The sequence below is a fragment of the Gobio gobio genome (genome assembly GCF_949357685.1).
Source record: "Gobio gobio genome assembly, chromosome: 6".
Taxonomy (NCBI): domain Eukaryota; kingdom Metazoa; phylum Chordata; class Actinopteri; order Cypriniformes; family Gobionidae; genus Gobio; species Gobio gobio.
The window spans coordinates 48,100,532-48,244,710 of NC_137102.1; the positions used below are offsets into that span (position 1 = coordinate 48,100,532).

At 41.4% G+C, this 144,179-nt stretch overlaps 5 protein-coding genes across 12 annotated transcripts in view; 2 read left to right on the plus strand and 3 right to left on the minus strand.

Annotated features, from left to right (window-relative positions):
* Window positions 1-13,440: 13,440 nt before the first annotated feature.
* On the minus strand, window positions 13,441-16,166 carry camk2n2a (calcium/calmodulin-dependent protein kinase II inhibitor 2a). Its single transcript, XM_079819923.1, has 2 exons — window positions 15,653-16,166; window positions 13,441-15,127 (listed from the first exon to the last, which is right to left on the minus strand). Exons 1-2 carry the CDS (start codon window positions 15,819-15,821, stop codon window positions 15,057-15,059), a joined length of 240 nt encoding a protein of 79 aa, XP_079676049.1. The 5' UTR covers window positions 15,822-16,166; the 3' UTR covers window positions 13,441-15,056.
* Window positions 16,167-37,713: 21,547 nt separating this feature from the next.
* Window positions 37,714-44,787, minus strand: mul2 (mitochondrial E3 ubiquitin protein ligase 2). Of its 5 annotated transcripts, none has more exons than XM_079818458.1 (6): window positions 44,502-44,551; window positions 43,939-44,094; window positions 43,670-43,817; window positions 42,398-42,485; window positions 42,176-42,296; window positions 37,720-39,473 (listed from the first exon to the last, which is right to left on the minus strand). In XM_079818458.1, exons 3-6 carry the CDS (start codon window positions 43,784-43,786, stop codon window positions 38,762-38,764), a joined length of 1,038 nt encoding a protein of 345 aa, XP_079674584.1. In that variant the 5' UTR covers window positions 43,787-43,817; window positions 43,939-44,094; window positions 44,502-44,551; the 3' UTR covers window positions 37,720-38,761. The 5 variants fall into 5 exon arrangements, with proteins under 5 accessions (XP_079674580.1, XP_079674584.1, XP_079674583.1 ...); XM_079818457.1 differs by having other exon boundaries at window positions 43,670-43,820; XM_079818455.1 differs by having other exon boundaries at window positions 43,670-43,820; window positions 43,922-44,094.
* Window positions 44,788-45,375: 588 nt separating this feature from the next.
* Window positions 45,376-59,887, plus strand: alg3 (ALG3 alpha-1,3- mannosyltransferase). Its single transcript, XM_079819848.1, has 9 exons — window positions 45,376-45,601; window positions 46,020-46,119; window positions 47,870-48,017; window positions 48,769-48,929; window positions 52,138-52,258; window positions 52,372-52,577; window positions 52,865-52,940; window positions 53,077-53,222; window positions 58,382-59,887. The coding sequence occupies exons 1-9, from the start codon at window positions 45,418-45,420 to the stop codon at window positions 58,548-58,550; spliced, it is 1,311 nt and encodes a 436-aa protein (XP_079675974.1). The 5' UTR covers window positions 45,376-45,417; the 3' UTR covers window positions 58,551-59,887.
* On the minus strand, window positions 59,519-116,102 carry vwa5b2 (von Willebrand factor A domain containing 5B2). 4 transcript variants are annotated; one of them, XM_079819845.1, is made up of 22 exons: window positions 115,856-116,081; window positions 112,141-112,283; window positions 110,963-111,169; window positions 107,697-107,922; window positions 106,127-106,284; window positions 103,996-104,127; window positions 101,788-101,912; window positions 101,494-101,670; window positions 101,174-101,284; window positions 95,803-96,005; window positions 91,651-91,765; window positions 90,532-90,717; window positions 90,171-90,408; window positions 89,001-89,278; window positions 88,653-88,890; window positions 88,225-88,545; window positions 87,977-88,111; window positions 87,708-87,836; window positions 64,448-64,498; window positions 63,300-63,375; window positions 63,094-63,211; window positions 59,519-61,654 (listed from the first exon to the last, which is right to left on the minus strand). In XM_079819845.1, exons 2-22 carry the CDS (start codon window positions 112,277-112,279, stop codon window positions 61,079-61,081), a joined length of 3,939 nt encoding a protein of 1,312 aa, XP_079675971.1. In that variant the 5' UTR covers window positions 112,280-112,283; window positions 115,856-116,081; the 3' UTR covers window positions 59,519-61,078. The 4 variants fall into 4 exon arrangements, 3 of the variants coding, with proteins under 3 accessions (XP_079675971.1, XP_079675973.1, XP_079675972.1); XM_079819847.1 differs by having other exon boundaries at window positions 59,525-61,654; window positions 90,171-90,405; window positions 115,856-116,102; XM_079819846.1 differs by lacking the exon at window positions 115,856-116,081 and having other exon boundaries at window positions 59,525-61,654; window positions 112,141-112,405.
* A 26,517-nt stretch (window positions 116,103-142,619) lies between these two features.
* The window catches only part of prss56 (serine protease 56), a 15,696-nt gene continuing 14,136 nt past the window's right edge, over window positions 142,620-144,179 (plus strand). Inside the window, exon 1 of the mRNA XM_079819047.1 lies at window positions 142,620-143,090. Coding sequence (XP_079675173.1) covers window positions 142,991-143,090 — 100 coding nt within the window. The 5' untranslated portion in view covers window positions 142,620-142,990. The remainder of the gene's footprint in view (window positions 143,091-144,179) is intronic.

Here is a 144,179-nt window from a genome sequence, read left to right on the forward strand (position 1 = left end):
ATATTTTCATCCTTAGTTATGCTTGGGTAAATCTATTGGATTTTTTTTTTCATCCACTTTACTGTCTTCTAGGGAAAATTGGAGGTTTGATCGCTTAGAAAAGTAATAGCACATCTTTCCTCAAAAAACTTGCACAATTTGAGGAACTATTCATGTCTCTGTGGGATGAGTTATGCACCCAAATTAATACTGAAGGGGATGGATTTCGAAGCTCTAACCTTGTGCAAAGATGGTGAGCAATGGTTAATAAATGGCAATGGTTCATATACCAGTAGCAGTTTCATAAACTTTTAGTTCAGAGTTGATCATTGAATGCATCATCTGTGAAAGCTGATGATGTAGTCACAGGTCTTTCCCCTTCACTGAAGCACTAAGAAATGACGTCAGGGCAGGGATGGTATCAGATGGCCCCTGGTATCGGGTGAGCCGTAGGTATCAGGTGTAAATTTGTTCTGTGATCGTATCCTCACGCCATGCTGTGAAATGGTTCTTCTGGAACTTAGTGCTGTCTAAACACCATAAAGCTGCTGTGGAGAACAGGAGACCCTGATTAGTCTAATGGCTGGTTATGTTTTTTTTTACACCCTTGCGATGCAAACCCACATGCAAGTTTTACTTTTTTTATTGACATTTAAGACCATGAACTTTAATAATGTACTTTTGAATAATTGATTGAGTAATTTCAGTAGTGTGCTTGTAAGATATTTTCTGAGATGGTGTCTTGTCTAAATCAGCTCACCAAATTTAATTGGATAATGTGGCTTTTAAATGTCATAAACAGTTGTTGCACTGACGATAATGCAACATTTTTGAAGGATACAGTAGATAGATAGATGGATACATAGATGGATAGACGGATAGATAGATCCTGCAGATTGGTGGATGGATGGATGGTTAGATAGATAGATGGATAGATAGATTGGTGTATGGATGGATGGATGGATAAATACATAGCTGGATGGATACATAGATGGATGTTAGATAGATAGATAGATACATAGATAGATGGATAGATGGATAGATGGTTAGATGGATAGAGAGATAAATAGATGGATTGATGGATGGATGGATGGATACATAGATAGATGGATGGATACATAGATGGATGTTCGATAGATAGAGAGATGGATAGATGAATACATGGATGGATACATAGATGGATAGACGGATAGATAGATTGGTGGATGGATGGATGGATACATAGATGGATGTTAGATAGATAGGTACATAGATAGATGTTAGATAGATAGATGGATGGTTAGATAAATAGATGGATAGAGAGATAAAGGGATGGATGGATGGATGGATACTTAGATGGATGTAAGATAGATAGAGAGATGGATAGATGAATACATGGATGGATGGATACATAAATGGATAGACGGATAGATAGATTGGTGGATGGATGGATACATAGATCGATAGACGGATAGATAGATTGATGGATGGATAAATGCATAGATGGATGTTAGATAGATAGATAGATAGTAGGGATGAAACGATTACCGGTTTCACGATAAACCACGATAAAATGTAGTGACGGTTAGTAATATCGTATAAAATGTAATTATCATTAAAACCGCGTGTGATTATCACGATTTTAAAACTTGCGGTAAATCTTGTCCAGTCAGCGTCAGTCTGGCGCAGACGCAGCGCTGTTTTCTGAATGAGAAGAAATGGCAGAAGGCAGTGACAGCACCGGGAGATTTTTCAGATATCTAAAAGGACCAAATCTGAGGCGTTGTCATATTTTGGCTTTTACAATAGTCCTGAGGGAAACTTAATCGAAGATGGTCACCCTGTCTGCAGAACATGCCAGAATAAAGTCGCTGTAATAGGGGGAACACTTCAAAACTACGAACGCAAGGCAAGTGGACTTTGACCTCAATACCAAAACTACGTCTGGGAAATAATAACGTGAAGCGAACGAACAAGTTCAGACAAGACTAGGGCGACATTTAAGGGATAATAATCAGGGTTTGCCATTAACAACCGCCGTTTGCGGGTGTAAGTTAACGTTATTTCGGCTGCACACTAGCCACTCTGCTGTTGAACCTATTATAGTCTTCTCAAAATCCATCTGTTATAATCGCGTGCGCATTATAACCACTCACACGTGTTTATATTGAGTTTATGAATGCAATGTCTCATTATCAGAGGCGTTCAGATTAGCCGGAATTTTGTTCAGAGCACGCGCCGCTCTCACGCGCTGAAATCTACACTAAAAACAGAGATGTGTGTGTGATGTACGCAAGAGATTCACTCATCATACAGTGGATGACTGTTTTTGTTCTATTTCAGCAGCGAAAATAGTTTCAAACAAACACAGCAGAACCACAGCGCGTCTGATGTGACTGGCATAAAGTTGGTGAATTTAGGGACCGTCTCTAAAGTTACACACAACATTGGTAACGTTATACACGTTTCAAACTTTAATAGCATTTGAAGAGAATGAAAGTAATAAAACTGACTGTAAAGTGATCATCTAGGTGTCAGGTATGATGCAGACATTTTGATATTTAATAAAATAAACTGTCAAATCATATGCAAATATGGATATGCATTATTTCTCTAGGATACTGTTTGGGCTTTTACACAAAACATGCTAGATTTAAATGCATCATTGTTGAACACTGATGAGAATATTGCTTGAGAATATATTTACAGAGATAATATTAGAGATTATATTTACGATAAATTATTGTTATTTATGCGTTGATATTGACGACGGCCATTATAAGGAAGAAAATCCCACAGAATCTTGCTTAAAAAAAGTGCATAGAGCTGCTTTAGTTTGTTTGTTGATTTTCAAATATAAAACTTGAACAAAACCGTGATAATATTGATAACCGTGATAATTTGGGTCACTATAATCGTGATGTTAAATTTCCATACCGTTTCATCCCTAATAGATAGATATATACATAGATAGATGGTTAGATAGATGGATGGTTAGATAAATAGATGGATAGAGAGATAAATAAATGGATTGATGGATAGATGGATACATAGATGGATGGATGGATGGATACATAGATGGATGTTAGATAGATAGAAAGATGGATAGATGAATACATGGATGGATAGATGGATGGATACATAGATGGATAGACGGATAGATAAATTGGTGGATCGATGGATGGATACATAGATGGATAGACGGATAGATAGATTGGTGGATGGATGGATAAATACATAGCTGGATGGATAGATAGATAGATAGATAGATAGATAGATAGATAGATAGATAGATAGATAGATAGATAGATAGATAGATAGATAGATAGATAGATAGATAGATAGATAGATAGATAGATAGATAGATAGATGGATAAATACATAGCTGGATGGATGGATAGATAGATAGATAGATAGATAGATAGATAGATAGATAGATAGATAGATAGATAGATAGATAGATAGATAGATAGATAGATAGATAGATAGATAGATAGATAGATACATAGATAGATACATAGATGGATACATAGATGGATACATAGATGGATGGTTAGATAGATAGATAGATAGATAGATAGATAGATAGATAGATAGATAGATAGATAGATAGATAGATAGATAGATAGATAGATAGATAGATAGATAGATAGATAGATAGATAGATAGATAGATAGATAGATAGATAGATAGATAGATGGATGCATGGATGCATGGATGGATGGATTTTGACAGATTTCTTGTTGTTTATTTCACCCACAAGAAAATAATCCAAAATGATAATATGACCCTTCAATATCATTATTTAAAGATTGAGATCTGTTCAGGCTCATGTTTCTGTAGGGACAAATGTGTGCTGTTGTTCAGCTGGGGGGAGGGGTCAGGACACACCATTACATCATCACCCAGCAGCGGCGGCGGCAACAACAGACCGTGGTATTGATAGCAGACACACAAACCCCTGCTCACAGCCGATCCACTGACAACACTAGGGTAAACATTTCACTAAGCTACGTTTCGGACAGAGGCATGCGTGTGTGTGTGTGTGTGTGTGTGTGTGTGTGTGTGTGTGTGTGTGTGTGTGTGTGTGTGTGTGTGTGTGTGTGTGTGTGTGTGTGTGTGTGTGTGTGTGTGTGTTTGGTCACTACTGCTCTTAAGGTCAAAACAGAGATTTTTTTGAACAGAGGGCAGCACTTCAAAACATAATTGATTTAATTCATTTCTTGAAAACAAACTGTTTACCAAACTGTTATCCTTGGTGCCGCATCTCTCTGTTATATAGGATTATGTAATGAGTTTAAAAATCTAAATTAAATTGTAATGTCGTTGTAGACTGATGTGTTTTACAATGGCATAGAGAGCTGGGTATAGACATAATGACAATATGCAATGTTTACAACTTTTACATTATTTTCTCAAATTTACCTATTTTCTGGAACTCATATAAGGGTAAAATACAGCTTCTATAAATTAACCAATCTCAGCTGATGTAGCCAAATATTGATATGGGCATATATTATAAATATAAGCAACTCTTTATGTATTTTAAATATTATATATCAGTCTGTCACTGTAGTGCGACTGCAGAAGAGCTGCAGGTTCTGGAACAACATTCCTGTCATAGTTCCAACTCCATTGCTAATCCATAAGCTATCCCTAAAATCAAAGCAAAATGATAGGATAATCATATGAATGTTAAATCCCAAGCCAATCCCTGAACCTAATCCTAAAACATGATTGGATATTAGAAATGTTCCAACAGGACCAACCGGGATCCTACATGGTCTTGTATAATCACTGTAAAGCACAGAGTCACACCGAGCAATGCGGTGATTGAGTTTCCGCATCCCATTCGGCCCAATCTTAATTCTTCTGTTGTCTCTGTCCAATGCCTAATTAAAAGTAGAAAATGGTCCAAATAAAAAGTAGTTTTTCTGTCATTTTCTGTATATTTATGGTTTGTACGATCCAGTTCAAACACCTCCCCGTTGACTCACAGTGGTGTTGAATGAGGATGTACAGCAAGAAAGAATATGTTGTTGTCTCTAATGAAGGAGCACCAACTGAGAGCAACGAGCTGGGATGAAGCAAGGACAATGCTCTTAAATCAAACGTCTTTCTCACTTTTCATTTCTTCCGGCAGAGAGCTCATTCTTTGAGAATCTTAGAATGTCATCTCTCCCTCTTTCTTCCGTTATCGCGCTGCCATTATCTGCCGAGAGTTGGGCTTTCCATATTGGGTCAGGCCACAGCGTCGCTCAGTCACTCCAGAGCTGCCGCGGGCCGCCTGTCTGTTCAGATAGTGTATCAGTAATCTCCAGCTCTGAGCAGCCTGTGTGAAGCGGGAAGGATTCCCCTGGGCATTGGAGCCGTTCAGGAACACTGCAACAGCCATGAAGGTGTATTAATAGACTGAGATGGTGAAGCTGAGTGCCCTTGACTGCGGTTGAGTAACTGACTGATGGACTTTCTGCTGTGTGAGGACCTCGTCGAGTTTTTTCGAATAAACGCGCACAGATGTCGGGAGTCCATGATGACCGCTGAGGTTAAACTGACATTGATCATCTTAAAATCCTTCGAAAATTTTAGTGCTCGGGTCAAATGGAGTTATAGAACGTTATCAGGATCGGACGAGTATTGGAGTTTAAATTGATTTGAGTAAGCCTGACTTGTTTCCAGATGGATCCTGAGCCTCATTGCACTCATCGGACATGGCTGACCTCAAAGGCCACTCATGGGCGCATCACGGATCACGGATAAAAGCCATTGATTCTCTTGCGGTAGAATCACACACATTGTATCGGGGTTGTGTGATGAAGGCAAACATCAATATTGCTGTGAAATTTAACTGCATTAGATGTTACAGTGTTTGTGTAAACACAGCTTTATCCAAGCTGTTTGGAAGTAATACATGAATAGTGTCACCAGAGAAAAACGTCTGAAACGACCACTAACCATGTCTGCTTATCATGTTTTTGAGGTACCAGATCTTATATTAAAGGGAAAGTCAGATTCCTGTAAACAAGTATTCCTGTAGCTCATAGTAGAGCATTGGACACCAAGGTCATGGGTTCAAGCCCCATGTACTGATAGAATGTATACCTTGAATGCAATGTAAAGGCCAATTGACACTCAACTGACAGACGCCAACTAATGGCAACTGATATGATCAGATACGGTTGACATTGGTTGCCACTTGTTTTCGCCGACTTGGAATGTATTAGAAGTGACATTCTGTAAGCTGGTGACTGTTGGCGTTGGTCAGTGAAGTGGGAATTATTAAGTCACGTTTGTGTAAATATATCTGCCAAATGCGGGAGTTCTAGCCTGACGTCGTCATACTCAAAATATGAGTCTGATACTGCGCCATTGGGCTGTGATTATAGGGCGTGTTTCAACCGAACCAGGAAAGAAAATGCCTCTGCACTCAATTGACCTATCGGTAAGCCCCTCCCCTCGAACGCAGAAGTGCCAATAGCCGTTGAGTATCAGTTGCGCTGGGACCGGAACTCAAACATCTTTAGGTGTCAGCGCCATAGAGATGCATTGGAAAATCCGAAGCTCTCATCGGTTTGATGGTGTTTATGCTACAAAAATGCTAAAACATCGTGCCTGAGGTACTGTAACACTGATTCCAGGTATCCTGAGAGGATTTTCTGTTTGTCATACTCTCGTTAAGTTACGATTAAAGTCCCTGCTAACATACAAACCGAAATAGCTAACTGTTCTCACGTCATGTAACACTGTAGGTCAAAAACACGAAGGTCTACATTTCAGTGCCTCTCCATATTAAACTGGTTATATGTAAATTCATTTCATTTTAGATATGTTTAAGGTCTACATTATCTGTCCTACGAAAGGAAGAATTTGCACGCAGTTTATCGGAGTTGTTTTGCAGATACAAAGTTTAGCAGTTATTAACTGCACCCTCGAAAAGGCATACGGTCTGTGTATATGTTTGTTTACTGTTAGTTGTATGAGTGTTTTTGTGTAATTTGCTGTGTATGTTAATGGTAATGCAACGGAGAGAGATGAGACGTTAATGCGCACTTCTTATGCTTTGTTTGTTCAGCTCTTACGATGATTTTTTGGAGTGAATAACGATGCAATAAACTTGATAAACCATCAGTTAAGTTTGGCCATCATTCGGACGGGATATACGCTACAATCTGTGTCCAAAAACATCTTGGGATAAGGTTTTCACACTGACAGCTGTACATTGTAAGATATAGCAACTCTGTTTGTTTGTTTGTCCGAGTTAGCAACAGTAACTAAGGGGAGCGGGGCTTACCGATAGGTCAATTGGATAGACCTACAACCAATCAGAGCAACGGGAGCGACGCATAGTTGTCAACAGAACTCAACTGCACGCACGCTGGAAGAAGTAGAAGAAGAAGATGAGTGTAAACTATCTTTGCCGGTGTTGTAAAAAGAATTTAAGGATACATGGAGTACTTACCAATACGATCATCATTTTTGAGAGAAATAGTAAAGGTGAATGCACATGTTCTCTGTTTAGGATTAGAACAAATTCAACCCAAGCGCTCTTAAGTGACGTGGATGATTACGCTACTGTTGATCTTCTGTCTGTCATCGTATAAAGCCCGCCCTGACAATTTCATTGGTCCGAACAGCTCTGGTTTGAGCATAGTTGCTCCACAATGGATCAAGTCCAGACCGAACTTCCCGACCTCAAATGTTGTGGGCGGGGCTAAGTTCGGCTGGCATCCAGGCTATGTGAGTTCACCCCAAATTGAACATTCCGCCATTTAGGCTACATTCAGACTGCAGGTAAAAAAAGGTTTTTGCTCATATGTAACTGCTTTTGTAAGATCTGATTTTCTCGTGACAGTGTGAACAGCACAAACCACATGGAATCTGATCTTTTCAATTCCGATTTGTGCCACTTCGACTATGTTCACACCAGGGCTTGACATTAACTTTTTTGCTCAACAGCCACTGTGGCTAGTGGTTTTCAAAAGTTACCATAGCCACTCAGCATTTTCACTGGCCACAATTTTACTGCTTGGAAATTAAATTTGATATGATTAAAGTTGACTTTGGCACGCTTAAATTACTTGATTTTGAGTCATTTTACTTGATTTAGAAGATGTAAAACCCTTTCAAACTTTCAATGCAGAGTGACCACCCAAATCAAGACTACAGTGTATATCAGCTGGTATGCAGATGGGCAATTGCAATATGGCTAATATGAGAAATTTTATATGCAAGTTATTTTTGTTAGGCTACATAAAAGAACAAAGAAGCAAATTACAAAAACAATAGTACATTTCTCTAAAAAAAGAAACAGATACAGTAGGTTTATTTAATATGTATACATTTATTTAACACCTGTAGTTGTTTGATTAACATTAATGACATTGTAACGAGTATGAATACAGTGTGGCCCCTTTAAAGCTACACTGTATAACTTTTTTAGTTTATTCTTAGCTAAAAACACTTAGTTCTTTCAAAAATATATGTGCTCATTAATGTATATTTACTTCTTTCAAGTAATAAAGTATTCTCGTAAGTTTATAATATGCCATTGAAAATACATACGGGTGAGGGGTTCAAATGCGGGTTGCCCATGTTGCCCCTCCATCTTGAAAGTGCATTAGCCAAAGAGGGACATACCCGTAAATTCAAGCTTCGCCTTTCGCGTTTTAACATTCGATGGCACCGTGTCGAATGTAGACGAGGTCGAACTGGAAGCCATGTTAATCTTGGACTAAATCGGCCACCGTAGGAGTTCAAACGAAATCGGAATTGAGAGGAACAGAAACTAATATTCACTGGATGGTCATATATCTTTTCACCGCTAGATGGGAGAAAATATCACACAGTGTAGCTTTAGGAGTGCGCGCTCCCTGTTGAACTGCCTGTGTTTTGTGTGTGTGCGCCTCGAGCACCCATGTGTGCGGATTATTTTCTGTTGCTAACATTTAGTTTTTTTTTTTTATTAAGTAATGCTGTGGACGGAATGGAGTTTGTGACGCACTCTTGTGAGAGTTTTGCAGGGAAGAAAGTGTGAGCTGTTTAATGTCGATCGCCTCCGTGTTTGCATCAACTCCAGTTACGTTAAGTGAGCTATCCCTATTTTCATTCGTACATAACGCGTTACAACGTAATATTCTGACTCATATCCAGTTATTACCTACCTGTGTACGTACACTTAAGCCATAACTGACTGTGTTCATGCGAGATACTCCACACGATGGAAATTTTGACATCTGTGTGCGCGTGTATTTGACTATTCAGGCGTAAGGAGAACTGATCACGTGCGACAGCGAGAGAGCGCTTCTGTTGTGTGTCATTCAGCGCGATTCTGCCTATCCCGCATTCACGAACTGCAAGTTAATCGATAAAGAATTGTAATTGAATTGTAATTTTGTGAATTGTAATATTTTGTGATACAACGGTCTTGGCATTTCATTTGGCTGTTGGCTGAAATTATATTCAACCCGCCAAAGTGGCTAGTGAGTGGCTGCCTTACCCGCCACAGCTGAAATCTACCCGCATTTGGCGGAATCGGAGCCCCGAGTTCACTACTGCCCAGACTCGAGATGTCAGCAGCCATATTGGGACACTGGCGGCTTCTCTTACTACAATGGAAGAGAGTGAAGGTGCGTCATCCATCTTTTTTTATAGTTTGTGGTTGGTGTACAAAAACAACAATAACAACCGCAACATTGAACGGCTTTATTCCATGCTGTCGTCTCAACTGGTTACAAAACATGTCTGTTATATTGTCAGTTTCTGTTCGACCTGTACTTAGCAACAACACAACCTTGTTTCTGCAGCGACTTTCAGCATGTTTCCTATAACAATGTCTGACTTTTACATGGCATGAGAAAATCACATAAACCCAAATCCGATCAGAGCAGTCAGACTGAAATGGATTTCCAGAAATGCAATTTGAATTGGATTTCAAACCACAAATGAATGTAGCTCGAAACGGATTGTAGAAATCGCATTTCATGCGATTTTTGCCGTTCACACTTGCTAAATCTGTTCAGATTTCAATCTGATATGCATAGAAATCGAATTTGGACTGACAGTCTGAACGTAGCCTTCCATATGTGGTCCTAAATCTGTTTTGCAATGCGACCTCAGTCTGAACAGTCATATCGGAATTCATGTGAAATAGATAGATAGATAGATAGATAGATAGATAGATAGATAGATAGATAGATAGATAGATAGATAGATAGATAGATAGATAGATAGATAGATAGATAGATAGATAGATAGATAGATAGATAGATAGATAGATAGATAGATAGATAGATCTATCTATCCTCCTCTTTGTTTTTTATATTGCCTGCGCTTAAATTCGCTGGCTGGCAGATCACACTATTAACACTTAGGCTACTTTAATGTTCTCCGTGTGACAGTGTGTGCGGCGGGACGTCTTTTTGTTGGTCTTTTGCGCATGCGGGTCAGTCCAGGTCATTCACACTGGAATCTGATATTGGCCACATTTAAAACAACAATGTGAACAGCTATACAAAATATGAATCTGAGCAATAAATTGGAATTGAGGACTAAAGCTCATAGTGTGAACATAGCCTTATTCACCCATATGATGCTCCAAATCTGTATTTTTTCTTCTACGAAACACAATTATAAGATATCTTGAAGAATGTTGGGGTCAAAATTGGCTTTTATTGTATGGCCAAAAATCTATTTTCAAAATATCTTCTTTTGTGTTTCACAGAAGAAAGAATGTCATACAGGTTTGCAATGACATGCGGGTGTGTAAATGATGACTGAATTTTAATATTGGGGTGTACTATCCCTTTAAAGATTTCAAGGAAACGGTCAAATGATTTTCCTGTCTACTACATCAAGGCCTATAATCCATCTTCCAATGTCGATGTGCAGAAGGTCCTCAAGTAATTGTAGCAGCACAGCTCTAAGCTCTCATAAGACCTTATGCCACAGGAACAATTTCCCTGACATCATAACCGTGAGCTTAGCCTGAGATCAGTCTGAGCGTGATTACATGGGCATCAGAACTGGTGCCAAACTTCACTGCGTCCTTTGGGAAATACAGGCCTGGAGCACACCAACTCTCTCTCCATATGGTTTCATCCTCATAGACAGCTCCAACACTAGAGATCTATGAGGAGATAATAGGCTGAAAGAGGACTGCAGTTCCCTGACTGGGCTCCACAATAAGAGAAACGACCATCCTGACATGAATTATATTGAGACGTTAAAGGTAGGGTAGGCAATTTTCAGAGCGGCTAGCAATAGCAAGTTAGCGCCTCCAAAGCCACGCCTCCTTCAGAACACATGAAGGCAAAAGAGTTTGCATAGCGTCATGAGATGAGAGACGCTGTTAAAGGATTAGTTCACCTCAAAATGAAAATTTCCTGATAATTTACTCACCCCCATCTCATCTTTCTTCTAGGGCTGCGCAATATATCGGAATTATCGGAATATCGCAAATGTACATATCGCAATATGCATATCGCAAGGGTACGCAATATCTGAATGATTTTAATAGGCTACTTCAACATTGTGAAAAGTGTACGTTTTAGGTTGACGCGTATGGCAGAGAATAGACTGGGCTCACGACTGTTACTTATGTGACTTGCTTGACGTTAAAAAGAGTTATTAAACGCAATAGCTTGCAGCAAACAACTCCTTGCAGTCTCGCACTGTCTGCTGTCTGACACACACACCGAAACGTGCGCACAAGCTGTTCTTTTCTCGTGTCTTGTTACGCAATCGAACTGTCAAATACACACATATATATTAAAATGGCTGTCTTGGTGATTATTCATGTAAACACAGTCGGTTATGCTTTAAGTGAAATATATCAGTCGGGGAAAGAAATAGATTTTACACACTTAAAGCAATATCGTATCGCATATCGAATAGCGCATTATTTAACAAGGATATCGCATATCGCATTTTCTTCAATATCGCACAGCCCTACTTTCTTCAGTCGAAAAGAAATTAAATTTTCGGAAGAAAACATTCTAGCATTTTTCATCATATAATGCTTTTCAATTGCAACCAAAATGCTGAAGGTCCAAATCGATGCAGTTTCAAAACGCTTCGATGGGCTTCAGAGGATCTGCGTGATCTCAGACGAGGAATAGGGTCTTATCTAGTGAAACGATCTGTCATTTAAAAAAAAAAAAAAAAAAATGTAATATACTTTTTAAACTAAATTGCTCATCTTGTGCAGCTCTGCGAGGTGCTAATGACGTAATCACGTCAGAAAGGTCACGCTAGACGTAGACAGAAGTACCGCCCCCGTGTTTACAAGCGCTTGTGCGAAGACTAATACAAACGCCCTACAAAATAAAAAAGGTAAAACAACGATATTGGACGATTTTGAAGTTGAAAATTGAGTGTTTTTGGTAAAGGGCGTTTGTATTAGTCTTCATACGAGCGCTTGTAAACACGGGGGTGGTACTTCTGCCTACGTCTAGCGTGACCTTTCCGACGTGTTTACGCCATCCTTAGCACCTCGCAGGGCTGCGCAATATATTATTATTATTTTTTTTTTTTTAAATGACCGATGGTTTCGCTAGATAAGACCCTATTCCTCGTCTGGGATCACGCAGAGCCTCTGAAGCCCTTCGGATCGCTTTGAAACTGCATTGATTTGGACCTTCAGCTTTTTGGCTGCAATTGAAAAGCATTATATGATGAAAAATCCTGGAATGTTTTCTTCAAAAAACTTAATTTCTTTTCGACTAAAGACATGAACTTCTTGGATGAGATGGGTGTGAGTAAATTATCAGGAAATTTCTCAAAGCACATAACATAACAATAATAATGAACTTAAACAACTTACTTGACTGCTGCAGATTCATTTCGGCGTTGATAATGTTGCCATTGAAATCCATAAATTCGAGTCACGAACCGCTCCGAGTATAACGTCACGGGTTTCCATCTCTTCCAAATGGCAGTAGTTATGGCGTGAACAGCATGTGCTGGTTGTTTTGGTTCAGGAGGAACTTTAAGAGGTGGCTGTTGTTTTGTTTGCAGTACTCGGTGACTGACGTCTGTCTAGCTCTACATATAGCATAAAACACGCTGATGATGTGATGGAAATACATACGTTGACAGGCAGGTAAGACATTTGGTCCGAATGCAATTTTTGGACGAACATTTTATGGTCCACAGACGATATATAAATACATTTAGACCACTTAACTTAGTGATTGCTATCAGGATGTGAAGAGACTTTTAACCAGCAAACAAATCGCCTACCCTGCTTTTAATATTTCATTAGATGACAACAGCTTGATCTTGGTCATTTAAAACGGCATGGGGGTATTTTTAAACACGTGACAGTACTTGTTTCATCATTTTATGGATAGAGATGCAAACATCAAGTCTTGTTTATTCGAATGCCTGTTTCTAAATGCAGATGGGTTTACTAGCCTCAAAATCAATATTTGTGTCAGACTTGTTTACCTCTATGCAGTCAAATGACGACAGTAATCCATACGTGTATGTTCTTCCACCATTTATTAGTTCACCAAATACAGTGAAAATGGTATTTTAATATGCAATGATTCATTCTTAGAATGTCATGACATTTTTGTTGCTTTTTTGCTTGATAAAACGATGTTCCATTATTGAAAAGTATTAAGGTTTCATGCACAACAAACCATAGTCAGTTTCTTTAGAATAATGGTACAAAACAAAGCAAAAAATAAATCAACTAAAATCAACGAAACAAACGTAATGTCCAAAAAACCTGTCAAATAACAAGTCATTTGAAGATGTCCGTAAACAGTGCAGTAGATTTCTAATATCGCCATTTTTCTAACAAATTCAACAAAGCTCAAGTCACAGTTTACGATTTTCCATATAACAGTAGTTCAACACAGATGTGTAGGTGTGCAAAAAACCAGAGAAACATTCATTCATCAAGTCTTTCAAAAAAAAAACATCCCAACCAAACTGAATTATCCTCTCGTCCCTGTCTAAAGATTTTTCTCTGAAATATAAACATCCTTGTTGATGAATCTTTAAGACGACATACTAGCATATCATTTTAAATAACAAATATTTAGATATAAAAATACAAATATGATTTATTTATTTTTTTCAAAAAGAAGCGTGCCAGGGTAAGATTCATGGTGGCACCTCTGTTGGCACCGGAGTGAAAGTTCATGCAAAGAGATGGACACGACAAAAAAATGTGAGGAGCTGATGAAAAAAATCGAAATATATAAAACATAAAAGGGATTGGAAGAAACCAAGATGCATTCATGTTGGTTTAATTACATGAGGTGGTAATGCACAATGTTCCTCTGTGCTGTACTGATGATGTGAATCCGTGGCGCAGGTGCGCAAATCAGCTGCAGTGAAGGGCAAAACAATAGATCAGCAAACGACGCCTCAAAGACTATACGCTTCAACACCTGTGGGCATGTGTATGATAATATTCTCAATTTCTGAAAAAGAACATGATGCAAAAGAGCGAAAGAAAATATTCACATTGCACCATCCGTACATATAGTTCAATTATCATTATGGGAGCTCAATATCTTTGTGTGTGTGTGTGTGTGTGTGTGTAGCCTATGTGAAGTCTAAAATGTCTCTAAAAGCAGCAGTCGAACTGAAGTCGACGCTCAAGGCAGATCCATATGTGTGTGTGTGGTGTGTGTGTGTGTGTGTGTGTGTGTGAAGGGGAAGGTCTTTGAGCAAAGATACTGTACAGCTATAGTAACAGAGCTTAAGATGCGGTTCAGTCTTCGTTTGAACTTCGCGTTGCTTACAGCGCTTTTGGAAGATGATGGTCGTGGAATAATAATGACAAGTCCATCCATCTTTATTCACAGAGCCGCAGCGCGCGCAGCCACAACAACGTCTCCGACATCTTCCTCAGAGCTTTCATTCGGGTGTCGTTTATATTGGAGAATTGCCAGCAAACCCCAAAGGAAATTCCGTCTCTCCCTTTCTTAAATTCTCGTCTTCCCTTTTGGTTTAGCCTCCTCGTGGTTCGAGCGTCGTGCCACCGTCCCCCCGTCTCTTTGCAATCTTCTTCACATGCACAACCGACAAGTGCTTCGAATCGGTGATAAAAAATTGAAATGTCTGCAAGGCATCGCGCGGGTTTAAACGCCTGGTGATGATTTGTCGGTCATGCCTTTCAGCACCTCATCTATTCGGTCGTCCTCGATGACCACTGTGAAGAAGAAGAAGACAGACAGCTGATGTCAAGACCTCGCACGATCTACCATTTGCGTATTTGCGCGCTTTGAAACTGCGCAACTGGCTTTAGGATGCAGCACAAACGAATACTAAAATGCATATTAAATGCCTAAATCAAAGTTGCCTTAAATATTATTGCATCGAGGAAAACTGATGACAGATTAACATATATAAAGTCAAATGTTTTGGCTTGTTCTGTCCCATAACGTCACCAAATTATCCAATCGTTTAACATGCATTTAAATGAATAATTCATTTATAAATGAAAATTCTGTCATTTGCCCGCCTTGATGTTGTTCCAAACTGTTGTGCACTGACGGGCTCGGTCACCATTGCTTATTTCTTCCGTCCAATGAAAGTGAATGGTGACCGAGACTGTCTTTCTAACTAACATCTCCTTTAGTTTTGCATATAGCAAAGAAAACGAGTAGCCCAAATTACAAAAGTCTCGATTCCTATAACTTTAATAAGTTATTTTCCATCGGCATAACATTCTCACCTCTCTTCGCCCTGCCGATCTGTCCAAGTTTTGGAGGTCTTTTCGCTTGCGACGCTCCGAAGAACGAGTTGGTGTCCTGCAGCCCGCAGCTGAAGGACATCTGGCTGACATCGTTGTCCGCTCCGTATCCGCTCATTTTCCCCTCTCCGTACGGCAGAACCTCGGACATGACTGCTGTTAAGGACGGGCTCGCGACGCAGAAGGCGCTAAAGAACTGATGCAGGCAGCTGCGGTGGATATGGCAACTATCCCCGCAAAACAAATGCACTTCTTTTTACGTAGATATCCTCGCGCGTAAATGTCAGACTCCTCGCACCGCCAACTTCCAAGGGTACTGGAGTGCTCGGTGCAGAGCGCGTCGTGCTGGGGAGAGCGAGCGAGCGAGAGAGAGAGAGAGCGCGGCTGAGTGTACGGCTACATCAGCGGTCAGGTGAAGTCTGCTGTAAGATACGGGAGATCCCGCGATCATAAAGGAAACCCGGGCGGAACAGTGAAGTCATCCATCCGGGCGTGTGTCTGTTTAGGAGAGAGAGAGAGAGAGAGAGAGAGAGAGAAAGAGAGCGAGATGGGGACTCCAAGAGGTGCAAGGGTGGCCCCTTCAGGCGAAAGTTGAAAATGGCGAGAGGAAACACTGAACTGCGCTCTGTAGTCGCTCGTTTGCGTGTGACGCACAGTGTGCGCATGCAGGGACCTTTGGGAAGCCATGTGTTTGGAAGCTAAACCAGGAAAAGATCGCAAGAAATAGCCGATTTATGGAGCTCGATTGAATCTCAAGAACTTAATACGACTTTTTGGCACTTTTTTGTCCAATTTTGTCTTAAAATAAATAAATAAATAAATAAATAAATATATATATATATATTTTTAATATGTTGCCTTCATTGTTTGTTGCTACTTTACAAACACATTTTATATACTTTCATTTTATATAACAAGGATGTGAACCATTTAGTTAATGTGATTATTCATACATTTAAAAGAACATTAACATGTTTACGTTTATGAATATGAATCACATAAACTAAATGGTCTATTCCCTTGTTCTAAGACTTATAGCCTATATACAAATATTTTTATAAGCTCTAGTTGCTGTTTTTTTTACTCATTTAAAATGCTTAATTCATAATATGTGAGGATTATTCAATTCAATTTGATGGAATTTTACTATAGGCTACAATTGAAATTCGTAAACCTTAAAAAAATGCTTAACATTTTTTGAGTGTAGTAATTTCCAATCATGAAATCTTAATTTTTTTTTAAATGATACAAAGAAAATTGTTTAGATTGCTATAGCATAGGCCTACATTAAATACAATCGTTTTCACCAAGAACGATAACTACAACGATAACTAATCGTTCTAATTATGAGAATAGGAAAGTCCGCATCACGGATAACAACACATAGTAGGGTAAAGATATCACTGAAATCACTTTGAGAACGAGCATTTAAAGCGACAGAAGACATAAACAGAACGTTTTCTTCCGATGGTGAACAACGGACATTCTGCATTGGCAAGACTGGCCTATACGTTTATATGTTTTATAAATAAATAAATATAAAATAATGCAAATAAACATGTCCTTTGTAGCTACGGTTCTTTAAGGACAAATGAGACAAAGTGAATAGGAAAACTACACTGCTTTGGATGGGTTCTTTAGGCCTATTGATAACCGTTTTTATAAATAAAGAACCCATCCAAAGCAGTGTTTAGGCTACAAGTTCTCTCTTTAGTTTGCGAATGAACTGTAGTCGAACAGTAGGACAATGGCCCTGTTGTTTATGTTATCATGTTGTCAATTAATGGCCACTGACTTATGGTTCCCGATAAATGAAAGTTATGAAGAATCTGGAAAATGTTTTGTTATTATTGTTTTGGTTCGCTTAGCCCGATTAGATTGTATACATGGGAAATGTCACCTTAGCCTAACACTACAGTCCTGCTTTCTGGTGCTGTGCAGGCGTCATCAGCGCACGTCACATACGCGTCGCATGTCCTCGGTCTCCAGATGCCGGATGTTGTTCGTCACCGTGGCTCACCTGTTGCCTTTCGCGGTACTTCCTTTTGAATAAGTTATCTGAATGAAGGCTAAGTCAGAAGTTTATGGTTTATGGTAACGACGAACCTGCCTGACATTAATATTCTCTCATGATTTTTTTATTTATTAACCTTTATCTGTTATTAAACTCTCTCTCTCTCTCTCTCTCTCTCTCTCTCTCTCTCTCTCTCTCTCTCTCTCTCTCTCTCTCTCTCTCTCTCTCTCTCTCTCTCTCTCTCTCTCTCTCCTCTCTCTCTCTCTCTCTCTCTCTCTCTCTCTCTCTCTCTCTCTCTCTCTCTCTCTCTCTCTCTCTCTCTCTCTTTTCATACACTTAGAAGATGGGTCCCACTTTGATATGGTGTTAATAATTGGTGTCATTACAGGTGAGTGACAATTCATCTGTATCCAATGGACAAAGTGCCTAGTCTTGATTGGTGAGATAGCAAATGGGAAATGAGGCACAAAAGGCATTTGCCTACTCTGCCTGTATAGCCGGCCCTGACTATTTCAGCACCATGGATAGAGCTCACAAGGGCCAAAAAATTATGTTTAAAGGATTTTTGGACTTCTCCTCTAAACAGGAGAAATACCATCCTATACGCCATTTATCCTCTGCAGCATAACAACTATCTGTGAGCATAGGCTTTTTTTCTCAACTCACGCATTTGATTGTTGGCATGGCAACAGTCCTCAGAAGACTGCAGTTCTCAAAGTTCATTTTCATATCTTCACTGTCCTCCTGAGCAAAAGGATTTTCATAATCTGTGCTGCTCCACTGCTCAAGTAAATTAATGAATGACTGTAGGCCCATCCTCGCAGACAGGTCAGTGAAAACCACAGTGGTCTGCTCTCTGAAATAAACCATATCTTTAGAAATCTACGGAAAACTCCAGAGCTCCATGTGTTGCGCTGCAGATGAGCGAATGTCTGTTATATTTTGAGATTTAAATGTCTAGCTTGACTGGTACACTGTGTATACGTAATGTGTATGTATTTGAATCCGTGATATGTTTCCTATGTGGATGTAGTTTTCATGTTCTGTTCTAGTGAAGTACTGCCAAAAAAGGGGGAAAGATATTGCCTTTGTTTTATCTAATTGTCTTTGCAGAGATTGTTTATTATTATTGTCCATGACAAAGTATTAGGCTCCAGGTGAGTTCAACAGTGGCCCAGATGACTCACCTGTGACCCTTACCAAAGTTGCTTACGTGTATAGGACATAGAGTGTCAAAGATACTCAAAGAGTTAGTTAAAGTTCAACAATTTGACACTATAAGAGTTTATTGAAGATGTTTTTTATGAAATCTGAGAGCTTTCTGTCCCTTCATTGACAGCTACGCAACTGACACTTTGACACTTCAAAAAGCAATTGCTTTATATAGTGAACAGATTTAATTTAGGCATTTATTTACATATAAACATTGATCAGCGAACATAAACAGAAGCTCAACCGAACCTGCTTGATGTGCGAGAACAAACCTCATTGGTTCTTGGTGAAGCTCAAACGTGCTGTCTAACATGAGAATGAACCTCATTGGTTCTTGTGCAGTCCCGCCGCTGGCCGTTTTGATGCCCTAAGCGCGTGGTGCACTTGCACTTGGTGCCCTACCTGCCCTACGCTCAAGCCTGTTTGCTTGACGTGTGTGAACCAATGAGGTTCATTCTCGTGTTACGCAGCACGTTTGAGCTTCTGCAAGAACCAATGAGGTTCATTCTCGTGTTCATCTTTTTGCTGGAGCTCAAAGTGCTGCTTAACACGAGAATTAACTTCAACTCCGACTCCTGGTCTTCATTGAGCATATTGGTCTCTTTATGTGGTTTAACAGTAATTCCCCTACAGTAGACTGTCAATGGAGGGACAGAAATCGCTCAGATTTCATTAAAATATTATCATTTGTGTTCCAAAGGTGAAGGGGTTAAGGGGTCCAAAGCCTTACAGGTTTGGGACGACAGGAGGGTGAGTAAATGATGACAGAAATTTAGGTTGAACTATCCCTTTAATAATGTTACAATGATCTCACACCACAGCAATGCATTTGAAATAATTAGACCAGGCATAAATCAATAAGCAGCATAATGTTCTAAATCACTTGATCTATCACTCAATGCACCTTTCTTTCTTTCTTTCTTTCTTTCTTTCTTTCTTTCTTTCTTTCTTTCTTTCTTTCTTTCTTTCTTTCTTTCTTTCTTTCTTTCTTTCTTTCTTTCTTTCTTTCTTTCTTTGTGTCCTTGGTGTTCAGGTGTTGTGAGCATTGAGTTTTGCCATCACAGAAGTGGGCTGTGTGTGTGGAGAAGTGCTCTGGGAGAAGTGTTTGCGGTCACACTGGTCTCTGCTGAGTCATGCAACGCAACTGCTGAGTCACTCTCTATCCAGCAGAAAAATACAGAGTCAAATGAAAAAGTGAGAGAAAAAAAATGAGGTTTTCAGGGGTGGATGATAAAATGTGGAGCTGTAGTGCATATGTGAGAATGGTAATAGAATATATGCACATACTTTTCAGTTTCTATGGTCAGCAAGCCTCTGGTTAAGAATACAAAAATTCAGTTATGGCCCAATTTCCACCACAATCAATAGTTTTGCCCAAAGCAAAGTTTTTCCAAAAGTTAGTGTAGTTATAAAGGCCATTACATACTCCGTAAGAACAGAGAAAAATGTTCTTGCTCCCAGGGCTGCGAGAACAAAATGATGTCATTTTGTTCTCGCAGCCCTGGTTTGGGGGTTCTTGCAGCTTGTTCTCGACACATCGTCTGAGCAGAACTTTTTTCTTGTGGGTGACTGAGAACTATTGTGCGATTGGTCAGAAATGTAACTGTTTGGTGTCTGCTTTTCTCGTGAAGAATGGAATGTCCTGGCCAGAACGTTCTTGTTCTTGCCACCTTGAGAAAACAAACACATTTCTTTGTTCTTGCGGAGTATGTACCAAGCTTTAAGGCCTACACTCTAAAAAAAAAGGCTCGTAATCATAGGGGAACCTTTTTTAGTGCTATATAGCACCAATTTTGGTGCTTCAGTGGTTCTTCAGCGGTTCTTCAGAGGTGCTATATAGCACCTTAGTCAAAGAACCGGTGAAGAACCTCTGAAGAACCGCTGAAGAACCTCTGAAGAACCGCTGAAGAACCACTGAAGCACCAAAATTGGTGCTATATAGCACTAAAAAAGGTTCCCCTATGATTACGAGCCAAGAACCATTTTTGGTGCAATATAGAACCTTTTTTTTTTTTAGAGTGTAAATGAGACAAGTGATCAGTGAAGAAAGAAAATCAAATATCAGTTTACAATTACCAAGCTGCATTTGGGCAATTTATAGACTGGGTAAACCCAGCCTGATCTGCTGGCAATCTGATTTCACCCCGGCAACTCAGTCTGTACATTCATTTCTACTGCTCCTGTTACACTTTTGCGGGAACCAATCACAGACTGGCTTATTCACCTGGAGCGCTATTGGCGGGTTTACCACAATTGTCGGATAGAGAAGCGATGGGTCGTTGCCTGTTGATCACGCCTCTTGTGGTCTGATTGTTTGAAGGACTATCCAATTGCGTACAGAGTCATTTAATTTATGCTCGTTTATCACGCCTCTTGTGCGGTAGAAAATACATCGCAGATTCCCCAGACCAATGTTCAATCTTAAATTGAGCTTGGTCTGGTGATAGCCAGACAAGGCAATTTATGCATAAAGTGTGAAAACATTTTTTGAAAATGTTCAGATATTGTATTTAGTATACATAAAATGTTAGCTATAAAATTATGTTTTAATTTAATTTGTCTACTAATTTTTAAATTGGTCTATTTTTTTTTATTTATTTACATTTTGTATGATTATTTTCATATTTTAAGATTGAATGTCTGGGTCTGGGAAAAGGGTAAAATATTGAAATAAACACTACAGTTCAAAAAGGGTCAGTGTGGGTTTCTTTAGTTTTTCCCCCTTTTTTTTTTGTTGAAAGAAATGAATCCTCATTAATTTGAACAAAAGGGACCGTAAACACATTTCTTATTTATAATAACAATTTTGATTTCAAATAAATGCTATTCTTTTAAACATTTTGAAAATATTAATATTAAGCAGCACAATTTTCAACATCGATAATAACACTAAATATAGCTGAGCACTAAATCAGTATATTGGAATGATTTCTGCATGTGACACTGAAGACTGGAGTAATGATGCTGAAAATACAGCTTTTTATCACTGGAATAAATTACATTTTAAAATATATTCAAATAGAAAACAGTTATTTTAAATTGCAATAATATTGTAGACTGGGTAAACCCAGCCTGATCTGCCAGCGATTTGATTTCGCCCGGCAACTCAGTCTGGAAACCCGGACACTCATTTCTACTGCTTCTGTTACACTTTTGCGGGAACCAATCACAGACTGACTTATCCACCTGGCACACGTTATTGGCTGATCACGCCTCTTGTGGTCTGATTGGTTGAAGGACTATCCAGTTGCGTACAGAGTCATTTAATTTATGCTCGTTTATCACGCCTCTTGTGCAGTAGAAAATACATCGCAGACTCTCCAGACCAATGTTCAACCTTAAATTGAGCTTGGTCTGGTGATAGCCAGACAAATAATATTGCACAATATTACTGTATTTGTGGTGTGCATGAGAAACTCAAAAACATTAACAAATCTGACTGACTCTTCTTTTGAACGGTAGGCCTATTGTAAGTGAAAATCAGCAGATATTTTTATGAAAGGTTTCCAAGAAGAAAAAAAAAATCTCTCTGAAATAACAGTACCTGTAATTGAAAAAACACCTGTAAACCTAAGTGAGAACAACACTACCTTCTTCTCTGCCAATTCTCAACTGGCTCAAATGTGAGAGGTTGGCTCTTGTGCAGAACACAGTGTCAATGTAATTGGCACCAGCTGATCTGATTCTCTTTGAGAATTTGTTGCCCAGTTCACCGTATTTTCACGCACACCCACACATTCTTCCCTCTGGAGCTTTTAATCAAAAACACTAAAGCAGGAGCACGATCTACAGACAGCCTGTTTAAGCCTGCGGCACAGAAGCAGGTCACTGGAGATGAGACTGCACGCAGATGAGATGAGAGCGTATGCGCAGATGAGGCTCATGCGATTGGGCACGTTGTGAACAGCTGGCACACAGAGACCCCTCCAGGGTTCCAGGAGTCACGCTGAGAAGCATAAGGAGATACGTGAACTTCTCTCTGAGCTTTTGTTCTCATGTCATCTTTGAGAATGTGCTTGTCGTGTCAGCTAATTGATTTAATATGGTTTCCACATCATGACTCACTATTTCACTCTATTGTTTTTTGGACACTACATGCTACGATATCTTTGATTTCTACGGAAATATCAAGTATTAATCATACCCCAATATGTTGAATTTTAAATACCTTGGCATTACCAGTTCCATCATTCCACCATGGTACTACCACAGTATCAAAATAATTTTCAATTTAGTTAACAATATCAACACTGGAATATACCATGGTTTATTAAAAGCACCATGGTATTTTCACCTGATGCAATAACTATATGGTGTCGTCAGGGTAACAAAACCAGCCCAAAAAGTCAATCAACACTAGACCAATGAATATCAAAACTCCACTCCCATACACACATTTTACAATCACTGTTATACATTATACACAATTTCAACTTGAAAATCACTAGTAGTCATAAACAGTCTATTTTCATAAGAAGCTCAAAGGCCCCTCCCTCACAAAGCTCATCCTCTAGCACAGTTTTAGTTGGTAGAATGAAAAATATTTCAATAAAGGCATTTCAGTCAAATACAGTTTATAAAATATGTCATAGTTTTAAACCCTGAGAAAAAATCTACCCTCTGCAACAGTTTAAAGGTGCAGTGTGTAGTATTTATGACAGAAATGCAATATAATATACATTGTTTTCAGTGGTGTATAAAGACCATATTGTACCTTTATGTTTGTATTACCTTAGAATGAGCCATATATCTATCTACATACACCACGGCTCCCCTTACAGTGAAATCGCCATTTTGCACCGTCATGTTTCTACAGTAGCCCTAAACGGACAAACTTCTCTACAGAGAGCTAGTCACTCTCTGCTCTCTCTGATGACAGAATTTTTGTCCTGTGTTGGCCACTGTAGCTTCTCTATGTACTTCGAAAGGGAGGAGAGGTGGGCGATTGTAATTCACAAGCTCACCGCTAGATGACACTCAAATTTACACACTGCACCTTTAAAAGTAGCCCAATAGAGTGGTGCTGGTATGACACATAGACCGTAAAAAAATATGGACGACGTGACTTCATTGACTTCCGCTGACCAGAGTTGAAGCTTTCGTAGGCCCGCTCACGGCGCTGACATCTTGGGACCGAGTCTGCGCAGTAGCAATCTCGGGACTGGAGTTGCGCAGTAGAGAGCAGGAAGTAGAGACGCGATTATCAAAAGCCCGCCCACACTCTCACAGATGCAGAACAATTCATTATGTTACTGAATGATCTATCAATGCATTTCCAGCAGATATTGAAATAATAAAGGGTCTCAATGAAATATGTGCAGTGTTGCATGTTTACTGTAAATTGTCAAATGACCAGAGCTGTTTACTTCCTGTTTGCGTCAAGAGAAGAGGATGGCAGCAAGAAAGCTCCCAAAGAAAAGATCAGTAAAGTATGTTAACATAAGGATGGAACATAGATTTTTGGTACACATCATGTTTAAGGTGTCTAGTATTGATATATGCATTTGCAATTACTTAACTTTGTTTAATGTGGTCATAGAACTCACAAACATGTCACCGGCAACAATAGTGACCGGTGGGATAACCCATTGTATCTACATGCTAATACACATAGGCTACCTGTTCTACCTTACTTTCTGCTGCTATCTAACTTTCTACCTAATTTTACACAGAAACACACACGCACACGGACCCAAGGAAGACTAGCTAGCTAGCTAATTCTGCTAGCTAATTCTGCTGCTACCTAACTTCCTACCTACTGCAACTGTCCACACATGCACAGTTTGCACACACACACACACACACACACACACACACACACACACACACACACACACACACACACACACACACACACACACACACACACACACACACACACACACACACACACACACACACACACACACACACACACACACACACACACACACACACACACACACACACACACAAAGACTAGCTAGCTAACTAATTCTACTTAACTTTCCACACACGCGCGCACACACACACACACACACGCAATTACAGGTAGGCACACACACGCACACCACACACGCACACCAGGAAGACTAGCTAGCTAACACGATGCACCGGTTCCAGAGATGTCGCCATTGTGAGAAACGCACTACCTATGCATGTGAGAAATGCAAAGTACCACAGCACATTGAGTGCTTCAAGCTGTACCATGGAGTGTAGAAAAGGAAAAGAGAAAGACAGGAGAATGCAGTCGGACATAGAGTTCACAAGCATGCGCACACACACACACACACACACACACACACACACACACACACACACACACACACACACACACACACACACACACACACACACACACACACACACACACACACACACACACACACACACACACACACACACACACACACACGTGGTTGCATACAGTTACAAACAAACAGTACTTTGGAGTCTAGAAAAGCTGGGGAAAAAAATCCATCAAAATTTCCTAAATGTTCCAGGAAAATTTTATTTTTTTGTCATTCAAGGCATTGCTTTGCTCTTTGATCTACAACCTATTTTATTTTGTTGTTCAGTCAGTGTTGGCCTATACTTGAAAGCATGTTCAGCCGGCTGCCTCTATCCTAAATGTTTACCTTCATGTTCAGTGTGTTCAATGCATACTGCATTAAAAATTGTTCAAATGAATTTTGCACTAAAAATGAACGTTTTCAAATATAATGTTGCACTAAAGTAAGTTGCACTAAAGTTACAATGTTGAAATACATTGATGATTGTTGTTGTTTTTTGTCTTAAACTCAATATTCGTAACGCTGCTCCCAGTATTCATATTGCTAGCCGATAGTATAAGGCTTATATGTAAAATATTCACACTACAATGAGAGAGCATTTAGAGGCAATGCGGAATCTTTTAAAAGTGATAATACCTAGCCTTTGATATAAGGATTTTATACACTCTTACACACATGCGCGCGCACACACGCACACACACAGAGAGAGACAGAAACACACTCACAAACACACTGCACAGGTCAAATAGACCTATATTCAGAATTGTTGATACAACACAGTATCCCACCAGTCACAATTGTGACCGATCATAAAAACACACTTTTTCACACACTTTTCCATTAAAATTTCTAAAAATTATGATTGATTGTTTCAAAGGGATATTAATGACACATGATTTGGATATTTTTGTGTCTGGGAAAAATTTGGGATTAAATGGGTTAAAATGTAAGTTTATATATTATTATTATTATGTGTGTGTTTAGTTGAGTTTCATACTTCAGGCTTTTATGGCACATATACTATGGCATTATTGGTGACATTTCCTATTTGATTGGTCAAAATATCACTAAGAAATCTCATTTGTTATTGGGCCTGTGTATTAATTAAAAACGGGGACAATATATTTTTGAGTGTTTTTTGTTGTCGTTGTGGGCTCCCTATATTATTATTAACATTAATAATTATTATGATTTAGTTTGATTATTACGATTTTTGGTCTGGTTTTAATACAATTCACCGCACCCGCAAAAACAAAACAAAAAAAATAATCAAACAATGAAAACAGTTAATAGTAAAACCACCACTGTAAATCACAAGCCGCTCAAAACAATATTAGAACATGACTTAACAAAAACACATTACACAAATAAAACAACATAAATATGATATGATGAATAAAACTATTTAACAAATGTAATTGTATTTAATACATTCATAATACTTTCATTTTCAGAAGTTTATACTGTATAAATTACTTTTTTTAACTTCAAATGTTTTGTTACGTTTGTTTTTGAAAATTACTCTTTAATTAGTCTTGTTATTTTGCATTTTAGGCTTATTTTAAGCATGTGTTTAAGTATGTGTATTCTGCATTTATGTATTTGTTGTGAGCTAGGGTTAGGTGTAATTGTTTAGTTTTATATATATATATATATATATCACTGCTTTGTGACTGTGGTACTTTTGGGGACAAAACAATCCCGCACCCCGTTGAGGATCTGTTATAAAGCACATGCAAACAGTATTACTTTAATTGAACATGAATGGTTAGTGTGTTACTACCTTGAAAGTGATAACGATGTTTCTTTTGATATTTGACGATAATGGCGCTCTGCTCTCGGTTACGTTCATCATGAAGCGGCGCGCGCGACCAAGTAGAGTCAGCGTAGCTCACAGCGCCATCTGCTGGAGAAATAATCACTACACGATTGCTCCAGCAGTTGCTGTATGTTGGGCTTTTTTGCAATGTAAATGCGGGTTGTTTTGAATGAGCTGTGAAACGGGGACATTTTCGGACGTCTGGTAAATAATTGCAGAGATCTAGCATTTCTGAGTGATGATGAGGCAGAGGAATCAATGAAACATGTTCAGACTTTTTATTAAAGATTAAGTTTGTAATTATTCAAAAAATGTGTTCAGATCGATGCGCGTGCTCTGCTCATTTGAATGATTTGAGTTTTAGTTGCTATGGCGACGCGTGTTATGAATTCAGACTCTTGTGCACGCACACCGATCTCGATCTGTTGTTGAGAGAGACGAGGCGAATTCACAAACTTTTGCAGAGTATTTTCTGTGCTGACTTTGAGATTTTGAAGCTGTTTGGACGATTCCTGAGACAAGACTTTTATTCTGGAAGAACATCGCAGGAGATATCCTTTACACAGAGTTATATTTTTGAGTTTTAGTTCTTATTATTTCTAAGGATAGTGCTATCTTATTGTTCTTTTCTTCTTTTCTGTTTTTCGAGTTTGATTTTTGTTTTGTTTTTCTTTTCTTTTCTTTTCTTTTCTCTGATGAGTATTTTTGAGGAGAGTTTATTGTATTGTGTTGTGTTGTGTTGTGTTGTGTTTTGTGTTTTGTATTGCTTTTATTCCAGATTGGAGGAGGATGTCGATGGCGAGTATGATGGGTGAAACAGGAGGTGAGTGCTTTAGGTTTTTCATTTGTTTATGGGATGTAATGTTACTGAAATATTCCAGCCTCAGGCCGCTCCAGATCCAGGAGAGCCAGGGCCGTGCACAGACATTTGGTGGGGCAGTGGCCCAAACCAAAAAAAGGGGCACTATAAGGGGGTTGAGTATCATCTTAATGTAAAGATTGAATAGCAAACCTTTTACAATCATATTGTGAATACAATTGTTAGGCTTTAGGGCTAATTCAATTTATGTTGTAGTAATTATGCTTCCAAAAAGTTGATTCTGCGCTATTTTGATCTCATATTTAATGCTTTTTTTTAAATGTTGTAGATTTAAGCAGAAAATGAGAATTGTTAAAATACTTGAATGTATTTTGAGACAAATGTCTTGTTTATGATTTTCAGTTTTGTTCAAAGTAAATAAAGCAACAGTTTTTCAATAACAGAAGAATATGTAAAAGTATGGTATTTGGGGTAAAAGGCACAATAATTAACATGATAATAAATGTCATATTAGATTGGGTGTCCACCTTAGTCCACCATCATATTTACAATGAAACCATCAGATTTAAAAATATGATAATAATCATATGATAAAATAAAAATATATGTATTGGTTTTTATTACTGTAAAGCTTTATTAAATTATTTTGGGATCTCATTCAATGCTTTCAGAATCCTTACTTAAAAAAAGTTTGTTTTTTTTAATATACTTTTATAATGACATATTTTAATATTTATTGGACAATAATGACTTATTTTATTCATCAAAATAAACAGAAAATACGGCAAACTTTGCTAAAGAGATTTTTTAGAACAAGTATTAATTTAGACATGATTAAAAAGCACATTTTTTATTAGGGTGTGCCTTTAGCCCCATTGTACCCTTTTTTAAATTGTGCATAGGCTACTATTAATATGGTCTTAGTAAAATATCATAATGTTATATATACTAATATTCTCAGACAATTGATTATGACGGGAAATATACTTTACAGGAGTTAAAGTGTGACAAACTGTAATAATATTCTATGATGATTTACCCGCTGGAGCTTTGAATCCATGTTTACAATGTTGAACGGGCTTTAGCCTCCCTTTGCTCTTTCTCACTCTGTCTTTTTTTGTGTGAAGTCATTGGGTTTTTTTGTCTACAAAGTGTGCCGACAACAGCAAGGTTGGTGTTGTTTATATTAGATCAGATCAGGTAGGCTCAAATAATTTGATTTATACAATTCATTATCTTCCAAGAACGTGGATATTTTGCACAAGTTGCTAGCACTATTAGAAGACCAGGAGCAAAATATTACCGACAAAAATTCAAAAACAATTCAGCGGATCAAGCACTTTCTGTAATGTGGATTGTAGTTTGTTTTCTACCTGTTAATGGGATTTCGTCTCTACAGAGAGCGGGCACTGCCACAGGGATCGATGCCGCGGAGCGAGCGGGAAAACACGGAGCGGATTAGCGGAATTAGTGGATTTTTAGCGGAACAGAACGCTTTTATGGGAATCCCTTGGGGGTAAGGGAGGGAAGCGGGCAAGCGGGGCACCTCAGCCGATGAGGGCAGAGGGGCAGTGGCTCTAGCCACCGGTCCACCCCCCTGTGCACGGCCCTGAGGAGAGCCGCTTTCTCTCAGACGGCTGGTCAGGAGGTTTGGAGACACGGTTCTGAGGACCGACCCAGACACAGATCCAGGAGCTTCTACACATTTAGCACTTCTGTCTTCTGAGTTTTGTGTTTCTGTGTCCACAGGTCAGACTGACAAGAAGATGGAGTGGCAGAGCGGCAGCCGGCTGAGCCAGGACGATGGACGTACGTCCACTCCATCTAAACTCTTTCGCAGAGGTCAGAATAGGCTTTTATTGAAGAAGTTATGGCTCAGTTAACAAATAATGTGTCTTTGAAAATAGAAAGTTGGGGGAAAAAAATAAAGTAACAACTTGATTATTAATATGATCAAAAATATCTTCACTTGGCATCATGTCCAAATCATCTTTGTCCCTCTCTGACAATATAGTGAGGCGGTTCTGTAGAGAGTCGTTGAGCCTTAGCAGCAGAGGCTCGTACATCGTCGAGTGGAGGTGGAGTGGGGATAGATCGGATAGCCTAAGCGAACAGGGCAGTTGCAGCCACTGTAGTTTGTCCTGGTCCGACAGCCCCGAAGAGTGGATGTGCCCTCCGCTGCCAGGTCAAGTTCCCATCGAGCCAACGGAGACTTCATATGGCCTTATGGAGGTTTCATCATTGAACGAGAGCTCAACAGGTGAGACTGAAATAAAGCTGGGCAGTGTAAAGCGTACAGATGGAGATTTTGCTATTTCATGCGTAAGACAGTCACAGTACAGTCACATTTAATTTTTTTTTCTGGATTTAACAGTAAAGTGTAAGGTATGCCATTATATCATTGCCTATTTTGACGTCAGAGATGTTTCTAATAATTCAGCTTTGTTTTCTTCATTTCAGAAAAACCTGCAGAATGTAAGAAGAGGAAAGGAGATCGTTCTTTCCTCAGGAACGTGTGTCAGGCTATGAGGCACTCGTTCCTCTGCTGTTGTCTCAGTGCTGAGGATGTTGTGGAGCCGTTTGTTCCTCCAGCGGATCTGGAGCCAGAGCCCGAACCTGGTCCATCATCACCTGATCCAGATCACTCCGCCGTCAAGCCAAATAACGGTCAATCCACAGACATTATTTCTCCAACATTGTTTTAAACAGTATATTATTGTCTTGTTTGCACTGATATTTTTAATATAAAACAAAGGATCTAGCAAGCTCATATATTTCTCATATTTTGTTTTTCAGACTCCTTTGAGACTCTCTATACCGTGGGAGAGATGATTGGATCCGGAGGATTCGGAAGAGTGTTCAAGGGAACACGGAAACTTGATGGCAAAAAGGTAAAGCAATCTTGCTGAATTGTACAAACAGGCGCTTGAACACTGTTACTGTTATTGAACACTGCTTTTTTTTCTTTCTTTTTGCAGATTGCCATCAAGCAGATGCGCAAGATTAACAACGATTGTTATCTTGATATTGTAAGTTGGTCATAAGTTGAATGTTTATTTGTTGTTTAAGTGCTGATTACTGTAGTCAATACACCTGTAGGAAGCATTAGGTGTAAATGTAATAGATCAGTAAACCTGGAAAGGCTATGATGATCGTATCTATAAAGATCAAAGAAAAGTACATTTAAACATGATATGTTTTCTTCAGATTTTTACCCAGCTAACCTTCTGTCTACTACTTTTCTCTAGCCTGGGCATCCCACACCTCTCGTTACTGAAGTGGCGCTGCTGCTCATGATGAGGCAAGAACCCATAAGCCCCTACGTCATACGACTGTACGACTGGTTTGAACATCCTCGGACATTCGACCTCATAATGGAGTTCCCTGAACCCTGCGAGAACTTGTTGGACTTCATCCTTCGTGATCCTCCACTGGATGAAACAATCGCACGGGTCTTCATGCAACAGGCTTTGCAGGCAGTGCATCACTGCATCGAGCATGGCGTTTTTCATAATGACGTTCATCCACAGAATTTCCTGGTGAAGACAAACACGCTAGAGCTCAAGTTGATAGACTTTGGCTGCGGTCAGCTACTTAGTGGTGATGGCTACGAGAGCAAAATATACCGTGGTGAGTATTTTTGGAGTGTGGAAACCTGGATGTAGTGACTTTCTGATTATTTGATGCTTTGAAGAAATTGCTCAACAATGTGCAAATCTCTTGCTTACAGGATTACTGGTTTACACCCCGCCTGAAGTCTTCACTGAACCTCTATTCCACGCCGTCCCAACAAATGTCTGGGCTCTAGGAGTGATGTTGTACGAGATGGTGAACGCATGTTGTCCCTTTGGCAATAGAACGGAAATCACACAAGCCAAAGTTGCATTTCAGAACTCCTACCTATCCAAAGGTGAGTGAAAAAAATTGATAACATTGATAAACACACACATAAAGCAAAGGCTCTGTTTAGAAACAGGTAAAGGTGAAGTATGTAAGATTTTTCAAGTTTAAATACATTCAGATTATTCTTCATCAGATGCTGTTTTAATAGATGCCAACATTTGTGTCACATGACTAACCAGCTCTCTCCTTAATAAAATTTGTACAGAATGCATTGATCTGATTAGCCAATGCCTAGCCCGGGATCCAATGAAACGGCCAACGTTAGAGCAGATGTTACAAAATGAATGGATTACAAATGATCCGGAGATGTTCAGGAGATTCACTCGATCAGAGATTTCAGGTGTGAGGAAGTGTAACAGACAGAGCAGGATTATTATCATTTATCTTCAATTCTGGATTATTTGTAGTGAGGTTTTCAAATGTGTGTTCATTGTTATAGTCAAGTCAGCTTCATTTATACAGCGCTTTATACAATACAGATTGTTTCAGAGCGACTTCACAGTAATAAACAGGAAAATAACACATAGTGATGCAATTGGAGGCCTATACAGACGAGAGATTGTGCGAAGAGGTTCTTCTGAGTTTTCTGTTTCTGTGTCCACAGGTTTGAGGGAGTGGCAGAGCGGCAGCTGGCAGAGCCCAGGACGTCCTTTCCACTCCATCTAAATGCTTTTGCAGAGGTCAGAATAGGCTTTTAATAAAGAAGTTATGGGTCAGTTAACAAATTATGTGTCATTGAAAATAGAAGGTGGGAAAAAAAAGAAAGTAAAAATTTGATGTGACCACTGACGTTGATTATTAATATTATTAAAAATGTCTTCACCAGGCATCATGTCCACATCATCTTTGTCCCTCTCTGAGGACAATATAGTGTAACAGACAGAGTAGTATTATTATCCTTTATCTTCAGTTCTGGATTATTTGTAGTGAGGTTTTCAAATGTGTGTTCATTGTTATAGTCAAGTCAGCTTCATTTATACAGCGCTTTATACAATACAGATTGTTTCAGAGCAGCTTCACAGTAATAAACAGGAAAATAACACAATCAGTGACGCAATTGCAAGAATTCAGTTCTGTTGTAAATCAGCTCTAAAAAAACATTCATGAGTTCACATGTTCATATAATCTTTGTATTGGATAGGAAATAACACTTGCTGACCTTGGTGGAGGGCTTGAGCTCGAGACTTGACCCGAAGCCTGAAGTCCAACCCCGACCTGACAGGAACCCAAGCCGCCGCACCAGAGATCAGAGCCGGCCCACGTCTGAGCAAGAACATGAGAGACCGAAGACTGGAAAGAGTCATCAAGTCATCACAGGCACATTTGCTTTGTTTAGTCAGAACAACTCATCTTTATTTATATAGTTGTCACAGACTGACTGTGACCCCGGACTTTTATTTTGAAGGGACTGAACATGGGCATGTGCACACAACAAACTGTTTCCACCATTACACATACACACAAACTAATGCCGTGTTCCAGGCGACCCGTGTTTTTCCAACCTTCTTCCCTAAAAGTGCACCAGTCAAACCCGTGACTTCCCACCCGTGAACCCGTACTAGATCGATGTACTCCCAGTTACGAGCTCTGACGTCACACTAGCCCGCGAAGCAACAATGGCAGCCCCTACGGATGCGGCGTTTATGAAAGTCGTACATTAAAACTCAAATCGTTTTTTAAATTAAGGTATTGCTCTAACGTTATTCATCCGCAAATGCTATGCATTATCAGCAGCTTTTCTAGCCGTAGCTCGTTTTCAGGCCATTGAGTGCAAGAATAAAATAATACCAAATACATTTCCAAATATACAAATAACATAAAATAAAAGGTATAATAGCTTCTCTTGCCTTATGCGCCACTTTTCTCCTCTGTTTCCCTCAAATAAGCAAGGAGTGAGCACCTTTGGCGATAGAAGTGAGTGTAAATGAGCATAAGCCCCGTACGGTCCGCCACGCTTTGTTTACATCAAGCTACCGCTCAGGCAGTTCGGCGTGACTTTGCCTGGAACGCTACAAAGTCGTGAGTCGTGGTTTGAAGTCGTAACTTACGGGCTCAGAAACCTGCCTGGAACGCAGCATAAATGCCGGCAAAATGTGCCATCCTGACGTAGTTGTGTGTTTGTAGCCCTGATGTCGGTGTTGTAACATCCCGTTCATCGTCCCAAGTTGTTAGTTTCATTGTTTTGTTTGTTTAATGCTGGAATTTGTTTAAATGTTCAGTGACGCATGCTGTTCTAATATCATTACACAGAGAAGAACACCAAAAATACTTTACACCATAAGAGTTTATTTAATTTCGTTCAGTTATCAGTTTAACTTCAATGCATTTCAAACAGCTAAACATCCCTTCTGGTTCACCTCTGTCGCGGAAATTCTCAATCCGTTTATCTGACTTCACCACGGACAATTCAAAACAACTCCCAGTTGTTAATATAAAACTACAGTATCTCGAGGTAATTCCCTTCTCGAATACATCTAACACAGTTTCAATACTTCGAGGTAACTCCTCTCCCGAAGTAAGGTGACGGCGTCCCGTCGAGAAGCTACTATCACTAGCGTTTACTCAAACACACGAGCACACAGGTCTTTAGCATCTATACACTCTCACTGTCCTTCTCAGGTGTACGCTGGTCTCTGCAGACTCTTATTATTACAGCCTCACTCCGAGAACGGCTCTATAGTCTTCCAACTAGGGCTGCGTATATATCGAATATCTCTGCAGACTCTTATTATTACAGCCTCACTCCGAGAACGGCTCTATAGTCTTCAAACTAGGGCTGCGTATATATCGAATATCTCTGCAGACTCTTATTATTACAGCCTCACCCCGAGAACGGCTCTATAGTCTTCCAACTAGGGCTGCGTATATATCGAATATCTCTGCAGACTCTTATTATTACAGCCTCACTCCGAGAACGGCTCTATAGTCTTCCAACTAGGGCTGTGTATATATCGAATATCTCTGCAGACTCTTATTATTACAGCCTCACCCCGAGAACGGCTCTATAGTCTTCCAACTAGGGCTGTGTATATATCGAATATCTCTGCAGACTCTTATTATTACAGCCTCACCCCGAGAACGGCTCTATAGTCTTCCAACTAGGGCTGCGCAATATATCGAAATATCGCAAATGTACATATCGCAATATGCATATCGCAAGGGCACGCAATATCTGAATGATTTTAATAGGCTACTTCAACATTGTGAAAAGTGTACGTTTTAGGTCGACGCGTATAGCAGAGAATAGACTGAGCACACGACTTATGTGACTTGCTTGACGTTAAAAAGAGTTATTAAACGCAATAACTTGCGAAAAACAACTCCTTGCAGTCTCGTGCTGTCTGACACTCACCGAAACGTGCGCACAAGCCGCTCTTTTTTTTGTGTCTTGTTACACACTCAAACTGTCAAATACACACACAGTTGTGTCAAAATGGCTGTCTTGATGAGTATTCATGTAAACACAGTCGGTTATGCTTTAAGTGAAAGATATCAGTTGGGGAAATAAATAGATTTTACAGACCTAAAACAATATCGTATCGCATATCGCATTATTTAACAAGGATATCGCATTTTTCTTCAATATCGCACAGCCCTACTTCCAACACTATCACTGTCTCTGCTGTGATCTATTGAGCGCAGAATCTTTAGTACTTCTATTCCTCAGCTGCACAGCATATATACCTGACACCACTCCCAAGTTGCTCTTTGCTGAAATGAAGTTTTATTCACGGCAGGGAGATCACTGGTCACAACAACCAAATGAGTCTCCTGAACAGAAAGATGCATGTACATGTATGTTTCTTACAGTTGATTGAAAAATCAATGTTACTCAAGCCTTCTTAACTGTGGTTGGTTGGGGTGATTGGTTTAAGGTAATCAAATGACTGCACCTTTTTGGCTAAGTCTACATCGTCTTTGACCTGAACATCCTTAGTCTGCTTTTTTCTGTAGTGTCATGCTAGATTACCCTTTGACCATTTCTGAGGCCGTTATATAAAATATTTCCATCACACCTCTCACATGCCACACCAGTACACATGGAAAGTAGCCATATTTAAACTAGCATTTGCTCATCAAAGATTACTCCATTGGGTTCTGACCTCATAGGGGAGGGAGAGAGCCTGGGATGGAAGTGTTTTCTTGTATGTTTTGAGCTCTGTACATGTTAATAGATGTAAATAATATATGTTGTAGAGTTGAAATGTCATGAAGGTTTGTTTGTTTATGCCTTGTCACCTGTTTGTAACTTATAGGTTTTCCCCTTAAATGATATGTTCCAAAAATAGGATGAGCCAAAGCCTATAAAAGAGGCAGCCATTTTAGGGCAGGGGAGGGAGTGTGGAGAGATTCAATCTCGTTTGTGGTTTTTGGTCCTGTACATCGGCATAGCCAATTTACATTTTTGTATTGCTAATTTATTTTCCTCTGTATTATATTTTGATTATTTTTGCTACTGAATATTTTTATTTCTTTCCACCTTGGGAGTTAAAACCACTCTGGACTGTGTATTTTTGTCCCTGTCACGTATTTTACACCTCTGTCCGCTGGTACATCCTGACAATAGTGTCTTATATATGACGTGATGACCCCTTTGAATAAAAGTATAATTTGTTTGTTGAACGCACAGGCTTGCAAAGTACACTTCTTTTGACTCGTACACTTACACAGGAGTTGATACATGCGCAGTTTTGAGCAATCTCTCGCCACGAGTTACAACCCATGTAAATATCTTTGTATTCTTCTTTAATGCTAGAGTTGTTCAAATGAGGGTACTTTCTAACCTTCAACTATCTTGTGAATCGACGCACCAAGGGCACGGTTGCCACATTGTGGATAAACTAGTTACTAATCAAATTTGCGTCATGCGCTCTGTACGCTGACCCAACTGCATACTTTGGCCTTTAGAATGATTTCGGTCAATCTTGAAGCTTACAGGAACAGTTTCCCAAAAACAAATAAAAAGTTCTGTCCTGAAACTCTAGATGGCGCAGGCTGACAGGTCCTTAAAGGTGCAGTGCGTATATTCTGAGAAACGCTGTTGAAAAAGGATCAGACCGAGCACTAAAACACACGTGTAGCCAATCAGCAGTGAGGGGCGTGTCCACTCATGAGAGGGGAGGTGCCTGTACGGCATAGCATGTTTGTGAAGTTGGGGGTGGCTCTATCAAGATTGGGGTGTGATCCTTTTGGGGGCGTGTTTGTTTTGGTGATTTCAAATATCAACAGTGTTTCTCAAAATTCGCTTACTGCACCTTTAACTCAATCTGCTTGCAATCACATCATTCTCTTTAGAGCACATCTGATTGGTTCCTGCTGTATCAGTAGCCAATGAGCTGTCATGCTAAACCTTCAAATGCTTTGTTAGCATTTGCTGTAGTTGCAGCGCGATTTTAGAAACCCTCCACTTTTGCCAGCTCCACCTGTATTAACTGAAAACAAAAAGAATTAGATTAAATCTGACATTTTTGGTAACGTTGCATGTCAAATTACACATAAAACGTGTGATTTCTAGTAAAATGTTTCACTTTGTTAAACTTTGATAATCAAGTAGTCTAGCAGGAGAAATGGTTCCCATGTATCCGCTTGGCAGTTTTTTGTAACCTGTTTTTTGGGACCCTAATGGTTTCTTGTTAAGAATTTTTGACGTTGCCATTAGGTCAACTAATGTCCCATGGGGTTCGTTTGGCGGCCATCTTGAATTGATGTCAATGTGAGTGGCGAAAAACACAGATTTTCATAACTCCTAAACAGTGTTGCCACAGTTACTTTGGAAAAGTAATCTGATTACTGATTACTCCTTTAAAAAGTAACTTAGTTAACAATCTGTACCGTTAGCCCCTAGCGTAACACATGCGAGGGGGAGCCACAAAATGAGAACATTTTCAAAGGGTGCCATGACTGAAAAAAGGTTGGGAAACACTGTTATAGGGAACCATAACTGCACCACTCTGCAAGTACTTCTTTTCAGTAAATTCTACATGATTAATTAATGAAATTGATCAGGTTTTCAAAATCTTTATAATGAAAAGCTATCTTCAGATAGAAAGGGCAAAGGGAACACGCTGAACATTTTTCATTTAATGCAGCAGAAGTTTTGATTCATGCAAATCACTTTTCCAGAGTCTGACACTCTATTGCCCACTAGAGGTTGAATATAAAACACGATATGTGCTGCTGGCAAATGCATAATCAGTTCAGCTTGACCTTGACAAAGAAAGTTTTCCTTGTTTTCCATTCTGCATCTAATTTAATTGCATTTAAGAAATAATACAGAGGGAGAAGGGGAGGGTGTGTGATTTACAGGGGTTACGTGTAACAGGATCACAGAAGCTGTTGCATAAGAACTCTTAAAAGATCCCTTGCTGGCAGACACACACACATCTCTCTCAGAAGAAAAATGTCACAAGCACCGTGTAGCAACAACTGAGTTATTCATGCCTTAGAATCTGTATGTGAAAACTCCAAGTGATGCTGGAGCAGAAGAACAGCAAGTAAACAACAGTGTTTTATTGGCCAAACACAAAGTAACCCAAAATGTAGACTCCGGAAATCAGGAAAAAAAAATCTCATTCATAAATTAAGGCACTAATAAGCTACTAATCATGTTAAAATAACTTATTTTAGGTTTATTTATAAGAGCCATTCAACAGTATGTGTATTTGATTTAGACTAACCATTGCCAAACATGGGATGCACTAACATAATAAACAGGAAGTCAAAGAAATATTCCATCCACACACATATTTGCTTGATATTGTGTAATCTCAAACTGTGTAATGAGGACATCTTAGAGTTCTGAGAAACTTGGCCTTTCAATTTTAACCACTAGACCATCGGGAATATGTCAAAACTAAAACGGTGAAGCTAAAGTGCATATTAGGAATCCGTGCGGCTGCTTCCATCGCAGGTGTCCTGTTCACAGTATAACACTTTTTTAACAACTTTAAGGCTGTTTTAGCATGTAAATCCAGCAGACTGTCCATTTGTATAACATAAATCCATGTTTAGTTTGACATTTGCTCAATGCATTTAGTTCGATGAGAGTCTCTCAGGCCTGGTATAAAGGCACGACTCGGTTGATGTTCTGTCTGCAGATGGGACAGTTGGGTTGCGGCAAGGCCTGATAGCAGCGGAAACAGCAGCACACGTGACCGCAGTCCAGCAGCACGCAGCTTCGTGGATTACTCAGGCATATCACGCACGCGTTCTCCAGATTATCCAAGCCGTTCTCCTCCTCCCCTCTTTCTCCCATCAGTTCAAACTCCCTCCTCATGTTCTCTTGCTCCCAGCGCATCTTCAGTTGCCGGTAGTACCTGCGTCCCACCCACATCAGCACGGCTACACCCGCCAATGCGCAAATACACGCCAGCACCCTCCACACCTCCGCCTGCCCTTCCTGCTCCAGCCGCAGGGTCTCAAAGTCCCCCGTGCAGAGGAAGTACTCGGAGCCGTCGGTGGGTGGACGGAGTTTAGGGAGGCGGTCCGTGTCCAGGATGAGCTCGCCCACTGCGGTTAAGGATGCGCCCACCTTCAGCATCTCCTCTGTTTCAAGTTGACCTTTGGGTTTCTCTCCGCTCAGGTACTGACCGATCAGGTCCGTGAAGCCATAATTGGCCTGGTGGAACTTCTCGTGGGTGATTTCCATATTGGGACCCGTGGCCTCCAGGGGGCAGAGCACACGCACAAACGCCTTGTTCACACCCAGCAAGTTAAAGGGCACAGCATTGACACGCTGGTGAAGCAAACGCTCGCTGTCTGTCCTGAAGGATGTGAAGGAGAATTGTGTTTGAGAATTGCCACATGAGACTGACGTACATGCATAAGTTTGGGGTCGGTAAGATTTTTTTCATGCTTTTGAAAGACAGTATTTATTTGATCAAAATACAGCAAAACTGTAATATTATGAAATATTATTTTTATTTAAAATAATTTAAATGTAATTTATTCCTGCGATGGCAAAGCTGAATTTTCAGCATCACTACTCCAGTCGTCAGTGTCACATGATCCTTTAGAAATCATTCTAATATGCTGATTCCGTGCTCGAAAAGCTGGACTTTTTTCAGGATTCTTTGATGAATAGAAAGCTCAAAAGAACAGAATTTATTTGAAATCATTTGTTAACATTTTGGGCCCTATCATACACCTGGTGCAATGCGGCACCAGGCGCAATGCAAGTGTTTTTTGCTAGTATCAGCCTGACGCAGTTATCATTTTCACGTCCTGCGCCACGTTGTTTAAATAGCAAATGCATTTGCGCCCATGTGCGCCCATGGGCGTGCTGGTCTGAAAACAAGGTGTGTTCAGGCGCATTGTTGGCGCGTTGCTATTCTGAGGCAACTCAAAACGACTGCGCCACTGACCAACAAAAACCTGGTCTAAAGTCAATAGTGCAGTATTTTTTGTGTTATTTTAAAGGGTGGGTTAGTAAAATGTGCCTATAGGCGGGTGCACAACACACATACACACGTGACGTGCAACAGCACACAAACATTTTTAAATATTCAAAATAAAAGGATTACAATATAAAACATTATTATTGTGTACATAAATATAATAATGCCTACATAATAATCTACATAATAATCATAATAATAATAATTTGTTACATTTATATAGCACTTTTCTAGGCACTCAAAGCGCTTTTACATAGAAGGGGGGATTCTCTTCATCCACCACCAATGTGCAGCATCCACCTGGATGATGCGACGGCAGCCATATTGCGCCAGAACACCCACCACACACCAGCTTATTGGTGGAGAGGAGACAGAGTGATGAAGCCAATGGTATATATAAATATGGGGATGATTAGGAGGCCATGATAGACAGGGGCCAATGGGCAAATATGGCCAGGATGCCGGGGTTACACCCCTACTCTTTATCAAAGGACATCCTGGGATTTTTTTATGACCACAGAGTCCGGACCTTGGTTTAACGTCTCATCCGAAGGACAGTGCTTGTTACAGTATAGTGTCCCCATCACTACACTGGGGTGTTAGGACCCACACAGACCACAGGGTGAGCACCCCCTGCTGGCCTCACTAACACCTCTACCAGTAGCAACCTAAGCCGCGTTTCCACCGCAGGAACTTTCCCCAGGAACTAGGAACTTTGGGGTGGTACTCGGTGTGTTTCGACCGCAGGAACCAGGGTCTAAATGAAGTTCCAGGTAAATATTTCCCCCTCCAAACGGCCCTGCTTGGGAGGTAGTACTTTTTCAAAGTTCAGGAACTTTCCGGGGTGGGACTTGGGCGCTGAACATGCTGATTGGTTGAGCTCACGCAGCATTTTATCTCAACCGGCATTTTTAAAAGTCTTTTGCGAGGTTCGTTCTGCGTTCAGTAAATATCAGTCTTGCTCTTTCTGTCTGATGGCGCACGTTCGTCTCAGCCATCTCATGGTCAATGTCCGTAAAAGCTGATAATAACATATGTTGTCTTACTTTAAATCTAGCTTTACGAGCTTCTAGAATACGCTTTAGTATCAGTGATCGTCTCTTTTCCGACATTTTGTTTATTATCTCTTTAGTAAACCAATACATAACTAGCAAAAGCAGCGCTGCTTGCATCTCCTCCATACTTGTTATTGTTGCAGACAGTGTCGCGCAAAAATGATTACTGTCCGTCAGTGACTTGGAGGAACAGTCGCGCGCAGTCCCACGTCTCTGGACTAATTTGCCTAATCTTCAAGGTACTTTAGACCGCAGATGAAACGCAGACAGTAGCAGGTCTGGGGGGAAAAAAGTTCCTGTAAAAAAGTTCCTGGTACAAACTGTTCCGGGTAATTTCGGTGGAAACGGGTCTCTAGTTTTCCCAGGAGGTCTCCCATCCAGGTACTGACCAGGCTCAGCCCTGCTTAGCTTCAGTGAGAAACCAGTCTTGGTCTACAGGGTGATATGGCTGCAGGATATGGATAGTCAATGCATGTATCAGAATGACCTATTTGCAGTAATGATGAATGAAATTGCCTACTTATTTAACCAATTGTGGCAATACACACATGTATTTAAACTGACTCGTCAGGTTGAGGGTGTCTATAGTCCGCCATGTAAATAGTGAATCCGCCATGGTGCAAGCACAACCGGCTTTTAAAGACAATGGGAGATGAGGCTTGGATTGGTTTATTGCATTTTACACCCAAAACACACCCATTACTCATTAAGAGACTAGGGACAACCCTTTTAGACCATGCGCCTGGCGCGCAGACCATTTTTCCCATCGTTAAACTAGCAAAAGTGGATTCGTACACGCCCTAAGTGCACTTGCGCCATGTGCTTTAGACCAGGCGCTCAGCTCGTTAAAATAGGGTCCTTTAAATGTCTTTACTGTAACGTTTGATCAATTTAATGTATCCTTGCAGAATAAAAGTATTAATTTGTTTTTACAAAAGATAAATCTAAAATCTTACTGACCCCAAACTTTTGACCAGGAATGTATATTTATAACAGCAAGGGACCAGGTTTTACCAGGTGCGTGCTAAACTGTTCCACACGAGCTTGTGTTCTCTGAGAACCAGTTTCTGGATGACACCAACACTGCCTTCCTGAAACTGACTCCTTAAGGGTTCCCCTACAGGCTGAACTGTACCTACAGAGAATGAAAAAAAGAAAGCATATCAGTGGAAGTAAAAGAGAGTTATATATTTTACAGTTCAGTTGAGACACTATATGGTGGAATATATAGGTTACCCTCGATGACCACATACTGCAGACATTTCCCCGGTGAGGCATTTAAAAGATCTGTTAACTTCTCATCCAGCGACAGAACTGGAGCTTCCTAACATCAAAAAACAAACAAAAAAAAGATGTTTCTAAGATTCAAAAATGTGTTTCTCTAATTCTCCTACTCGTTCACTTCCTGTAGCAGACACTTTTAATCAAAAGCACACTGTAAATTTTTTTTTTTTTAAGTTACCTAGCTGCCTTAAAATTTTGAGTTCATTGAAATTAAAAATGTGAGTTAATACATTGAACATTTTTGAGAATCAACATCACCCTTTATTCAAATATTATTAAAAGATTTTGTATGCAAATTGTGCTATTGTGTTTTATTTGTGATAATGCCAAATTGTGCTTTTTCACGATTTATCGCAAAAAATATTTTATGTGGTTCAGATATTTTGAGTTTCTATTTATTAAACCAATTTCTTCATTGTATTAACTTTTAACTCTTTGTTCTGCTGAACACAAAAGAATATATTTTGAAGAATGTTTGTAACAAAGACTACCATAGTATTTTCCCCCTACTATGGTAGTCAATGGTTGCTCTATCTGCTTGGTTACAAACACTCTTCAAAATATCCTCTTTTGTGTTCAGCAGAACAAAGAAACTCATACAGGTTTGGAACAACTTGAGGGTGAGTAAACGATGACAGAATTTTCATTTTTGGGTGAACTATCCCTTTAAGGTTTATTAACACTAACAGTATTGTGATCTATCCATCTATCTATTAGGGCTGCACAATTAATCCAATTTGTAATCGTGATTACAATTATGGATGCCACAATTGTCTAATCGTTCAAAGGCGCAATTACAAAAAAATATTACATTATTCTGCATGTGTGCTGCGTTATCTTAAAGGTTTTTTCCCCATTGTTTTAATTTTAGTTTTAGTATAACATTATAATACTATGCATATTTAACAAAAATATATTTAAAGAACAAACCAAACCAATGTATATTTGACATTTGAGGCTTAATGCTATAGAAAAGCAATACGTATTTCAAGAGTGTTTTCAGCTTGTTTATTTTGATATAAAAATATGGCATGCATCACTTCAAACAATGGCATAAAGCTATTCAAAACATCATTCAATGTAAATTGTGATAATCGTAATTAATAATCGCAATTTCAAGGGAATAATCAACAATTATGATTTTTCTAATTTTTCTAAATCTATCTATCTCTGTTATTTGAACTATAAAGCTGTCTAAATTGTCATTGTTGCATTGCTACTCACGTTAAGCTTGTCCACAGTTTTGCGTTTCTTCTTGTAGATGTAATAAAACAGACCAGAGAGAGCCACACTTGAACCCAAACACACAATCTCCAGTGTCCGGATGGAGAAATCCTCCATCTTCCACCTAGCCTTCTTCCTCTCCTCTAGACTACTGAACACAGAGTGAAGTAATAGTGAACAGATGTAAGGACCAAGATGAAGCAAGAAAATGTACAGGGATTTGATTCAGCATTTATTTTAATTATTTCTTACAATTTCTTTTCACTTGCATTGATTCATTTGTTGACTTGAGAAAGTCTGGTTTGAAGTAAAGGTTCTACAGCTCCGAAAGAACTTCAGACTGACGATTTTCTAGGATGTTGCTAGGATGCTCTTACTAGTTCTGAGGAATTGCTAGGTTTTCTGATGGTTGTTAGGTGTTCTGGCTGTCATGGATGGATGGACGGATAAAAAAAATAATAATAAAAGAGGAAGAGCAACTTCAATGTGTATGTTTACATTAAGATTGACAGTTGCACCTGTTAAACATTCCGACAATGTAACTCCATGGGATTATGGGGTGTTTTTTAAATCAACGACTTTAGGAAAACCGACAGTAAAAACACTACCAACACCTCCACAATAATATATACATAACAATAACAACAGTTCTCCAAAACATGGTGAATAATTAGTCGGCTGTCAAAATGAAACCCATAAATGACCTTTAAAGATTGTAACCTAATGCTTTGACCACTGTTACAAACGTAAGTTACATGCTAATATATAAATATTACAATTCTGTCTGCAACAACAGAAATTAACCGCGTGAATAAGGAGCAAAAGAAATCACCTTTAACACTGAAAGGATCCATTCCTCCTGAATTCATCATTACCGGAAATGATGTTGGTTGGGTCACGTGGTACGTCAAACATTTTTTTTGTTGTTGCAAGAACTTTATTGAACAATATTAACAAACAAACAAAATCGGTTAATATACATAAAAGTAAGTGGAATAACAGCAAACCCTCTTTAGCTTGTTTTAAAAATGTATGTAAAAATCATTTAGCATCCATAAAATACTTATCCAAAGGTAATTCATCTTGGTATGAAGTCATGTATGAGTCTCTTTCCGTCTAAGATTGTGTACATGCTTCTTTATTGTTTATATTTTTTAATATATATTTTTCCTCCTTACAACCTCCCTTAAGTGTTTGAAGATTATGTTTTTTTTTTGTTGTTGAACTAAATATGCAGTTTTTTTTTGTTTTACACATGAACCTACTTTAGCATAGGTTTATATGCACAGATAAACACGTGTAGATTATTTAATTACAAGTTATTTGTGTATTTTTTCATATGCATATTATTGTTCCCTATTTAAGTTTGTAAATTGATATTGTTAAAAAAAGGTACGTCTAACATAGGCAGCTGTGAAATTTGCCTAACTGATTCTAGAGACAATTTTATGCAAACACGTTTTAACATATACTTTATGCGTGTGTGTTGTTTATCGGTTTGTCTTCTGCAGCTTTTCTTTAATAGAAATTACATTAAAATGTAATTTGTTAAACGAACATAATTCACATATAAGTTTTATATTTGTATACATAAATACGTTGACAATAATAATAATAATAAAAAAAACGTAACAACATAATGGTCACTTTTTTTCAAAAGCATTTTTGCCTTGGGGACTTTTAATTTGCAATTCGGTGTTTCCGATTTCCACACATGAATCGCTGACTTCACCACCAAGGCGGCCAACATGGCACCAGGAAAGAAAAAAACATCTAATGTTACTCTACCATCAAGATTTCAAAAAACACTTTCCTCCATATGGCAGGACAAACATATGGTGTTGTTCAAAGCAGAGTACACGTTCTTGGTCACGACCGTCCTTTGGTTCCTGGAGATTGTGATTAACATAATGGTGATCCAAAGAGTTGCATGTAAGTTAAGTGCACTAGAAATCAATCACAGACATGAACCTTGAATAATTATAATAGTCAGTAATTCATTAATGGAACTACAGACTAAGTAAACAGCATCATTCTATTCTGCTTGATCTTTATGTATTAAAATAGGATAATGTACTTGTGCACGCTGTTCATGCAATTGTTAATTCATTGATTTCTTATTGACTAAACGGTTACATCTATGTTACACTATAAACTGTATTAAATGTCTTTCTCTGTCGCTACTCAACGCCGGAAGGGAGCACGTGCAGAGACTTACTGCTCGTGTCACTGTCAGTCACGCGCACCATGAAGCCAAAATGACAACATGACACTGAAACGCACTATGCAAAGTAATGCCATTGCCCCATCCTGAATCCTCGGTTTAATGGTGTAAATGTTGTGTGTGTAGATACAGAGATTGACTGGAAGGCGTACATGGACGAGGTGGAGGGCGTTATTAACGGCACATATGACTACACACAGCTGAAGGGCGACACGGGGCCGCTGGTGTGAGTGTCAACATCAATATATAGTTGCAACACACAAACACACACACACACACACACACACACACACACACACACACACACACACACACACACACACACACACACACACACACACACACACACACACACACACACACACACACACACACACACACACACACACACACACACACAAACACACAAAAGAGAAAGAAAATATATTACATTCTCTATCAACAACATGAAGTGTATTAAATATTACATTAAATCAGGGTTTCCCGGAATGGGGTTTTTGAGTTTAATGAAAAGTAATTAGTCAAATCATAATGTTAGACTAAAATAATTAATTTTAAGATAAAATAGAAATAAAAATAAAACATTTACTAAAAAAGGTTAAAAGAAAATTACCTGCATGTCATGTGACCATTAACTGAGAATCAGAGAACCGTGAACTTAATATTATTTATTATTATTATTGACCTAACTTATGAGCTTAAAATATAAGGGCTTATGTCAAGTAAATATATTAGGGCAAAGGGGTTCAGCTTACAAAAAAGTTGGGGAATACCTGCATTGCATGTAAATATGAAACAATGTCAATTTGTACATTTTAATATGTTTGAATGACACTCTTTTTTTTAAAGAGTGGTAAAAAAAAAACTAGAATCAATGAATTATGAATTATTTACTGCCAATAACAAGTAATCAATAGAAAAGTAACTGTAATCTGATCATGAGTATTTTAAAATGTTAAAAAGTACTTAAAGGGTTAGTTCACCCAAAAATTAACATTAGCTCATGATTTACTCACCCTCAAGTCATCCTAGGTGTATATGACATTCTTTTTTCAGACGAATAAAATAGTTATATATATATATATATATATATATATTAGTCAAATTGTGTACGGTTTTCTGCCAGAAGTTAGCTTTTTTTAGTCTATAAAGTTTTAAATATGGATATTTTTCTTACACAAACGCATCGATCCGCTTCAGAAGGCCTTTATTAACCCCCCGGAGCCGTGTGGAGCAGTTATATGATGGATAGATGCACTTTTATGGACTTAAAAAATGACCCAACAGTCACTGCCTTAATAAAGCTTGGACTTGGACTTTTTAAATATTAATCTGATTGTATTTGTCTGAAAGAAGAATGTCATATACACTTAGGATGGCTTGAGGGTGAGTAAATCATGGGCTAATTTTCATTTTTGGGTAAACTATCCCTTTAATTTGTTGAATCTGATTACGGTACATAATCCAGATTACAGGTAATAATCAGTTCATATCCAACACTGTATTCCACAAATTCTGCATATTTCACAATTGTTTAGAATGGCATTAATGAGGCTGAAATACACTACATAACTTTTAAAATCGGAACAGATTTTAAAACACTTGGTATTATACACTTTTTGTGAAAAAAGTGAATTTAGAAAAACTGGGCATCATACACTAAATGACTGAGGACCAAACTTTCAAGTCGTTCTGAACACAACAAACTCATGCAGAAACATGGAGGTTCTTCTCTCTGCAGAGCTGTGGGTGGAGCATGAAGTCCAGCTCTCACTCTAGATGTAATTAATGGGTGGAGCCAGAAGGATCCACAGAGGTCAAGCTCAACCCAACCTAAAATCAGGGCAAAAGTCACAGTGTATTCCAGCCTTTAGATGTCCAGTAATCTACTTGTTCTTGTACACCTTTGAGAATGACATATCAAATGGAAACCTGGCCACTGATCATTTGTTGGATTGTATATATTTGTGTTTCAGGTATCCAGCTGGTTTTGTGTACATCTTCTCAGCGCTGTATTATCTTACTGATCATGGACAGAATATTCGCTTGGGTCAGTACATGTTCGCTGTGTTCTACCTCATCACTCTCCTTCTCGTGTTCCGCATTTACCATCGCACCAAAAAGGTAAGAACCCCATATTACAAATGAATGTAATTTACCATTATGCATAATGGTGTTTTTTTTTTTTTTTACCCAAGTATAGCCAGGATATTTTCACAGAGAATTTGAAGTGTACTGTTCAGATGTTTTGGTCTGTAAGATTACTGGTTTGAAAGAAATAATAGTTTTATTCATCAATGATACATTCAGTTGCTCAAAAGTGACAGAAATGTTATCAAATAATAAAACAAAAATAATCAAATTTACCACAAACATATTAAGCAACACAACTGTTTTCAACAGTGTTAATAATAAGAAATGTTTGAGCAGCAAATCATCATATTAGAATGATTTCTGAAGGATCACGTGACTGAAGCCTGGAGTAATGATGCTGAAAATTCAGCTTTCCATCACAGGAATAAATTACATTGTAAAGTATATTAAAATAGAAAAGTTATTTGAAACTGTAATAATGTTTCACTGTATTTTTGATCAAATAAATGCAGCCTGGGTGAGCATATGTGAGCAGACTTTTGAATGGTAGTGTATAAATTATGCAATACAGTGTACATTCTATGATCTGTATATCCAACGCCATAACTAAACAACTTCTGCAAGACTTAAACCTCTGAATTCAAGCATAAGCAACTACTCATTACTACTTAAAATGATAAAAACCTTACTAATATGTCAATACATTGCTGCTTTCTAGTTTATTATGGTTTTTAGATATTTACACAAGATTGTTTCCATTTGACCATTTATCCATCTCTAGGTTCCTCCATATGTGTTCTTCTTCATCTGCTGTGCTTCGTATCGGATTCACTCCATCTTCATCCTGCGTCTCTTTAACGATCCGGTGGCCATGATGCTGTTATTTGGAGCCATCAATCTCTTCCTGGACGGCCACTGGACTCTAGGATGTGCCCTTTACAGGCAAGTAGAAACAACATTTTCATTCTACATAGAGTGCTGGGAGAGAGAGCGATTTAGGATGGATCTTCTCTCCCAAAAGAAAGAACCGATTCTGAACTGCCTGAAACAAGTCAGTAATTCCAGTCTTACTTCAGAGGAAGACACAGACCCGATTGTCACATATTCCACAATAAACTGATATTAACAAATCCATAAACAAGTTGCGAAAAATATAACATTTTGTTTTACCTATAGCCGTCGTCTCCCTTCCTTGTAACGTTACTTGATTGTGATGCATTACATCCTTGCCAAAAAGTTAAATCCATGTTATTTCCTCTCTTGTTATTCCAAGCTTCCTTAATTCACTCATAATTTCAGCTTTAAAAGTCCACTGTCACGGTGATGGACAACAAATGCGTCTTTGCAGATTTGCATTTCGACTCTAGTTAACTTGCATAATAACTTTGACTGTTTGCCTTTTTGAACTATGATAACGATTGCTCGTTCGGCATGGCCGCTGACGTCAGCATTATTTATTTGCTATAATCTCTGTGAGCCGAGTCTATTCACCAAAACTTTAAGATTAAACAAGACGGTTCATTCATATTATTATTAAAGTCAGTCACTGCGGAAGCTCTGGTTGCCATAGAAACATGACACGCGCTTGAGACTGCACATGCGCGTTAGCTGGAGCAACCTGAAATATGAGTTTTTTTTATTTGAGCGTCATAGAAAACATTTGTGTTTTGATTTTGTTTGCTGATATGAAATATTTTATTTAAATATAAGTTCAAATCAAACTTCAACAGTGCGTCACACGTAATACACTTGACAGCACTTACTCTTTCTCATGTTTGTCCAAAATATGCATGAAGGATGCCCAGACAGAAGAGGTGCCTGTGGGTTTAACTTCTTTTTATTTGTTGTTTTTTAGCTTTCACTCATGAAGGTATCCATTATTACCGTGCGCTTGCAATGGCTGAGAGAGAGAGAGAGCGAGTGCGAGCGAGTGCGAGCGAGCGAGAGAGAGAGAGAAAGAGAGAGACCGAGTGAGCAAGAGAGAGTGCGAGCGAGCAAGAGAGCGAGATCGCTAGTGTTTTTTCTTTTTCTTTTTTTAAACCTTATTTCCCGGCTCACACTTTTCTTATCCTAATTTTACAAATTGCAAGTTACAAAAAACACGCAAGCATTGCTGACTGACTCTGATCACGGACAGGTGTTCTCCGAGTCCAGATCGACTCAGGTATTACACACCAAATGTTAAACAGACCCGGGACCCGAAGTAATAGATTGGGTAGAATGGGTCCTCTAGCTGGAGGTTGCAGCCTTTAGCCTCCTTGTTAGAGCGTCCGACTCATGCCGGTGGACCCGGGTTTGAGTCCCGCTTAGAGCGGGCAGTTCGAACAGGAGGGGTTACATTGAGAAGATTCTGTTTTCTTTCTGATGAGGACTCAGGGGCCCAGATTGATACGCTAAAACCGACACCATTGTTACTGTTCATATCACTCTGTATACTAGTGCTGAGGAAGTCTCCGGAGCCTAAATTCAGGTATGAAACTGGGAGTTTTGTTTCCCACATGTGCTGTAATCACAACAGACTGGACCATCTGACCAATCAGAGCAGAGTAGGCTCTCGGAAAGGAGGGATTTAGAGAGACCGATCCTTTATCAAACTGTTTCAATCACTGTGAGAAAAGAGGTGATGCTACAATGAACATTTTTTTTTTTACCTTGGGTGTATACCTTGCATGTAAACGATTGTAGGAGATGTCCAAAACAAAATGAGGAACTTTTAAAATGGCATAATTGCACTTAATTAACTTCTGTATATTGCCTGATCAAAACTACATAACATAAGAATAATTATTGTTGTTTGATATATGACTAGTCGTTTCAGTTGTGTGCGCATTTAAAGTAGGGCTGTGCAATTAATCGAATTTCGATTTCGATTTCGATTTTGCCTCCCAACGATCACCAAAATAGTACAATCGAGAAAAAACGATTATTTTGCCATGTTCAGTTTTGCAAGAACATTCTTATTTTGTCTTGCGTTCTGAATGAAACGCGCACGCTCTCATCCGCCCCTCCCGAAGCCACAAACGTTCTCAGATCGTGAGTCTCGTGTGCATATCATCCGCTGGAATTTAAAAACTCGGCGCGAGTAAAGATGGCAGAAGGAGGGCAGTTACAGCAGCGTTTGGTGAGCAAAAAAGGCAAAACCAACTCCGTTGTCTGGAAACAGTTTGGCTTCGAGGAATCAGACGACGAGCAGAAACATGCTACGTGCAAGATTTGCTACATGGTAGTGGCTGCAACGCAAGGGAACCCCACGAATTTGTTTAACCACTTGAAAATTAAACAGATTGACCTATGACAATCTAATAAAGAAACAAAAACTGACGAGAGCAGGGGTGCCATGTAAACGTCCTTTTTTCCCCTCATATTTTTCAAATAATTCTCTCTTTGTAAACTTTGTTCAATGCATGCGAGGGCTGCCGTATGTTTGAATATGACCAGTCGTTTTCACTGTCATCACCCGGGTTTAGTGCCAGAAGACGCGAATGAGAAGCCGCGCGCGCTGTGAGGAAATCTCTGTGCGCTCATCCGAGAGCGCGCACACGTCTCTCAGCGCGCAAATATTGAGTTCTCTTTCAAGTCTTGCTCTTGAACAGACAAACTCACACAAAACGTATGTCAACATGTCCATCTTGATGAGTATTCTAGCAGACATAGTCTGTATATGCCTTAAGTGAACTTTATACAGTCGATAAAGACGACGCATATCCGATCCGGATTGAATAGCTTTTGTAAGTTTAATAGGATTCATCTTTAATTTATGCATTCAAATATGCAATGTTATTTTACATTTGATACATTTCTGTACCTGAAAACTAATGTTAGACGTACCTGAAAAGCATATCTAGCCGAACCATATTGTTGATCTTATTTATTTGTGGTTATCATTTTTACGTGAATACTTTTATACTTTGATTTGAATATATGTTATATTATTTATTTTAATAGTTCAAAAAGTACAACAAATGTTACAATTTCAATTGAATTGTTGAAAGGTGTATTTTTAATAAATACAACACATTCCCAAAGTCATGTGAAATAATCGTGTTACATAATCGTGATTTCAATATTGACCAAAATAATCGTGATTATGATTTTTTCCATAATCGAGCAGCCCTAATTTAAAGTAAATATTTCTCTGTGCTATGGACAGTTTAGCTGTGTCTGTGAAGATGAACGTTCTGCTCTTCGCTCCTGGTCTCCTCTTCCTCCTCTTGTGTGAGTTTGGTCTATGGAAAACTTTACCCAGGCTCACTCTCTGTGCTGTCATTCAGGTTAGACACACATAATTAAACACATTCACATATTTATTAAGTGATTCAAATGTCTTTTTGCTGTTTCACACACACTTTTCATGTACCACTCTGTTTTTCTCCCTTTTTAATAGCTGTTATTGGGACTGCCGTTCCTCTTAGTGAACCCTGTCGGGTATGTTAGCCGGGCCTTTGACCTGGGCAGGCAGTTTCTGTTTAAGTGGACGGTGAACTGGCGTTTTCTTCCCGAGGATGTGTTTTTGAATCGATACTTCCACCTAGTGCTGCTTCTGGCTCACATTACCACATTGCTTCTGTTCGCACTGAAGAGATGGAAGAGGTACAGAAATCAAGGTCACAATTTACATTAGCTGGCCCTTAAAGGGATATTTCACCCAAAATTCCGTAATCATTTACTCAACCTGAAGTTGTTGCAAACCTGTATGATTTTCTTTCTTCTGCTGAACACAAGATATTTTGAAGAATATGTCAGTAACCAAACCGTTGATGTACCCCATTGACTTCCATAGTATTTTTTCCCCATGATTTGTTGAACGAAAACATTATTAGAAGCTTCTGGTTTATGTGAACTGACTGCATCGTTTAAAAAATGTGTGTTCATTACAGGCCTGGGAACAGTGTTTGGTCTATTCTAAAAGATCCATCTGAGAGAAAAGAGACAGTACACAAGCTCAATGCTGATCATATCCTTTTTATGGGTGATTAAATCAAACATATGATTGATTTGTTTAAATTGTTTAAATATCCAAGTTATTCCTGAAACTTGCATTTATAATTATTGTTGATAAGATGAAAACAGATCCTTAACCCAGATCATACAGACAGTTCTGGTTCTGTTCACCTCTAACTTTATCGGCATGTGCTTCAGTAGATCTCTGCATTATCAATTTTATGTCTGGTACTTCCATACGCTCCCCTTCCTTCTGTGGAGTGGAGGAGTCAAGAAGCTTGCCCACCTTCTCAGGTACAGCACAGACATAGACTCCTCATATAACTTTTTAGTTGTTTGTTCTTGTTGTGTTTGTATATACACTGATGAGCCAAAACATTGTGACCAGTCCCAAGCGAATATCATTGATCATCTCCTAACAAGATTCAAGATTCAAGAGTTTTATTTGTCACATACACAGTTATATACACAATATACAACTGGCAGTGAAATGTAAACAGGTCCGCTCCATGGACAGTGCAAATAACAGTTACAAGAAATTAAATAGAAATAGAATAAAATTAGAATAAAAAGTATTAACATAAGTAGAATTATAAATAAATCAAGTTAAGATAAAAATAGGAAATAAGATAAAAATAAAAATATAAAAAATATGTGGATATGATAAGTGAGATAAACTGTAGACTTAAAAATAAGTGGTTAACATAAAATATATAATATGTATATATAAAGAAGTATAATGTGCAAGGTTTATTACAGGTTGTTACGCAGTAACAATAGGGACGTAAAGTGCAGTGCAATTGCAGTATGTGGATGTTAATGTTAAAAGACTGGATGTTTATGTGTGTGCGGGGGTGAAGTGAGTCACGTGACTGAGTTCAGGAGTCTGATGGCCTGGGGGAAGAAACTCCTCCTGAGTCTTTCAGTCTTTGCCATCAGGCTACGGAAGCGCTTACCAGATGGCAGCAGGGTGAAGTGAGAGTTTGCAGGGTGATTAATGTCTCTGATGATTTTAGTAGCTCTACCTCTGCAGCGTTTGGTGAAGATGTCCTGCAGAGACGGGAGAGCTGAGCCTGAGATGCGCTCGGATAAGCGCACCACTCTTTGCAGGGCTTTGCAGTCGTGACTGGTGCTGTTCCCGTACCACGCTGTGATGCACTGAGTCAGGACACTTTCTATCGCCCCTCGATAGAAAGTTTTCAGGATGGCTGGTGAAACCCTGAATTTCCTCAGCTGGCGCAGGTGGTACAGTCTTTGCCTGGCTTTTTTCACCTGTGTCTGGATGTGTGTAGTCCAGGTCAGATCCTCGGAGATGTTCACACCCAGGTATTTGAAGCTGCTCACTCTCTCTACCGGTGTCCCGCTGATCATGAGAGGGGAGTATGACCGATGCTGTCTCTTCCTGAAGTCCACAATCAGTTCTTTGGTCTTGTTAACATTCAGAGAGAGACAGTTGTCCTGGCACCATGATGTCAGTTGCTCCACTTCGTCCAAGTATGCCGTCTCATTGTTGTTGGAGATGAGACCCAGGACAACAGTATCATCAGCAAACTTGATGATAGAGGTGGAGCTGTGTGTGGACAAACAGTCATGGGTGTAGAGAGAGTAGAGCAGGGGACTCAGCACACAGCCCTGTGGAGCTCCAACACTCAGGGTGATGGAGGTGGAGGTGAACTGGCCTACTCTCACCGCCTGGGGTCTGCCAGTGAGGAAATCTTCAATCCAGAGGCAGAGAGAAGAATTCAGGCCTAGATCCAGGAGTTTGTGTGTTAGCTTAATGGGAACTATGGTGTTAAAGGCTGAGCTATAGTCAATAAATAGCAGCCTGACATAGTTCCCACTTTTGCTGTCGATGTGAGTGAGGCAGGAGTGAAGGACGTGAGAAATGGCATCTTCAGTCGATCTATTGGGACGATAGGCAAACTGAAGAGGGTCCAAAGTGTCAGGAATGGAGGAGCAAATGTTGTTTTTAATGAGTCTCTCAAAGACCTTCATGGCTAAAGATGTGAGAGCCACTGGACGATAGTCATTTAGGCAAGAGGGTTTACTGATCTTAGGTACAGGGATGATGGAGGATCGTTTGAAGGAGGTGGGGACAACAGATGTAGCAAGGGACTCGTTGAATATGGATGTAAAGAGCCCTGCGAGCTGATCAGCACAGGACCGCAGAACACGACCTGAAATACCATCCGGCCCAGCAGCTTTCCTGACATCCACACGTTTGAGTGCCCTCCGAACCTCGTCCTCCGAGACAGAGATCACGTGACCGTTGCTGCTCTGAGGGACTCTCTCTGACGCGTCACTCGCCGGAGTCGCGCTGCCGCGATTACCATCAAAGCGAGCGTAGAAAGAGTTTAACTCGTTCACCAGTAACGGATCAGCTCTCACCTCTGCAGAGGATTTAGTTCCAAAAGCACAGATGGTTCTCAGTCCCTGCCACATCCGCCGGGAGTCGTTGAGTTGGAAATGAGATTCCACTCGGTCTTTATAGCGGAGTTTTGCGGCTTTAACGGCGCGCCGGAGGGCGTAACATGAAGCTTTGTACTCCCTCATATCCCCCGTTAGGAGACCGGCATTGTAAGCGGTGGTGCGCGAGTTTACTGCAGTGCGAATTGAACTGTCCACCCACGGTTTCTGATTAGGGAAGGACGTTATAGTTATTGTTTGTGTGGCTTGCTCTGTCAGTGTGTTAATAAAGCAGAGCGCCACTTCTGTGAACTCGCTGACGTCTTCAGAACTCGCGCGGAACATGTCCCAGTCGACGTCATCAAGAGCTGCCTGTAGCGTGATCTCTGAATGGGATGACCAGCGTTTGACTTCCCTCCTCACCGGGGGCTCTTGAACGAGCCTTTGTTTATATTCCGGTGTGAGGAAAATGGCGGCATGGTCCGATTTGCCAAAAGCTGGCTGTGAACGAGCTTTGTAGGCGTTCTTAAACGGAGAGTAGCAATGATCCAGTGTGTTTGCTCCTCGTGTGGGACAGGAGACATGCTGGTGAAAGTTTGGCAATACTTTCTTTAGGTTTGCTTTGTTAAAATCACCCGCGACGATGAAAGCAGCGTCGGGGTGTTTGTTTATGAAGCCGCTGGTCACATCATGGAGGGCAGATAAAGCCAGCCCCGTGTCTGCTTGTGGTGGAATATAAACGGCAGTGGAGATGACCGAGGAAAACTCCCTCGGTAGGTAGAAAGGCCGGCACATGATAGTTAAATGTTCCAAGTGAGGCGAGCAGGATCGCGAAAGAATGGAGATGTTCCTAGGATCGCACCATTTCTTGTTTATCATGAAACACACTCCACCGCCTTTAGATTTCCCGGCCTCGGCTGTTCTGTCCATCCGAAAAACAGAGAAGTTCTCGGACGGCGTCACGGCTGTATCCGGGACCGCTGGCGTGAGCCATGTTTCGGACAGACAATAGATGTTGCAGTCTCTCATGTCCCGTTGAAAACTTATCCTGGCTCTAAGATCGTCCATCTTATTCTCCAAGGATTGGACATTTGCGAGCAAAATGCTCGGGAGAGGAGGACTGAATGCTCTTTTTCTCAGTCTGTTGCGGATCCCAGCGCGTTTCCCGCGGTGTTTTTTGAATCTTCGCCGTCGACTCGAGTGGCCATTGTTCAACTCGGCGTCCCGGCGAATCTCAGATGGAAGATTGGAGAAAGTGTCCTGAAACAGGTCAGTGTAGCGGTAACCAATTTCCAGAAGTGTTTTGCTGTCGTAACAGATCAAAGCAGATGATCCGTTGGAAAAAATAGAGAGTAAAAGAGAGTAGAATAATAAATAAAAGCAAAGTCTTAGCGGAGCGACCTGAACGGCGACCGAGCACGGCGGCGCCATCTTTGTCGCCGCCGTGCTCCACATATTAAAGGGGCCACATATTAAAGGGGTCATGAATTGAGAAATCAACTTTCCCTTGAGCTTTTGATATATAAAAGGTCATGGTTATATAAGAATATCCTGTAAGTTTCAGAGCTGAAAACTTCCTTGTTAGTCAAAGAAAAGCTTTTATTGACACCAGGCCCAGCGAACGCTCGATCTCAGAAAATGCCAGGCCTACTGACATGACATAGGCCTACATAGAGCTAAACCACATCGAATGTTTAAGAAATGAACATACCGCATAAGCTTCGTTCGGATTCCAATATTATGAATGCATGGATGAACTTTATATTTAATGAATATCCAGCTCACGTGGGGAAGACAGATTTGTTTGTAAACAAGAGACTGGATTTGCAGACAGGATGAGATGCATGAATGAATGAAGCAACACACTAATGTGAGTAAAAAAGGTTTTTTATTTGTGATAGTATTGCATTGTTACAGATTGTTTGATATCTATTGATTATTCGTGTCTAACTGAACATGACTTAGCACGCTGTCACAGGCTGAAGAATCCTTTATTTATGGTGTTGTTGGTTCATTGCGATTCGGGATCAGGCTCTGGCATGTATGGACCAGGGCTCGCAAAGCCCAATGTCCGGGGCTATGTGTTTTTCAGACGGGCTACCAAAACATAAGCCCGGCCTGCCGATGGGCTATCTTAAATAGTAAACTGTCTTGACTTGCAGGGCGCGCGTGCGTTTGTACGGTTCGCGCTTATATTCATCGATCGTGCGGGCCAAGTAATAAAAAAGTAACATTCCAATCAATCGCGGGTGGATGAGAGATAAATCATTGTGTTTGTTTGATAAAGACATTTTGCTAGCCCTGGCTGTGGGCGATTCATGCCGGTTGAGGTTTCCCCACATGCTTTCACTGACAGGGGAGCAGAAGCTCATTAAATATGCAAATCTTATCCAATCCTAGCCGTGGGCGTTTACTTTAAGTCATCAGTGCGGCACACCCATTAAAACCAAGCATTTCTTGAGAGAGCCTCAAAACCAGGGCAGAAAATAGCCTATTATTTATTCATTATGATATTTTTAAATGTAAAAACCACGCAAACGTCATAAGTTGACCTCAGACAACAGTATAAAAAAATTAAAAAAGCCAGTTCATGACCCCCTTAAAGTCTGGGTAGATTAGATGGGAAGCAGACACTCAGTTCCCTAATACCACAGGACACCTTCATGGGTCTTGTAGAGTCCATGTCTTGACCGGTCGGTGCTTTTTTTTTGGCAGCATATGGAGGACCAAGAGCAAATTAGTGATAATGGTCATAATGTTTTGGGTCATCAGTGTACATGTATGTGTATATATATATATAAGTAGAAAAAGTTGAGCCCTGATTTGGTATCCCAAATTAAAAATGAACAACAAATTTTACAGCATTAATTAATCTAGGTTAATATGTATTTGTAAATATACTATTATTCAGTGTTTGTTTATCTCAATGAATGTTCATTTATTCAACCCAATATGTTAAAGATGCATTAATATATGTAGAAATTAGCATTTTTTTGACCATATTTGATATTGTTAGTTCATCATCCCTGTATGTTTCACTCTTTTAGGGTATTGATTCTGGGTCTGATAGAGCTGTCCTGGAACACATATCCGTCCACCAACTACAGCTCTCTATCACTGCATGTCTGCCATCTCATCATCCTGCTCTGTTTGTGGCTCAACCCAACCCCAGCTCTTCCGTCTCAGAGGTCAGAGAACAAGGCTAAGCGCAACTGAACCCGGGCCTGACCGGGGCACTCGCTGTGTGGAATGATCCCTGGCCTCCAGCTCCTGCTTCTGGTCCAGCACCTGTCTACATGCTCCTGTACCAGAGTGACAAACAAGGGTAGCCAGGGACCTGTGCCCTGGGTATGATGCTCAAATGGTATCAAGGGGTTTTGGTAATGGAGGTAGTGTAAAGTTAATATATGGGGGTACAGACTACAGAGAGTTTACAATGCTTCTCAGGATTCTTAAAGGACTAATGTAATGCTTAGTCTGGGATGTTGGAGCGGGACATGTGAATGTTGTGTGGATCTTAATTTGAAGGACATTTGTAGAAAAATATTCATTATTATACAGCATATCAACACGGTTGACCTTTGAGACCTTGAGGATCTTGAGGATCTATAGGACAAGGGCCTATAGATGTTATATACATAAATATAACAAAATGTCTGCATTTCAACTGTGACATAAGTTAATTCATAATTACATTTTGATTCAAAGCTATTCAGGGATTTGTTTCCATTTAAAGGGATAGTTCACGCCAAAAATTCAATGTTATTTCCTCACCCTCATGCCATTCCAAAACCAATGTATTTCTTTCTTCTGTGGGGAAAAAAAAACTTTGGGCCCATTGGTTTACATTTGAATGAACAAAAAACCCCTCAAAATATCCTATTTTGTGTTCTACTGAAGAAAGAAAGTCATAAAGGTTTGGAACCACATGAGGGTGAGTAAATTATGACAGAAGTTTCATGTTTGGTGTTCTATCCCTTTAACTGTTTTCCAACATTGCAGAGTTGTGACTAAGCTCAACAGGTTCACATCCACTAGTTACACGTATAGGGCACAAAGGAACAGCATAGATCTGCTTTTCCATTTCTTTTTAGTTTAAGGCAACCATAAACCTCCAGTAGTGCCTGTGTTTGTTTACTGTCTGGGTCTTTTTCATTTTTGTGTTTTTTTTTTCTTTTTTTTTTCTAGAGTGAACAATTAGATGGAGTGATGAAATGCTTCACATTTAGGGTGTGATTAAAAAAATTCTGTGATGAAGAGTGAATGGGTGTTCTTATGAACATCTGTTTGCAGTTGTTTTCCTTTTTGCATGATATGCGTTTACTTAATCCAAAGTGTAACTAATCACAATGCAACTGTTGTCCATGATATTCAATTTCCAAGGTTAATGACAGGCTCACAGTTACAAAAGTCTGGGCAAAACCAGGTTGAAGGTACAGTGAAGGAAAAAAGCTCTTACTGTTCTTAAATCCTGAAGAAGCATAATTTGGAATCATACAGAGCATTTTATTGTATAGATTTGTAAGTGATAGAAAATAAAAAATCATTATTTCATAACATTCATGTGTCTCTAATCTACTACCATAGTTATCATCCATTTTTTTGCACATTAAAAAATATAGCCCCATGCTTTGCACATTGTTTATGTGGTGTTACCTGAACTGCCTTTAAAGGAACAAACTAAATGCCTAAATCCAAGATATCTCAAGACTAAAAGCAAGCAGTCAAAAAAAAAAATATCCTAAGAAAAATGTAATTATCAATGTTTCTAACTTCAAAACTGTAATACTGAGAGAATCAGTCATTGCAAGAAAAAGGTGGTTTGATATTGTCCAGTTAAGTTGAAAACCTGACCAAAAAAAAAAAAGATTAATTAAATTCAAGCACCACTGTTCAAAATTTGGGGTCAGTAAGATTTTTTTGTTTTTGAAAGAAGTCAATCCGCCAATACTGCATTTATTTGATCAAAAATACAGTGAAATATTATTATAACCATTTTCTGTTTTTAATATATTTTAAAATGTGTTTTATTCCTGTGATGAAAGCTGGATTTTCAGCATCATTACTCCAGTCTTCAGTGTCACATGATCTTACAGAAATCATTCTAATATGCTGATTTAGAAACATTTCATCTTATCAATATTGAAAACAGTTATGCTGCTTAATATTTGTGTGGAAACTGTGATGCATTTTTTTTTCAGGATTGATGAGTTGAAAGCAAATGAACAGCATTGATTTGAAATGGAAACGTTTTGTAACATTGTAAACGTCTTTACCACCACTTTTGATAAATGTAATGCATCCTTACTGAATAAAAGTAAAATTCATTAAAAAAATTCTTACTGGCTCCAAACTTTTGAATGGTAGTGTAAATTAAGGCAAGAATGTGTCATTTTAGCCTATTTATTTTGGTGACTAGTTTTATGAAGCATCCAATACTAGTCATTTTGCTATTGCTAGCATAAAGTGCTGTCAGACCTGCAGTTGATAACGGAACTACATTCTACTGCATAATTAAACCGAAGCCCAAAGATTAAGGCAAAGCGTGTACAGTATTGTGGTCTGGGCATGTGAGAAACTGAAACCCAACTCACAATTCAGCGTTATCTCCATTCCTTTCTGAAGGACATCTTTGATTAATTCTATTCTGCTATAAAGTTGAATTGTGGGTCCAGCCAACAGGATTCATTTCCTGGGTTAAATTCAATTAAAGACCCAAGAACTTCATCTTTGAGGTCAGCTCTTCACATGTTATTGGGGTTGTAGCAGAGCACGTTCAGTTTAATATTTTCGTCCCAGTGACGCAACAGCAGAAAAAGCTGCCTGGCCGCTGCCCTCAACCCTATCAGGTCGACGCCCTCTGGCAGCGATTGACACTTCAGCCAGAAATCTGCCTTGGCGGCCACCAGTTCCCACTCCACAAAGAACCCAGCGCAGCGGTGCTCCAGCCAGGCTAGAGCTACCGCTGTGGCCCAACTGGAGTTTTCTACATCCATCTGCTCCAGTTTCTCTCCATGAGGCTCTGCAGGATCCAACGGAGGACCTTCACACGTGTCAGCCTCAGAGCCCCGCCCACTATCAACCTGTGGGACTCCACCCATCAATTTCGGAGAACCCTCCTCCAAAGGGTTGGACCATGACTCTCGCATGTGTCTCGCTGAAGCGGTGGCAGGCGGTGAGGTACAATGGAAAGGAGGGCTCAGACTGCTGCGGTGGCTCAGGTATGGGGACGCTCTTTTCAGGCGGTCCAGAGGGATCTGGATGCACTCGGAGTACGATTCGGACAGCAGAAACGCACCTGACGCCAACTGAAGGCGCACCTGTGGGGACACGAAAAGTAAAGTGGGTGACACTGGCTTTACGTTGTGAGTAGTTCTGTAAATCTGTATGCAGTGCTGGCAAGTTTGGACCTGGGTGTGCACTTTGATACCAAACTCTCATTTGAAAGCCACGTTTCTAGCCTCTGTAAAACTGCATTCTACCATCCTAAAAATATATCTAAATTACAGCAAATGCAAAATGCTGAACAGTTAGTTCATGCTTTCATGACCTCAAGGCTAGATTATTGTAATGCTCTACTGGGTGGTTGCCCTGCTCGCTTAATAAACAAACTCCAGCTGGTCCAAAACGCAGCAGCTCGAGTTCTTACTAGAACCAGGAAGTATGACCATATTAGCCCGGTTCTGTCAACACTGCACTGGCTTCCTATTAAACATCGTATACATTTTAAAATCTTGCTAATTACTCCCAGTACTTGAGCGAGTTCTTAATGCATTATACTCCATCACGTCTATTGCGATCCCAAAATTTGGTCCAGTTGATAATCAACTGCAGGCGGTCGATCCTTTTCCTATTTAGCACCTAAACTCTGGAACAGCTCTGGTACAGCCGAATCAAAATCTGTTGCAAATTTTCCTCTTTAAAGCTACACTGTGTAACTTTTTTAGTTTATTCTTAGCTAAAAACACTTAGTTCTTTCAAAAATATATGTGCTCATTAATGTATATTTACTTCTTTCAAGTAATAAAGTATTCTCGTAAGTTTATAATATGCCATTGAAAATACATACGGGTGAGGGGTTCAACTGCCGGTCGCCATGTTGCCCCTCCATCTTGAAAGTACATTAGCCAAAGAGGGACATACCCGTAAATTCAAGCTTCGCCTTTCGCGTTTTAACACTCGATGGCACCGTGTCGAATGTGGACGAGGTCGAACTGGAAGCCATGTTAATCTTGGACTAAATCGGCCACCGTAGGAGTTAAAACGAAATCGGAATTGAGAAGAACAGAAACTAATATTCACTGGTTGGTCATATACCTTTTCACCGCTAGATGGGGGAAAATATCACACAGTGTAGCTTTAACACTGTGAAGTTGCTTTGAAAAAAGCACTGAAAAAATAAAGGTGACTTGACTTAAAATATTTATGATTTAATTCATTATTAACTGCAGTTCTTTCATGAAGCCCAGTTTGGGAAACTTTGGCATATTGTAGGCTTTAATGCATTTCATGATGTTGATAAAGAATGGAATATATTTTCTTTCTCCTTTTGTCCATATCAAAATGGAACACAATAATCCCATTCAAATCTTTTATAAACGAGTTAGGTCAAAAGTAATCGAAAAGTAGTCCGATTAGATTGCCTAAAATCAGTAATCTAATAGATTATGTTACTAACTACAAATTTAATTTGTAATCTGTAATGAATAACAATTTGCAAGTAATCTACCCAGCACAGACAGTATGCAATTACACCAACCAATGGCAAGTAGTCAGGCGTGTCTCTCTCTGTGTGTCTGCCAGTCTCTGCAGAGAGACCGTGAGGTTTAAGAGGAGCTTGTTTTCCATTATTGCCCTTTAGTCTTCCCAGATTGAACCTGGAGAACACAACGAAATTCAGTGTAATTAGCATAATAAAAGTATAAATCATTACAAATTGTGATACTTATGCAGGTCAGTGCTGACTTGGAGCCGAAGAAGCTCTCCACAGAGCGATGAGAGCGAGACGACACCGCTGATGGACTGACGCTCCCTCCTGTGCCTGAAAGACACCTTCATCATTACTCCCACAATTCACCATTGAGGTGTTGGATCATTTTTAAGGTATAATCAATATTATAGGTGCGGCCACACTTACTGTTGTTCAGTGAAAACTTTTCCTACTCAAATTCCACGGCATTGACCAACAGAAAACTGAACTCATGCTTAAAGGTGCAGTGTGTGATTTTAGCAGCATCTAGTGGTAAGGTTGTGAATTGCACCCCCCGACACTTACCCCTCCCTTTCGGAGCACATAGAGAAGCTATGGGGGCCGACACACACATAAATGCTACACACTGAACCTTTAATGCATTGCTATACTATAGAAATTGGACCTTTTTTGTCTGTGAAATTTCACCAAAAATTCTGTTAATGTGACCGCACCTTAAAGGGATAGTTCACCCAAAAATGAAAATTAGCCCATAATTTACTCACCTTCAAGTCATCCTAGGTGTATATGACGAATAAAATCTGAGTTATTTTACAAAAGTCCAGGCTAATCCAAGCATTAGAATTTGATTCATAGTTGCTCTGTTTTTGAAGTCCATAAAAAGTGCATCTGTCTGTCAAATAACATGCTCCACGCGGCTCCGGGGTGTTAATAAAGGCCTTCTGAAGCGAATCGACGCGTTTGTGTAAGAAAAATATTCATATTTAACATTCACTTTATCAAGTAAACTTTCGGCCCACCGCCTTCCGTGGAAAAGTGTTGAATGTTGAAAGTGAAGGCGAAAGGCCGAAAGTTTACTTGATAAAGGTTTAAATATGGATATTTTTCTTACACAAACGCATCGATTCACTTCAGAAGGCCTTTATTAACACCCCAGAGCCGCGTGGAGCAGTTATATGATGGGTAGATGCACTTTTTATGGACTTCAAAAACAGAGCAACTATGAATCCAATTCTAATGCTTGGATTAGCCTGAACTTTTGTAATATAACTCCGATTTTATTCGTCTGAAAGAAGAATGTCATATACACCTAGGATGACTTGAGGGTGAGTAAATTATGGGCTAATTTTAATTTTTGGGTGAACTATCCCTTTAATGCATTATTTCTTTCTCCTATACTCACTGCTATCCCAGGATGTCATGCTACAAGGGGATGCAGGTGTGTCCTCTCTGTCTGGGTCCAAGAAAACAGAATAGAAATTCAGAGTTGCATTGAACAGAACACATTGTTTTATATAAATATATATATAAATTGCTTGAATTTAATGGATCTGAAATGAAAAAAATCACGAACCAATAGAATAATCAAACTTTTATTAAGTTACATAACAAAACCTAAAAAAAAAATAACAATAAATATAAATAATAATAACAAATAATATTCTTCTTCTTCAAGTTTTATGTTCCATCAAATAAAATAGTTTTTAACAGCAAAAAAAGATCCACAATTATCTGAATAACTGCACACAAAATCAAAGAATGGTTCTCATTAAGAACATGAGATGCTGCACTGAATAGTCTCTCACTGTCTGTCACCGTTCTCCGGGGAAAATGGCATTTGGGGGGTAAAATATGTGTTTTTTTGGCAGGGTAGCCTGCTAAAATTCGCGTTCTTGGGTCTAAATATCACATAATTGGGGTCGCTTCAACCCGCGGACACAGGGCTCTACGCTAACATTTTTCTTGAGGAGCACTTGTGCTCCCAATTAAAAAAAATTAGGAGCACAGTCAAAAATTTAGGAGCACTTTCTGATCAATAACACGCATTCCAATTATAACTTTCCCATTAAAGGATGATCTTTGTCCCTTTAAATTAATGTCCAGGGGCATTTTTACCATTATAAGAGCAATGTTTTCTAATCTTATTAAAGGTGAACTATGTAGGATTTTTGCAGTAAAACATCCAGAAACCACTAGGCCAGTGTTATATATTTTGTTAAGTTGAGTACTTAGAATATCCCAAATGTTTTCAACTATTTGTAAATCGTGAGAAAATTGCTATTTTAACCAAGGAGCCGGGATGTGTGAGCTATGCGTGTGAGGGAGTCGCCTGTCGATTGCGTCATATCTGCGTCACCCTCGGTCTCCGGTTTTATTCAGTGAAACACTTTACTCTCACTGCAGTGTGAACAAGTGTTATAGCAGCCGCCGAGCGAACGTCATAACTTCCTTTTCAACACACTCAGATATATCTAATACGATAAACAGAGCTGCGTTACCTCACACTCAGCACTGGAGAAGAGGAAGTGCCGCCGGCAACCGTGTCATAATAAAAGTCCCGCCAGCGACTATGCCATAATAACAGTCCCGCTCTTCAATCGCTCCTGCTGCCTTGCTCAGCTCCACAACACTCGCTCCTGCTCTGCTTCAGACTACAGTAATGTTAATAATCGCATCCATGAACATGATTTCTGCCCGAGTCCTATCCTGACTGTTTCCCACCGGCTGTGAGGTGAAGACCACATGTCCCGAGATTCTGCGCTCAAACGTGGCGTCATCAAACTACGCCTTTGTTTTGAACAGGCGACCTCTAGTGGACGGAAAAGTTACATAGTGTAGCTTTAAATGTATGCATCATCTTTTGTCAATTTCTTCAATTAAAGCTACACTGTGTGATATTTTCCCCCATCTAGTGGTGAAAAGGTATATGACCATCCAGTGAATTTTAGTTTCTGTTCCTCTCAATTCCGATTTCGTTTCAACTCCTACGGTGGCCGATTTAGTCCAAGATTAACATGGCTTCCAGTTCGACCTCGTCCACATTCGACACGGTGCCTGTGGGATATTCTGTGCGCAGTGGGATGGTTGGAACTCAACTGGCCTAATTATTCGGTTAGAAAGAACTGCAGCTAATCCAGAGTGAACTTTGATGATAGTAATGTTTATTCAGTCATCCAATTGCAAGGCATAAACAGGTATGCTTGGATATGTACATAAATGTGGTTTCTGTGAGAGAACAAGGATGGTAAATATACATACACAGTTAAGAACTGTATAACTATACTTATAAGTTACATTTGTATAATGTAACCGTAAACCAGAGCTTATTGTACCATATATAGGCGCTAAATGCAGCTGCATTAAAAGGAGCGGAGCTGCCGCTGCTGCTGCTAACAAGCGGTGTCCGGTTACAAAAGTGTGTGCGCCGCTTTAACGTTAGCACTGCAGTGCGCTCTGTATAACAATTGTTAATATGCTGATCAGACCTGATACATATTTCCATCAACATACATTACAATCAAATATTTTCTAAAAACGAATAAACATTGTTGATAACAAAATAACTGAATGATTATTCAAATAGGTGAGCATTACGCTATTGTATGTTGACACAAAAATACTTCTGAGGTGACATCAACTGAATTACGCGATGACACACTCTGAAACACATCTACAATGACAATAACTATTATTACTTACGGAGTTATTAACGCACAGAAATACCACACAAGGAAAAACAGACTTTTGAGGAATAAGCAAGCCAGGAAAACTGTTACTGGACGCTGCTGAGATGAAAACTCTCTGCACATGCACCAGACAAGTCTGAACAAGTTGACGCGCACATGCGCGAGGCAGAGAATTTTGTACAGTGCCATCGAGTATTAAAACCGTTTAAAACGCGAAAGGCGAAGCTTTAATTTACGGGTATGTCCCTCTTTGGCTAATGTACTTTCAAGATGGAGGGGCAACATGGCGACCACCGTTAGATCCCATTACCTTATGTATTTTCAATGGCATATTATAAACTTACGAGAATACTTTATTACTTGAAAGAAGTAAATATACATTAATCAGCACATATATTTTTGAAAGAACTAAGTGTTTTTAGCTAAGAATAGACTAAAAAAGTTACACAGTGTAGCTTTAAAACAGAAAAGTTGTTTTTAAAATGTTAATTTAAACAATAAATTCAGTTAGAGCAATAAGACACAACCAGACTGTTACCAATCTAATAAAATCAGCATCAAAAGATTAATCTTTGCACTGTAGAAGTGGCACAGCAGCTCTATCTGAAGTGGTGTTTAGACACATTTACATAGATTTAATGCAGCTCAAGGGTAAATAATGTTGTATGAATGTTTTAAATATAAGTTTTTGAATTGAGAAATAGGCTATGTACAAGTTAAACTTAAACTTCATTAAAAGATTTATATTTTAAATAAGTCCATGCAAAGTATAAATATGAAAATAAAACCACCAGTAGAGGGCGTCAAGTCTATGTCCGAGTCATTCATTCAATCGTTCAAACGCAGATTCATTCGATCAATCCGCTTGGAGATTGTCACAGGGTGTTTTGGTGATGGTTCATGTTCATTGTTCATTGTTCTTGGTTCTGTTTTCAGTTTATTATGTTCATGGTTATGTTTGAGTTTGTCATGTTCACAGTCTTGTCATGCACTTCCTGGTCTTGTCATGTGACTCCCATGCCCTCATGTGATCTTGTGTCTTGTCCTGTCATTGGTTCATTGTTTCATCACTGTTCACAGGTGTCACTTGTCTTGTCATTAGTCTGTGTGTGTATTTAAGCCCTCATGTTTGCAATGTGTCTTGGTCAAGTATTGAATGTTGTAACCCGCTGTCGGTGAGTTTAGTTATTGTCAAGTCAAGCCAAGCCAAGTCAAGTCTTTGTTTTATGTTTGGATGTAGTCAAGTCAAGTCTTTGTTTTATGTTGAGATTTATGTTTAATTGTAAATAAACTGCACTTGGGTCCTTCAACTTGCCTCCAGTGGATATACGTTACAGAATACTTGACCTTCACCATTATGGACCCAGCAGTTGCCCGCCTTTGTCAAGGCCAGCGTCCCATAGAGGACTATATCAAGGACTTTTTATGTTTCTTGGATTTTTTGCCCCAGGATGAGACTATAAGGAAAGGGCGCTTTTGTTATGGTTTGGACTCTGACTTTTCAGCCCTCATGCCCCCAAAGGAACACCCTTGCACGTTTTGGCAATGCATTGATTTTATTTTGTTTCTAAGTGGCTCAGATTGGACGGTAGGAGAGGCAAAGGACTATTATAGCCACGTCCACGCTCGAGGCCACGTCCACGCTCCAGCCCACGTCCATACTCCAGCCCACGTCCATGCTCCAGCCCACGTCCATGCTCCAGCCCACGTCCAGGCTCCAGCCCAATTCCAGGCTCCAGCCCAATTCCAGGCTCCAGCCCAAGTCCAGGCTCCAGCCCAAGTCCCCGTCCAGGCTCCAGCCCAAGGCCCCGTCCAGGCTCCAGCCCAAGGCCCCGTCCAGGCTCCAGCCCAAGGCCCCGTCCAGGCTCCAGCCCAAGGCCCCGTCCAGGCTCCAGCCCAAGGCCCCGTCCAGGCTCCAGCCAAGGCCCCGTCCAGGCTCCAGCCCAAGGCCCCGTCCAGGCTCCAGCCCACGGCCCCGTCCAGGCTCCAGCCCACGGCCCCGTCCAGGCTCCAGCCCACGGCCCCGTCCAGGCTCCAGCCCACGGCCCCGTCCAGGCTCCAGCCCACGGCCCCGTCCAGGCTCCAGCCCAAGGCCCCGTCCAGGCTCCAGCCCAAGGCCCCGTCCAGGCTCCAGCCCACGGCCCCGCTGTCCCGCCCAAGAAAATTTTGGGGGGGGGCAAGGGGTACATGGAGGCCATGAAGGCCCCGCCTCTGTGGCCTGATGAACTCCCGTTACCGCCATGGCCTGATGAACTCCCGTTACCGCCATGGCCTGATGAACTCCCGTTGCCGCCATGGCCCGGTGAACTGCCGTTGCCGCCATGGCCACCCACGCCCGAGGGTCCAGGTCCTCCCACGCCCGAGGGTCCAGGTCCTCCCACGCCCGAGGGTCCAGGTCCTCCCACGCCCGAGGGTCCAGGTCCTCCCACGCCCGAGGGTCCAGGTCCTCCCACGCCCGAGGGTCCAGGTCCTCCCACGCCCGAGGGTCCAGGTCCTCCCACGCCCGAGGGTCCAGGTCCTCCCACGCCCGAGGGTCCAGGTCCTCCCACGCCCGAGGGTCCAGGTCCTCCCACGCCCGAGGGTCCAGGTCCTCCCACGCCCGAGGGTCCAGGTCCTCCCACGCCCGAGGGTCCAGGTCCTCCCACGCCCGAGGGTCCAGGTCCTCCCACGCCCGAGGGTCCAGGTCCTCCCACGCCCGAGGGTCCAGGTCCTCCCACGCCCGAGGGTCCAGGTCCTCCCACGCCCGAGGGTCCAGGTCCTCCCACGCCCGAGGGTCCAGGTCCTCCCACGCCCGAGGGTCCAGGTCCTCCCACGCCCGAGGGTCCAGGTCCTCCCACGCCCGAGGGTCCAGGTCCTCCCACGCCACAGGGTCCAGGTCCTCCCACGCCACAGGGTCCAGGTCCGCCCACGCCACAGGGTCCAGGTCCGCCCACGCCACAGGGTCCAGGTCCGCCCACGCCACAGGGTCCAGGTCCGCCCACGCCTCAGGGTCCAGGTCCGCCCACGCCACAGGGTCCAGGTCCGCCCACGCCTCAGGGTCCAGGTCCGCCCACGCCACAGGGTCCAGGTCCGCCCACGCCACAGGGTCCAGGTCCGCCCATGCTCCCAGGCCCGTCCAGGTCATGTCTGGGTCCGGTGCCCCTGCACGGGCCTGGCCCACCATCCCTCCCCCAAGACCGCCCCCCAAGACTTTTTGTTAAGACTTTCTGTTAGGCCATGGGTGTTTTGGTATTGTTTGGGCGTCAGGGGCCGCCCATAGAGGGGGGGATCTGTCACAGGGTGTTTTGGTGATGGTTCATGTTCATTGTTCATTGTTCTTGGTTCTGTTTTCAGTTTATTATGTTCATGGTTATGTTTGAGTTTGTCATGTTCACAGTCTTGTCATGCACTTCCTGGTCTTGTCATGTGACTCCCATGCCCTCATGTGATCTTGTGTCTTGTCCTGTCATTGGTTCATTGTTTCATCACTGTTCACAGGTGTCACTTGTCTTGTCATTAGTCTGTGTGTGTATTTAAGCCCTCATGTTTGCCATGTGTCTTGGTCAAGTATTGAATGTTGTAACCCGCTGTCGGTGAGTTTAGTTATTGTCGAGTCAAGCCAAGTCAAGTCTTTGTTTTATGTTTGGATGTAGTCAAGTCTTTGTTTTATGTTGAGATTTATGTTTAATTGTAAATAAACTGCACTTGGGTCCTTCAACTTGCCTCCAGTGGATATACGTTACAGAGATGCGCAACAGTTCTGGTATAGTTTTGATTTTCACGAAATAAACAGTATTGTGGCTAAAACGTTGTTACTTAATATCAACTTGTCTAACTTTAGGCGCTCTGGCGCTTAGTAAACAGAACGCTAGTTACGTATGTAACTGTGGTTCTGTGAATTCCGGATGACCGCCAGAGGCGGTGCTAAGCACTAGTGGATAATCGCTGCGCCAGCTCGATAGGTCGAGAAAATTATAACAACAAAGTCACGTCATGACGCAGACCGAGACGCGAGGATATAATCCCCAGCAGCTCGGTGCCCAGCCTCGGAATGCTTTCTCGCGCATTCCGAATGACAAGGAACTCTGGCGGTCATCCGGAATTCACAGAACCACAGTTACATACGTAACTAGCGTTCTGTTTCATTCCTCCTGACCGCCAGAGGCGGTGCTAAGCACTAGTGGATGACACATATCAACACAGTCATGAGGAATGCCACCCACCTGCAACATCAGAGTTGCTCAAGAAGGACTGCAGAGCTCACATCATGGGAAGCAGCAACATTAACCTTGTAGAACCTTGCGAAGGTACATGGAGAAGACCAGGTAGCAGCCTCGCATACATCTGCCAAGGAAACTCCCCGAAAAGCAGCCCAAGACGATGAGACTGCCCTAGTGGAGTGACAAGTAACACCTGCTGGTAAGGGCTGATGAGATTTGCTATACGCCGACTTTATCGTTTCAACAATCCAGCGTGATAGTCTCTGTTTGGACAAAGGCGCACCCTTGCGTACTTCACCAGTAGAGGGCGTCAAGTCTATGTCCGAGTCATTCATTCAATCGTTCAAACGCAGATTCATTCGATCAATCCGCTTGGAGATTGTCACAGGGTGTTTTGGTGATGGTTCATGTTCATTGTTCATTGTTCTTGGTTCTGTTTTCAGTTTATTATGTTCATGGTTATGTTTGAGTTTGTCATGTTCACAGTCTTGTCATGCACTTCCTGGTCTTGTCATGTGACTCCCATGCCCTCATGTGATCTTGTGTCTTGTCCTGTCATTGGTTCATTGTTTCATCACTGTTCACAGGTGTCACTTGTCTTGTCATTAGTCTGTGTGTGTATTTAAGCCCTCATGTTTGCAATGTGTCTTGGTCAAGTATTGAATGTTGTAACCCGCTGTCGGTGAGTTTAGTTATTGTCAAGTCAAGCCAAGCCAAGTCAAGTCTTTGTTTTATGTTTGGATGTAGTCAAGTCAAGTCTTTGTTTTATGTTGAGATTTATGTTTAATTGTAAATAAACTGCACTTGGGTCCTTCAACTTGCCTCCAGTGGATATACGTTACAGAATACTTGACCTTCACCATTATGGACCCAGCAGTTGCCCGCCTTTGTCAAGGCCAGCGTCCCATAGAGGACTATATCAAGGACTTTTTATGTTTCTTGGATTTTTTGCCCCAGGATGAGACTATAAGGAAAGGGCGCTTTTGTTATGGTTTGGACTCTGACTTTTCAGCCCTCATGCCCCCAAAGGAACACCCTTGCACGTTTTGGCAATGCATTGATTTTATTTTGTTTCTAAGTGGCTCAGATTGGACGGTAGGAGAGGCAAAGGACTATTATAGCCACGTCCACGCTCGAGGCCACGTCCACGCTCCAGCCCACGTCCATACTCCAGCCCACGTCCATGCTCCAGCCCACGTCCATGCTCCAGCCCACGTCCAGGCTCCAGCCCAATTCCAGGCTCCAGCCCAAGTCCAGGCTCCAGCCCAAGTCCCCGTCCAGGCTCCAGCCCAAGGCCCCGTCCAGGCTCCAGCCCAAGGCCCCGTCCAGGCTCCAGCCCAAGGCCCCGTCCAGGCTCCAGCCCAAGGCCCCGTCCAGGCTCCAGCCAAGGCCCCGTCCAGGCTCCAGCCCAAGGCCCCGTCCAGGCTCCAGCCCACGGCCCCGTCCAGGCTCCAGCCCACGGCCCCGTCCAGGCTCCAGCCCACGGCCCCGTCCAGGCTCCAGCCCACGGCCCCGTCCAGGCTCCAGCCCACGGCCCCGTCCAGGCTCCAGCCCACGGCCCCGTCCAGGCTCCAGCCCAAGGCCCCGTCCAGGCTCCAGCCCAAGGCCCCGTCCAGGCTCCAGCCCACGGCCCCGCTGTCCCGCCCAAGAAAATTTTGGGGGGGGGCAAGGGGTACATGGAGGCCATGAAGGCCCCGCCTCTGTGGCCTGATGAACTCCCGTTACCGCCATGGCCTGATGAACTCCCGTTACCGCCATGGCCTGATGAACTCCCGTTGCCGCCATGGCCCGGTGAACTGCCGTTGCCGCCATGGCCACCCACGCCCGAGGGTCCAGGTCCTCCCACGCCCGAGGGTCCAGGTCCTCCCACGCCCGAGGGTCCAGGTCCTCCCACGCCCGAGGGTCCAGGTCCTCCCACGCCCGAGGGTCCAGGTCCTCCCACGCCCGAGGGTCCAGGTCCTCCCACGCCCGAGGGTCCAGGTCCTCCCACGCCCGAGGGTCCAGGTCCTCCCACGCCCGAGGGTCCAGGTCCTCCCACGCCCGAGGGTCCAGGTCCTCCCACGCCCGAGGGTCCAGGTCCTCCCACGCCCGAGGGTCCAGGTCCTCCCACGCCCGAGGGTCCAGGTCCTCCCACGCCCGAGGGTCCAGGTCCTCCCACGCCCGAGGGTCCAGGTCCTCCCACGCCCGAGGGTCCAGGTCCTCCCACGCCCGAGGGTCCAGGTCCTCCCACGCCCGAGGGTCCAGGTCCTCCCACGCCCGAGGGTCCAGGTCCTCCCACGCCCGAGGGTCCAGGTCCTCCCACGCCCGAGGGTCCAGGTCCTCCCACGCCCGAGGGTCCAGGTCCTCCCACGCCACAGGGTCCAGGTCCGCCCACGCCACAGGGTCCAGGTCCGCCCACGCCACAGGGTCCAGGTCCGCCCACGCCACAGGGTCCAGGTCCGCCCACGCCTCAGGGTCCAGGTCCGCCCACGCCACAGGGTCCAGGTCCGCCCACGCCTCAGGGTCCAGGTCCGCCCACGCCACAGGGTCCAGGTCCGCCCACGCCACAGGGTCCAGGTCCGCCCACGCCACAGGGTCCAGGTCCGCCCATGCTCCCAGGCCCGTCCAGGTCATGTCTGGGTCCGGTGCCCCTGCACGGGCCTGGCCCACCATCCCTCCCCCAAGACCGCCCCCCAAGACTTTTTGTTAAGACTTTCTGTTAGGCCATGGGTGTTTTGGTATTGTTTGGGCGTCAGGGGCCGCCCATAGAGGGGGGGATCTGTCACAGGGTGTTTTGGTGATGGTTCATGTTCATTGTTCATTGTTCTTGGTTCTGTTTTCAGTTTATTATGTTCATGGTTATGTTTGAGTTTGTCATGTTCACAGTCTTGTCATGCACTTCCTGGTCTTGTCATGTGACTCCCATGCCCTCATGTGATCTTGTGTCTTGTCCTGTCATTGGTTCATTGTTTCATCACTGTTCACAGGTGTCACTTGTCTTGTCATTAGTCTGTGTGTGTATTTAAGCCCTCATGTTTGCCATGTGTCTTGGTCAAGTATTGAATGTTGTAACCCGCTGTCGGTGAGTTTAGTTATTGTCGAGTCAAGCCAAGTCAAGTCTTTGTTTTATGTTTGGATGTAGTCAAGTCTTTGTTTTATGTTGAGATTTATGTTTAATTGTAAATAAACTGCACTTGGGTCCTTCAACTTGCCTCCAGTGGATATACGTTACAGAGATGCGCAACAGTTCTGGTATAGTTTTGATTTTCACGAAATAAACAGTATTGTGGCTAAAACGTTGTTACTTAATATCAACTTGTCTAACTTTAGGCGCTCTGGCGCTTAGTAAACAGAACGCTAGTTACGTATGTAACTGTGGTTCTGTGAATTCCGGATGACCGCCAGAGGCGGTGCTAAGCACTAGTGGATAATCGCTGCGCCAGCTCGATAGGTCGAGAAAATTATAACAACAAAGTCACGTCATGACGCAGACCGAGACGCGAGGATATAATCCCCAGCAGCTCGGTGCCCAGCCTCGGAATGCTTTCTCGCGCATTCCGAATGACAAGGAACTCTGGCGGTCATCCGGAATTCACAGAACCACAGTTACATACGTAACTAGCGTTCTGTTTCATTCCTCCTGACCGCCAGAGGCGGTGCTAAGCACTAGTGGATGACACATATCAACACAGTCATGAGGAATGCCACCCACCTGCAACATCAGAGTTGCTCAAGAAGGACTGCAGAGCTCACATCATGGGAAGCAGCAACATTAACCTTGTAGAACCTTGCGAAGGTACATGGAGAAGACCAGGTAGCAGCCTCGCATACATCTGCCAAGGAAACTCCCCGAAAAGCAGCCCAAGACGATGAGACTGCCCTAGTGGAGTGACAAGTAACACCTGCTGGTAAGGGCTGATGAGATTTGCTATACGCCGACTTTATCGTTTCAACAATCCAGCGTGATAGTCTCTGTTTGGACAAAGGCGCACCCTTGCGTACTTCACCAGTAGAGGGCGTCAAGTCTATGTCCGAGTCATTCATTCAATCGTTCAAACGCAGATTCATTCGATCAATCCGCTTGGAGATTGTCACAGGGTGTTTTGGTGATGGTTCATGTTCATTGTTCATTGTTCTTGGTTCTGTTTTCAGTTTATTATGTTCATGGTTATGTTTGAGTTTGTCATGTTCACAGTCTTGTCATGCACTTCCTGGTCTTGTCATGTGACTCCCATGCCCTCATGTGATCTTGTGTCTTGTCCTGTCATTGGTTCATTGTTTCATCACTGTTCACAGGTGTCACTTGTCTTGTCATTAGTCTGTGTGTGTATTTAAGCCCTCATGTTTGCAATGTGTCTTGGTCAAGTATTGAATGTTGTAACCCGCTGTCGGTGAGTTTAGTTATTGTCAAGTCAAGCCAAGCCAAGTCAAGTCTTTGTTTTATGTTTGGATGTAGTCAAGTCAAGTCTTTGTTTTATGTTGAGATTTATGTTTAATTGTAAATAAACTGCACTTGGGTCCTTCAACTTGCCTCCAGTGGATATACGTTACAGAATACTTGACCTTCACCATTATGGACCCAGCAGTTGCCCGCCTTTGTCAAGGCCAGCGTCCCATAGAGGACTATATCAAGGACTTTTTATGTTTCTTGGATTTTTTGCCCCAGGATGAGACTATAAGGAAAGGGCGCTTTTGTTATGGTTTGGACTCTGACTTTTCAGCCCTCATGCCCCCAAAGGAACACCCTTGCACGTTTTGGCAATGCATTGATTTTATTTTGTTTCTAAGTGGCTCAGATTGGACGGTAGGAGAGGCAAAGGACTATTATAGCCACGTCCACGCTCGAGGCCACGTCCACGCTCCAGCCCACGTCCATACTCCAGCCCACGTCCATGCTCCAGCCCACGTCCATGCTCCAGCCCACGTCCAGGCTCCAGCCCAATTCCAGGCTCCAGCCCAAGTCCAGGCTCCAGCCCAAGTCCCCGTCCAGGCTCCAGCCCAAGGCCCCGTCCAGGCTCCAGCCCAAGGCCCCGTCCAGGCTCCAGCCCAAGGCCCCGTCCAGGCTCCAGCCCAAGGCCCCGTCCAGGCTCCAGCCAAGGCCCCGTCCAGGCTCCAGCCCAAGGCCCCGTCCAGGCTCCAGCCCACGGCCCCGTCCAGGCTCCAGCCCACGGCCCCGTCCAGGCTCCAGCCCACGGCCCCGTCCAGGCTCCAGCCCACGGCCCCGTCCAGGCTCCAGCCCACGGCCCCGTCCAGGCTCCAGCCCACGGCCCCGTCCAGGCTCCAGCCCAAGGCCCCGTCCAGGCTCCAGCCCAAGGCCCCGTCCAGGCTCCAGCCCACGGCCCCGCTGTCCCGCCCAAGAAAATTTTGGGGGGGGGCAAGGGGTACATGGAGGCCATGAAGGCCCCGCCTCTGTGGCCTGATGAACTCCCGTTACCGCCATGGCCTGATGAACTCCCGTTACCGCCATGGCCTGATGAACTCCCGTTGCCGCCATGGCCCGGTGAACTGCCGTTGCCGCCATGGCCACCCACGCCCGAGGGTCCAGGTCCTCCCACGCCCGAGGGTCCAGGTCCTCCCACGCCCGAGGGTCCAGGTCCTCCCACGCCCGAGGGTCCAGGTCCTCCCACGCCCGAGGGTCCAGGTCCTCCCACGCCCGAGGGTCCAGGTCCTCCCACGCCCGAGGGTCCAGGTCCTCCCACGCCCGAGGGTCCAGGTCCTCCCACGCCCGAGGGTCCAGGTCCTCCCACGCCCGAGGGTCCAGGTCCTCCCACGCCCGAGGGTCCAGGTCCTCCCACGCCCGAGGGTCCAGGTCCTCCCACGCCCGAGGGTCCAGGTCCTCCCACGCCCGAGGGTCCAGGTCCTCCCACGCCCGAGGGTCCAGGTCCTCCCACGCCCGAGGGTCCAGGTCCTCCCACGCCCGAGGGTCCAGGTCCTCCCACGCCCGAGGGTCCAGGTCCTCCCACGCCCGAGGGTCCAGGTCCTCCCACGCCCGAGGGTCCAGGTCCTCCCACGCCCGAGGGTCCAGGTCCTCCCACGCCCGAGGGTCCAGGTCCTCCCACGCCCGAGGGTCCAGGTCCTCCCACGCCCGAGGGTCCAGGTCCTCCCACGCCCGAGGGTCCAGGTCCTCCCACGCCCGAGGGTCCAGGTCCTCCCACGCCCGAGGGTCCAGGTCCTCCCACGCCCGAGGGTCCAGGTCCTCCCACGCCCGAGGGTCCAGGTCCTCCCACGCCCGAGGGTCCAGGTCCTCCCACGCCCGAGGGTCCAGGTCCTCCCACGCCCGAGGGTCCAGGTCCTCCCACGCCCGAGGGTCCAGGTCCTCCCACGCCCGAGGGTCCAGGTCCTCCCACGCCCGAGGGTCCAGGTCCTCCCACGCCCGAGGGTCCAGGTCCTCCCACGCCCGAGGGTCCAGGTCCTCCCACGCCCGAGGGTCCAGGTCCTCCCACGCCCGAGGGTCCAGGTCCTCCCACGCCCGAGGGTCCAGGTCCTCCCACGCCCGAGGGTCCAGGTCCTCCCACGCCCGAGGGTCCAGGTCCTCCCACGCCCGAGGGTCCAGGTCCTCCCACGCCCGAGGGTCCAGGTCCTCCCACGCCCGAGGGTCCAGGTCCTCCCACGCCCGAGGGTCCAGGTCCTCCCACGCCCGAGGGTCCAGGTCCTCCCACGCCCGAGGGTCCAGGTCCTCCCACGCCCGAGGGTCCAGGTCCTCCCACGCCCGAGGGTCCAGGTCCGCCCACGCCACAGGGTCCAGGTCCGCCCACGCCACAGGGTCCAGGTCCGCCCACGCCACAGGGTCCAGGTCCGCCCACGCCTCAGGGTCCAGGTCCGCCCACGCCTCAGGGTCCAGGTCCGCCCACGCCTCAGGGTCCAGGTCCGCCCACGCCACAGGGTCCAGGTCCGCCCATGCTCCCAGGCCCGTCCAGGTCATGTCTGGGTCCGGTGCCCCTGCACGGGCCTGGCCCACCATCCCTCCCCCAAGACCGCCCCCCAAGACTTTTTGTTAAGACTTTCTGTTAGGCCATGGGTGTTTTGGTATTGTTTGGGCGTCAGGGGCCGCCCATAGAGGGGGGGATCTGTCACAGGGTGTTTTGGTGATGGTTCATGTTCATTGTTCATTGTTCTTGGTTCTGTTTTCAGTTTATTATGTTCATGGTTATGTTTGAGTTTGTCATGTTCACAGTCTTGTCATGCACTTCCTGGTCTTGTCATGTGACTCCCATGCCCTCATGTGATCTTGTGTCTTGTCCTGTCATTGGTTCATTGTTTCATCACTGTTCACAGGTGTCACTTGTCTTGTCATTAGTCTGTGTGTGTATTTAAGCCCTCATGTTTGCCATGTGTCTTGGTCAAGTATTGAATGTTGTAACCCGCTGTCGGTGAGTTTAGTTATTGTCGAGTCAAGCCAAGTCAAGTCTTTGTTTTATGTTTGGATGTAGTCAAGTCTTTGTTTTATGTTGAGATTTATGTTTAATTGTAAATAAACTGCACTTGGGTCCTTCAACTTGCCTCCAGTGGATATACGTTACAGAGATGCGCAACAGTTCTGGTATAGTTTTGATTTTCACGAAATAAACAGTATTGTGGCTAAAACGTTGTTACTTAATATCAACTTGTCTAACTTTAGGCGCTCTGGCGCTTAGTAAACAGAACGCTAGTTACGTATGTAACTGTGGTTCTGTGAATTCCGGATGACCGCCAGAGGCGGTGCTAAGCACTAGTGGATAATCGCTGCGCCAGCTCGATAGGTCGAGAAAATTATAACAACAAAGTCACGTCATGACGCAGACCGAGACGCGAGGATATAATCCCCAGCAGCTCGGTGCCCAGCCTCGGAATGCTTTCTCGCGCATTCCGAATGACAAGGAACTCTGGCGGTCATCCGGAATTCACAGAACCACAGTTACATACGTAACTAGCGTTCTGTTTCATTCCTCCTGACCGCCAGAGGCGGTGCTAAGCACTAGTGGATGACACATATCAACACAGTCATGAGGAATGCCACCCACCTGCAACATCAGAGTTGCTCAAGAAGGACTGCAGAGCTCACATCATGGGAAGCAGCAACATTAACCTTGTAGAACCTTGCGAAGGTACATGGAGAAGACCAGGTAGCAGCCTCGCATACATCTGCCAAGGAAACTCCCCGAAAAGCAGCCCAAGACGATGAGACTGCCCTAGTGGAGTGACAAGTAACACCTGCTGGTAAGGGCTGATGAGATTTGCTATACGCCGACTTTATCGTTTCAACAATCCAGCGTGATAGTCTCTGTTTGGACAAAGGCGCACCCTTGCGTACTTCACCGTAACAAACAAACAACTGATCCGTCTGTCTGAAAGAAGCGGTAGAATTAACATAGCACTTTAAAGCTCGTACAGGACACAGAAGATGAGACCTTCCCCCATCTGTCCCTGAGTGAGTGGAAGGCGGTTGAAAAGCAGCCAGATGAATAGATTGATTCACAAATTGTGGTAACAAAACTTTAGGGAGAAAAGCTGGATTGGGTCGAAGAATGGCCCCGGAATCCTCTGGCAACCAGCGTAAGCACAGTTCACTCACTGATAGAGCATGAAGCTCACCAACACGTTTAGTGGAAGCGACGGCCAACAAAAATGACATTTTTAATGACAACCACTTAATATCCGCAACAGCCAGTGGTTCAAATGGTGGTGAACAAAGGGACTCTAGAACAAGCGGTAAGTCCCAGACCGGAAAGGGAGTAGAACGAACAGGTTTTAAACGCCTCGCTCCCTTCAAAAAACTGCAAACAAGGTTATGAGACCCCAATGAAGCACCATCAACTGGGTCGTGATAAACAGATATGGCAGCAACATAAACTTTTAAAGTGGAGGCCGCCTTGTTGTCATCTAACAGATGCTGCAAGAAACTCAAAATTTTTGGCACAGTACAGTGAACTGGGTCAATTCCTTGATCCCCACACCAAGAAGAAAAGATCCTCCAACGAGCAGCATAAATCTGTCGTGTTGAAGGAGCCCTAGCGTTGCTGATGGTGTTCACTACTGCTGGTTCACAAGCCATTAACTGTGAACTAGGCCTAACGGCCAGACCCAGAGCTGAAGGCGAAACGGGTCTGGGTGCCAAACACGGCCGTGCATCTGAGAAAGGAGGTCCCTTCTGACGGGAAGCTGCCACGGCTCGCCCTGTAGTAGACTCAGAAGGAGGGGAAACCATGGCCTGGCTGGCCATCGAGGTGCCACCAACAGCACCCTGTGCTTGCATAGGTATATTCGGTGCAGTGTTTCCCACAGAAGTGGAAAAGGGGGAAACGCATACAAAAGGCAGCTCGGCCACTCGTGGGCTAATGCATCCTGACCCAATGGGCTGGACTTCTCGGCTCTCGCGAACCACCAGCGGCAATGAGTGGTCAGTTCTGATGCAAACAGGTCGACCTCCGCCTTGCCAAACCGCTGCCAAATCAACTGCACCACGTCCGGGTGAAGTCTCCATTCCCCCGGGAGCAGTAGATCCCTGGACAGAGCATCCGCCACTTGATTGTCTGATCCTGGGAGATGAACTGCCCTTAACGAAGCTAGCCGGCCCTGAGACCATGTAAGGATCTTGCGAGTTAGCTGTAGAGACGCAAGTGACCTGGTGCCGCCCTGATGGTTCAAGTGAAAAACCGTTGACGTGTTGTCGGAACGGACAAGCACGTGACGACCCACCAGATTTGGTAAGAAGTGTAGTAGAGCTAAGTACACTGCCTTCAGTTCCAAGATGTTGATATGTTCTAAGGCTTCCCTTGGTGACCAGTGACCACTGATTCCCCTCTGACTCCAAGTTGCCCCCCATCCTGTTAGAGAAGCATCGGTTGTGATCACTTCTCGACGGGAGGGCACCACCCCTAGAGGCACTCCGGCTCTCAGAAACGTCACTCGTTTCCAGGGTCTCAGTGCACGGGTACAAGCAGGAGAAACGGAAATCATGCGATGACGGTGTCTTGCTGAGTCCAACCCCAAGCTGTTGCTCCACCTCTGAAGGGGCCTGAGGTGAAGCAAGCCCAAGGGAATCACGGATGTGGCGGCAGCTAACATCCCCATTAGTTGCAGAAGGACACCATAAGAAACTTTTGTTCCCAGACGGAAACGAGTCAGTAGCTGACAAATCTTGTCCGTCCGAGCTTGGGACAATGTGGCAGACATTGTGATGGAGTTGAGTGTTATACCTATGAAGGTTAGAGTTTGCTCTGGGACCAGATGACTCTTTGTGTCGTTCACAGTTAGACCCAGCCTCTGAATATGCTCCAGCACAACCTTGGTGTTGCGAATAGCATGTTGTTTTGTTGGGGCACAAAGCAGCCAATCGACTAAATAGGGCAGAATCCTCATGCCCTTGGACCAAAGGGGAGACAGGGCTGCACTCATGCATCTTGTGAAAACGCGAGGAGCAAGAGATAGACCGAATGGTAGGACTCTGAATTGATAGGCTTGATCCTGAAAACTGAATCTTAGGAACTTCCTGTGGTGGGGAGCAATGGGAACATGGAAGTAAGCATCCCTCAAATCCACGCTCACAAACCAGTCTCCTTTCGTCACAGATCGAAGAACATCGACCGTGCGTAACATTCGGAAAGGAAGAGACTTTAAAAACACATTTAGGCGTCTCAGATCCAGAACTGGCCGAAAACTGCCGTCCTTTTTCAGAACAAGGAAGTACATGGAGTAAAACCCGTCCCTCTGACTGAGGGGAGGAACTTTTTCTATGGCTCCTTTCAGCAACAGTGAATGAATTTCTAAGGAAAGGGCCTTTGAACTGTTTGTATCTTTGACAACTGTCCGAAGGATTCCTGAAAACTTGGGAGGCCGGCGTCGGAACTGCAGAGTGTATCCCCTGTTCAAGGTTGCCAGAACCCAGGGGTCGGACACTGAATTTTCCCAGTAATCTAGGTGTTGCACTGTAAAACGACCGACTGCCGGCCCCATAGCTTCAGGGTTTTTGGCCTCTGGTTTTAGGACCTGTGGGGGGGCGCTGACGTGGCCCCCCCTGACGGTGACGGTGAAAAGGGCGGGGTCCCTGAGCCTGTTCAGTCTCTCTATGACGCTGTGGTGCTTGAAACTGATGAACATTGTGTTGACGCACTCGTTGCTCTGAGCCGTGGTAGCGTGGGTGAGCCGGAGCCAATGGCATCCTAAACGGTGGTGCCCGTGGTACTTGAGTTAGTTGTTGTGTTGCTTCTGACAACTTCATTCTCTTCTCCAATACCTCAGAAACATTGGGGCCGAAAAGGTGTCCCGGTACAATTGGCAGTTCTCTCAGCGTCTTTTTACAATCTTCAGATAACCTTGCCTGGGCAAGCCATACCTGGCGCCTGGCTGTTAGAAGGGTCGATGAAAGTGTACCAAGTTCCCGCGTCACATGACCCATAGTCAGCAGAGCCGTCTGTAAGAACCGAGGAATGGAAGCATCCACGCTCGCGGACTCCAACGTATTATTACAGGCAAGAAGCAGCTGGCAGATAGTATTCTCAGCCCTCGTTATATATGCTACAGACTCATATGCCTTCTTTAGGAAAGAGTCAGTACGTCCACACTGCGCGCTTGGGCAGCGTACATTGCCTCTTAAAGCCTCATCCGGTGATACCACCAGTGCTGCTACTGGCTGTTCAATTTCAGGAGCCCGTCCTACACCAATGGAGTCAGCTTCGGCCATTGAAGCCAGTGTGCGGGCTGTCTTTGATCTTCTTCTAGGTACGTTAGGACTTGTAAGTGCACTGGAGAATTCTGTCACAAAGTCCTTGCATGGTGGCATTGCAAACACATTACTACCAGCAGCTTGTCTGAAAAACACATTGGCTTGAACGGGCTGCACAGGTGATTCGTCAAGACCCAAACGAGCCACAGCCATCTGCAGAATAGATAAAATATCATCTGGAGAAGATGGGCCTGCGCCCGATGAATGTACAGACCCACCACTCGAACCACCTGTAGCTGACAGGTTGGAAAAAACATCATGTGGGAGGGTGGGTTGCGTGGCAGGTTCCGCCAACTCTGCATCGAGAAAATGTGAATTAGACGCGCTCATGGAGAGAGCGTCCAAATCCATATCCATATCGTTTGAGGGTTGGAAATCACTCTCATCCACTGGTGTTGGGGGTTGAAGAGACTGAAGAAGACGTTTCATCTCCATCATTTCTGAAGAGAGAGTAGCCACAGTCTTCGATAACATATGTTCTGAAGTTTCCGTCTGTCGTGAAGATTTTTTCTTACTCGGTGGAGCGCCAGCAGCTGCCGAAGCACGGCGCTTTTGAGCGCGTCGCGGCTGTTGCGCAAGACTAACAGGTGAGTTAGTGTCTAATTCAGCCAAGCGAAGCTGTCTTTCTGACAGTGGTAGCATACTACAATGCAAACACGGATCAGTTAGAGCCTCCTTCAAATGTTGAATCCCTAAGCAAGATGGGCATACATCATGTCCGTCGTCGGGAAGCATCGAATTCGGACACAATCTGCAGCTTGAAACGGGGATGAGAGGGCTATGATCCATGACTCCGTCAATAACGCGTCCTCGGTAGCACCGTAGGCACTCAGAACTGTAATAACACCCACTCCGGAGGTCAGACGTCCCTCAAATCTTCGGATAGAACCGGAAGATTATAACGTCCAAGATAGTAAAATAATAATATATAGGTTTGCGGTGAAAACGCTACCCAAGCGCGGTCGAAACCAGCCACCGGTAGTACCGTGAAGCACAGGGTATCGCCGACACAACAATAAAATATAATAGTATGCACTCACGTAGAAATGGAATCCGAGATATCCGTCCCGAAGATAGCGTTGAGCGTGCTGTCACAGTTTAGGAGGGCGAATCCTCGCAACTCAGGTAAACTGTACAGGACAGCGCGAAATAATGACCTATCATAAGCGAGAAAGCGAAAGAGGCTGGGCACCGAGCTGCTGGGGATTATATCCTCGCGTCTCGGTCTGCGTCATGACGTGACTTTGTTGTTATAATTTTCTCGACCTATCGAGCTGGCGCAGCGATTATCCACTAGTGCTTAGCACCGCCTCTGGCGGTCAGGAGGAATGAAACAGAACTGCGTGCGTCTCGCGGAAAAACATTGCAGCCGGAGCTACTTCTCTGTTTATGTCTATGGCGAGTCACGCAGGGACTGTGCTCCTCCGCAGCGCTGCGACCCGAACTGGAATTGAATAGCCAGAATATAAACACTTATTATATGTGTACCGTAGTGATTCAGGGTAAAATAAAAACACGGTTTGGAAAATGGATTCATGATGTACTCACTCATATGCATCTAGTCATTTTTAAACACAATAAATGTTATGGACTGCAGCAGATAAAGATTAGGCTAAAGCAAGAACCAGGAGCGTTTTTTAATTATTTTTTATTAATTAATTTTTGGGGGCATTTTTGCCCCAAGCCCCTGTTAATTTTCGACCTTGTTTATGATAATCCAAATGTGGTATTTCTAGTTAATATTGGCTGCAAAGAAACATCAGCGCGAGGCGTCAGGTAAGTGCATGGCCGCGTCACACCCGTTTCACCCATAGACCGTGGTTTCAATCTGTGAAGTGTCCGTCGCACACGTTTTTTGCACATGTTCTGCTGACAGAAGGCATGAAAAGCAGTTGATTGCAGCACGAAACGTAACAGTTGCTCAGTCAGTCATTGTTTGTAGTTTTTATTCCGATTGTACATATATTCATGAGAATCGTTCAGGTCACTCGCACCGGTGTGCCTAAATATTTTTTCGCAGTCGCACACAGTAATTTTCAGGCGCAAATGCGGCCAAAATGGTCGCTATGTAGAGCCCTGGGACATGGAAAAACATCCCGCGGGAAAACCGCGGACTTGGCAACACTGCTTGGGGCAGATAAATACTTGCGTGCAATCCGCGCAAGAAATGGAAAGCGGCCTTCGTTCGCACACCAGTAGTCAAGGGGATTGTCGCTTCTGGCAATGGGTAGTTCAGGTAGATACGTCTCTATTTGTTCTCATACCGTTGACATTCTTAATCTTTGATAGGCAGACACGTCGTGTGATAACAGCTTGACCGTGAGTGAAACCTAAGAGCTTGTGCACGGATGGGAGGGGCGGGTGACTTTCATTTTCGGTTTACGTTTTCGGCTGTTTTTTTAATTTTGGCCTGAGACCGATAATGCCATTTTCGGCGGACAAAATTTCAAGTAGGGCTCGCTGCAGCCTGCGGTGGATATCCAACTCCGCCCACATCCAAGTGTGACGTCAGAACTCCTGCCCTGCAGCTAATTTCATTGGTTACAGTTACGGGTAGGTTTAGAGATCAGTGTTTGGTGTAGGCAATCAGTACTTAATTCGTTACAGTGACAACGGGTAGGTTAAGGGATAAGAGTTTGGTGTAGGCAATCTTAATTCGTTACAGTGACGGTTAGGTTTAGGGAAAAGAGTTTGGTGTAGGCAATCAGTACTTAATTCGTTACAGTGACGGGTAGGTTTAGGGATCAGTGTTTGGTGTAGAGGCAGTCTCTACTGTGATTAGGCTTGTTTGAGATGCGCCTCGCCTCGCCTGAAGTTCAGCCGAGACTAGGCGGCTGCAGTGAGGGGAGGAGTGAAAAAAGTGCAGGCAAGCCGGACAGTTCTCTCTTCTCGTAGTGGATCAGACACCTGCGAGATCAAAGGCGGATATCGCGGGATTCACACTCGTGCGCTTTGTTGCTGATAAACTGGATGTAATTTAAGTTATGTTACTTTTATATGAAAATAAATATTATGAACAAGACACCCAAAGTTTTTGTTATTTATTTCCATTCGAAAGACGTGTTTATCAATCATTTTCACTTTAATTAGGCCTACATACATGCTTTTATATATATATATATATATATGTATATATATATATGTATGTATATATATATATATATGTATATATATATATATATATATATATATATATATATATATATATATATATATATATATATATATATATATATATATGTATATATATATATATATATATATATATATATATATATATATATGTATATATATATATATGTATATATATATGTATATATATATATATGTATATATATATGTATATATATATATATGTATATATATATGTATATATATATGTATATATATATATATGTATATATATATATATATATATATATATATGTATATATGCAAGCTCTGACCCAGGCGTACGCACAAAAACGGGTGAAATGAGAAATGGCGACACCGTCGGCAGATGGAAGAAACACGTGAAACTGCGAACGTTGTGTAAAAGAAATGACTATACTGCCTCTCATAAATAACCTGACTTCACAAAAAAAGTCTAACAATTAACAGCCTACACGAACACCCGTTTGATCGATCTGCAGTGTAAAACAAGCGAAAATTACAACAGAAATGCAAATTAACACATATTTGCAAAAAGAAAAGTGACATATGTTCTGCAATAATATTGCCATGTTATGCAATTCATCCTCATAAATAATATGGTAAACAGAACGAAATAATGCAGCCTACAAAACTGATATTCTCGTCAATGTGTCCGTCAGGCGGAGCAGATATAGATGCACATAGATAGACAGATAGATAATTAGGGAGATGTATTCATAAAAATGTATTCATCAGCTACGGAATCATATTCATGCATATGCCTTTAGTTTATTTTTATTTTTGATAAATTACGTATGTCTCAACCATTCAGAAAACTGCAAGAAATTACATTTGCACTGAACTATTTCCCATTTCCACGTAGATAATAGGGATAGGGATTAATAGGGATTCTCCAATAATTACCACCAGTCTCTCATCAAGAGGGGTCAGCTCCGGTGTCCCCTCTCCCCCACCCGTGGCAGACACACTCTGGCGATGGAGCGCTAGACGCTTTTTTGCCTCGACTTTGATGTCCGACCATTTCTTTTTTTATTTCGGCAATGGTCCGAGGTTGTGAGGCTACAGCATTTAGGTGTCTGCAACCTTTTGCCACTCAAGTGCCTTTTTGGAATTAGTAATGCCCACACTGTGCCCTCCAAACAAAATTGTTCTCCTCTTTTCCACCTCGCCAACGATAACTTCTACTTCACATTGAGTGAAGTTAAGTTTTTTTGATTTCCTCTCTGTATTTGCCATGATTTCGCATTCGATGAATATTAACTTGTGGGCGTTTCATGGACTATTTATGGGCAACTATGGGCGTGACATGAAGCCGCAAAAGCTGCGCTACATTTAGAATTGATTGTGATTTATTAAGGGAAAACTGCGTAGGATGTGCGTGCGCACGGTTTTATAAATCCGAATATTTCTGTGCGTACGCACATCCTATGTTTCATCCGTACGCCACTTCTGATGCAAATCCTACCCAAAGTTTTATAAATGAGGCCCCAGATCCGATCACGTGATCGGAAATCGGGCCCGATCACGTGGTTTCAGACTCGATCGGAATCGGACGTTACCTCCCGATCAGGACTCGGATATATATCTATATATATTCTCATTATTTTTTAACACATCTATAGTTATGCGGTGGCACAGAGTTAGACCCTTTTGACTCCACACAGAAACAGCAACGCGTGCGGCATGGCATCACTTTGTTGCAGAGACGCTATTGGTTAAATAAGGTGAATTAAATAAAAAATAAGGAACATCCTGAATCTGTTTTTTCGCTCTTCTTTATTCTTTTTTTATGTATTATAGAAGTATTGGATCGGGACTCGGTATCGGTAGATACTCAAAATCAAATGACTCGGTCTCGGACCCGAGGGCAAAAAACCTGATCGGGACATCCCTAGATGTATTGTTACACCCCTAGCGTACATACATATATAATTGATAAGATACCTGTCGAGGTGTGTGTATCTTCGGTCTCTTCACTGCCTCTGCTGAAAGGGTGGCGTCCAAATCCCAGCGAGCACAACTTTTGTCTTCTGCTGCCAGAATGAGAATTGTGTCTGGTCACAAACCGCACACCTGACACACACACACACACACACACACACACAGGTGGATTTCATTTCTTCATTCATCAATAAATATGTATCTGTTAGATTAGCATGTTTTGTGTCTCAGTCTTTATGTGAGATTGTGTTTATGTGCGTTTTTTTGTGTACCTGTGTGTCGTGCATCTGTGCTCTGAGGATGGTTTCTTGCATTGGTGTCTGTGGTGGCGAAGCTTGTGTACATGCAGACAATTCCACAGCTTTTGCTGGTCTGGATCGCTTTCATTCTGTACCGCTTGGAAGGACCTGTGCAGAACACACATCCAGACAAGAGAAAGTGTGGATGGAACAGTCAAACTGCTTGTTAATAATTGGATTTCAAAACCAAACATTGTTTTTAACTCTTATTCCTATCAGACCTCTTTCAACTTCAATATCGGTTTCTTTCTCTGCTATGTTTTCGAAGTCTGTGATGACAGATTGTGCGGTCAGTTGGTGGATAATCTCATCCCAGGGCCCGGTGCTGGGTGGCAGGGCTGCTGAGGTCTCCGTGTCCCACAAAACGGACAGATCCACATGAACCTCCCAGGATACGGGCCGTCCTCCCAGCTTGCCGTGGATCACTGAGCGACACTGGGCCCCTGAAGCCTGGAACTCGCCTGGAGGAGCGGCTGAAAACAGGCATTCAGGATCGGTGAAGGTGTCCCAGTCTAGTGGGGAAGCAGGGAACAGGAGGCCATCTGGATAGACAGCAGTAGGTGAAAAGAAAAAGATGATTTAATATTTAGACCATATTTTATATGCATCTGTGCATACATGTATATGACTGCAGACTGTTTTCCCTCACTGGAATCAGTCAGACTGGGCTGGGATAAACCTCCTCGTGAAGGGCTTTGGGTGTCTGTGTCACTCTCCTCCAGTCGGCCCCCCAAGGCCTGCTCAAACGAGACCCTCTCTAACGCCCTCCTCAGGCGGTGCATGTCCAGGTCACCCTGCGGAGATGAGAAACTTCGGCCAGCCAGAGCAGAGCGAGCTAGCGCCCTCTGCCTGCGACGAGACTCATCACGGTCTAAGAGCTTGCCAGCCTACAGAAGCATGCATAGACTACCAGTTAGGCCTGACATTTATGTGCAAACTGACATTAAACTCTATTTACTCTATGTGAAGTGAATTCAATGTCATCTGCTGCTGTCACCTTCCCTGATGCAGAATCTGTGTCCCCTGAAGAGGTGGCGTTCTGAGTCCATGGAGATTCCCAGCGTGAGAGGCCTCTACCCTGAGTGGGCTCTATTCTCTCCAAGCCATGTGGCAGAGAGCCCATGCCCAGCACAGAGCTCTCCGCTTGGGGAGAAACAGACGGGAAGACCCTCTCGCTGCTCAGGGAACAGTGTGTCAACACGTACTGATCCTGAACATACGAATCCTGTTGAATACGCCAGCGCACATCACTGGTGCTGTAGTCAATGTCGCCACCTGTAGATAACACCCACATAAGGTATGTTTGGAATGGCTCCTACTACTTTTTTAAAGGGATAGTCCACCTAAAAATGATCCATCCAACATGCAGTCATCATTTACTCACCTTAATTTTGTTCAAAACCTGTATGGCTTCCTTTCTTCTGTGGAACACAAAATAAGATCTTTTGAAGAATGTTGGTAACCAAACAGTTTCGGTTCCTATTGACTTCTATTGTATGGACAAACAAAACAATGAAAGTCAATGGGAACCAAATCTGTTTGGTTATCAACATTCTTTAATACATCTTCTTTTGTGTTCCACAGAAGAAAAACTGCATACAGGTTTTTGTTTGGGTGGACTATCCCTTTAAGTATGCATTATGTATACTGTGCACTACTACTATGTCAGTGGTTCTAAACCAGGGGCCTGGGGCCCTCAATACACTTCCAAGGGGGCCTCAAGATGACTTAAAATTATTTAAAATAAAACAAATCAAGCATTAAAATAAGCTAAAACAACAAAAACATCAATATATTTTTGACTGTAAGGCCATCACATTGTGCACAACAATATCTGAAGGCCCCCTTCACTTAAAATTTCTACTTGATATGATTTTGGCATAACTAGAAAGATGTATATTCATTATAAAAAATAACAAGATAATAAGAAATATTTTTTAGCAACATTATATTTTTGAGACATTTTTTATTAATTGTTTTTTAGAGCCAAGCTCTAAAATATATTATCAGGTAAGTGGGGGCCTTCAGATATGGTTATGGACAATGTGGGGGCCTTAGTCAAAAAGGTTGAGAACCTCTGTACTACATACAACCTGAGCACAAAGCACACTATTTGCTATCCCACAATGCAGTGCACTTAAATCTTAAACAGATCCCATAGTCTTACCCGGGCTGAGAGCAATATCAGTGGCATGTGCACAGGAGAATTCAGACGAGATTTCTCGAGAAATTTCCCGCAATGCTTCTTCAAAGTCTCCCTCCACCTCACACTCTTTTACAGCATCTCTCTCGCGCGCCTCCGGGGGAACCAGAGGCTGAAGGAGCTCGGAAGTGGATGGAGAGAGCTCGAAAACCGACCCCGCTGAACCACGTGGGTGGCTTCTGCATGCACGAGGCTTCACCTGCTTATGAGCAAGTGTACACACACAAACTAAGACTTTAACTATGCATTTAGTTTATATTAACATGTCTTCATTTGGCATGTATTGAACAGAAGAAACTAAGTGCGGTGATGTACGGTCTCTCACCTCACTTTTCTGGGCCCTGAATCCAGATACGTCATAGAGAGTGCAGTAGCCAATCAGGCAGCTGCCAGGGTAGAGTGGAGGAATTTCATTTGGTGAGAGAAGGGCCTCGACATTGTCTGGCACATACCAGTTAATCCGTACATCCGTCAACACGGGTTCCAGAGCTTTCTTTAGACATTTAATTAACTGTAGAGAATAATAGAAACATTAATAACTACACATCAATATATTTTTTTTAAGAAAGCTCAGCAGAAAGTTCCAAGGTACTACCATGTTTTTTGGACATGGTAACATGGTACTTTCATGGTATATTGAATAAGTACCATGGTATTCTTAGTACCTTGGAGTATGTAAATACCATGCCTCAAGAATTTCAGTACCATGTAATGCCATCACTTATCATGGTGTCACCACAGTATGTTTTTGTAATTTAGTTGCCCATCATTCACAAAATATTACACATCTTGCAAATTAGTTTATTAAATATTTTGGCTAGATTTAAATTGTTTTCAGCCACCAGTAAGATTTTTTTTTTTTTTTTTTTAAAAAGCTTTGAAGTAATTATGAAATTAAGACAGCCATAAATAATAGCATTGTAATTTTACTGTTGTTCTGTAAAATAAAATAATAATATTTGTTATTACTTATACTAAATTATTTGTATTTTTATAGTACAATAGTATTATTGCAAATTAATATACTGATATATTTATTGTTTAATTTTGATAATTTAAGTAATATTAAAAATATTGTTTTGAATAATAATAATAATAATAATGTCTAAATCATTGTTTTTATTTGATAATACAATAGTATTATTGCAATAGTAATATATTGATATATAAGTTAAATAAGTGAATAATAAGCAATAATAATTGTTATTATTACTAAAGTAGTCATATAGAATGGGGGAAACAAGTTTTCCTTTTTTTTGTCCTCAACTGATCACATGTCTGACAACAATATAATTAATTGTTCTTGCATAACAATAACACACAGTAACATATATATTTTTAACTTCAGTAAAAGCGCATTTTAAATCAAATTGTCCTCAGCATGTCATAAAAGCAGAGTTGATCTGTCACTGCCCCCTGTAGAGGGCGCTGTGCACTCTCGTACCTTTGGCTGAAGCCTCTCATCCTCACGGAGAAACTCCATACTGCCTCCCGTAACCTTGGCAACACCATGCAATAGCCTTCGACAGGCTCGAGGACCAAGACCCAGGCCGAAACACCTGTAACACCAAAAACAAGTCATAATATGGGCAGTCAAATATACTATATATATATATATATATATATACACACACACACACACACACACACACACACACACACACACACACACACACACACACACACACACACACACACACACACACACACACACACACACACACACACACACACACACACACACACACACACACACACACACACACACACACACACACACACACACACACACACACACACACACACACACACACTGGCCACTTTATCAGGAACACCTGTTCAACTTCTCATTAACAAAAATATCAGCCAATCACATAGCAGCAACTTAATGCATTTAGGCATGAAGACATGGTCAAGATGATCTGCTGAAGTTCAAACTGAGCATCAGAATGGGGAAGAATGGTGATTTAATTTTCTTGAACGTGACAAGGTTGTTGGTGCCAGACGGGCTGGTCCGAGTATTTCAGAAACTGCTGATCTGGGATTTTCATGCACAACCACCTCTAGGGTTTACAGAGAATGGTCAGAAAAAGAGAAAAATATCCAGTGAGCAGCAGTTCTGTGAGCGACAATGCCTTGAGGATGCCAGAGGAGAATGGCCAGACTGGTTTGATCTCATCGGTAACTGAAATAACCGCTCTTTACAACCACGGTCTGCAGAAGAGCTTCTCTGAACGCACAACACATCAAATCTTGAAGCAGATGGGCTACAGAAGCAGGACACACCGGTGCCACTCCTGTCAGATAAGAATAGGAAACTGAAGCTACAATTCACATGGCTCACCAAAATCGGACAATAGAAGATTGGGGGAAAAAAATGTTGCCTGGTCTGATGAGTCTCGATTTCTGCTGCGACATTCAGATGGTAGGGTCAGAATTTGGCATAGACAACATGAAAACATGGATCTATCCTGCCTTGTATCAACGGTTCAGGCTGCTGGTGGTGTAATGATGTGGGGGACACTTTCTTGACACACTTTGGGCCCCTTTGAGTAACGTTTAAAAACCACAGCCTACATTAGTTTTGTAACTGAGTTTTTGTTGTGTACCCTTCTTCTGATGGTTACTTCCAGCAGGATAATGCAAAAGCTCAAATCATCTCACGAGTGACAAAGGTTTGGCTATAGCAGCACGGCCATGAATTGACTCTATGGAGCACCCGACAAACAGTTTTGGTGGAAACAGGAGAGTCGAGGTGCAGATTTAATTCTGCTGTGAGTTGGGCAGCTGTGGTTTTATGTTTTTGGATACAATCTGGATTAGTACCTGGACATTCCTTTGAGACATCTTCCTCTTACGTCAACAGTTACTCCTGTTCAATGTGGTTGGTCCTATGCGGTAGAATGCTAACATTAACCTGGACACCATAGCTCTCGATACACCACAAAGACTGGCTGTCCTGGTCACAGATTCGCTAGTGAGATGTACACCAAAAACGTATCCTCTTTTGATTACAAATATTCATATATACATATATATATAATTTATATATATATACATGTGAATGATTCGATTTCTTATGACTCAAGACATCTCTGTTTGTCTCCAATGGATTGCCAGTGTGCTATGAGGGATTGAGAGTGAGAGAAAATTGAATATGTTTAGTATTCCCCTGACAATAATCTGGACCATTTCACTAATTAAATGTCTGAAGGGAAACAGAATCCAGACGACACACACACAAGACAGGCTGTTTTGAATTCAGGTCTGCTCCGTCTGGGTCGAAGGCTTTTAAATGTCTTGACTGAGTATCAATAACGAGTCTGTGTTCCAGTACAATGAAAGCTATATTTGTGTGTGTGTGTGTGTGTGTGTGTGTGTGTGTGTGTGTGTGTGTGTGTGTGTGTGTGTGCGTTTGTTGAAGAGCATTTCTCTCTAAACATTAGTCAGTGTTATTGGGAGGGCAAATAAAACTTTTTTGTAATTTAGAATAGATACATTGCCGAGGCATGGGGTGTTGCCATGGTAATGCCTTAGATAAAATTGATTCGATCTTAACTGGTGTTTAGCTGGCGACAAAAGTGTTTGCCAGCGTGAAATGTGTTGAGCATCTTTTGCTGCAGTGAAAAGTGTTTAGCTTGTTTTGAATGTTGGATGCTGATGATTTTTTTGTTAATACTTTGAGGTTAGTTTTGAGAGTATTTATTTACTGATGTAAAATGTGTAATTCTTGGTTTAAAAGGCTAATATTAAATGTTTAAAATATGTTTTCTGCATCCCTTTTGGATAATGTACTGAATGATTCTATATATAGGGTGAGCGGGATTTCACCACGTACAGATCAAGATCTTTGTTGATCTTGGAATGACATTCCAATCAACCAATCAGATTTAAGGGACAAGTTTACAGTTTATGTCAAGTTGAGTTAGGTGCTTCTACATCAGTGTTATTCACTGATCATTTCCCTCTGATTTTAGGGATAAGTTATGGGTAGGGTTAGGTTTAGGGGTAGGGATAGGGTTAGGACTACATTTTCAGACAGGAATGTTGTTCCAGGATCAACAAAATACGTCTTACAATACATGTCTTACTTGGCAAGATCACAGTGACAGACTCTATAGACATTTAAGCTGAGCCCCCATCCCCCCTTTATTTTATTTTATTTTATTAATTCTCTTTTTGTTTTATGTATTATTTTTGTTCTAATTATATTTTATTGCCAGGTATTTTATTTTACTGCTTTATTGTATGTAAATGGTTGGGTTTTTGTTAATTGGGTTATTATATAATAATAAAAATAATAATGCAGAATTTCACATTGTCGCAAACAATGCATTTTTTTTAATCTGTGCACTTTTTATTCCGTGTAGAAGAATCCAATAAAGGTGTTTGCAGATGTGAAATGTGTTTAACTAATTGTAGGGTTGTAGTGAAATGTTTTGAGCTGGTTTTGGGATGCTGGTCTTAAAGATGTTAGCTAGTTTTATAACTGGTCTTAAAAAGGGGGTCTAATACTATTTCATGCATTCTGACTTATTTACACTGTTAAAGAGTTGGATTCTCATGCTAAACATGGCCAAAATGTCAAAACATTTGTTGGACGTATGACATTTCTGTACCAAATACACTCCTTCAGGATTTGAACAAGTTCTCCCGGATGAGCGTGTGCGCACATCAACCAGAGCGAGAGTCCATCGAAGAGCTTTGTTCGGGTTACAGAAGCCGTCGGCAGCGCTGTCATTTTGGTTTTAGCCCACAAAATCAAAAATAGTCAATAAAAAAGTGTGTGTTTTTGGTTGTGAGGGAAAGATAACCTTGTTCAGCTTCCCAAATAACCCAGTATTAAGGAAACAGTGGATGCAGTTTGTTTTCCCGGAGCAGCAACGGAGTTCTGCAAGCGTGTTTGTTTGTTCCTGGTCATGAGTCATTTTGTTGGCAATCGGCGCGTAAGTGCATATAATGTAAACAACACGAACATACAGTGAATCGAAAGTTATCCAGGGATAATGGTGTATTGAGTGTTTGTGTGTGTGTGTGTGTGTGCTCTTGACTCTTTAGCTACACCCACTGCACTCCTCCACGAGAATCTGTACAGTGTATCTGTCTTTTATAAATATATGATAAAACTAAAGACTCTTCTGAGATATGAAGGATGCAATACTACTCTATAGGTACTCAAGATTAACACGAGATTGGCAGAAGCTGTGTGTGTTATGTACCATTTAAAGATGTTAGTTGGTTTTAGGTGTCTTTGCTGATGTGAAGAGTGTAGAAACGGTTTTAATATAAATAACACTGGTGTGAAAGGTGTATAGCTGGTAAATTTGTTGCTCTGTGAATTACAGGATTAGAAAACAGCATTATAGAAAACTATTGACATTAATATTAATTACTTTGCAATCTTAGCATTTCCAGCATAATATGGATGTGAGTGGATTATCTGATTGGATTATTATTATTATATGTAATAAGATGTTTTTTGTTGTTATTTTTTTCTGAAACAAAGTGTTTCGGTTTTAGATTGTATTTTTCATAGTATAGGTGTTATCTTGCATAGTGTTTTCAATGCTAATTTAATCTAAAGCTACAGTTTTACCTGACGTTACAGGCGTTCCTCCTGACCAGTTCTAACACGCGACCCACATTGCTAAAGGTTCCGTCCGTGATGATGAAGAGCTGTCGTGGGCAGCTGCGGTGGATGGGCTGCCGGTAAACCCAGGACAGTGTCCCCCACAGGTTAGCGCCACCTTGGTCAGTGCGCATCTTTTGGATGTACTCCAATGCCTGAGTCACTGTGCTCTGAGAAATGAGAGAAGGAGAGAATTGCAGAATTCCCTTTAGCCTTGAAACAAAACAGTGACGTTTTAAAGAAATATTCCCGGTTAAACATAGCTTTATCATAAATAACAGCACCTGCGGCATCTACAAATTATTTTCAGTGTTAATCAGCAACATCTACCTACAACAGCCTTGTTTTTGTTAGTAAAAAATAGTACATTTGGTTCATAGAGCTTAAGTTGACTTGAAAAACCCCTGTGGGATGGAGATGTGGAGCAGTGGTGCATAATGGAGCAAAACAAGTTTGTTTTTGATCATTGCATGCTGTAAAATGCATGACAGTGCCATATGGCTCTCGCTGTTTTAAAACACTTTGTCCTGCCAGACACTGGACCTGCTTGAACCTGATATTGCAGCGTCATGGCAACCAGTAGTAGCGACCTGGACAGAGATTGTTATCACCAGGGGCCAGTTGCATAAACATAGCCATTATGTTAAGACTCTGTCTTAAGTACTTTGCATGACCAACTAGTGGTTAGTCAAGGGGCAATCAGTCTTACTTTTTAGTATCAAATTTGACCAATCAATGTTTTTATGTAACTGCCTTAAAATTTGTTATGAACAAGTCTTAAAAGAAAAAAATGTGATGACTAACTTCTAAGACTAGTCTTATCAGTTTATTCAGACGGCCCCAGATCTCTCACAGGTAAACATCTCAAAGATCAACTCATCTCACACACATCCAGAATCCTGGGAATTATTTCTCTTGAAATAAACATAATGATTTGTTTGGCTACCACAGCTCCAGATGAGCCTGGAGAAAAACTTACAAATCTGACTTGTGATGCAGCTTGAATTAAATCACACCATGTTCATTCATTTGGCCACCAGATAACTTGCTCTCCAAATTGAGCCTGGTTTCTCCCAAGGTTTTTTTTCTCCTTTTCTGTGACCTGATCGAGTTTGGGTTCCTTGCCATTGTTGGCTTTGACTTGTTTAACCTCTTCCCTGTCACCGTCCCGCTGGCGGGACACCTGGCACTCTTTTTTTGATCGGCTTTTTTTTGTATCATATATTTGAGTAATTATCATAAATTAGGTATCATTCGAAAGCTTACGAACTCAAAATTCATCCTGTGAAAACCGTTTTGAAATTGGACATTGCGTTACCATGGAAACGGTACTTTAAATTATTCTAGCGGGCTCCTCCCCTAGTGGGCATCGTCATGTTTTATGTTACAACATTTATTTTAACTACTTTATTATAAAAATCTTTTCTAATCTTGACAAAACACATATCGTCGGAAAGGTCTGAGTCTCAGGGTTCCATATTTGGTGACCATTATGTGATGGAAGGGATATTTGGACAGAAATTTACAGAAAAATGCATCAAAAAAACAATCAATGGAATATGTGTGACACCCGGTGGCTATTTGTGGTACAGCGCCTAAACAAAATCTCATGGGAACTTCAATTTTTGTGATATCAACTTCAAATTTGGAACACAACTTGGTTAGACATATGGCTTTGATTTTATAGTAATTTTAGATTAAAACATTTTTGTAAAATATATATTTTATATAAAATAAAAATATTTAGTACAGTATTTTTTATTTACAGTAAATTTAAATTTCCATAACTTTTTCATACTTTCATATTTTGAATTGTGTTCACTTCAGCAATAATCTGCCGAGTGTCTGCTTTAAAACAAGACCAAACTTAGGTCTATATTCCAAAGCATTCTTGAATTACAGCCCTTTAAGTTTGGATAGTGCATTTTCATGTGTATTCTCAAAAAGGGGGGTGACAGGTAAGGGGTTAAAAGATGCTTAGGGGCAGATTTACTAACAGCTTGCACCAGCGCAAACCCTCTTTTAACATTAAAGGGATAGTTCACTCAAAAACGAAATTTTTATGTTTATCTGCTTACCCCCAGGGCATCCAAGATGTAGGTGTCTTTGTTTCTTCAGTGGAACACAAATTAAGATTTTTAACTCCAACCGTTGTGTGATAGTCGTATAATGCATGTCAATGGGGATATTTTAGAGTATGAGAGCATTGAGAGTAAAAACACATAGACATACAAATCCTTATTAAACCATGTGGCTCGTGGCGTCACATTGATGTCTTAAGACACGAAACGATCGGTTTCTGCGAGAAACCGAACAGTATTTATGTTATTTTTTTACCTCTTATAAGACGAATGTCATCTAGTATTCCCAGCGCCATAACTTCCGGCGAATAAGGTCAAAATACTCGCGTGATCAAAGATATATATACGTAGATGCCTCATTCTACTGATCCGCGCAGGCACTAATGAGGAATCTATGTATATATCTATGATCGCGCCAGTATTTTGCATGTATTTTGATCATATTCGCTGGAAGTGATGGCGCGGGGACGGCTGATGCAGAGCCATATTATATGGATATTTTTCTTACACAAACGCATCGATTCGCTTCAGAAGGCCTTTAATAACACCCCGGAGCCGCGTGGAGCACGTTATTTGATGGACAGATGCATTTTTTATGGACTTCAAAACAGAGCAACTATTACTCCTATTATAATGCTTGGATTAGCCTGAACATTTTTAATATAACTCAGATTTTATTCGTCTGAAAGAAGAATGTCATATACACCTCGGATGACTTGAGGGTGAGTAAATCATGGGCTAATTTTCATTTTTGGGTGAACCATCCCTTTAAAAACTACTGTCAGGATTTTCTAAAGACACGCTGAAAAAACAACAATAAAAAGGCGTGGACAGTTATAGTTATACCTTATCACCTATGCAGTTGTTGAGAGTTTCCCTTTAAGACACAAAAATTATGGTTTCAAACATATACGGCTGAATTAAAACCGTATTTCCGTTACTATAGCGTTTACTCTAGTAAAGTTGGCTGAGTGGATCATGTAGTCCAAGCTGGTTTGATTGAGTGGAAACGGGGATAATTTGCATATTCATGGATCGGCTTATACTAAAATAAGCAAGGGGAATTTTTTTTTCACAGGAAGGGTGTTTAAATATGTAATTTTGCAGATCAAAGATGAGTTGTAATGGATGTAATTGACTAATGTTTGTGGTAGTCAATTTACTGGTATGTGCGCCATTACTTCACACAGAAAAAAAGCATGTCTTAACCCATTTTGTGCTTTAATTTGTGCGTTGTCATTAGATCAACTGCAGAACTTTCCACACCCCTTGTCCCTTTTATTTGATTGAAGTCTCACGATAATTTGCCCCGTTTAGTAAATCTGACCGTTAATATTCAGTAATACTGCATTATCGATTTGACTGCATTGACACTATTGCATGAAAATGAAAACTTGAACTGAATTGAGCTGGATGATGATCCCACACTATTCTGTAGAGCTGCTTTATAGCTGAATCGACTTTGTTTTATAATTGGCGAAATTTGCAACATCAACACTATTATTGAACTGAATTGAATCAACATTGAACTGACTCAAAGTGAATAGTGACGCTATTGTCTTCTGTAGAGTTGCTTATAGCTAAATTGAACTCGTTACGCTCACACTAGCACTTTTGGTGTGCATGTTTTGCACTTGCTGTCTTGTCTGAAAAGGCCAAAAAATAAATAATTCCACCTAGCAGCACCAATACCATAGTCTTTCTTTTGTTTCACCATGTATGAAAGCTGTGTACGAAAGAGCTTCTGTCCTCCTATTGGTCAACATCACATATGTTATGGAACCTGTCGTGGAGGACCGAAAAAAAATTAAACATGTTAGTCTTTCTGTTGGTGTAACGAATGTTGGCCAGTAAGAGCTGTGCGTGTAAACCTCACTCCCTTGGCCTCAAGAGGCGTGATAGCTACTGATTTTAGCGGCTGCAGTCTTTAGCGTCCTTGTTAGCACACCCGCCTCCCACGCCCAAGACTACGGTTTGAATCCCGCTCAGTGCAGGTCGAGTAGGACTGGTTACATTTGGTGGCGTTGATCCAGATAGAAGTGAGGTTTAGGGGTAAGTGTAATTGACGTAGGCCAGTTTGAGCTGTGCGTGTAAACCTCACTCCCCTGGCCTCAATATGTGCACTAGTGACTGACGCTAACGGCTGCAATCTTTAGCGTCCTTGTTAGCATACCCGCCTCCCACGCCCAAGACTAAGGTTCGAATCCCGCTCAGTGCAGGTCGAGTAGGACTGGTTACATTTGGTGGCGTTGATCCAGATAGAAGTGAGGTTTAGGGGTAAGTGTAATGGACGTAGGCCAGTAAGAGCTTTGCGTGTAAACCTCACTCCCCTGGCCTCAATATGTGCACTAGTGACTGACGCTAACGGCTGCAATCTTTAGCGTCCTTGTTAGCACACCCGCCTCCCACGCCCAAGACTAAGGTTCGAATCCCGCTCAGTGCAGGTCGAGTAGGACTGGTTACATTTGGTGGCGTTGATCCAGATAGAAGTGAGGTTTAGGGGTAAGTGTAATGGACGTAGGCCAGTAAGAGCTGTGCGTGTAAACCTTACTCCCCTGGCCTCAAGATGTGCACTAGTGACTGACGCTAGCGGCTGCGGTCTTTAGTGTCCTTGTTAGTGCGCCCGTCTCCCACGCCAGACACCATGGTTCGAATCCCACTTTAAGAGCAGGATGAGTAGGATCGATTACATTTGGTGCCATTGACCCAGTTGGAGCGAGATTCAAGGGGGTGAGTGTAAACCTCACTCCCCTGATGTTAACGGCTGCAGTCTTTAGCGTCCTTGTTAGAACGCCCGCCTCACACACTGGAGAAAACCCGGACCGAAACCCTGCTTGGAGCGTGTCAAATAGGACCGGTTACATGGGGACATCATGAAGCGTCACAGACACGGCGTTGGCTGTCGTCCACTATGACACACTATATGAGATAAAATGATAAATTCTAGCATCTCTGCGGCTATTGTCACTTACAAATCACCACGACACCATACATCAAGTGGATCGTGCCAGATTCAGGCTGATATGGTGTAGTCTGAGCCCGCCATTACAGTTATTGAACTGGACTGCACCAACACTAAATTGATAATGACATTGTTATATTTGTAGAGCTGCTTTACAGCAGAATTTGAATTTGTCTAATATTTGATGAAGAAGTTTGCATCATTGATTGTTGTTTTCCTGTTTATTATCATGAAGCTGCTTTGAAACAGTCTGTATTGTATAAAGCGCTATAAATATAAAGGTGACTTGACTCACATCTGTGCAGGGCTTGCTGGAGCTGAAAAGAGGCCTGACTGGAGAGCAGATGCCAGCGATGTTCAGCATGGTGCGGCTCGGTAGACTCTTGATGGCCACCAACATCGCCTCCTGTCAAAAATATGAAAGCACACCGGGCCATGTTTAATTTGCTTTAAATGAGCTACTTACTTCTGATGGCAACAAAGAGACGATGATCTACGCTTTATAACAATGACAATAGTTTGAGGAAAAAAGAAGCAAGTAACTGAAGCAAGTAAGAAAAAAACTGCACGTCACTGTACTGTTGAGCAAATGCTCATACAGAAGGTCGCAAGAACCTTGATCTTGTTGATGTTGTGCTGTGTCATTGTGCTGCTGTTTTCAATGAGGAAGATGAGTTCTCTGCTGGCCTGCTGCAGTTCTGTTGGTTCTGAGAGCAGATCTGGGCAGAAGTTAAGCATCAGGACCGGGTTCAAGAGCAGATCCTTATGATGGCGTCTCCGCACAAACTCCAGCTGGGGGAGGCACATGCACGCATGCAGTAACAAATATATAATACTTTAAATTACAGTTTGTTCTTAAAAGACAATCAATATGAAGTCAGCAATGCTGTTTAACCCCAGTAATCTTACCCTCTTCTCAGACTCTGCATCCTTTCGGGCACAGCGAATGAAATCACGACGAGCACGGATCTGCTGCTCGTATTCACTAAATGTGAGCCGTCCCCTCTCTAGGATCACCAATGGGCTGTGAGGCTCTGCAGGAAACAGTGGCAGTGACTTTCAGGTGATTACATTGATGGAATTGTGCCAAATTCTATCACCCATCAAAGAAGTATCCGTTTATAAAACCTGATGCATTATGGTCATATTTTGTTCTAGCTGGTCAAAAAGTTTTTCTTGTTAGCCTTTTGCTAAATTGCATAGATGGATTATCAGTCTAACTGACAGTACAAAGTTTAGATTGATCATTTAGATTTCAAAAGACTTCAATGAATTGTTATGTTATAGAAACGTACACCGATCAGGCATAACATTATCATGCATCATGCATTATACGACTGACAGACGGCAATGGTTGGAGTTAAAAATCTTCATTTGTGTTCTACTGAAGAAACAAAGACACCTACATCTTGGATGCCTCGGGGGTAAGCAGAAAAACATCACATTTTGGTTTTTGGGTGAACTATCCCTTTAATGCTAGTTCTGATAGAAAGGTGTCAGAATACACAGTGTATTCTTTACAGTTTGCAGCATATGGGGCTGCATAGCCGCAGACAAGTCAGGGTGCCTATGCTGACCCCTGTCCACCGCCGAAAGCACCAACAGTGGGCAGGTGAGCATCAGAACTGGACCATGGAGCAATGGAAGAAGCTGGCCAGGTCTGACGAAACACGTTTTTTACATCATGTGTCTGGCCTGGGTGCACGTATGTCGCTTACCTGGGGAACACATGGCACCAGGATGCACTATGGGAAGAAGGCAAGCCAGCAGAGGCAGTGTGATGCTTTGGGAAATGTTCTGCTGGGAAACCTTGGGTCCTGCCATCCATGTGGATGTTACTTTGACACTTACCACCTACCTAAGCATTGTTGCAGACCATGTACACCCTTTCATGGAAATAGTATTCCCTGGTGGCTGTGGCCTCTTTCAGCAGGATAATGCGCCCTGCCACAAAGCAAAAATGGTTCAAGAATGGTTTCAGGAGCACGAGTTTGGGGTGTTGAATTGGCCTCCAAATTCCCCAGATCTCAATCCAATCGAGCATCTGTGGGATGTGCTGAACAAACAAGTCCGATCCATTGAGACCCCACCTTATAACTTACAGGACTTAAAGGATCTGCTGCTAACATCTTGGTGCCAGAAACCACAGCACACCTTCAGGGGTCTAGTGGAGTCCATGCCTCAACAGATCAGGCCAGGGCTGTTTTGGCAGCAAAAGGGGGACCAACACAATATTAGGTTAGGTATGCCTGATCGGTGTATATTACATATACACTACCATTCAAAAGTTTGTAGTCAGTAAGATTTTTTTTAATTAAATGAATACTTTTATTCTGCAAAGAATACATTAAATTGATCAAAAGTGACAGTAAAGATTTATATTTCAAATATGTGCTGTTCTTTTGATTCCTGAAAAAAATGCATCACAGTTTCCACAAAAATATTAAGCAGCACAACTGTTTCAACATTGATAAAAATAAGAACTGTTTCTTGAGCGGATATTATTATAGGCCTATCGATTTCTGATAATTCCAGGTTGCTATGGGTTGCAGGTTGTTTATGCATTTAACTTGTGGCCATGAGAAATAGATGTCGTTCCCACAACATAATGAAGTTGTGGTCACAAGAAAATATATTGTTCCCTCAACATAGGATCTCGAGGCTTTACATCGTATAGCCAAGACATAAGGATGTCGTTACCTCGAAAAAACTTTCTTGTGACCATGACTTATCACGTTCCCACGAGTTAATATGTCATGCCCACTAAAAAAACTAAGTGAAGCGAACAGAATTTTTTTTTTTTTTTTTAAACTCACAGACCCCAAACTTTTTAATGGTATAGTGTAAAAAGCTATATTTTTGGATTTCTAGTCAGTCACTGAATAGTGTGTGAGAGCTGGAGAAATGTATTATGATGTCAGAATGTGTTGCTGCTTTGAAAAAACAATGTGTTACTGAAATACAGTTTTGGAGATTTTGGTCTTTCTACATTCAAGCAGATATTGGCCACATGGCATGCATAACTAGAAACTAGAAACTATAACTAGAAATAGCTGTGGAGGTGTTACAAAAATGACCAACAAGTTTGTGATTTAACGTGTTAGGCCTGGCTCTCACCGCTAAGGTGTAATATTATTTCCAGATGTCGATCACATGGATGCTCCTCAGCCAGTGTGATGTAGGTTGAAGACGCAGACTGTGCACTGGGGTCAGCGTCTGCACGCAGGGCATGGGTGGGGCTTTCCAGACCTGCATAAAAAGAGGTTACAGAGTCTGTTCACATGACATTTCAGCACTGATTTGATTAGTTGCTATAAAATAATATTATTGGTGGGAACCTTCGACATCTAAGCCTCAGGGAACTAAAGCTATGATAAAACAGATTCACAAGTGAAGACTGATCCTAAATATCTGAGTGAAGATGGCTTTTATAAGAATTACATTTCAGTCCGACATTTGATATAAATCTTGATATGCATACAAAACATATCAGTTAAACAATCAATTATAACAAAAAAGGTTAGAGTTTGATATTAAAACAAAGTGTTTGGCTTCATAATCAGTTCAAATATGTATGTTTTAACTTTTGAAACTTGTTTTAAATATACTAAAGCCATTCAAAAGTTTGGGGGCAGTAATTTTTATTTTATTTAATTTTTTTAAAGCTACACTGTGTGATATTTTCCCCCATCTAGCGGTTAAAAGGTATATGACCATCCAGTGAATATTAGTTTCTCTTCCTCTCAGTTCCGATTTCGTTTTAACTCCTACGGTGGCTGATTTAGTCCAAGATTAATATGGCTTCCAGTTCGACCTCGTCCACATTCGACACGGTGCCATCGAGTGTTAAAACGCGAAAGGCGAAGCTTGAATTTACGGGTATGTCCCTCTTTGGCTGATGTACTTTCAAGATGGAGGTGCAACATGGCAACCCGCATTCGAACCCATTACCGTATATGTTTTCAATGGCATATTATAAACTTACGAGAATACTTTATTACTTGAAAGAAGTAAATATACATTAATGAGCACATATATTTTTGAAAGAACTAAGTGTTTTTAGCTAAGAATAAACTAAAAAAGTTACACAGTGTAGCTTTAAGAAAGAATAATTTAGCAAAGAAATGTTAATTTATCATAAGTGACAGTAATGACTTATAATGTTACAAAATAGTTCACATACTGTAAATTCCGCTTTTTTGAACTTTGAACTATCCTGAAAAATTGAATCATGGTTTCCACAAAAATACTAAGCAGCAAAATTGTTTTCAGCATTCAAAATATTAATAATAAATATTTCTTAAGCACCAAATCATCATATTTGAATGATTTCCGAAGGATCATGTGACACGATGCTGAAAATTCAACTTTGCCATCACAGGAAAAAATTACATTAAAAATAAATATTAAAATAGAAAACAGTTTTTTTCAATTGTAATAATATTTCACAATATTACTGCTTTACTATATTTTCAATAATAATTTTTCTTTCAGAAACATTCAAACAAATTTACAGACCCCAAACTTTTGAACATTAGTGTACTATGGTACTGAATGAGTACCATATTCATATACTACAGTATACTGTACATGGCAGTCCAAACATAGTACTTCATGATATTAACAAGGTAAATTTAAAATAAAAACTATATTACCATGGTGCATGTCTAAAAAATGATAGGCTAATACTCTGATACATGTACAAACAAATATGGTATTAACATGGTAAATGTCCAAAAGATTTTATATTTATTCATTTTCTTTGTAGTGTCATGCTCAATGTCCATTAAAGCCAAGATGGCTGAAACAAAGTGGCCACTTTCCTCTGGAGCAGAACAGTGTCACTACTGTGATTTAGGACTCTATATCACCCTGCCTCCATCTCTTTCCTCTGTTCTAGTGGCCCGGAGCCTGAGTCAAACACTCTCTCGTTCTGCACACACCCTCACAGACATGCTTTGGCCCCTTCTGGCAGGCTCACTGATGTCTATCATAATCACTGATGTCCGTGCCAAGTTTAACGCTAACTGGATTATTTCAGAACACAAACTGGACCTGCGTGAATGTACAATCGCTCTTAAAAGGGGGCTCTTGTCCTTCTGTGATGGACAGAGACAGGTAAGAGACAAGCCCACTTTTTGTCTCCTCCTCCAGATATCATAGCTCTAGAAATGTTCTGATATTACATTTAAGCTCTTGCTGTAGTGATTTACGTTTTATAGATTGAACAGAAAGATATAAATGTTACCGGCCAGCAGACAGGCTCCTCGAACTAGCAGCTGGAAGCTGAGCTGATAAGGCGAGAGGTTCGTGGCAGAGCTTGTGAGCAGAGCATGTGTGCACTGCTGCCCGACTCCCAGCATCCTCTCCTGCTTTCCAGACACACTGCCAAAGCACGTAGTCGGGCTGAAGGAGAAATATTAAATAGGATTCTTTGGAAGTCAAACCCACAATATTCACCATTTGTTATTCAGGTGGTGTAGATTGAATTATCAAGCAAAAAGTAAGGGTGTTTTATTGAATATATATCCTTACAATGCATTGATGATAGATAATAATAATAATAATAATAAGAAGAAGAAATGTTTCTTGAGCACCAGATCAGCATATTTGAATGATTTTTGAAGGATCGTTTGACACTGAATGATGCTGATGCTGAAAATACAGTTTTGGCATCACAGGAATAAAACACATTTAAAATACATAAAGTAAAGTAGAAAACAGTTATTTTAGATTTGTAATTATGTTTTCACAATATTGCTGTTTTTATTGTATTTTAATCAAATAAATGCATTTTTTAAAACATTTTACTGACCCCAAACTTTTGAATGGTAGGGTATGTTTTTTAAAATTTGAATATACAGTGGCCTTAAAACATATTCAGTTAACTATGAACATGTTTCACTGACATTTGACAACGAGAAAGTGTAAATATTAATAATACTTAGTATTAGTGTCAATAAAATGTTTGTCCTTGTTTTAAACACATCTATTGTTTTCTTATTTTCAACCAAAAAGATTTCTTTTTTTTTAATGATTAGCTTGAATTTAAAAATTGGATTAATATTTTATGTAATGCGAAGACACATTTTTAAAGGGTCAGTTCACCCAAAAATGTATATTCAGTCATCATTAACTTACCCTTATTCCAAGCCTGTAAGATTTTTATGTGAATAAAAGCCTAAATTAAATCATTTAAAGTGATTGTGTCTCTTCAGAAAATGTGTACTAAACCTCTTGATTCATATGGATTCGTTTTACGATTTCTTTGTGAACTTTTTGATGTGTCAAAGTGGTAGTTGTGTGGGCTGTCAGTGGAGGGACAGAAATCGCTCAGATTTCATTAAAAATATCTTCATTTGTGTTTAAAAGATGAACGAAAGTAAATGTAAATGATTAAATGAGTAAATGATGACAGAATTTGCATAAGTGTGGCTATACTTTTTAGGATTACTGTAGTAACAACAAAGAAGCATTAAAGAGGTTAAAGGTAAGTTCACCCAAAAATGAAAAGTTAGTTATTTTAGTCTATAAAGTTTTAAATATGTATATTTTTCTTAAACAAATGCACCACTTCGCTTCAGAAGGCCTTTATTAACCCCCCGGAGCCGTGAGGAGCAGTTATATGATGGATAGATGCACTTTTATGGACTTCATAAACGAGACAACAATTCACTGCCATTATAAAGCTTGGATTAGCCAGGACTTTTTAAATATAACTCCGATTTCATTCGTCTGAAAGAAGAATGTCATATACACCTAGGATGACTTGAGGGTGAGTAAACCATGGGCTAATTTTCATAACCCTTTAACTTTACCTGTTCTCCTCTGATTTCCCCCCATTTTCACTTTTGCCTGGTTGGATCCGTGCTATGACTATAGGTGTGAGCACTGTGGGATAGACCAGGCGGATTGCACCATTTTCAAGTGTAGGAAGTTCAAGGGTGGTACTGATGACAACAGACACCATTTCTAGTGGTCCAATCTGTCCTGTGCTCACGATAAAAGTGCTCCTCTCCAGGTCCTCATCCAGCAACAGATGACCTGAAATGAAAAAAGGTGCAACAATCTCTCAATGACCTGGAAAATAAAACTCTTGTTGGAATATCAGTATTTAATCTAACATGTTTCAAAACACAAAATAATAATGTTCAATATTCCGAATTTTTACGGAAAGACTGTTCTGAAATGTAGAAACCCAAATTGAAATATCTGTGTATTGATATAAGGACCATCCAAATGCAGGCATAGAGCCAACAGAGCTCTAAGGAATAATGAATGCTGCCCGCACACTTCAGACTGCACAAGTACAAAGCACTATAAAGAGAGAACGCAAGATTTATGAGAACACCGAATACACTTCTGTAGTGTGTGCCTGAGAACTGTGACAATAGAAAGAAAATACAGTTTTATCTGGGATCAGTGTTTCAAGAGAACAGCAATAAAGGTCAGTGGCGATGGCATGTCTTGTCATGCTTCTCTTAGCTTAGATAACCTTTCAATAACTTCCATGGTGCGGCAGTTCTGCCACCTTTATCATAATGAAATGGACCAATATGTTAATATGAACATCATGCATGTGTGTGTGGTCCTGGTAAACCCTACATTAGGGGGACAAAATGTCCCCATAAGGATGATAATACCAGAAATCGTTGACCTTGTGGGGACAATTTTGGTCCCCATGAGGAAAACGGCTTCTAAATCATACAGAATTATCTTTTTTGATAATGTAAAAATGTGAGGGTTGTGTTTTGGGGTAGGTTTAGGGTTAGGGGATAAAATATACAGTTTGTACTGTATAAAAATCAATATGTTTATAGAAAGTTCCCATAAAACATGGAAACCCAACGTGTGTGTGTGTATGTGTGTGTGTGTAAGCTTGCAGAGTTCTTGATGGAAAGAAGGAGTAGTGATTGTATCAGCTGAAGTGCACAAGTCCAAATTTCTTCCTCGCCTAAAAATACCAGAGTGTTTTTCCATGCACCCCTCCCCCCTTTAACAATTACATTGAACTGTCAACCTTTTAATCTGCTTCATGAAGCTTTTGGAATATAAGCATAACCGTGACCTCATTTGAAAGAAGATACTTGGCAATTTGTTATCATCAATTCAGAATTCATTGCAATCTTAAAGAAAAATAATTCTGTTTAGTGGAAAATTAATAGAAAGGATGGATAATGTCTAAAGAAATATGAAGTAAATGTGTGAAGCACGTTTTTTAACGAATAGTTCTAATGGATGTTGTTTAGCTGATGCCTCATTTCTCTATTTGAAATTTAAAATACTACCATTTGATTTTGCACTGTTGACCTTCATGAAAAAATCACCATAAGCAAGTTTTATCATAAACAGTGGTCCAATAGTGAAGTTGGAATGCTAATGACACAGTTTGTCAAGATTAAATAAGAATGTCAAGTTAATAGCTTGCAGTGAATGAAAACAACCATCTCAGGACTAGGGCTGGGCGATTAAATGATATGTATCGCGATAGACACGTAATCGATATCAATAAAAAATGCGTGGAAATTGTTGATAAAACAAGAAAACAAGTCAGCACGCCAATATGGCAGTTTTTTGTATTTTATAAGTCTGACCGTAGTCAGACCAAACTTGTTTTACCACCTTAAGCCTTGTTTATACTTTCGTCTGGCTCCGCAGCGCGCGCCTCCGCTGACCGCGCGTGCGCCTCGTCCGTTTGGGGAGTTGTTTAAACTCGACGCGCTCGCCGTTGTGTTATTCTCTAAAACGACATGGAGAGGTACTCTGCATCAGTGCCTTATGGCAAAGGATCTAAACGGTAAAAAGAAATAATGGAGGCCTATTTACCCTTAAATATTTATAATGATAACTGTAATTCTAAAGTTTTAATAATCATTGTAATTCTATAACCCCGCACCACAGTTATAACAGTAACGACACAGACAACACGATATCATTGGAATCTTTTTCAGAATCAGAATATTTTTTTCCAGCTGATGAAGGATAAAAACATTGACTGCCAATCAGAATCTACCGCCGTTAAAAACTCTTTAAAAGAATTTAAAGGGGTGGTTGATTATGATTGCACTTTTTTAACTTTTGTTAGTGTGTAATGTTGCTATTTGAGCATAAACAACACCTGCAAAGTTATGATGCTCAAAGGGAGATATTTTATTTTACAGAAATCGATTTTTAAGGACTACAACAAATGGCTGGTAGGGACTACACAAGCTTCTTCACTGGTTAGTGACCATAAACCATGCCCCCGGGAACATGCAACAAAGGGGGTGAGGCCATGTTGAGAAGAGTAAGAGTTGTTGTAGTAGAGCACATTTAGGAGTCTGCTCAAACTGTCGCATCCGTCTTTTCACTTTTATTGCAATACAGTACGTAACACAAATTCAATAGCATATCATAAAAGCAAGATGACATAAGTTATAACCGTAATAAAACTAAACTATACCTGTTCTATCTCCATGCAGCATACATTCTCTGGCTCTGTACATTTTACAACAGCTCCCACATGAGAGATTTATAGATTATCATGACAGAATAAGCTAATCAATGACTTGAAGATAGTTAACTCCTCATCTCAGCTACGTAAATTCATCAACTACCCATTCGGAAACGTCCTGTTGCATTCTACATGTTGTCACTTCTTCTCTCCATCATTGTCCGACTCCGGTTTGAACATAACAGGCTGAGCGGTTTCAGACATTTTCTGCGTGAGGTAATCGGAGATGCTAACTCAAGCTCTTGAAGCTCCGCCCTCTTCCTGAAAGGGGGCTGGAGTCACCAGCTCATTTGCATTTAAAGGGACACACAAAAACGCTCACCTTTAAAAAGTGTCATTTTTAACATGCTATGATTGATCTGTGAGGTATTTTGAGCTAAAACTTGACATACACACTCTGCGGACATCAGAGACTTATTTTACATCTTGTAAAAAGGGGCATTATAGGACCCCTTTAAAGCGGCAGAAGACTTAAACGTGCTTATAATAAACAAAACGTTATCGTCAGCTGGTGTGGACGCTGATGTAACATTTGTTATAGTTATATTTATTGTTATCGTTCTTGATGTGAACTGGCCTTTAAATTCTTACCGTTGGAGCACTGCATCTCCAGACCTGTTCCTCCACAGCATCCCCACTCCTTGCTGTGACCGCACTGGGTGTGCAGCGCCGATCCTGGGCAGCAGTCCAAACAGCAGTCCGCCCGGCTCTCAAGTTCCACACTGACCAGCCTGCCGGACACCACTGCCTCAAAACCCACCACCACCTCCTTCTCCCCCAGAGGATACACAAACACACCTGAGCAGGTGAGAAAGACATTGTTTTATTTAAGTCTTTGTTTTCTTACCTTTTACATATTAAAGGAACACTCCCCTTTTTTTGAAAATAGGCTTATTTTCCAACTCCCCTAGAGTTAAACAATTGAGTTTTACCGTTTTCGAATCCATTCAGCCGATCTCAGGGTCTAGAACTTTGCTGCCGTACCATGGGTGCAGCAGGTGCAATGATATTACGCAGAAAATAGGCCACCTTCCGTCAACTTAACCAACGTGACAACCTGCTTGCACAGAGAGCGTGCCGGGGACTATTTTCAGGCGCTGCGTAATATCATTGCGCCTGCTGCACCCATGGTACGGCAGCAAAGTTCCTTGATTATCACGAAGGAATGAGATAATAGTTCCTAGCCATTTCGCCCCTAGAAAATAGCAAATTTTCATTTTCCGTCAGTCTTAGTACACAATGAAACTACAGAAGAGTCAAGTTTTAAATAGGAAGAATATCGAAACTCTTTGGTCACTTTTTGAGCGAGATGCTAACGGTCTAATCAGATTCAATGATCTATGCTAAGCTATACCAAAAGTGCTACCGCCAGACCCAGAGATCGGCTGAATGGATTCGAAAACGATAAAACTCAACTGTTTAACTCTGGGGGAGTTGGAAAATGAGCCTATTTTCAAAAAAAGTGGAGTGTTCCTTTAAGTATGTCTACATTGTTCTACAGTACACTGTCAGAAAAATGTGCAAAGGTTGTACTTTAGGGGTACAACACATTTTCACTGGGGCAGTACCCTGGCTTAGAAGGACAAACTTGTACCTTATAAACCCTGGCTAAAAGGGTGCCGTAATGTTCCCTTAATGTACTGCTATGAACTTGTAAGGGTAAATAAGGTGCAAGTATGTCCCTTTAATGGTCCTGCCCCAGTGACATGCTGTTGTACCCCTAAAAGTTTTGCACATTTTTTAGAGTGTATGTGTGCATGATCTCTTACCCTCCACAGGTTCAGGGTCAGTATTCACATATGTCAGATGAGCTGTGATGCCCAGAGAGCAGCCGTTGGCACAGGAAGTGATGTGGGATGTCTTCAGCAAAAGTGGTGCCCATGTGGTACGGTTTTTCAATCCAGGCATTTTCCTCAAGAGAACATCATCAGCATAAGTTAATTATGCCTGTTAAGTGGATTTCAGCAACAAGATCCCTTAAGAATATTAAACATGAGGATTAATACGCTTCATTTAATTAAAATGTTGACTTTGGTAATCATGACAGTATTACAGTGAAGCCACTTCATTACTAACTACGCTATGAGAAAAGTCCATAAAAATAGGACCCAATGTACTTTATGAAGAATTTTCCATATTGATTTTTCCACTGGTGTTTACCCCGATTTATTTGGGTTTTAAACTTAACAGATAACAGATACCTTTTACATTTTCATTACTTGAAATACAATACATATTAACCGAAATAAAATAACATGTATTTAAAGAAACATAAAATTATTCTATTTCAGATAGTTGCCAAGACAACAATACATTACATAACAATAATACATAACAATACAATACATATTAACCGAAATAAAATAACATGTATTTAAAGAAACATAAAATTATTCTATTTCAGATAGTTGCCAAGACAACATCTAAACATTTTTCACTTTAGTTTAGTTAAGGGGGAAGTATTAAAATAAATACAACTAAAACTTAATTAAAATGTATTGACATTTTAAGAAATTAAAAACTGACAAAAACTAAATTGCTAAAACTTTCAAATGATAATGAAAACAGAACATTTAAAAACATCTAATCATTTAATTTTAAAAAAATATTATTTAAAAATATAATTATTTATTTGAAAAAAAAACCCTCAAAGTATTCAGTATAAATGTAAAAGTGTTGTAAATTAACACTGTCAACAGTTTACATTTCAAATACAGTAGATGTGATGAGCTGGTACAAAAGGGACAGATTATAAACTTTCTAAACCAAATCTTAGACAACATATCAGAGGCAGTAGCAGCAAATTTCCATTGGATTATTTGCTTCAGCAACCATGAAACATTTTAAGAGCAGACACAACCTCTCCTTCACACTACTGGATGTGTCCACCCCACATGCTGCCTGGCAACCGGACGGCTCTCATCCTGTCACATTGGGAATGTACATGTCAAACATTAACAGATTGGTCAATAGTGCTCCAGCACATGCATGCGAACTCCAGCAGCAAGCGTAATGCTCGAGTCAACAGCCTGCATCTCTGCAGAGGTACAGATGCTAATGTTTGGACGGAGTTCGGTGAATTAGGAGACAGAGGATCGAATTTGAAATCTTTCAAAATCATTCCCCTGATGACACCTAAACCCTAACAGATCCCTGCCCGGTCTAATTACTATTATCATTTTCTGCCCGATGATCAATCTAAATAAAATAAATATTGAGGATGTATAGAATCCACATGAAACACCAGTAAACGAAGATGCAGTAGTGTTTGTTCTGTCTCACAGGTGCTCCTTGAAAACACCTGCCACCTGGACACTGGTCCACTTACCGAGATTTACTGTGCCATGATTAAATGTCAAGCGCACACGAATACAATCATCACACTGGTGTGTGTTTGCCACAGTAAATTGCACTAATTAACATTGAAGATTCACTTTTGACTGACTGACTTTAATGTCTTGCAACTAAATACTTGAATTTTGGCACACAACGATATTTCTAAATGCATTTAGATAAATTATCTGTGTAGTTCTTTTAAAAATTGTGGCTATCTTAAATGGCTATCAAGCACATGGAACAGTGCCACAACAATGAAAAATACGTAGAGAACCTTAATATGCAAGATGCATTGCTGAGTAAACCACAGGTAGATGCAAAAGTCGAAGGCAAGAGAGCAAGGTGGGAAGATTTGATTTTGAGAACTGGGATGTTTTGTAGTGATCGTCTTTCTTACTATACAATGCTGTACTATTTTAGTTGCATGGACCTTTTAGCTACACAATAGAAACTAAATTCCACTTTTTTTTATTTGGGCTGTCAGATTTAGCACGTTCACGTCCCAACCATTTGTAGCTTTGATAAGGATTAATCTATATTTAATTTATAATTTATGCACTGAAAACTGAAGTGTTCGATAACAGGATATATACAGTATATCCTGTTAGACCTACCTGGAAATCTTAAAGCACTCTTTATAAGGTTACATGGGTCAAAAACAACGAAAACAATAACTTTTTGTGCATTTTGGCAGGGCAAGTAAAAATCTGAACTGGGCTGACAGGGCCAATAGAAACAATTGAGCCTATTGAAGGGCAGGTAAATGTGACATTTATTATAATGGGTTTATGTGAAGATTGTTTTAAGTTCACTAAAAGTTTTTATATTTTTTAAAGCCTAATAAATGTTAAAATGTATTTATCTTTAAACAAAACAAAAAAGATGCCATGGACACTGTCTTTATGTTGTTTCTACATTAATTTGAAGATTAAATGTGAAATTTTTACAATGTAAAAAACTTTAAAGGCTTTTTTTCACCCAAAAATGAAAATCATCCCATGATTTTCTCACCCTCAAGTCATCCTCTGTGTATATGACATTCTTCATTCAGACGAATAAAATCGGAGTTATATTAAAAAAGCCCTGGCTCTTCCAAGCTTTATAATGAGAGTGACTGTTGCTCTGTTTCTGAAGTCCATAAAAGTGCATCTATCCTTCATATAACTGCTCCACACGGCTCCAGGGGGTAAATAATGGGCCTTCTGAAGCAAATTGATGCGTTTGTGTAAGAAAAATATCCATATTTAAAACTTTATAAAGTAAATTATCTAGCTTCCGCCAAATACGGAAAAAGTGTAGCGCCCGCGCCTCTCGCTGTTCAAAATGCTTGCGCTGTGTGTGCAATGTCGTCAGACGTAGCGTAAGCATTTTGAACCCCCTGGAACCATGTGGAGCAGTTTTATGATGGATAGATGCACTTTTATGGACTTCAAAAACAGAGCAACAGTCACTGCCATTATAAAGCTGGAAAAAGCCAGGACATTTTAACTATTAACTATTATAGTTAAAATTAATAGTTAACTAGTAACTATTGTCCAAAATTTGTAATAAAAAAATAGAAAAATAAGGAAAGGTTACGTACAAATCACTTATTGGTATTTAAGACAGGCTACTCGTTTGACTTGCTAACTTTGAGTTGTAGCTTAACATATCTTACAACTAAATTGTAGCCTATTTTAGAAAAACATTGTTGCACATACCTTTTTTAATTAAATCAAATGTGAACAGAGAAAAAAAAACAGACCTTTACCAATACAGAAATAAAGAAAGGGACACACAATTCAATTATGCTACATTAAAAAAAAAACATTAGCGGAAGTTGCTCAAATGAATTTGCAAGTCTTTGTATCATTTGAGGGAATCGACGACTGAATCGTTCAGAATATGTTTAGCCGATATCAAATTGATGAGAATCAAATCGGTAACTAAAAAAAATGAAGCTGGGAAAAACATTTCAATTAATTTGTAATTTTAACGAATACAGTAAAGTTCACACAAATGCATCAACTATATTTGTAGACATGCTTATCATTTGAGCGTGTTAATTTCATAATGATTCATAACAAATAATGCAAATACTGTTTTGGTAGCTATGTTTTGAAAAGGATAAAATGATGCACTTTACGTACTCGTCGGGTTTTCACTTACTTGATGAGCTGCTCCCAGCTTTTGCCCGGTTTGCGGTGATTCGGACGGTGACGTGTTACAGGTCTCTCTCCATCTCTCCATCACGCTCTGGGCGGAGGGACTCGAGCGCGAGCACACTTCACACGCGTTCACGCACGCGCAGGGAAACGAGCACTAATGCATCTTACAGTTCTCTGCGTCTCTATGATTTACAGGTGTCATTTTATACCGAGCTTCTGCGTCGTGTAAAATAAACAGTCCTGCTTGCAGGCTCTACACATTATGGGCCTCTCTTAAAGGTGACACTCCAAACTTTTCATCCTATCAGAGTATCAGAGAAAATGAGATCACAACTCACAATTTCATATTGGCCAAGGCTAATGTCAATTCTAGGCAATGTAAAAGTAAACAGTAAGGTTTCAGCCAAAAGTCCAAATTCACAAATATGCACTTCAAATTGCTCATAACATAAAATGAAAAATTATGTAGGCCTACTAAATAAGCCTATATTCGAATTTATTGTTAAATGGTAGCATAAACATCTATCTCGGAGTGTCAAACAGCCCGATCCCTTTAAAGTGGTTGTATTTATTTTTTGCTTTTTTACTGTTTCTTCTTCTTCTGCATCTTTGAATAGGCATATTTCATTGCAACGGCAAATATTGCTGCATGCTATATTGTTGTGCATTTGATTAATAGACTTTGATTTGACTCATTTTATTGACCAGGCCCTATACAGTGAAATTTCGTTGCTTATTTGGTTTTAAACTCCCCACCAGAGGGAGACAACTCATAAAATAAACTTAAATCTGTTATTAGTCACGTTAAAACATTGCCATCAGAATGACTGGTAATGATTCACATTAAGACCAGGCACGAGGCATCCAAAACCAGAATAGTATATTAATAATTTATAACCTAATGTTAGTTCGTGTGTTCAGCACCACGGACAGTTCTGTTGCTTTAACGATATAAAACTTATTTCTACCATGCAAATAAAATCCATTTTTATTATTTTAATAAAATAAAACATCTGACAGTTCAGACATGACGACGAACGGATAGGGTGACGAAAATAGCATGTTTTCACTTTAATGTGTGTGAAAGAGGCAAAGAGGTACACACACACCCTTCAGAAATAATTCTAATATGATGATTCACTGCTCAAAAAACATTTATGATTATTATCAATGTTGAAAACAAAGGTGTGTACAATTTTCTTTTATTAGTTGAAAGTTCAAAAGAATTGATCAGCATTTATCTGAAATATAAAGCTTTTGCAACATTATAAATGTCTATACTGTCATTTTTGATCAATTTAATGTATCCTTGCTGAATAAATTGATACATTTTTATAATTATTTATAAATAATATATATATATATATAAATATATATTGTATATCCTATACTAAGTTCCTTTGAACTTTCTATTCATCAAAGAATCCTAAATAAAAAAGGTTTTACACAACTGTTTTCAACATTGATAATAATCATAAATGTTTCTTGAGCAGCAAATCAGCATATGATTTCTGAAGGATCATGTGACACTGAAGACTGGAGTAATGATGCTGAACATTCAGCTTTGCAGAAATAAATTACATTTTAAAATATATTCAAATAGAAAACAGTTCTTTAAAATTTTAATAATATTTTACAATATACATTTTTTTTAACATTAAAAAATCTTATTGTCCAAAGACTTTTGACCAGTAGTGTGTGTGTGTGTGTGTGTGTGTGTGTGTGTGTGTGATTCCACAAATGTAATTTATTTTGGCCACAATACAAACAGCACACAATTCGTTCATGTTAACTTAGGCTTTAGGGCCCCCTAGAGTCAAACTTTAAACTACTTCAACAGTCTCATACTCTGAACTGAAAGGGAGACTGAGCTCCATAGGGTTAGTAGTCCTGTAAAATGCAAAAACAACTTTGTCATCAAGCTTGTTGAATGTTGACAATTTTATTGGACAGTTTTACTGGAGTTTTTATTAAACAGAAGAATTTGTGTTTGTGTCTTGAGGAGGTTGTGGTTTTATAGAAGGCAGAGGTTTTTATCTGTGTGAGGGGCTTCATGAAGATGAGATGGAGACTGTGCAATCTCTGATGAAGAAGGTGGAAAATATGGTTGCTCCTTTTCAGTCATAAAGGTGGCCTGACCTGACTGGCTGCTGGGTGAACTTTGAAAATACTTTACATCTTGTCTTGTGTCTCCTTTAGATTTTTTAGGTCTTGTTGGCTTGTTTACTGGACTTCTGGGAAGTTTTCTCACTGACTCTTTTAAACTGCTGATTGATTTTGCATGATTGTTCAGAATTTTTCTGGCTTTTAAACAAATGTTTTCTGTTTCCTCTTGATGTTTTTAATCCTTGGATCAGCTTGAGGTGACACTCTGTTCAAGGTCTCTTGACGATATTCCAAAGATATTTTAGACTTTGGTGAGAAGCCTGATTCATTCTTGTTCAGTGTTCTGTGCAAGTCTGCGATGCTCTTCTGGTTTGAGTCTTGTGGTAGTGCCTGTTGTCTTCCTTTTGCCAATTTTGGTCGTGCCAGGGGTGCTCGCTCCGCCCATTCCTTCTGAACACAGGTGGCACTGTAGTCTTTCACACTCTCTAAAAAACTGCCTCCCATTCGCCTGTATATATAAAATGTAAGATTGAACACAAATGTGGTAAACAGATTAAGAAAACATTTCAGATTATTGAATTTAAACTTTTACAAATGTGATACACAACGGGCATTTCAAAGACACAGCATAGATATACAGCTGGCTGATACAACAATGATTTCAAGAGGTATTATGTAGATTTTCCATATAGCATAAATGCCATGTTTAAATATACAGTGGGGAGAACAAGTATTTGATACACTGCCGATTTTGCAGATTTGCCCACTTACAAAGCATGTAGAAGTCTGTCATTTTTATCATAGATACACTTCAACTGTTTGAGACGGAAAACCCAGAAAATCAAATAAAAAGTTTAAATAATTAATTTGCATTTTATTGCATGTCATAAGTATTTGATCACCTACCAACCAGTAATAATTCTGGCTCTCACAGACTAGTTTTTCTTTAAGAAGCCCTCCTGTTCTCCACTCATATGCTGTATAAACTGCTCCTGTTTGAACTTGTTACCTGTATAAAAGACACCTGTCCACACACTCAATCAAACAGACTCCAACCTCTCCACAATGGCCAAGACCAGAGAGCTGTGTAAGGACATCAGGGATAAAATTGTAGACCTGCACAAGGCTGGGATGGGCTACAGGACAATAGGCAAGCAGCTTGGTGAGAAGGCAACAACTGTTGGCGCATTTATTAGAAAATGGAAGAAGTTCAAGATGACGGTCGATCTCCCTCGGTCTGGGGCACCATGCAAGATCTCACCCCATGGGGCATCAATGATCATGAGGAAGGTGAGGGATCAGCCCAGAACTACACGGCAGGATCTGGTCAATGACCTGAACAGAGCTGGGACCACAGTCTCAAAGAAAACCATTAGAAGCACACTACGCCATCATGGGTTAAAATCCTGCAGCGCATGCAAGGTCCCCCTGCTCAAGCCAGTGCATGTCCAGGCCCGTCTGAAGTTTGCCAATGACCCTCTGGATGATCCAGAGGAGGAATGGGAGAAGGTCATGGGGTCTGATGAGACAAAAATAGAGCTTTTTGGTCTAAACTCCACTCACCGTGTTTGGAGGAAGAAGAAGGATGAGTTCAACCCCAAGAACACCATCCCAACCGTGAAGCATGGAGGTGGAAACATCATTCTTTGTGGACGCTTTTCTGCAAAGGGGACAGGACGACTGCACCGTATTGAGGAGAGGATGGATGGGGCCATGTATCGCGAGATCTTGGCCAACAACCTCCTTCCCTCAGTAAGATGATGGGTCGTGGCTGGGTCTTCCAGCATGACAACGACCCGAAACACACAGCCAGGGCAACTACGGAGTGGCTCCGTAAGAAGCATCTCAAGGTGCTGGAGTGGCTTAGCCAGTCTCCAGATCTGAACCCAATAGAAAATCTTTGGAGGGAGCTGAAAGTCCGTATTGCCCAGCGACAGCCCCGAAACCTGAAGGATCTGTAGAAGGTTTGTATGGAGGAGTGGGCCAAAATCCCTGCAGCAGTGTGCGCAAACCTGGTCAAGAAGTACAGGAAACGTATGATCTCTGTAATTGCAAACAGATGTTTCTGTACCAAATATTAAGTTCTGCTTTTCTGATGTATCAAATACTTATGTCATGCAATAAAATGCAAATTAATTACTTAAAAATCATACAATGTGATTTTCTGGATTTTTTTAGATTCCGCCACTCACAGTTGAAGAGTACCTATGATAAAAATGACAGACCTCTACATGCTTTGTAAGTGGGCAAACCTGCAAAATCGGCAGTGTATCAAATACTTTGTTCTCCCCACTGTGTATATATATCATTTAAACATTCTTAAATCATTTACTTAAGAAGCAAAATTAAGAAGTCTTGTATTCTGTCAAATTTATCAAAATTGTGACATTACGCTTAAAAAAAATAAAAATAAAAATCTGATAATGGGGTAAGAAAAATAATCTTGTTTTCCCTTTAAAAGAAGAAAAAACGAAATATATTTTAATGAATCACGATGTTCTCACCTCTTCCTGGATGTGTATCTTTCAACCCCGAGCCAGCTCGTACGATATCGTACGATTTAGCCACTTGGTCAATTCGTACTGATTAGTACGAGTTCGTCGTGAGATAGGGTTGGTATCTTTATGAGCTGTTCCCTCCACAATGAGAGCAGCCGCCTCGCACTTCTCCAGGTTGGATGCTTCCTCCTGACTCCCCCAGCCCTTGAGCATCAACTGACAGAGCTGCCGCTTGTTCTCCTCATCGCCCAGAAAGAGCTTAAAGTCCTGGGGTTTCCTGGTGGCCGTAACCTGCCCTATAAACCTCTCAGATAGGTTTATCTACGCCTTGATGGAGTCAGTGGAGAAGATGAAGTGCTTCTTGGCCACCATCCGGTTCAGGACCTGCAGGGAGATTGTATGATATGTATGAGACAGGTTGAACTGAATGAATTTGTATGAACCAACTGCTTAATCCACAGGTTGGTCGAATTCTTGATCCCAGTCAAGACATTCGATCATTTTAGCCTTGAGCAATAAACAATAGAAAGTGAGTTTAATTGTATCGATAAGAGCAGGTCTGTTCTTGTAACGGATATTATGCTGTTGCATCCGGACCCCATTCATTGATCTCCTTGCCCCGCACACGGACGATCTGTCTGCCATTGTCGACGGGTGTTTCTTACTGGCCCTCTCCCTTACAAATATACATACATATATATTTTATTTTATTAAATTAAAGCTGTAGTCTACGATGTTGAAAATCAGTCGAGAAAGCCTGAATTTTTAAAAAACTCATCCCGCCCCTCCACACGCACACCCCTCCCCTCTGTGCGTCACTCCAACAACAACGTCACTCAGTCAAGCAGGAGTAAACATCGGAACAGAGATGTACCATGTGCTTAGTCGCTTCAATCTAATGACCGCGCTAATGACACATCATATGTAAAGTTGACTTTCGACACTTGAACTTAGTTGCTTCATCAACAATTCAATGTCACCATTGTCGTAACAAAATAGCTCAGAGGCACACGTTTGAGTTCACGCCCACGCAAGATTAGCAACACATGCAATGTTCTATCGGCTCGAACAGAAAACCGCTAACGTTAGGACTATTGAAACAGTCAAGCACTTCAAGAAATATAATTACTTTGACCCGTGATAGGCGATGCTAAACGGCTAACATTCCAATGCCGACCGGCAGCATGATCATGTTGTCAGACTGATAAAAAGCTATTTATGTAATACACCACACCATAAAAGTATAAATAAATGCATACCTGCTCAACAAAAAGTCAGCGTCGGTTTTAAGTCCAAGGTTTCTCTGAAGCTTCCTCAAACGGGCAATGGTGGACCCTATATTGATTCGGCTTTGAGTCCGGCGTTCTTCACTTTTTTTTTTAAATCTCTGCTCTTTCCTCAATTGACTTTCTCTTTCTTCCAACCTTGATTGTTGGGGCGAGCAGGGGCCGCTTTCTGATGTCTGTTTGTTGGTTTTTCTCCATTGCTGAGTTGATGCTGCCTACTTGCCCGCAAAATTTCATGTCGCAGGAGGGGGCGGGGTGGGGTGCGGTCGGGGGGAAACGCGAGTGGAGCAGGGATTGGATGAGAGCAGTTAACCAATGTAAGCTGTCCGGCCGGACAGCTTACATTGGTCAATTTCTCTGCGGGTGTACACCCAATAGAGTGAATGGATTTTTTTCATTCTTTTTTCTCTTCATATTGTTAGGATTGTACTGTAGAACCATAACCAGCATCTAAACGAGGTTATTAATAATGAACAATCTTTGAAATCGTAGACCATAGCTTTAACTTGATGCTCTAAAATAAAGTTAATTAAAGCTATATGGACATATTTAAAAAACTATTAAAAATAACAAAAAACAATAACCATTAACCCTTGAGCATTGTTCAAATTCACTACCCTTTCGTTATGTTTGCAATGAAACGTCCACTAAATTAAACTGCTGTAAAAATGTATCAGATGAAGATTTTTTTTTTCTTTTCTTTTCTTTTTTGCATAAATCTGTTAATCAACCTCAGTCTTGATCAAAACTAATAAATCTTTAAGAAAAAATCTGGATTTTTTTTTACTCTTTAATTGCCAAATTCACAAATGATGTCACTGATTCGGGGGAAGAACACACAAAATTACTTATTTTATTTTTTTAACCTTTCCTCATAGTCTTGGACATGTGAAAGGTTAGTAACAACATTGGCTTTGATGCATTGTTAGTTTTTGTGCAGCATCAGATTACATTTTTTCTCTCCCTCATTTATATGCTGTTACTCCATATAAAAGCCAGAAACTAAGCTCCTTTTTGTTGCACAGGCCTATCTAAAGGGTTAATGGTGCCACCTGGTGATCAACAGTAAAAATGAAATTTATAATGATATTAAATGATATGATATTAAATGATATGATATTAAATGATGATAGATATATATATATATATATACACACACATATATATATATATATATATATATATACACACACACATATATATATATATATATATATATATATATATATATATATATATATATATATATATATATATATATATATATATATATATATATATATATATATATATATATATTAGTATTAAAAGTAAAAGTACTTGCATAACAATTTATTCTCTTAATGTCTATATTTTAATAATTAAAAACATTATGGGCTGTGGCATTTAGTCAGTTTTGGCTTAATGTAATTGTGCTTACCATCTGTGGCCCAGTTTACATTCTGTCTTACAATTCTGGCTATCGGGTGATCTGCAGAGTTAAATATCATTATACTGAAGCAATATTCTCACTATAGTGTTCAGTGAACAGCTTTGACATATTTAAATCTGCATATTTATGTTATTTTTACCTTTTATAAAGGGCATTTCTCTAATCTTATAAAATATATGATATGCTTCAGCTTTCCTTTTATATTCTTAAATTGTATCAATACATTAAATTAGAATAAAACAATATAGGGCTGTTACCAATCAAATTAAACAATTTACACTGAAAAATTATAACTTAATTAAATGAAGTTATGAGATTGTTTTAAATATTTTTTTGAATACAAATAAGAAATGTTGGAAAGAATGTTTTAACATGAAACTAAACTGCCAGTAGGGGGAAGCAGGTATTAAAGAGTGAATCATTGAGTCGATTCGTTCAAACGGCTGATTTGTTCAAGAATGAGGCAGTCTTTGTGAACAGGTCATTGAATCTTCGATTCAACCGATTCATTCAAACACTGAATCATTCAGTAACGCTCTGTTCCTGCTTTGTTTGGAACTATTTTTGCTGCTGAAATAGAACAAAAGAACAGTCAATATATTGCATCTAAAATGTAAGTAACTTTTTGTTAATTTATGGAACTGTCAGTGTCATAAGAAATCAGTGACACATTTTCAGTCGTGATGGCATTCAGGAAAACAGCACTCTTGGTCGTTTGATGTTTTTAAAGGTCCCATGGCATGGCATTTTTCTATTATTTTATAGTGTTTTCTGAGGTGTACTTATATTATTAGTATGATTTTTACATCATAAAATGTCATAATTTAGAAATAAAAGGCATTTTTTCTATACTGCTGTTTGCCCTGTGGCTGAATGCCCTGCTTCAAGAGGCGTGTCTGCTGTGAGACTTCAGTAAAAACGACCACTGTTGTGATTGGCTGACATCTTTGCATTTTAAATGAGCGGAGGGGGCGTGGTTTAACGAGGCACGAGCAGGCACGAGAGTCTGCCAGAGAGACGGATGGACCTGTGTTCACTTCTCATCAGTTCTCTCAGCATGTCTCAGTTCAGGGTGAACTGTTGTAGTTACTAGCATATACTTCAGGTTATTAGTTTATTTCTAGTCGGAGGGGCTGTCACTCATGTCAGAAAGTTAGTAACTTTAGTAAATTATGGATCAGCGCTGACTCGAGACGCGAACCGTTTAGAACGATTCAGTCCGATTTGGTGAACTGGTTCGGTTCACTAAAAAGAACCGATTCAAAAGAATGATTCGTTCGCGAACCGGACATCACGGAGACGAAGCGATTGCTAACAAAGTTATTTATAGTAACTACTGAGTTATGAGAGCGCTGTCAGTCAGCGCGAGTTTGTGTTTGTATCTGAGAGTTCTGAATAAACACGAGTCCCAGTCACACCGAGTCCTTTTCATCATTATTCTACCAACTTTGTAACACATGCAATGTACCATTACAGCGAGATGAACGAGTTAGTAAGTGTTGAGTATAGCATTATTTCTAGATATGTTCCAATCATATGAATAGCGTCATTGACGCGCATTGAGTAACGTTACACAGCGCAAACAAAGACACAACAGCAGTAATCGAATGTAATCCAGTTTATTGTGGGGAAAGCTGGCTAGCCTAGCCGGATACCCTCACGCTTACCCTCCTTCTGCTTAATCTCACGCCGCGTTTGGTAGAGGTGTGCGATACCGCTAGATTTGGTATCGATCCGATACCAAGTAAATACAGGGCCAGTATCGCCGATACCGATACCAATATCGATACTTTTTAATAATTAAGGTGGATGCGTCTTCAACCTAAATCTAAATGAATTTTCATGACTTTTAATTTGTTTTTGTGATTTGCATTTTGGGTTATTAATCAGTACTACAAAAGCTTTTGTTCAGAAACAACTTTTGGTTACTTCTGTTTTATTTAAATAAACAAAGTTACAAAATGATTACTTCACAAATATAAAAAATGTAAAAACAAAATCTCTTTTCAAGTAGCATGTTAACAAAAAATGTTTCTCCTCTTTAGTGCACTTCTTTTCAGGATTTTTTTCTTAAATAAACAAAGTCACAAAGTTTTACATACAACGCTCCTCTTTCTCTCTGCTGCCATTCTCCGCCTCTGACTGACTGCTGTTACTGTGCGTTCACACCGCCGCCGGCGAGAGCGTCAAAGTGGCCGGAAGTCATTCATTCTCAATGGGAGCCCGGCGGCGAGCTCCGGCGAGAGCGGCGCGTCTTGAACGATTTGGGCAAATGCGCGACTGAGCGGCGCGCGCGCCTGACTGCTGGTGGTAGCGCTAGTGGTGAGTCACGTGACGGTACAACACAGGAGAGGGGGAGGAGAGCAGTGTCGAGCACGAGCAGCACTCTTGAGAGCTTGCTCTGCTCTCAGACAGCAGCAGCATTTTGACAAACACGGCCAGGTCGCAAAACGAGAGAAACTGAAACTTAAGTATCGATATTTTCACGTTGGTATCGATCAATACCGATACCAACGTTGGTATCGATATTATCGATATTAGTATCGATCTGCCCACCTCTAGCGTTTGGTGCCTCCGCTGTGGGCCAGATGCAGTACTGGGGGTCGGGGATGTTGGAGGCCGAGCTTCGGCGTGCGTGAAGTTTATCTCTAAAGATGTGACTGCTGATGTTAAACAGAAAAGACTGTATGCACATTTTAGAACAGATAGACGCGACAAGGACGTACAAAAACACTGACTCACTAGATAGAAAACACGAAAACACCGTTCTGTCGGGAGAGAGAGAAGCCGCTGCGTGTCCACAAATAATAAATAATAAGCTACACATAAGAAATCAATGATCACAGATCAGAAGGAACTGAAGAAAGACTTCTGTTTTCATTTGTACATCCAAACACTGAGAAACTGCCAGTGTTCACTCGTTCACAAGTAACGTTGATGATCTCGAGTGTTTGCATGGGTGTGGCAGATTCTCTGGGCGGGGGAAAGGGAGGAAACCGTTCCTGCTTGGACGTCAAACCAGGAGACTTCAGGATTGGCTCGTCTGGCCTGTCATTTTCTCAAAGGCAGAGAGAGACAGCCAGAACTCGGGTTTACACCGATCAACATTTCTATCCACTTGGGGACAATATTCAGGCTAGGGTAACTCATATTAATGTTGAAATACCTCATAAAATGAAAATTTCATGCCATGGGACCTTTAACTGTATTATATGTTATAAATATAAAAACTCCACATTTCATTACTGCAGTATGTGACTGAGTTTCTCTGTGTGAGCAGCGCTGATTTGTTTCCATTTCTCCTCATGAGGCTGCGCGAGCCTCAACAGCGCAACCTTACCGTCAGTTCATTACAAGAGGACACGTGTTAATGTCATAGGTTAATGTCGAGCCCTGAAACTGATCAGAAAATGTAACGAAAATGTAACGAAACCTTGTAGAAATGGAGTTGAGTAGAAAGTATAATAATTGCTGCAAAATGTAACGAAGTAAAAGTAAAAAGTATGCACTATTTATTCTACTTAAGTAAAGTACAGATACGTGAAAAATGTACTTAAGTAAAGTAACAAAGTATTTGTACTTCGTTACATTCCACCACTGTTAAAAATATATTAGATCTGGTGACTGTGCAGGCTATGGTAGATGTTTAATTTTACTTTCATGTTCATCAAACTATTCTGTCACAAGTCTTGCTGTGTGTATTGGTTCATTATCATGCTGATCCCCTGCACCCCTTTCTGGGTACAATGTTTGAACCACATGGTCCTCCGGTTCTGAAGTCCTTTTCAGATAGTCCTGTGCCTAGCACAGTATGGAATGCCATGGTATTGCAGGCCAAAGCATCACTGTTCCACCCCTGTGCTTCACTATGGGCAGCAACAGTCCAGGGTTAAGCCTCTTTGCGGTTTCTCCTAACCGTTTCTCCCACGAATGTGGGACAGACACTGAAGGTGGGCTCATCAGAGAACAATGCATGTTTCACATTGTCCACAGCACAAGTTTGCACTGTTGGCACCAAAGAAACCAATCATTTGCTTTGGCACGAGTGACAAAGGTTTGGCTATAGCAGCCATACCAATCGTGAATATTGACTCTGTGGAGCACCCGATGAACAGTTTTGGTGGAAGCAGGAGAGTCAAGGTGCAGATTTAATTCTGCAGTGAGTTGGGCAGCTGTGATACAATCTGGGTTAGTACCTGGACATCCCTTTCAGACATCTTCCTCTTATGTTGACAGTTGAATGTGGTTGGTCCTATGCGGTGGTATGCCAACATTACCCAGGATACCATAGCTCTCGATACAACACAAAGACTTGCGGTCCTGGTCACAGATGCGCTAGTGAGATGCACACCAACAATTTATCCTCTTCTGGACTCTGATATGTCCCCCATTATGTTGTGTGGATTGCAATATTTTATGTACAGCTGTGCTATTGCTCTGCTAAATCCACCTTCACACGCTGCTCTTACTGATGGAATGTAAAATCAGTGAAGACTGGCCACCAGGCCATGCATATAGGTAGCCTGGTCCTACCAGACTCTCGTACATTTCATTTGTACAGAGAGTCTGGCAACTCTCCATTGACACACGTTAACTTCCTTGAAGCTGGGTACTCTGTTGAAGTTTAAAACTATTGGATCTGCCCAGAGCCACTCTGGATCTGCCATAACCAATCGCTAACGTTTGGTCGTGACATGTCATCTCAAACTAACGCACAACATCAATGTCATCATTCTCAGCCACTCCCTCTGTTCGCTGATTGGACCGGTTGTTGACTGCTGATATGAGCAAATATCCAATCACTATGCACTAAAGTTAGGGGGTGTTTAGCCACGCTTGCAATGCTGGTGTCAGAGAGTTATACTCACGGAACACTATAGTTCCCTTTCGAGAGTACTCTCGTATTGCGTTTGCTAAACGCTAGGGGATATTTCCTTTCCTCGAGATTTGAAGCAAATTTGTATCCTAAAAATACCATGTAAAACGCAGTGCAGCTGCACAGCTCTCAGCAGGAAGCAGCTGCGTGCTGATTGGCTGTGCCGCTGCAACTGCAGGAACCTATGGTTATACTTCAGAAGACGAGTGAACTCAAGCCTAAGCGCTCCTCACTCTTCCTCCTTTCTACTCTTCTTCTTCTCTCGCTCCCGCCGCTCTGATAATGGCCACGGACAGAGAATGCTAGAGTAGACAAGCGAACTCAGGTTGCTGGATATATCGAGAACGCGCTTACGTCACAGCCGTTCTCGCTGCAGCGCTTGCTTGCTGCCAAGGGAGTTATAAAACTGCCTTAAGCCCCTTTCACACTGGACGCTTAACAAAAAGCGAAGCGGAAAAAGCGAATATGACATCAACTGGACATTTCGTCACCTTTGTTTCTTTGTATGTGATTGGTTTAAGCCTTTTCTGTCGCTGCGAGTGTTTAAAAAAATCGACATCGAAACAAAAAAAATTTAAGTTTTTTCGCCGCAGCACATTCGCGTTAGGTGTGGAAGCTCTCATTACACAAACAGCTGATCAAAAAATAAAACCATCGTGCGAATTATTCGCACGTCAATATCGCGTCCAGTGTGAAAGGACCTTTATATGGCAGCGCGCGCTCTCTCTCCACATCCCGCGTTCGCTGACTAGAGCGCGTCCTACGTCATAACACACGCTCTCCGTCTAGAGCATAACGGTGTCGTAAAATGGCGGCCAAGCCTGCGCCCTTTTTTCACAATATCACTTCTCCCAGTCCCCTCTATTCAGGCGGCTGGAGTGGTTCAACACTGTAGGTAATTTTTCCACTACATAGTGTGCACTCCTGCACAAGCACTGTTAATTCAGTGCCACAAAATCACTCAATAAACCTGATATTCTCCCAGTTCCCTTGGTTCAGGTGACTGGAGATGTAAATATTGCAATTAACTAGCCTGTGGTCAAACATGCTCGGTTGCACACTAACGCTGTTATGCGTTTACCTCTGTGAACTCGCTCGCCAGCGTACGCCGCGAGTACTCTAATGTAAGTGGCGCCCACTATACAGTGCGCGCCACCACGCATTATTTACTATGAATCAGAGCTTTTTCTAGTGGCTAGGCAGACCCGCGCCTGCAGAGCACGCGCTATCCATGACTGCCAGAGCCCTGCCGCTGAGTGTGCACGTGGACTAATCTTGCAAGAATGCGTCCACTTTACAGTAACACTATCCTAACACAGTGTTACGAGTTCATCTGTAGGCATCAAAGTTGTACCCCTACACTCAAGCACTTCCCTATGTTTCCCAGCTCCCTGCACCCAGGCGGCTGGAAACACTATTCCCACAATCGACGAGCCCGTAAACAAACGCGCTCGCCTGTACACAAGCACCATTTCCCCGGCGACCCAAATAAAGCGTTCGCCCGCAATTCTGTGGTCCCCGGCCCCCTGCACTCAGGCGGCTGGGAACATTATTCCCACAGTCTACGAGCCCGTGAGCAAACGTGCTCTCCTGTACACAAACACAATCTCCTTGGTAAGCGCCACTTCCACGGCGACCCAAATGAAGCGTGCGCCGCCATTCAGTGCACGCCGCCTCTCACAGTGCCACTAGCACAATGCAACCGGGCTAACAGGTCCCTGTTACTCAGTGACCCGCCCCACAAATTAATTCAACTCCTGGCTTCGCAAGCCGAGGTCTGGCAGGCTATTTCATATTTTCCGGCATTTCGACATGGGTGTTGAACATAATAGCAAGGTTACTTGCTACAGTTCGTTCGTAGCTTTCGCACCGTGGTAGAGACAATGGTGAGAAGCAACATGAGTAGCGTGCTTCGAACCAAAATATCAAAACTGTTAATAAGGGAGCGGTGGAAACCGTGCACCCCTCACAGAGCGAGTCAGGCTTTTACAGTCGCTACTTCCTTGTACCAAAAGAAGGGCGGTGTCTCAGACCATTCTAGATCTCAGACATCTGAACAAGGCCCTTATGAAGCGCCCGTTCAAAATGTTGAAAATGAAACAAATCCTCACGCACATTCGCCCAGGAGATTGGTTCTTCACTGTAGATCTAGAGGATGCCTATTTCCACATTCAAATAGCCCCTCATCACAGGCCATTCTTGAGATTCGCCTTCGAGGGGAAAGTTTACCAATACAGGGTGCTACCCTTTGGTCTATCTCTGGCTCTCCGCACGTTTACGAAGTGCATGGAAGCGACGCTAACCCCGCTGAGGCTTCGGGGAATGAGAATTCTCAACTATCTCGACGACTGGCTCATAATAGCTCAGTCAGAGATACAGTTATTGAACAACAGATCTTGGCTTCTCAACCATTAAAATGCTTGGGACTCAGAATCAATGTGGCAAAGAGCTCATTGTCTCCCACACAGAACGTTTTGTTTCTGGGAACAGTGTTAGACTCACTGCAGATGAACGCGCGACTGATGTCACAGCGTGCTCTCTCTGTTCAGAACCGAGTGGTTTCCCTCAGGTCCGGTGCACGCACTCCTCTCAAACACCTTCAGAGGATGTTGGGTCTCATGGCCTCGGCGGCGCCAGTTCTCAGACTAGGTCTGTTACACATGCGCCCCCTACAGTGCTGGCTGAATCGTCGCGTTCCAGTTCACGCATGGCTCTCAGGCCGATTAAAAATCAAGGTAGACCACAGCTGTGTGTTGGCTCTGGCTCCTTGGAAAAATCCCGTCTGGTATCAAATGGGCGTGAGCTTGGGCACTGTTACGAAGTGGAAAGTTATCTCGACAGATGCATCCAACCTAGGTTGGGGAGCCCTTCACGAGGGCAGGCCAGTCTCCGGTCTCTGGTCAGACTCGGAAAAGAGCCTTCACATAAACTATCTAGAGATGAAAGCGGTCACACTATCGCTAAGAGCTTTCCTTCCGTATATAAAGCACCACCATGTCCTGATCCGAACGGACAGCAGGTCAGTGGTAGCCTCTATAAATCGCCAGGGCGGTCTAAGATCTTTTGGTCTACACACAATGGTCCTAATATGGGCAGAGCACAACCTGAGCTCGCTGAGAGCGACTCATGTGCCAGGCATTCTGAATTTGGGTCCGGACATGCTGTCCAGAGGCAAAGTGTCCCCAGCAGAGTGGTCTCTTCACCCACATACGATTCAGACAATTTGGGGCATGTTTGGAGAGGCAAAAGTGGATCTTTTCGCCTCACAAGACAATGCTCAATGCCGAATATGTTTCTCCAAGCACAAAGATGCGTTGGCCCACGAATGGCCCAACCTTCCTCTTTATGCTTTCCCCCAATCTCAATGTTACCTCAGGTCATAGAGAGGATCAGGGAGAGCAAATGCGCTGTGCTTTTAATAGCCCCGCTTTGGAGAAATCAACCATGGTTCTCACTGCTAAGTCGGATGTCAGATACAGCCCGGTGGCCAATACAGCTGAGGAGAGACCTCCTGATGCAGGCGAAACGGCAGATCTGGCATCCCCGTCCCGATCTATGGGCGCTTCATGTCTGGCCCATCAACGGGTTTGCTCTGTCCTGTCAGAGCGCTGAGAATATACATAGAGCGTTCCGCTGCTTACAGGCAAACTAAACATCTCTTTGTATGCTTTGGCGGCCGCTCCTGCGGGTGCGCAATTACAAAGCAGACCTTGTCACGATGGATAGTGGATGCTATCTTGCTGGCTTATGAGTCTAAAGATCTCAGCTGCCCTATAGGCGTCAAAGCCCATTCTACTAGAGGCATGGCCTCGTCGTGGGCTTGGTCTACTGGCATTTCACTGAATGATATCTGTGCGGCGGCAGGCTGGGCCTCCCCGTCCACTTTTATCAGGTTTTATAATTTGGATGTCCCTGCCTTACAGGCTGGGCTTCTCGCTGTGTAATACATATTAATCCCTTAAGGCTCCCATAAGCACATTCCTTATACGACTCGAATTATCTGGTCATTCAATATTCTTTGGCCCGACTATGTCTGGTCTATATATATATATATATATATATACAGTATATGTGACCAGTCACGGAAGGTAGGGACACAAGTCGGTTCTGGGGCATTTTGAGTTATTTACAGATTCTGAAAGTGTAGTCTCAAAGCTTTCCAGTGATGTGTAACACATGGAAATCTGATAATATTTGGAGAAGTTGTGGCCATTTGAAAGTAGGCACTCAAAAAAGCTTAACAGGGAGAAATTTGCCTCTAAAGATTTTGTTCTCACCTGCTGGGAGTGACAATAGGGCTCATTTACATCTCATTTAGATAAGCCATACCCCCTCTAAAGCTCCCCCTGTAAAGCTGCATGGTTACAATCGGACCGCATACTATTAATAATAAAGGATAATGTGCATTGTAAATGTCAGTAATTTTTCTTTTTTTGACTAAAAATGATTTAGAGGCTGATATATGTGAGTTTTATCTTTTTATAAAACCTTTTTATTTGTTATTTGCTGGTTTTCTACATAAAACTTGGTGAATTGATTTCATTGTGTAGCATTGGGACTTTTTAACAGGATTCTGTGATAACCGTCATGATCAACTATGATAAACTAAAATCAACTATAATTATGTGTTTTTATAGTATAATATGCAAAGTACAATTTTCTATAAGAAAAAAAAATTCTCTGATTCTGTTCTTTTCTCTGACTTTTAAGGGTAACATAGGACTACAAAGGCTCTTTTAGGTCTAAAACAGTTTGGATAGTTGTTAATACAGCGTTCCCACAGCTTGGTTAACTTCAAATTCAAGAACCTTTCAAGGACTTTACTTTTGGCCATATGACAGAGGTCTGATATTCTATTTGTCATATTTCTGTTTTGCATAAAACTGAAGAATATTCGGTACATCCTATACTGTATTCTAAAATGATCTGATATTAACTTTTGCATGGATTTTATTGAAAAGAGCTTAGGCTCATGTAACCAGTCTATTTTTGCAATATTTCATGGTGTGTCTGTGAAACGCTGAGGTACCGTAGTGGTTTTATGCGCGCGTGAACATCATGGCAATGTACAACACAAAGTACCTCACGCGGGAAACACTTAATGTAATGTATAAATGCAAGTAACAAACGTAAATCAAGCATAGTCCACGAAGTGTTGGGGAAATAACACATTATCGGACCGGAGAGAATAATATGGAATTTCTTCTAGAAAACTTCTTGCACAAAATAAATTCAAGCACTTTCAAGGACCTGTATGTACGGTATGTTTATTTTCAGTCATGTCATTGTACTCAGCCCTCTCTTACTGCACAAGGGAAAGATGATCATGTTGGTTCTTTACTGCTTCAGACATTGTGTTATCTGGGAGGTTTGCACTTCGTATCAGCTGCTCGTTGCTCGCTGCTCGTGTATCAGCCACCAGGGTTGCCAGGTTTTCACAACAAACCCGCACAATTGCTACTCAAAACTAGCCCAAAACAAGCCCAAAACAAGCCCAATCGCGTTTCAGGGGTGCTTCTCCGGTAAAAATCGCATTTCAGGGGGTAAAATATGTGTTTTTTTGGCATGGTTGCCTACTAAAATTCACATTCCCGGGGCTAAATATCACATAATTGGGGTCGCTTCAACCCGCGGATATGAAAAACAGCGGACTTGGCAACACTGAGCCACGCCTCTGCTGCATGCTAGAATCCCCTAAAAACAAGGCGATTTCAACCTCAAAGTGTATGCTTTTAAATATACCAATACTGCTATCTCAAACATGGAGAGGCTTCTTCATGATCTCAACTAACAGATTCGGCAAAAAAGCGAAAATCACTAATTTTGAAAAAAAACCGCTTCATTCTCATTTTGCTCGAAACTTGTGCCGCCGACTTGTGTCCCTGGTTGCTGTAACGGGTCACATATACTACACGTATCTTTGCGTGTTATTCTCATTAAATGGCCCGACTCAGGTCTGGCTCATATTGGGACTTTTATTATATCATATTTACGGGCCCACTTAGGTCGGCCTGGGTATGGTGTCTCCAGGCTTTCAGAGCCGTTAAGCGAGCACAGCGTTTTGCATTTGGTCCCCTAGCGTTTAGCAAACGCAATACGAGAGTACTCTCGAAAGGGAACGCTTCGGTTTCTAACGTAACCTCGGTTCCCTGAGAAGAGGGAACGAGTATTGCATTTGCTTGCCGTGCTTCGCTTGCTCAGGGAGTCACTTCAGTCGATTAACCTGACGAACTTGGCGAGACAGGGTCTTTTATACCCTTGGCTATACAAATTCTGCTGCCCCTTGTGGCGGGAATATTAGAGGGACCTGATTGGTCCTCCCACCCAGCGGGCTCGCCATAGGTTCCTGCAGTTGCAGCGGCACAGCCAATCAGCACGCAGCTGCTTCCTGCTGAGAGCTGTGCAGCTGCACTGCGTTTTACATGGTATTTTTAGAATAAAAATTTGCTTCAAATCTCGAGGAAAGGAAATATCCCCTAGCGTTTAGCAAACGCAATACTCGTTCCCTCTTCTCAGGGAACTGAGGTTACGTTAGTAACCGAAGCGTTATTCACAATCACGAAAGCCTTGAAACATTTAAAGCCTTGCTGGTTAAACGTTTCATTCGTTTTAACATGCGCTGAGTGCGAGCACTAAAACCCTGTCAAACACGTGATTAAAGGACTAAGTAGTCTTACTGCGCTAATATTGTCAAATACACACAAGGTTAACATAAACACAGTCGGTTATGTCTAAAGTGAAAGTCAAATCGTGTGTGTCTGTATGTTAGATGTGTAGAGTTCGCTGCCGCTTGCCCTTAAAGGGACAGTTCACCTCTAAAATAATGTCATTATTTACACTCTATTGTTGTTCCAAACCTGTATTAATTTCTTCTGTTGAACACAGACAGTTGAATACCAGACAGCTGATGGTAGCCATTGACATCCATATTATTATTTCCTACAATGGGGACTAGCAACTGTTTGGTTTCCAACATTCTTCAAAATATATTTTATGCCCAACAGAAGAACTTTATTCAGGTTTAAAACAACTTGAGCGTGAATAATAGATGACAGAGTTTTCATTTTTGAGTGAACTATTCCTTTAATGTTAATAAAACAACAAAAGGCAAAGAGAAAATCACTCTTTAATACAGTAGCAGTAGTAATACAGTAAAAAGAATCAATGTAGGCCTATATTTTATAATGAAGTCTATGTAGTGTTTTTAATTTTACATTTATTCATTCAATCTCATACTTAAATGCTAATGTATAGCTCTGAGCTGCCAGTATAAATATTTATATACATTTATTTTATATTATACAATACACTAGGAATTTGTACAAGGGTTTTTAAAGTAAAATAAAGAAAGAGTATTGCAATAAAAAAAAAATTCTCCTTAACCTCTTTCTGTTCCTGTCGCTAAGAATAGAATAGCAAAAAAACTGATGTGACTAGCAATCAGAACCGAAACGAAACGAACCGAACCGAAAACCGTGGTTAAAAACCGAGGTATGTATTGAACCGTGGACTAACTGTATTGTTGCATCCCTACTAGCCAGACTTCAGTGATTCTGTGAGTGGATTCTGTATGTCCTTCGTCCTTCAGACCATTGTTAGGAACCGCTTGCTTAAATTGTTTTAACATCATCATTTTAGTCCGTCCATTACACGTTTGACATTTTAGCACTAATTTATTGACTTTACATTGTTATTTAATGATAAAAGGATCAATGCAAACCCGACATATTAGATATAATAGACCCAACAGCAAACTGTCTGAAAGGCACAGCTTTTCACGAGTTGTCAGCTCCAACACAAGTAGGGAGCACATTTAGCCCAGCACACAGCATTGTTTTGGATGTTCGACAATTTCCATCGCAAAATACAATAAATGACAATATATGTCATAAAAGCAGTTTTTTTTTTGTTTTGTACTTTTAGGTTTGGTGTTAAAAATGACACCAAATGTGTGAATGCTAAGCAAACCAGGACTAATTGTATCTTTTTTTTTTTTTTTGGTCCGGACCAAACACACCCTTAAAGATTATTGTGAAAATTCTTGTTTCTTTTCTTGTTTTGTTTTTTGCTAACATTATAACTATGTAAAATCATATAGACAGATGTCTTCCTCACTGAGGTTGTGTTCTGTAAGAGTTTGGTAAGTGAGCTAATGGGGTCGTGCATGTCACGCAGAAAACACTCTCTGGGAAAAAAATTGCTCAAACTGAAATGTTAGGAGCTGATTTTTTTTTCAACCCACTGACCCACTTTTCAATTGTTCTCTGCACCAGACAATAGAGACAAATGGTTTCATAAGTAGTACACAATACCTGTGTGTTATTCAACATTACAGTTGTGCAGGACTGTGAAGGGATTGTTTGGGTGTGTTTGTGTGTGTGCCATGTCTCTATGCAGCCTCCCTGTATTGTCCCCTGTAATATTGAAACAGCGACAAGTTCTCTCACTCTCTCTCTCTCACTCTCTCACACACACACACACACACACACACACACACACACACACACACACACACACACACACACACACACACACACACACACACACACACACACACACACACACACACACACACACACACACACACACACACACACACACACACACACACACACACACACACACACACACACACACACACACACACACACACACACAAACTCAAGTTGCCCTCTCATTGGCTCTGATTGTGCGTAAGACCCCAAGGCTGTGAAACCATGAGTGGTTTCACTGATTCAATGCTCAATCAATGGCATACGCGAAGCTCATCCTTACAGCAGAATGAAAGAATGAGTAGCAGTCTGTAAAAGATTCAACTCACAACCTGTGTTGTCTTCTGTGATTAACCTGGGATGTTGTCTCACAGATGAAATCTAATGGCTACAGATGTTCTGGGTTAAATACAAGTACATCTTTGACATGCTGTCAGTTACCACACACAAAAAAAAACCTTTAACTTGTCCCTCAGTTTATTAAAGGGATAGTTCAATGAAAACGCTGTCATTATTTACTCTAAGTTGCTCCAAACAAATGTCTAAATGTCTTGGTTCTGCTGTACACAAAGGAAGATATTTGGAAGAATGTTTGTAACCAAGCAAATCTCGCCCCCTTGTAAAGGGCTTTTTACAACTAGCAAATTTAATTCAGAACCTGTTTTTCACATACTAGAGCAGATAAAAGGATGTGTTTAGACACCTTTACAATTCAAATACACATTTCTGTTCTTTTCTGTTAGTAAAATTTGTTTTACTGTGTTAACAAAATTTGGGCAGGATTTTCAAACCTAATGCATTGACTTCCACTATATACACTATATTGACAAAAGTTTTGGGACTCCTGCCTTTACATGCACATGAACTTTAATGACATCCCATTCTTAATCAGTAGGGTTTAATATGGAGTTGGCCCACCCTTTTGCAGCTATAACAGCTTCAACTCTTCTGGGAAGGCTTTCCACAAGGTTTAGTAGTGTGTTTATGGGAATTTTTGACCATTCTTCTAGAAGTGCATTTGTGAGGCCAGGCACTGATGTTGGGCAAGAAGGCCTGGCCCGCAGTCTCCATTCTAATTCATTCCAAAGGTGTTCTATTGGGTTGAGGTCAGGACTCTGTTCAGGCAAGACACGTTCCTCCACACCAAACTCGCTCATCCATGTCTTCATGGACCTTGCTTTGTGCACTGGTGTGCAGTCATGTTGGAACAGGAAGGGGTCATCCCCAAACTGTTCCCACAAAGTTGGGGGCATGAAATTGTCCAAAATGTCTTGGTATGCTGAAGGATTAAGAGTTCCTTTCACTGGAACTAAGGGGCCAAGCCCAATCCCTGAAAAACAACTCCACACCACAATCCCCCCTCCACCTAACTTTACACTTGGCACAATGCAGTCAGGCAAGTACCGTTCTCCTGGCAACAGCCAACCCCAGACTCGTCCATCGGAATACCAGACAGAGAAGTGTGATTCGTCACTCCAGAGAACACAGTCCAGTGGCGGCGTGCTTTACACCACTGCATCCGACGCTTTGCACTGCATTTGGTGATATAAGGCTTGGATGCAGCTGCTCGGCCATGGAAACCCATTCCATGAGGCTCTCCACGCACTGTTCTTGAGCTAATCTGAAGGCCACACAAAGTTTGGAGGTCTGTAGCTATTGACTCTGTAAAAAGTCGGCGACTTCTGCGCACTGTGCGCTTCAGCATGCGCTGACCCCGGTCTGTGATTTTTGTTCCCAATTGCTTCCACTTTGTTATGATACCGCTAACAGTTGACCGTGGAATATTTGATAGTGAGGAAATTTCAAGAATGGACTTGTTGCACAGGTGACAACCTATCACGGTACCACTCTTGAATTCACTGAGCTCCTGAGAGCGACCCATTCTTTCACAAATGTTTGTAGAAGCAGTATGCATGCCTAGGTGCTTGATTTTATACACATATGGCCATGGAAGTTATTGGAACGCCTCAATTCAATGATTTGGAAGGTGTCCCAATACTTTTGGCAATATAAGGGAAAATTCTAAACCATTTTCAGTGGTAATCAATGGCATGCCATGTATCTTGAAAAGCTTAACCCAGAATGTTGCTTTAAATGAAGTTGTAATCTTTAGTATTTATGATCACACTGTCTCTTTTCAACCGAACACTGTAGAATTGGATCCAAAAGTATCCTCACATGCTCTCTCCTGAACTTTTCCTTGAATTGCGCTTTTGCCTTTATTGCTGTGATCAGCATCTTTTTCGTGGAGGAGATTGGCGGCGCACCACAAAGTGGACAAGAGAAACTGGAGGGCAGATTAATCAGGGAACATCAAAGAGAGCGACAGGGCAAAGGGAGGGAATGGGGCAAAAGATGAATGGAGACCAGCCGCCTGTTTTTTTTCTTCTTCTTCTTCTGTGCCATCCCTCAGTGCATCAGTTGGCAATAGGATGACAAAACCATTGTGCAGGGCCCACATAGAACGCCTGGAACACACTGTCGGCTCCTGTTTTTATTCTGCGTGCCAAAAGAGGAGGAGAACGTGAGATGGGGAGACTCTTGCTCTTGAAGTCCATCTTTCCTCTTGATATTTTCATCTCTGTCCTTTTATCTGTTTCCTTTTTTTTTTGGAGTATTTTAAAACATTGTTCAACTCTTAAATATTGCGCACCCTCTGATGCCTGTTCATTCTTAAATTGTTCTTCTGACCAACACCCACATTTTGTCTCTTATGCCACTGTATTTCAAAAGAGGTCTTTCTCTCTTAGTTGCTCTCTTTTACACACACACACACATACATACTGTGTAGGCCTTGTGTGAAGCACTTTGAAAGTAGCCTGCCGCTCTGCCTGCCCTTTCTGTGTTCGGTTGCTCAGTTGGCTCAAAGATGACTCCAATTTGGGTCTCTCATCCTGACTGCAGACTCAGCACACGTACGTTACACAGTGTTCCTGTCTTGTCCTTTAGTTGGACTCGCTAATCTCTCCACACTTCTTCACAAAGAGTCCACATCAAAGAGACGCTACCAACCTGATACCATGTGACAGCTTAAAATTATCATTAATTAGCACTGATGCATTGAAGTGCATATCTGGCTGTGCATTCGCTCCTTTATGTTTCACGTTGTTCTGATTGTCATGTCCTGCCTTATTTGAGGGAAGAACAGTTATTCAATTGTCATGTGCCGTTATTTCATGAATCAGGCCACTAATCCTCACTTGTCTCATCTCACACTTGACACACTTAGATGTGTATTAAAGGGATAGTTCACCCAAAAATGTCAGACCAATTAGACCATGATTTACTCGACCTCAAGTCAGGTGAGTAACTTCAGTGAATGGTTATGTAGTTTTTGAAGTCCGTAAAAGTGCATCTATCCATCATATAACTGCTCCACACGGCTCTGGGGTTAATAAAGGCCTTTTGAAGCAAAGGGGCGCGTTTGTGTAAGAACATTTTGTAATGAATGAAGACCAAGTTCCAGTGGTCCTGCTCCTAGAGGTTCTGCACACCTGAACCCGAGTTTGGACACCCCTGCTCTGGCTTTACATCCATCATTTCTCTCTGCAGATGATGAGGTTGTGGTGTGTGTGACAGTGTGTGAAACACATGGCCAAAATTAGCAAAATGGACAGTATATGAGCCCTTTACAATGTTAAAAGAAAAAAGTGAAATGAAGTCATGGGATAGCTTTAATATTCATAAAGTACATCAAGTAATTTGTAATTCCCATACATAAAGTAATGATAAAAATGGATCATAAATTCAGTAGAGAAGAGGAGTATCCTTAACTGAACAGAGCTGGTCACACCTGTGCCCGGTACACATTGTATGATTTTGGGCTGTCCCCAGTGTTGCCAAGTCTGCGGTTTTCCCGCGGAATTGGGCTAGTTGCCGCGGAGTGTTTTTCATGTCCACGGGTTGAAGCGACCCCAATTATATGATATTTAGAATGCAAATTTTAGCAGGCAACCCTGCCACAAAAACACATATTTTACCCCCCCAAACAAGATTTTTTTCGGAGAACCCCCCCTCCCGCAACGTTATTGGGCTGGTTAGGGCTAGTTTTGAGGAGCAATTTGGCGGGTTTTGTTAAGAAAACCTGGCAACCCTGGCTGTCCCAGATGAAAGATGACCAATCATGGCGATTTTTGTGGTCGTGACTGCTAAATGGTGGTTCTTCATCGTACAGTGAGAGAGGTTCAAAGATGGCCGTTGTGTCAGTCTTGCGACCAAAGATTGCCTGGGATAATTTTTTGACAGTGGCAGAAATTTAGCATTGAAATGGCGTATTGATCAACAATAAGCTACTTACTTCAAATTAGCATGACAAGTTGGCCTCTTTTCATGACCGCGTCCATATTCTCCTCTTTCACTCTCTTTTTATTCAGTGCACATAAAAAACACAAGTGCAATTCATCATGCTCTATTTGTTTACCAGTAGCGAATAATGTTTTATTCTTCAATGCTAAGTTGCACCGTAGCCTACAATTCATAGGTGTCATCATTGTACAGTCTACATGCATGTTGTACCCAGGTTTATTAGATCCATGTCATACAGTGTGATTTGTAATGATCGTATAGGATGTTGCAGGCATTAGATGTTCTGCTAAACTAAAAAGAGAAAAAAATAAATGTTTGGTTGGAAACAAGTTACAATTTGCAAGTTAAAATTTACAGTCATTTTAAGAAAGAAAAGTTTACCTGTTGAGAGTGTTGACAGTTGTATAGTTGAGCTCCAGAAAATCAGTAATAAGGTGGCTTTGACAGTTACAAATTTGAAAAACAAAAAGGCGGAAAAAAATAACTCTAAGAGAACCATTTCAGCATAAACAGGGTTCTTCCGGAAAATACGGTTCCAAATAAAACTGTTTCTACAAGTAAAAAACATTTAAAGAACCATCTTTTTTTGGAGTGTACTGTCTGAATGTCACAGCAGAAATTGAGACGTTTTTCCAATCTTTGCTGTCCAAGTTTGGACAGCCATGCAAATTATAGCCTCAGTTTGCTGTTCTGGCTCCGGTGTGGACTTCTGCAGCCCATCTGCTTCAAGGTTCGACATTTAGTGCGTTCAGAGATGCTCTTCTGCGCTCTTTTGACCTTGGTGGTAGAGGAGAATGGCCAGATTGGTTCAAGCTGACTTGAGTTACTGTTGCCTTTCTATCAGCTTGAACCAGTCTGACCACTGGCATCAACATTTTCGCCCACACAACTGGAATAAATCATGTAAAACTGGAAGAGTAAGGGGGCCTTGAAATATTGTTGAGGATTGGTGGGCATTTGAGTCAAAAAGGTTAAGAACCACTGTCAAGAACTATAGTTGATTGTTAACATTCATAATGTAAAAATAATTTGTTATGATTCATCTATTAGTTATTGTAAGGGAGCAGTTTATTGTACCATCAACACATAGTATGTTTATTTTATTTGCATTTATTTGATTTAGATGCAGCCCAACCAAATGCATGCTTTCTTCCAAATGTAAAGTTATCAAGCAATTCCCATGAAACAAAAAGAGCAGTTAGACATTCCTACAGTATACATGATTCATTCATAGTGTTACATATGCAGAGCTCAAATTAGATTTTGATCTATGAACTTTTAAAAAAGGACAAATATGGGGTTGACATTGAACTTGATTTTGCTTTTTGAAATGTCACTGAAATTGTTTTGGAAAGAAACGAATTAGGAAGCAAAACAAACTTTTCTACGAATCTTCAGTCAGGAACGAGTAAACAAACGATGAGCTGTTGTTTTTTAATGTTGTATGTATTTATGCAATGAGGTTAAGCTGAGCTGAGAAAGATGCAATAATCTGAACTGACAATATTTTAATGGAGCACATAAAAGCGTGAAAGTGATCAAGGAGGTCGGCGTGCCTGTGATCGCCACATTCGCTGGCTTTGAACTCTCAGGGAGGAGCACAATGCTCTCATTCAGAGATTGGCTGAATGACAGATGCTCCCTCTCTCTGTCTCTCGCCCTCACTCTCTCACCCCCCTCCTCTCTGTCTCTCTCTAATGTTAATGAATTCAAACAACCCGCCCCCCTACCCATCCAGCGCTCTTTCTCTTTCGCTCTTTTTCTCTCACCACAGAACTAAACCATTTCCAGCCTTGGCAAGTTCCTCGTGATTTGCTCTCATCGTCTTAATGAATTCAACTGGGAGTGCATTGGCCCTGATGCCCACCCCCTTAGAGAGTGGTCCAGTGGTCTTGCATATATCTGCAGGGCTGCTCCATGCTCTTTCATTGTTCCTCCGGCTTCTGTCACTAACAGATACTCCGAGAGGGAGTGTGGGAGAAAGCTAAGCCAGTTTGGACGTAGGAGACACTCGTTCTGCACAGACGCCCCTCAATGCAAAAGGAGTTGAATCCAATCCTTGAAAAGTGGAACTTCTTAAGGTTGTTAGAAAATACGCTTTTCTCTTGGAAGACTCACCTGTGGACAGGTGAAGTGAAGTCATGGGTGTGATGTCACTGCTGCTGCTGACAGTGATTGGCTGGTGTGGTGGAGCGCCACCGGTGAGAGAGGTGTACAGAATGCCACAGAGCTCGCTCAAAGGTAGGCCACATATCCAGACATTTGGTTGTTTCTCACTGTGGCATCTAACCAATCTAATAGTTATGTGTAGCAGTTTGCAAGAGTTGCAAAGGCAGAACTTCTCTGAAAATTTAGTACACATAACCAAAAGTTGAAAAGCCTTTCCGTTAATGTACGAATTTTGTTAGCAGAGATGCCAGAGCTCCAGCTTGCTATGACTTTTGCCATTGAGTTTCTCTAAATCGTTATAAGCATACGTCATATTCAAAAGACTACTTCTCTGTACTAGCTCGTACTTTCTGGCAAACTTGAACATTATACTTGAACAAATTATCTTTTTAGGATGAATCGCATGTTTGTAGAATTCTTTACCTCTGTTGCATTGAATAAAAGCATCTGCTAAATATGATTTGCATGTCAAAATGCATAAGCTTTACATATTGATTTAAATGTTATATCCTTTCTTAGAGATATAAGATCCCCGATCTTTATACACAGATCTAATACACTGAGATTGTCATATTGACTGAACACTACTACTCTCAGAAAAAAAGGTACAAATGCTGTCACTGGGCCAGCTTTTCAAAAGTTACACTTTTGTTTCTTTTAGGTACAAATATGCACCCTTTAGATACAAAAAAGTACCTTTTGAAAAGGTACCCTCCCAGTGACAGTCTTTTTTAACCTTAATGAAGTCATGAAGTACATTTATTTTGTTCACAGCATAATGTGAAGTATCAAAATGTTTTGTTGGTAATAATCAGTCCTCTAGTCTTGTGTGCTGTCACAGTGAGACTGTGTTCAGGAGTTTAGCGTAGTCACCATAGAGGCCATAGTTCAGGCCGTTAATTAAGGTCTCAATCAGCTTTGAAGTCTCTCTCTCTCTCTGGGATATAGAGAAGAGGAGACGGCTGAATGATGTTCGGTGTGTTTGAACTGTGCCTTCAGCACTGCTTTAGGCATGAGTTTGCTCGCTTGTCCAGATGGAAACACCATGACTGATAAAATACCCCACACATCACAGCCAGTAATGTGTTGAGCGATTCCCAATGGATTCGTTTTACTGAAGAAATCTATTTTACACTGTTTGTTTTCAGTGCAGATGTTTCC

Excerpts from the sequence above, each read along its gene's own strand:
- mul2 (XM_079818454.1), bottom strand. The coding sequence starts at position 43,786 with ATGGAGGATTTCTCCATCCGGACACTGGAGATTGTGTGTTTGGGTTCA. Across the intron at positions 42,486-43,669 it reads AAACTGTGGACAAGCTTAAC|GAAGCTCCAGTTCTGTCGCT; the intron begins GTGAGTAGCAAT and ends TTTTGATGTTAG. Across the intron at positions 39,474-42,175 it reads AACAGTTTAGCACGCACCTG|GACAGACAGCGAGCGTTTGC; the intron begins GTAAAACCTGGT and ends CACATCCTTCAG.
- alg3 (XM_079819848.1), top strand. The coding sequence starts at position 45,418 with ATGGCACCAGGAAAGAAAAAAACATCTAATGTTACTCTACCATCAAGA. Across the intron at positions 46,120-47,869 it reads GGCGACACGGGGCCGCTGGT|GTATCCAGCTGGTTTTGTGT; the intron begins GTGAGTGTCAAC and ends TTTGTGTTTCAG. Across the intron at positions 52,578-52,864 it reads GCACTGAAGAGATGGAAGAG|GCCTGGGAACAGTGTTTGGT; the intron begins GTACAGAAATCA and ends TGTTCATTACAG.
- vwa5b2 (XM_079819845.1), bottom strand. The coding sequence starts at position 112,279 with ATGCCTGGATTGAAAAACCGTACCACATGGGCACCACTTTTGCTGAAG. Across the intron at positions 107,923-110,962 it reads GGAGATGCAGTGCTCCAACG|GTCATCTGTTGCTGGATGAG; the intron begins GTAAGAATTTAA and ends TTTTCATTTCAG. Across the intron at positions 101,285-101,493 it reads ACAACATCAACAAGATCAAG|GAGGCGATGTTGGTGGCCAT; the intron begins GTTCTTGCGACC and ends TATTTTTGACAG.
- camk2n2a (XM_079819923.1), bottom strand. The coding sequence starts at position 15,821 with ATGTCCGAGGTTCTGCCGTACGGAGAGGGGAAAATGAGCGGATACGGA. Across the intron at positions 15,128-15,652 it reads GATCGGCAGGGCGAAGAGAG|TGGTCATCGAGGACGACCGA; the intron begins GTGAGAATGTTA and ends TCTTCTTCACAG.